This window comes from Equus quagga, chromosome 15 (genome assembly GCF_021613505.1).
Source record: "Equus quagga isolate Etosha38 chromosome 15, UCLA_HA_Equagga_1.0, whole genome shotgun sequence".
Lineage (NCBI taxonomy): Eukaryota > Metazoa > Chordata > Mammalia > Perissodactyla > Equidae > Equus > Equus quagga.
The window spans coordinates 42412894-42557072 of record NC_060281.1 but is presented as its reverse complement, the minus strand read 5'-3'; positions in this window follow the sequence as shown (position 1 = coordinate 42557072).

The window sequence follows — 144179 nt, the reverse complement described above, 5'->3', positions numbered from 1 at the left end:
AAAGCCATATATGATAACTCCACAGCTAACATCATACTCAACAGTGAAAAGCTGAAAACTTTTCCTATAAGTTCAGGAACAAGACAAGGATGCCCACTCTCACCACTATTATTCAGTGTAGTACCGGAAGTCCTGGTCAGAACAATTAGTCAAGAAAAAGAAATAAAAGGCATCTAAATTAGAAAGGAAGAAGTAAAACTGTCACTATTTGCAGATGACATGACCTAATATGTAAAATACCCTAAAGATTCCACCAAAAAACTGTTAGAACTAATCAATGAAGTCAGTAAAGTCGCAGGATGCAATGTCATAATACAAAAAACAGTTGTGTTTCTATAAACCAACAGAGAACTATCAGAAAGAGAAATTAAGAAAACCCTGCTTACAATTTCATCCAAAAAATAAAATATGACTAAATTTAACCAAGGAGGTTGAAAATCTGTACACTGAAAACTATAAGCCATTGATGATATAAATTTAGGATGACACAAATAAATGGAGAGATATCCCATGCTCATAGATTGGAAAAATTAATATTGTTAAAATGTCCATACTGCTCAAAGCAATCTACTGATTCAATGCAATCCCTATCAAAATTACAATAGTATTTTCACAGAAATACAAAAAACAATTCTTGTATTTGTATAGAATCACAAAAGATGCCAAATCGCCAAAGCAATCTTCAGAAAGAAGATTTCAAACTATATCACAAAGCTCTAGTAATCATCAATACAGGATAGTGTTGGCATAAAAAGAGACTCATAGATCAATGGAACAGAATAGAGATCCTAGAAATAAATCCACACATATATGGTCAATTAACTTATGACAAAGTAGCCAAGAATATACAATGGAGAAAAGATAATCTCCCCAATAAATGGTGCTGGAAAAACTAGATGACCACATTCAAAAGAATGAAAATAGAACTCTGTTTTACACCATATACAAAAATCAACTTAAAATGGATTAAAGACTTGAATGTATGACCTGAAACCATAAAACTCGTAGAAGAAAACAGCAGGTAATCTCCTTGACATTAGTCTTGGCAATAACTTTCTGGATTTGACACCAAAAGCAAAGGCACCAAAAGCAAAAATAAACAAGTGGAATCACATCAAGCTAAAAAGTTTCTGCACAGCAAAGGAAACCATCAACAAAATTAAAATGAAACCTATGGAATGGGAGAACATATTTGCAAACCACATATCTGGTTAGGAGTTAATATTCAAAATACAAGGAACTCATAAAAATCAATAGTCAATAAGCAAATAGTCAAATTGAAAAATGGGCAAAAGACCTGAAGAGACAGTCTTCAAAAAAGACATTCAGATGGCCAGCAAGTTCAAGAAAAGACACTCAACATCACTGATCATAAGGGAAATGCAAATCCAAACCACAATGAGATGCCGCCTCATACCTGTTAGGATGTCTGTTATCAAAAAGATAAGAGATAACAAATGGTGGTGAAATGCAGAAAAAAGAAAATCCTTGTACACTGGTAATGGGAATGCAAACTGGTACAGCCACTATGAAAAACAGTATGGAGTTTCCTCAAGAAATTAAAAACAGAACTGCCATATGATGCAGCAATATCACTTCTCAGTATATATTTAAAGGCAACAAAATCATTATCCTGTAGAGATGTCTGTACTCCCATGTTCGTTGCAGCATTATTCACAATAGCCAAGGTATGAAAACAACCTAAATGTCTGTCGAGAGATGAATGGATAAATAAATGTTTTTTGACATATATATATATATATGTATGTATATGGAAGGGAATATTATTCAGCCTTAAAAAAGAAAATCCTGTCATTTGCGACAGTGTGGATGAACCTGGGGGCATTATACTAAAAAAATAAAGCATACAGAGAGAGACAAATACTGCATGGTATTACTTATATGTGGAATCTAAAAGAAAATGTCAAACTCACAGTAACAGAGAGTAGAAAAGCGTTTGCCAGCTGCTAGGGGTGGAGGAAACAGAGAGAGGCTGGTAAAAGGGTACAAACTTTCCATTATAAGATGAATAAGGTACCTCAATAAAACTTAAAAAATTTTAGTTATCTATAACTAAAAAACAATGAAAGTGTCTAACCTTCTTTCACCTCTCCACCTCCTGATTTATTTTAGAATTGTTCATATTGCAATAATTTGATAATATAATATTACAATATCATTATAGTATTATGATATAAATAAATTGTGTTCATATTACAATAATATATTATTCATGTGGTAATAAAATTAAAAATCAACTAACGAAAGATAGCCAACAACAACACATAAATAACTTATGGGTTAAAGACAAAAATAATAAAAATTATAAAGTATTTATAAGTGCAAAACAATGAAAGTCCTTAGCTTCCTTTTATATTTCTCCCTCCTCATTTTATGAGATATTCACGTAGGTAATATTTATGTGTCAAAGTTTATAACATTTTATAACAGCATTCTTTGATGATCCACCGTATCCAGTTAATGACCCTTTGTTCTACAGTGAAATGAACTTGATGCTGGCCACTAATTAGCCTACCACAGCTCCTCTATTCATCTTTTGGTTGGTTAAATTGTAACACTAATGAGTCTCTTTCTACCTCCACTTCCAACAGGGAGTATGGCTACTATCATTTCTGAGTTTTTATACCTTTGAAAACATCTGTCTGTTGCCTTTATATAAAAACACTTTGGTTGACACATTCTTTCCCCAAAGACTTTGTATCTATCGATTATTTCACTGTCTACTATCATTTAATATTCCTATGGAGAAGGCTGAGGCCGAGCTTATTGATTCTCCTTGTTTTGTTGATACCTTTTTTATTCTGGATCACCAAGAAAATATTTCTTGGCTGTAAAGTCCAATTACTATAAGGACATGACTTAGTATTAATTGCCTCGTATCAATTTTTTTCAGTACATGGTGTAACATTCCGATTTGCTGATTCAGGTATTGCTTATTTTTGAAAAGTTTATTGCTTCTATTATGGTAGGAAATATAATTAAATGTCATTTTTTTCAGGTTTTTATTCTGAAAAAAGAATTATTTGTGTGGTGGGTAACTTTTATAGCTATCATTTTCCACGTAAAAATTAATTTTGCTCATGCTCTCTTCTATACTACTGTTATTGTTTTCTGTGATATCTTTTGCATTCCTCCTGTTTCCAAGTGGCTTTCATTTTTCTCTCTTTTTCTGTTCTTTTTGTTTCAGGGAAAATAGTGCATCAGAAACACCTTTTTATCCGAAATATTTAACTAGATATGCCAATTTATGATACTAAAATTCTTTGATCTGCTATGCAGAGAATCAAATTAATTAGGGCACATGGAAACAAAAAGTCCAGTGGGATTCTATTATATTATTTAGAGGGGAGGTTATTGGTACTTGGAATATAAATATCAGCTGTAATGAAGTACTGAGATATAATTTGGAATAGAATACACAGGATTTGGAGATTAGTTAGATGTAATAGGTGACATTAAGGAAAGTGAGTCTTAACTGCTATAGGTTCACCCATATTATCCCTGATTACACTGTTAGGATCACAATGAATTCCTCCATCCATTACACTTTTGCTCAAGATATAGATAACTAATCAACGAGGAAATTAATCAACAGCAAAACTCAGCAATAAATACTGCAATTCCAGTCTGCAGTACTAGCTCTATAGAAAATAGTGCTCTTTTTTTAAAAATGCACTCTTGATTTCTATTACCTACCTCTGGTACAGTCTTTTATATTTTAATAAAGTCTGAAGAATAAAATCCCATCGACATTTTTTTTTTTAAATGTGAAAAGAAAGGGACTTCAGCATCCAGTAATAGGTTAAGTTCTAACCGGGAACCTTCTACTGATAGTAGATAAAAATGCTGGAACAGCAATATAAAGCCTCACTGTAAAAGTGTTAATGATATGGCAAGTGATTATGAAATACTCAGTGAGGGAGCAAATGAATACAGGACTGCAGAGAGGTGAGCAGAGCCCTGAAACTGGTTTTATCCAAGGGAATTTGAGATGCCAAGAGAACTTGTCTATCTGTTTTCACGGCCTCACAAGGCTTGGAGTGCATGTGGCAAAGTCCAGTGCCTGCCAATAAGCTTTTCCTCTCATAAAACTGGGATGCCAAAAACTTATACCTTTAAAGAGAAGTAAACAGAGCAGTCCCCCAACCCACCCACCCCCAATGGCCTGCAAGGGAAAACTACCTATTTTAACCTTGATGCTGAGCTGGAAATTGGGATAATTCCTGAGAACATGTACCCATAAGCAAGCTCTCATTTAGACTTGCAGACCAAATTCATTTCTCTGTGGTCTAAAAACCATAACCAATAATTAAGTTTAAAGTAATCCTGGATTTGTATTCATCTAGAAGGCCAAGAAGAAACAAGGATGAAATCTTTCTGGAAGGTTTCACTGTCTTGCAGACTTCAAATAAGTCTGATTCTTAGTAAAATGAGCTCAATGAACAAAGTTAATAAATTCAGAAGGAAAGAAGGCACTGTGAGGAAAAACCAGCAGAACAACGGACTGCAGAAACACATCTGCATATATTGCAGTTACTAAAGTTATCAAACATAAAGCATTAAATTTAACTATTAAAACATTAACTATGTTTTATGTATTTAAAAAACATAAAATTTGAATATTTTGAAGAAAATAAAAATGTATAAAGAACGGGCAGGAAGATATGACATAGAATCAAATAGCATTGCCAGAGATGAAAAGTAAAATTTGAGAAATTTTGAAATAGGAAAATTTAGTGGCAAGTAGGATACAGCTGAAAGAAGAATTAGTAATCTGAAAGATTATGTAAGGAAATTTTCTCAGATATAATAGATAGAAAGACAAAGAGATGGATATTCCCAGAAGGAGAGGAGAGAGAAAATGGGGCAACATCATTGTTTAAAGAGATAATGACTAAGCACTTTTCTGAATAGACAAAAGGTTAAAATATACAGATGTAGGAATCCAAATATGTAGGATGCAGTATGTAATTAAGAAATCCAGTGGCTGGCCCCATGGCTGAGTGGTTAAGTTTGCACTCTCTGCTTCCGTGGCCCAGGGTTTTGCCCGTTCAGATTCTGGGTGAAGACATGGCACCAGTCATCAAGCTATGCTGAGGTGGCATCCCACATAGCACAGCCAGAAGGACCTACAGCTAGAATATACAACTATGTACTGAGGGGCTTTGGGGAGAAGAAGAAGAAGAGGGAAAAAAAAGAGAAGATTGGCAACAGATGTTAACTCAAGTGCCAGTCTTTAAATAAAAAAGAAATCCACACCTATTCACATCAGAGTGGCACTGCCATACACCAAAGAAAAGGTTAATAAAAGGGAGAAGTCACTTTGCCCATTGCTCCCGTAGTTGCAGTCATAGATGACAATAAGCAACATTAGACCCCAACAAATTCTTGGCACTTCTTTAGTACCAACAACAGTAGCAAGACAGCTTTTGCTCAGATGGTACGGTGGCAGCAGGTTACTGCAGGTAATTTAGGTAATGGAAGACTATTCAAGGCTCCGGCAGCTTTGGTAGTGCTGGCTCTGAAAATAGGGATGGCTTCTGGGCAGTGACAGGAATGCTGCCTTGAGAAGTTCATCAGCATCTAAACTCAGTGCCAGAAAGGGCAGCCAAGAGCAAAAGTAGTTTCTTTAGCTCTCGCAATATCTTCTTCTCCCTTTTGCTCCTTCCACTATTGCAGTACTGTTGTAACAAACTTCTGTATTAAATAAACTCTTCTTAATTTGAAACATTTGGAGGGATTTCTGTTTTCTTGGACTGGACAATGACTGATGAAATGATTAACAGTTTTAATCTAATGCACGCAGCAATTAAAGAATACACTTTTTCTCCCCAAGCATACAAGGAACATTTGTGAAAAATTGACCAGATTCTGTGGCAAAAAGTTTCTTCCAGCAAGGTTAAGAGAATTATTATTATTATCAGACCATATTCTCTGATCACACAGTAATTAAGGGAGAAATCAATAAAAAACATGTAAAAAATTCCATATATTTAGAAATTAAGAAATATACTTCTCAAAGAACTCATGAGTCAAAGAGAAATTTATATAAGGAATTAGAAAAATATTTTAACTATATGATAAAACAGTTACATATCAAAAATTTGAAAATATAGGTAAATCAATACTTAGGGGAAAATGTGTAACCTTAAATAATTTTAGAACAGGAAATGTATTAAAAATGAATGGGGTATACACTGCTCTTTAAAATTGAGAAAAATGACAGCAGAAGTTCTATAATTTTATTTGGATCTTCTTTATAACTTCTATTTCTCTGCAGGTTTTCTACTTTTTCCTTGTGTCAAGAGAATTTTTAATTAATTGTTGAAGCATTTTCATGATGGCTGCTTTAAAGTCCTTCTCAGAGAATTCTAGCATCACGTGCATTCACTGTTGGCGCCAGTGGATTGACGTTTCTTTCAAGTTGTATTTTCTTGTTCTCGGTATTATGGGTAATTTTCTATTATATCTTTACATTTTGTCTATTATGTCAGGACACTCAAAGTCTTATTTAAATTTTGTATTTTAATAAACATTCACTCTCTTTAGGTTTATGATGTGGTCTTGGCCAACTTTAGCCAGCTGTGGTTCCAATGGCAGTTTAATTTTCAGAGCCCTTATGGGGTTATTTTATTTTGTTTCATTTATCTGGTGTTGCTGGGTATCCCACTGGTCTCTGCTGAAGTTACCTGAGGGACACAAAGGGGTTTCCTGGGCCAGGCCACTGATATCTCTTGATGGGGGAGAAATGCGGTTGGACTCTCCTCTGACCCCAGCTGTCCAAGTGTCTTGTAAGGGGGAGCATCTCGGCCCATGAGGACGAAAAGATTTCCAGGACCAGGCTACTTGCTTTGGTCGCATCGCCCTTGTCAGTTCTGCCCACCTGTACTTCTCTCTCTGGGTGAGGACAGAGTCTTGGGCGCACAGGGACAAAGAGGCTCCCTGGACCAAGCTGCTTTCTGTAGCTGGATCTCTCTTGCCAGGTCTGCCACCCTCCTTGTATCTTTTGATGGGAAAAGTAAGCCAAGTGGGGAAGGAGAGTGCTTCCCCTGGTTGTTCAGTTTTGGTGGAGCTCTCAATTGATCCCTCTTACTGGTGTTGTCAGGCTCTCTTGATGTAACCAGAGGGATGCCCATTCAGTCTGGAAGGAGAGTGAGCCTATCTAAACTGCCTTCTTTTGCTGAGTCAGGGGTTGGGAAGTGTTGGGATGTGGGTGGCCTTCTCTTGGGTGGTGTTCCAAACCAGCCAGCCATCTTCTTACCACTTTTCAATGTTCTCCTTTGGTTGACTCTTGTGACATTTCTGAGTTTTACAGACATGCTTAGTAGAAAAGCGCAAGAAAAAATGAGTCTGTTATGTTGTCTAGATGGGAAGTATCCTTACTTTCTTTTAAGCTATGCACATGTGATTTATATGCCCTCTTGTTATTTAGAAACTTCTAAAATAAATTAGAATTTTATATGAGATTCTTACTAGGCTTAATATTTTTGGTCTGTCTGGTGCTCCGTTAAAAGTTGCTCTTGGAGGGCTGGGCCTGTGGCCTAGTGGTTAGTTTGGCATGCTCTCCTTTGGCAGCCTGAATTTGGTTCCTGGATGGGGACCTACACCACTCAGCAGCAGCTGTGCTGTGGTGGCCACCCACATACAAAATAAAGGAGGACCGGCACAGATGTTAGCTCAGGGCAAATCCTTAAGCAGAAAGAGGAAGATTGGCAACAGATGTTAGCTCAGGGTGAATCTTCCTCAGCAAAACAACAACAACAACAAAAAACTTGCTCTGAGGTCACTGCCTATAGGAAAGGCAAAAGAGAGTTTCCATGTGAACGAAAATACTTTTTTTCTAGCTATATCTTTCTAACTGTGAAAATGAGATCCAGCAAGTGTCATCAGCAAGCTGTGATCACTCACCATCTAAATCACTACTTCATCGCACTTTATATGTTGTATATTTATTTATTCTATTAAATTTATTGTATTCTGCATCTTATAGTTTGGTTGGAAATATAGATTGATGCTTGTCTCAAAACCATACAATAAATTGCAATATAATTAATTATTTTTGCTGAGAATGTAATATGTATTTGCTATTTTAAATATATTATTCAAGTTTCTCATGATAACAGACCTACAATCATAGTATTGTTATCTACATCAATAAGGAAACTGATGCTATTTTTTCCTCTCTAACTTTTCTATGATCACATAGCTATAAAAGTGGAAAGAGTGGGAAATGAGCTCATATCTCCATTGGAAGTTCACGCTCTGTACACTATATGGCTTCCTTTGTGAAAAAAAATGACAATATCAAATTAACACTGTACGGAAAGCAAAAAGTGTTAATGAGTTTATCTAATTTCTCTCCCTTCTAATTTTCAAAAATTCGAAACTAGAATTTCTATTTTTTAACAGAAAGTAAAAAATATTGAAAATGGGAAATCCTGCAGAAACTAGGATCCAAGACACCTTTCTCACTTTTTATTGGTTTATTTTATTATCAAAATTCTATTCGAATCAGAGATACATACTCAAAATTGAAAACAGATATTTGATTGAGGAACATAAACATCCCATGAAATCTAACGAATCTTTTCCCCCTAATCTCACTATACACAAGCAGACAGTAGGAATGACAATGGCAATAGATCAGGTACTATTACTTCAAGCTTGATATAAATATTTTGGGGAAAATAAGATTAATTTCATTCCTGGAAACATTTATGAGAGTAATTGTCAGTGTATTCATAGAATTTACTTGTAGTTTTAATCTGGAATATTTTTACCAAATGTAAACATTTTTAAGTGCTTTATGAAAAGCGATTTCATTCGTGAGATGGGACATTGAAGGCAATCTCTTTTTTTCTATTCTTTCAAAGTCCAAATGATGCTGTATCTGTGTAAAGAGAGTCCCCATTTGGTTAACTCACAAGGAGCCTTCCATCTAAAGTCTGAGCTTTGACTTGTTAAAGAGGTTTTACATACATTTTACTGGAACAGACAAATATCCAGATAAAACTAGATGCATTTTTCACTTGGAAAACAAAAGTTAAAACCCAACCACATTCTTCAGCTTTTATATCTATAAATGTCATCATTTCAGCCAAAGAAAGAACTCTTTGTGAAAACTTTTTAATAAAAACATCCCTGATGAATTTTTTCAAATTCTTCCTTTAAAAATTGGAAGTAACTGCTTCCAATTTTAATATACTCAAATAACTAAGCCTTGATCAGGCATTTTATATCTCCTTGCATTGACAATATCCAGCCAAATCTCACATATCACTCACCTTTCTTGTGAAAATTCTTGGATAACAATACTTCCCCACCAAATGTTTCTTTAAACTTTTTTAAGGTTTACGATTCTTTCTTTCTTTTTCTTTCTAAGTTAGCCTTAAACTGTAGTTCTGGAGTTAATGCCTTTGCATCCCTGGCCCTTCGGCTATTTCTCTTCCTTGAATTTACTACAGTAAGGAGTGGGCCGTTGGATAAATTTGCAAAAGTATTTACTGCTTGGATATAAAGTAAGATCATTCAAGGAGAGGGTACCATCATTTACTGAATTCCAAATTGTAATGTGAAGTCAATATTATCATTGATTTGAATGTGAAACCCAAAGCCAAGACACTGGCTTGTCTCTTGAGGATGGTGCCTACCAGCTCTCTCATGAAGGGGGAAAAATAAATCTATAGATATCAGGTTAAAACAATAAAAATAAAGAATAGCTAATTCCCAATTCTCGTTTATGCTCATTTAAAGATTCCTAAAATGATCTCTGAACTCAAAACTACTCTGGTGTCTGTTGAAGGGATATACATTTTGTGTAACGCTTTCTCACTTCCAAATTGTAAGTAAGGAGGTTTGGTGGTGATGAAAGGAGTAACTTTATGAAATCAAAGAAATACAGATATTTCAGTTTTCCCTGCTGCATACCCTTCATAGATACGGAAATCATGTTATGTTATGAATCTAGTTACATATTTTTTTCCTTCCATGTTGTAATGAAACATTTGATTCTTCATAGCCATAAATAGCATTCCTCCATGTGGCCTATCGCTCTGCATGAATACCAAATTTTCCTCTGGCTCTTCCTAAAAACTTGGTCCTGGTTGACATTTCTGGTTTATAGTAAATCTAACATTCTCTGCATACATATTTTGATTTCAACAGACATTTATTAGGCACCTACTGTATGCCAGGTCATTGTTCTCAGAGCTCTCCTTGATCCCATCCAGTCACAAGCAAACCCAATAAAAAAGCTAGAGTTTGAACTGACAAAAATAAACCTAACTCTATTCTTGACTGCAACCCTATTCTTCTCCTCCCAAAACACTATATTCATCTGGTCCCCCACATAAATACAACATTGACTGTGTTTTGTTTTAATCGCCAACAAATGATGTTTCCCCTACTTCTTGTTTTTAAATTTTTTGGTACACATTTGTTTCGGAAGCAAAAATCAATATAAATAACTTCCGGACATTTTCCTTATTGGTCATGATAGGTAAAAACTGGACATTTTCTGGTGATAATTATGTATTGATTACAACTAATATAGGACAATGTCTACAAACCTAGTATCTGTTTTCCACTGAACGATATGATATACATATCTACTCTCCCCATGAGCTTTATTTTTCAATTGCTTTATTTACTATAGTTAAAAAGATGCACAGTAAAGATACCCTCTTTAACACTGCAAATTTAATACATTAGGCACATTCAACAACAGTCTGCAAGGTTTACCTCGTTAAACAAATGCCACTGACATGTTTATGTGTGTACTAAATAAAATCTATTATTAATGGCTTATAACTTGTTTTAAAAATATCTCTGGCATAAATTTCATAAGTTTGTCTTTATTTTAACCCAATGACATGTTTTCCAAATTTTTTCCATTTAATTAAAGGGATGCTGCTCACATCCCCTCTCCAGATCAGTGATATTTTAGCTTTTGAAGACTGAAGTGAAATTGTTCATTTGTTGGATTGGAACTATTATGTTGATGAGGCCAGCAGGGCATTTTCATAGTTTAAGTATCTAGTGCTTAATCTTCAGGGAGGTCGCTCAACTTTTTATGGAGATATTAGAAAGCATGGACTGTTCTCATTATTTCCCTAGGGCTTAAGTCAGTGCCTTGCACATAGTTAACACCCCATAAATGAGTGTTGGATTAATGAGTGATAATTTTAGCCATTGAGAATACAAAATCTTTCCTACCCTTTGGTTCTCATCCTGCCTCCCATCACATTACCAAAAATGGTGTTTCTTCTTTGCTTGAAAATGCAAATGTACTCACCCAGATGGTTGCATTCATGCAGATAAATCCATAACTGACTCATTCCTTAAATCCACTTTTAGTTAATAATTGTTAATATTTAATTTTCAATGAACGCTCAGTGAAGCTCAAAACACTCATTATTGAGAAGTTTAAATGGTGGTAAGGCATTCATTCAGTTGGAAATTAGTTCATTCTTTTGGGGCATTAATAAATAAAGTCATCACATTATGATATTGAATAGTGTCAGCTGTAGAACTGACGGTAATTTATTTCCACTAGATTGTTCTTCTCATGAGATGCTATGGTTCACATGGGAAGTCATGGAAAGTTGTGCCCATTCAGTCAGGCTACATTTTCCTTGTGGCAGGGGTTCTCTTACTGAAATCACTTCATCTCTTACCAAAGTCACTTCGTCTGTTTTGAAGAGTGGAAAAACCAGGATGTGGTAGATGTTCAAAGAGCCCATCTATGTAATGTTTTGGCTCTCAGCTGCTTGGCTTTCCAAAGACAGTGATAACTAAATCTCCATGATGTGCTAGACAGCACTGGCCAGACTATTTGCCTTATGAGTAATCTTCTGGTGACTCCAAAGGCAGCCAGAGCATGGTGAGCAAGCAGTGGGTTGATTCTTAAAGGATTTTAGTCAATTGAATATTAATTATGACTTAAACATTAAAATAACTCAAGCAAACAGAGTTGTTAATGCTCTTGTTTTTTCTCACATTCCATTTCGTCTATTTCATATGCATGTCTATATTGTACTGTGAAGCAAACACGTGTGACTCTAGTAGAAACTACTAATTAAGATCACCAGATTCAATGGTAGTAAAATTTCTAAAATGGTATGATGGGAGGTAGGCGGAGCAAAATGGCAGGGTGAGCTGACCCGGGACTCTCTCCCCTCCAAAGTACAACAAAGGACTGAAAAAAAACCCTGAATTTCAGCTAATGAACCTAATGCCAGGACTCAGAGACCTACAGTATCAAAAGACAGAGGACAGAGCCCCTGCTGCCCGCCTCGGAGGAGCTGGAATGGGGTAGGAGAGAACTTCGCTTCCTCCCCTAGAAACCGGGATTACAGTGGGTCTGGGAAGGAGGCGGGAGTGGCCATGTGACTGGGGGATTGTCTAGGACTCCCGCTGCCGGTACAGTGGAAACCCGCTGCTGGGGGAAAGCTTCCGTGCGCAGTGACCCCATAAACCCAGGGCTCCGGGAGACCAGAGAACAGAACTGATCGAATCCAGATCCGTGTGGGAGAGAAACCGCCCCTCCCGGCCCCTGCAAACCGCCCTGGGCGCCGCCATCTTGCCGGAAGGTGGAGAGCTCAGAACGTGCGGCACTCGACCCCCATCTAGTGGCGACAGGCTGTAACTGCAACCGAATTCTACCACCATGTGAAAAAAATGCTCCTCTACCATCCAGCAATTTCTAAAAGCCCCAGACCAGAAGGAAAACAATAAAAACACAGAATGAAGTCCTGAGGACTTGGAAATAGGTAAACTAAGTCAAAATGAGTTCAGAGCAGCTATAATCAAAAAACTCAATGAGGTAGAGAGAAAGAGAGAGAAACAAGCCGAGTTCTGGAGTTACTTCACAAAAGAGATTGAAATTATAAAGAAGAACCAAACAGAATTACTAGGGATGAAAAACACAATGGACCAGATGAAACAGAATACGGATTCCCTGAATGCCTGGGTAGACTCCATAGAAGAGCAAATTAGCGTAATCGAAGATAGACAGGCTGAATGGCTCCAGACAGAGGAAGAAAGAGAACTAAGGATTAAAAGGAATGAGGAAAGTATTAGAGAGATAGCAGATTCAATGAGGAGAAAGAATTTAAGGATCATAGGAATTCCCAAGAATGTGGAAAAGGAAAATGGAGCAGAAAGTGTGCTTAATGAAATTATAGAAGAGAACTTCCCAAATCTAGGGATTGAGGGAGAAATGTGTGTAGAGGAAGCTTTCAGATCTCCTAGATTTGTCAATGTAAAAAGACCTACTGCAAGGCATATAGTAGTACAATTGGCAAAAATGAATGACAAAGAAAGAATACTCAGGGCAGCAAGACAGAAGAGAATAACCTTCAAAGCAGCTCCTATCAGACTTTCAGTGGATTTCTCTACAGAAACCTTACAAGCTAGGAGAGAAAGGAGTGACATATTCAAAACTTTAAAAGATAAAAATCTTCAGTCAAGAATACTCTATCCAGCAAGAATATCCTTCAGATATGGGGGAGAAATTAAATCTTTACCAAACAGAAGTTAAGGGAATTTGTAACCAAAAGTCCTCTACTACAAGAAATCCTCAAGAAGGCTCTCATACCTGAAAAAAGAAAAAAGGGAGAAATGGGTCACAAACCACAGAGTAGGGAGACAGATAAATAGAACCAGAATAGGATAGCAGATATTCAACTATAGCATTAGGATAAAGGTGAGGAAACTACCAAAGCAAAGACGATCTTATCACTCTAACTACAAACTCATAACACAAGTTGGAATAAGAAATGAAAATGATAATTTAGGAGGGGAAGAGCAAAGGGACTAAATTAGTCTAGGCCAAGTAAGTAAGAGACCACCAGAGAATACACTATATTATACATGAGATTCTAAATACAAACTTCAGGGTAGCCACTAAACTAAAGAACAGAACAGAGCCACAAAACATAAATAAGGAAAACTCTAAGAAACCCAGCATAAGAAATTGCAGTATCAAATGGATAGGATAAAGCACACAGGAAGAGAAACGCAGGAAAGCCAGATAATGAGCAACAGATTGACAGCTTTAAGTCCACATGCATCAGTAATCACTCTCAATGTAAACGGATTGAGCTCTCCAATAAAAAGACACAGAGTGGCAAAATGGATTAAAGAACAAGATCCAACAATTTGTTGCCTCCAGGAAACACACCTCAGCCCCAAGGATAAACACAGGCTCAGAGTAAAGGGGTGGAGGACAATACTTCAAGCTAATAGCAAGGAAAAAAAGCAGGTGTTGCAATTCTTATATCAGACAAAGTGGATTTCAAAATAAGACAGGTAAAGAGAGACACACAGGGACAATACATAATGATCAAAGGGACACTTCATCAAGAAGAAATAATGCTTATAAATATCTATGCACCCAACATAAGAGCACCAAGGTTCATAAAGCAACTATTAACAGACCTAAAGGAAGATGTTAAAAACAACACAATAATAGTAGGGGACCTCAACACCCCACTCACATCAATGGACAGATCATCCAGACAGAAAATCAACAAAGAAATAGTGGAGCTAAATGAAAAACTAAAACAATTGGACTTAATAGACATATATAGATCACTTCATCCTAAAAAAGCAGAATACACATTCTTCTCCAGTGCACATGGAACATTCTCAAGGATAGGCCATATATTGGGAAACAAGGCAAGCCTCTAAAAATTTAAAAAAATTCAAATAATAACAAGCATCTTCTCTGATCATAATGCTATAAGGCTAGAAATTAATTAAAATGGTATGATGATCACAACATTTATTCCCTTCACCCACTTCAGATCCTTAAAAACTATTAAGGGAAGATATTTTCAGCTAATTCATGGTCTATCACTATGAGGTCAGCACAAGGCTGATTTTGAAAGTTATGGGATTTCAGTTGGAAGAACGTTAATTGCAAAAATTACACTTCTGTCTTCCAAGAGTATAGAAGGAAGAAGAGTGTTTGCTATTCTGCTGCAAAGTCACAGGGAGTGTTCCATGAAAAGATCTGGCTCTTGCCATATTTGGCAAAACTTAACTTTCTTGAAGTTACTTTTATGAGGTGTAAGTTACATACAATAAAATTCACCCCTTTTTGGTGCAAATTTCTATGAATTTTGACAGACGCATACAGTCATGTCACCCCCATCATAATAAAAACAGAGATTATTTCCAAGATATCAAAAAGTTCTCTCATGCCTCTTTGTGATCAATTTCCTCTCCCCATCCCCAGACTCTGGCAACCAGTCGTTTATATTCTGTCCCTATTGCTTTGCTGCTACCAGAATATTATACATATGGACTTATACAGTATTTAGTTTTGGGGGTCTGGCTTCTTGCACAAATCCTAATGCATTTGAAATTCTTCCATCTTTTTGCATGCATGAAAAGTTTGCTTGACTGCTGAGTAGTATTCCATTGTTTGAATGTAACATTATTTTTTGATCCATTTTACAATTGCTGGACATTTATTTCCAGCTCTTGATGATTATGAATAAAGTTGCTATAAACATTTGAATACAAGTTTTTGTATGCATGTATATTTTCATCTCTTTTGGGTAAGTGGGATTGCTGCATTGCATGGTAAGTATATGTTTAACTTGATAAGAAACTGCCAAACTGATTTCCAAAGGAATTGTGCCATTTATTTTTTTGCCACTAGAAGTTTATGGAATTTCTGTTGCTTCATATTTTTTTAATTTTTGGTGAGGAAGATTGGCCCTGAGCTAACATCTGTTGTCAATCTTCCTCTTCTTGCTTGAGGAAGATTGTTTCTGAACTAACATCTGTGACAATCTTCCTTTATTTTGTACATGGGACGCCCCCACAGCATGGCTTGATGAGTGGTGTGTAGGTCCATGACAGAGATACAAACCAGCAAATCCTGGGCCACCAAAGTGGAGCATGCAAACTTAACCACTACACCACTGGGCGGCCCCTTGCCCCATATTTTTAACATTACCTGATACTGTTATTGTTTTTTACCAATCTTATAGGCAAAGTGACATCTCATTGAAGTTTTAGTTTGCATTTTTCTAATGAGTAACGTTGAGTATCTTTTGATATGTTTATTTGCCACCCATATAGCATCTTTGATGAAGCACCTATTCAAGTCTTTTGCCCTGGGGCTGGCCCCATGGCCAAGTGGTTAAGTTCGCGCCCTCCGCTGCAGGTGGCCCAGTGTCTCGTCAGTTCGAATCCTGGGCACGGACATGGCACTGCTCATCAAACCACACTGAGGCGGCGTCCCACATGCCACAACTAGAAGGACCCACAACTAAAGAATATACAAGTATGTACCGGGGGGCTTTGGGGAGAAAAAGGAAAAAATAAAATCTTAAAAAAAAGAAAAGTCTTTTGCCTGTTGTAAAATATTTGGTTGTTGACTTTCTTATCAAAATAGTACTTAATTATTGAGAGCTCTTTATTCTGGAAACGAGTCAGTCATCATATATTTATCTCATACACATTCTGTAAATATTTTCTACCAGTTTGTGGTTTTCTTTTCATCTTCTTTATAGTATCTTACAAAAAGCAGATAGAAGGTTTTAACTTTTACAAAGTCCAATTTAGCAAACTTTTCTTTTATATTCAAGTGTTTTGCCTCCTGTCTAAGAAACTTTTAAGCTTTGCCTAACCCAAGATCTCAAAGAGCTAGAAAAAGTTAATAATCAATGCTATGAGATGGGGTTGTAAGGTGTGGTGACCATGTATGCACAGCAAGCATGGAGGAGGTAGGCTGGCCCATGTCACCCATTAGACCAAGAGAGAACCTAGTGGATCGAACCAGTCCACAGAGTCTGACTGTGTAGGAGGAAACAGAGAGAAGACACAGCGTCCAAAAAATGCAGAGCAAGTTCATATGTGGTCCTCGTAATGGTCAACAACAAGGGGCGCAGCTCAGGTGGGTGGGAATGGGGTGAGGGCTTTGAGCATCAGGGCAGTGGACTGTCCTTACTCAGAAAATCTGCCCCCCGGTGTCAGGAATCCAGCTACCATGATGAGGCAGCACAGATAGTCATTTCGGAGAGAGAAGATGGAGAAACACAGGTTCCTGGCTTTCTCTTCTGGGGAAAGGTAATTCCAGGAGTGTGGAGCTGCAGCATGAAAGCTTGTGATTCATTCTTGATTAGGAGATCACAGTGCGATCCTGGGCATCGGAACCACCTGGGAGGTCATTTCCTATGCAGATTTCTGGGCCCCACCTCAGGCTTCTTGAATCTGAAGTGTGTGAAGGATGGGGAGTAAGCCTGGGGACTTTTTAACTAGTTTTCCAGGAGACTGATAAAAATTTCCACTGACTTAAGATATAATAGATATTATACATCAAAGGGTTGGAATAGAGGGGCAGTATGAGGAGAGGCAGCTGTGTGTTTTCATCCAGTCCCTGCCTGTGGATGGAGTGTTTCAGGAGCTGGAGCTGTGTCTGATTCTAGAAGTGAAAGAAAACTCAGCAGTATTGCTGCCAAGGCCAAAAATGGAAAGGGAGAACTAATATTTTAAACTAATACATCAATTGGAAATGTATTATAAAATATATATTATAGACAGAGAGAGACAGATAGTACAGGCAGAGTAATTTGCACCAATGGAAGATTTGGTAATTATGGAAACCATATAAATATAATAATCAGAGCCAAATTTTAACTGCAAAATCTGGGGTTTAGTTTTGAATAAAATGCCTTATTTCATCATTTGAAGCGACAGCATCATCTCTAATGATAATATCAAAAATTTATCAGGTATTTAGGTTACATATATTTAATTGCAATAACATGAAAATAATAAAGGTATCCCAGTTACTGAAACCTGGCAAGCATTTCGATATAGATGGCTGTGTACATTAATTCCTAATCAGAACTCCTAAAGGCTATTTCTTGATTTTCTCTCTTATTTTGGGTATTATACAGTGCCGGTATCATGTTTGTTTCTAATTTCCTGATTTTACACATTTAAAATGAATCTCTATAAGGCAAGTGAAAGTTTAGTCTGTAAATATGAACATAAATCTGAATAGAAACATGCTTTGTGAAATTAAACAGCAAGCTATTTTAAATCTGAGATATAAGGTCTTACCTAAAAATATCAGTTACAGGCCTTTACTGTTAAAATAGAAAACTCAAAAGAACCCAGACAATTCTCTTTATAGCGCAAAGCCATGAGCACAGGAAGACTGACTTCTGAGTTGGTTTTGTCTATTTCACAAACGCACAAGCGACCTTTGCCCTCGTGGGCTGTTTTGTTTCTATGGTCTACCCCTGTGACTCGCCAAAAATGAGAAACAGACGTTGGGTTTATTATAGCATTCTTTGAAAAGAGTAAGCCATGTTATTGCATACAAGCAAATTTGGTTTGGTTTGGTTTTCGTTGCAGCCTAAATTAACAAGGTGTCAAATGAACATCGTGACCCCATTTTTATCTCAAGCACACTCAATTCGTAACAGAGAACAGGGCTTCCTTCTGCAGCTCAGCGAAACTGTATGTGGAGAATTTCACAAGTCAGCTGGTTCTGGGGGACAGAAAATCTGTAGCCTGACTGTCATCTGGTCAGAACATTTCCACACTTTGAGACTCGCGCGAGCCTTCATCTCACGGTGCTTTCACTTCTCGCTCATCAGATTCACAGCCTCTGCTTCCTCCGCCCCAGTGTGGAGAATTTACCATAAAGAAAGTGCGCGTTCAGCTGTAGTTTTTCTCCGCACAGCACTACCCTGATTTTGGAAAGAGCTCAACTCTTTGCCTCCCCTGGGCACACAGAACAGTAGAATGGAAGAGTGAAAACTGCCAAAATGCTAATCATGGAAAAAAATATTTAACAAGATCCAGATGGGACGAAATGGACATATTTCATTTATCCTGGGAAACTCTACAGTATATCATTTGTGATGCATAATACCCCCAGCCTTGGCCCTTTATAAACAAACACTACAGAGGCATATGCCACAAGATTATAAAGAGAGTTGGCCATAAATTTGATGGGGCCATACACTCAGCGTTGCACACACGGCTGCGGCTTATTCAGCGGTATCCGGGGGCTACAGTCTGTTCCCTTGGCTGCTAATCAACTCTGTAATCTCGGTTCACCCAACGGGGCAGAGTCCCAGCGGACCAATTCACCCTAATGAAATGCAGAGGTATTTCACACCAAAGGAATGACAGCTCGCTTTAACTTGGACCACGCTTACGCTGGGGAACCACGTTTATGGCGGCAGGGTTTATGAAGAGCTGCAAAAGCTGTTCTCAACCTTTTGTGGGAAGAAACAGGTTCTTTGAAATTCAAAGATTCCCAGGGTTCTGGTGCCAGTTCTCAGCCTCAGTCTATCTCTACGGACTTAGGAGATTTTGGCCAGGGCTTCACATTCACCCATTAGCAGATTCGTCAGGTGAATTTGAAGGCTTGGCTCCAGGAAGCACACTTGGAGAAACACTGAAACAGATGCATTATTAGGTATCTGCATTTATAAGTGTTAAAGATATTTCTAAGAGTCACTCTTTCAGCCTTATCCAGGAAGGAAATTGTCCTCCATTCTAGAGGAGTATAATACAAGTGCAATAGACTATAACCAGCCACTTAGATTGGAACACCCCCAGGAATGTATTGCAAACCATTATACGCATGAAAAAAACACTATACACCAAAGGGATTTTCATTAACCAATTTCTTATACTGTATGTGCCCCGCTTCTCCTGGGCACCCCTGACCTGTGGCTTCCATGTAGATGCATTGCATGTATGTTTCATATCCAGGATCACTGCTTCTCTCTATTCTGGCTGAAGCAGCAGAGCAGTAGGACCTTGAGGGAGCCAGACAGGGTGAGTTAGCTAGATGTCTGACTTCACGCAAATTCCTTCAACACTCCCTTCCAGATCATTCATTCTAAAACTCGAAGTCTATGTAAAATGGTTTGCAAGTTGGTGCACAGGGTGGGGAAATAAGAGGAATTTGGAAATCCACCAGGGTAGATCAGTGAATTGTGGCCCTTGGTGGCAAAGAACACAGAAGGGCAGAAAATATCTGATGGCTGGTACATACTCTACCTGATCCTCCCCAAGAAAAGTCCAAACTGATGGGTGAGATGGAGTCAAAGAAATGCCCTGCATCTTGACACAGTTTAGGTTTTAATCATACCTTTGCCTCTTCAATAACTTATGATTTAATTTTTTAGTCAAAAATGGTTCCTTTCTATGCAGTGTCTCTCTGGCATGTATTATGTTTTGACTGATAGGAGGCAATGCCTCCTTAGTTGTCTTCTGTCCCCTCCACTCCTGGTCTTCAATCCTACATACTTCCCAAAATAGTGATCATGGGGAAGACAGGAGACCAGAGGTGCCTTGGTCTACCTCCGTATGGAACTGTCTGAAGCCTCAGCAAAGAAAGCACAACAGTCACATAGTCCCTTTAACGTTCTTCTCGTTTAACCTTTTTGTTTGTTTCTGAAATGTTCTATAACCTGTAATCATGGCATGCCAGAAAATCTAAATCTTCATAAATCTTCATATCCTTGTCCAAATCCGCAATGGACTAAATGTTTGTGTCCCTCCAAAATTCATATGCTGAAATCCTAATCCCAGTACGATGGTATTTGGAGGTGGGACATTTGGGAGGTGAGGAGGTCATGATAGTGGAGACTTCAAAAATGGGATTAGTACGCTTCTAAGAAGAGGCCAGAGAGCTTGCTAGCTCTTTTTCCATTATGCAAGGATACAAGGAGAAGTCGACAGTCTGTAACTTAAAAGAAGCCTCTCACCAAAACTCAACCAGGCTGGCACCCTGATCTTGGACTTCCAGTCTCCAGAACTGTGAGAAATAATTCTTTTTTTTTTAAAGATTGGCACCCGAGCTAACATCTGTTGCTAATCTTTTTCTTTTCTTCCTCTTCTCCCTAACCCCCCCCCCCCCCCAGTACATAGTTGTTATTCTAGTTCTAGGTCCTTCTGGTTGTGCTATGTGGGACGCCGCTTCAGCACTGCTTGATGAGCAGTGCTAGGTCCATGCCCAGGATCTGAATGGTGAAACCCTGGGCCACTGAAGCAGAGCAAGTGAACTTAACCACTCGGCCATGGGTCTGGCCCCAGAAATAAATTTTTGATGTTTATAAGCTTCCCAGTCTATGGTACTTTGTTATAGTAACCCTAATTGACTAAGACAAGACCAAAGTTTGTAAGTGAGGCAAGACTCATTTGATGTCATTCTCTAAGGCCTTTCAATCAAGCTCCCCAAATAATGTTTTTCCATACATCACTTGAATTCCCACTTTCTTCCTGCTTCCTCTTGGATGGAAAAAGCAAACTGCAGGCAAATTAGTTTTCCTGCCCTTATTTCCTCTCTGTGGCATCTGAATTCCAGCGGCATTGATTTTGCGTGCTTGGGGGCGTTGAGCATCTGATGCTTGGTTATTATCAGTGCCGGATGACATCTGTTGAACCATATTTCATCTCACCTGCTCTGTAGACTTCAATGCATGCAGGGCACTGTGAGGATGTTGTATGCTTCTGAATATAGGAGCTCTCCAGTTCCAGCTCTGCACTCATGGCTACCATCCACCTAGCAGGCACTGGAAATGTTTAGCTGCTTTTGTTGATTGGATGGGGTCATGGGAAACTATGAACTTCCTGGGGTCATGAAAAGACCTTTAAACACTTCTTTACTCTTCTAGGGTACACAGGAAATCTTTCCCATAACGTGCAGAAGTTGCCAGTTTCCCAGAATGTTCTCTGTGTCTGGAGGACACATCACTTGTGTACTGCTAGATTTCCAAACCAAACCAAGAATTCTAATATTCTCCCATTCCAAATGAACTTGGGGAGAAGGGGTATGGTGCAAAGACCTTCCTACAAATTTTTCTCTATTTTTCTTTTCCTCCTACTTAACCTCCTTTTGTCCCTATGTGGCAAATTTTATCTCGACTCTAGGGGTTAAAAAACACTCTTCTGGTTTTTATTATGTTCTTTCAAATCTATTTTCTTCCTGGGTCTTGGCATTTTATATGAAAATCAAAAGCCAAGATTTTTATTCTTCTGCTTGGTGTAGTTTTCAGCAGGATACCTCTCCTAAGGCAATGCTGGCAGAATGCCTTCTTCTAGTTTGGTTGGGGCTAAGGTAAGAGCAAGGGTGTGGGAAGAATAGACATACAGAAATAGTGGGAAAATTATATTGACTAATAAATTAAAATATTTTCTCACTACACTTATGTGGGACCTCATCTAAACATATTTTTAGGTTTAATCACAGAAAAGTACAAAGGATGGTAGAATTGGTGGGACAGGGTCAATGAGTGTGTGAACCAAATGAATGAATTTGATTTTAAAAATCTGCTTTGAATTTAGACTTTCATTCAGTTTCCATAAACCAATTGTATTTAATTTCACAGAGGCATAAACTACGTGGAACATTGAACAGACCAGATGATACACACAAGAAAAAGTACAGATCAGTTTTGTTTTGGAAATTTCAAGGTTTAAGAATATAAATGACACTTGAAAATCAACCATGACTCTTAATCGTGACATTCATCTTAGTTTGTGGTGTCCTAATTCATTTTCGTCCCAGGCATAACAATTTCTTGTTATTTTCTTTAGAAACATTTTCTTCTGTGTATAAGTTTTTTTCGGAGCTGATAATTAGGGTCATTAATTGCCTTTTACCCTGGCTGTTATTTAAATCTAAGTCCTTTAGGTGATGGAAGACTAGAGTTCCATTTTCTCCATGATAACACTGCTAGGGGTGAGGATACAGGTTGGCAATGCATCCAATGTAACAGAAGGCACAACGCCTGGTGTGAGAGGGAAAGCCAAAGTTGAGATCTGGGGCTGAGTTTACCCAAAGCTCAGAGGGTAGGAAGTAGAAGCAATTATATCAAGAAAATGTCTCCCATTCCATGATCTATTTTAGGCACATTAGAATTAGACAGGGAAATTCCAAGACTTATTATGTAATTTCAATTTTTTCTCCTTAAGCTTTCATGTAGCTCAATATCTGGAAGCTTACTGATTGTGTGTTGATTAAAATAAACAGATATACTGTGTCATACTTGGGGGTAAGAACGAGGGGAAAAAGGAAATGAAGACGTGTTGAGTACTAACTAAATGAAAGACATTTACATTCGTCCTTTCAGTAAATATTTATTGACTATAATATAGACCGCATTTTTCTTATTGGTATTTAGTATACTTTGGTGTGCAAAAGTAGATATGGTTTCTGCCTTCACTGATTTACAATCTAGTGGTAGAAAATTCAGTCAAATCATTTTACAAATGAAAATTATAATTGTACAAAGTGTAATAAAGGAGAAGACTTGGGGCTGTATGTTCCGTAACAAGGTCTTCCAGGAGTGGAGCTGATTGAGAGTGTTGCCAAAATCGATAGGTAAACTCCATCTCAGTCTAAATAATAGCATTCAACCAATGGTAAATAATACTACTATTATTAATAAAATAATTTGTGTTACTTTCAACAGCCATACTGGTTTTAAAATATTAAAATAGTTAAGATTTGGTAAATAGTTGATTCTCCAAGTCTCTTCATGCCTACCTTTCCTGACAACTCTACTCTATCCCAAGGAATGTCCTGGATCGTCTCAACCCAGACACAACACAATCCAACAATTAACGAATTGACACCTAACAGACTAGGGTCCCTAGGATGTTCTCCAGTGCCTGGCGTGTGTTTTGATTGATTCATTCTCATGTCTTACTTGTTAAATATTTTTATTTATGTCACCCCTGGCCACATAGAAAAGTTTAAAATAAAATTTTCTGAAAGGTCGTTATAGCTTCTAAGCAAAAAGCTATAGCTTCAAAGCACAGTAGCTATAACTAGGAGTTAACTTGGAAAGTTTGTGTGGTAGGAAGAATCCATAGAGAGAATAGATATGCCATGGCCTTGTGGTGTGAAGGATCATAGTTTGTAGAGTAAAAAGGTCAGTGTGGCTAAGCACACAGAGGAATATGCAAAATGGTGAAATATGACTTGAAAGCAAACGAGAATTAGATAACATAAGGCCTTAAAAGTCACACAAAACTTCTTTGCCTTAAGAGAAGAAAACAGCAATAAAGGCATTTATGTAATGAGCAGCATGATGGTTAATCTTACGTGTCAACTTGACTGGGTCGTGGGGTGCTCAGATATCTGGGGAAACATATATCTGGATGTGTCTGTGAAATTAACATTGGAATTTCTAGATTGAGTCAAGCAGATTGCCCTCCCCAATACATGTGGGCCTCATCCAATCAGTTGAAGACCTGAAGAGGATAAAAGCTGACCTTCCCCTGAGTAAAGGGAACTCCTGCCCAGCTGCTTTGAGCTGGCACATGGATCTCTTCCTGACCTCAGGCTTTAATAGAAGCTTTGGCTCTACTTGCGTCTTGAGCCCGCTGGCTTTCGGACTAGAACCTATATCTTCCAGGTTCTCAGGCCTTTGGACCTGGACTGAAACTTATGCCATCATCTCTCCTGGGTCTCTAGCTTGCTGACTGAAGATCTTGGGACTTCTCAGCCTCCATAATTGCATAAGCCAATTATTTAATAAATCTTTACATATGTCTATATATATATATATATCTCCATATGCTATTGGTTCTGTTCTGGAGAACTACAATTAATACAGGGGAAATAATCAAATTTGGGTTTGAGAAACAGCTCTGGCTAAGGTAGAGAATAAATTAGAGGGGAGAATTGTGAAGCTGAAAAGACTATTAGGAGGCTAACGAATTAAGAATAAAGGTGACTTGGTCTATAGCAATGGTTCTCAATGGGAGTGCCATACCCTTTCAGGGCCAATTTTGGAAATTAATGAGAATGTTTTTGTTCTGTTTTGTTGTATTTTTTGGGAGGTGGCTACTGATTACTGGCACTTATTGGTAAGTGAAGTCCAGATCTACTAGGCTTATCTGGCAAGGTACAGGATGTTTAAATTTAAAGGGGCAATTGTCTGTGTCTCGCAAAACCTTACAATAGCCCACTAAAAAGCATGGACTTCCATATAAATGAAAAACCTGTCTAGAATCTAATTGCATTTTGCATATAAACACAATATTATTGCATGATCTAGGTATCCACTGAATTTCCCAGGGATGCAACTACTAGGTAACGGGAGACGTAATTGTACTTCAGTTTGTTTGGGAAGTTGCTAAGACTTTTGGCCATTTTGGAAAATCATATCACTGAAAGTAATGCTGCTCCTGGTATTTGAGTCCAATACAATGGACCTGTGTCAGTCTGCCTTTGTAGCGTTCAAATCCAGAATGATTCTTGTTTTCTTTTTTTTTTTGAGGAAGATTAGCCGTGAGCTAACATCTGCTGCCAATCCTCCTCTTTTCACTGAGGAAGACTGGCCCTGAGCTAACATTCATGCCCATCTTCCTCTATTTTCTATGTGGGACGCCTGCCACAGCATGGCTTGACAAGCGGTGCATAAGTCTGCACCCGGGATCTGAACTGGCGACCCCTGGGCCACTGAAGCGGAATGTGTGAACTGAACCGCTGTGCCACCGGGCCGACCCCTCAGAATGATTCTTTATGTAGGTACAAACCTCTGACAACATTGTTAGGTATTCTGGTCTAGCCATGCCTGATATTTACATATTGAAATATGCATTACTTTAATAAAATTTTCTTCTATTTGTACTTCATATTACAGCTAAAATATTTTTATTTTGTGTTTAAATTTTGTGTGAGGTTGGTTATATTATATATGAATTTGTTTCAGTAGATTAAGGAGGTATTATAAAATATTTTCTATAAACAGGAGGCATTGGCCTGAGAGTTGGGAATCACTGGCCTTAGATTCATGTTTCTATCAGTAGAGATGGAAAAAGTAGATACAGTCCAAAGATATTTAAGAGGTAAAATTAACAAGAAGTGAAGAGTCATTGAATATGAGGGTGGAATGGGTTGAGAGAGAAGGAAAATCAAAGATGATTCACGGATTATGGCTTGCACAAATAAATGGATAGAGGTGGCATTTATTGTTAAGGGACCCTGGAAGAGGACCCAACTTGGGAAGATCAACAAGAATTCAGTTGTGGTGCACATGCCTATGAGGTCAGATGGGAAAGATAGGACTAAGTATCAGAGAAAAGGTCTGGGTTAGCAAAATACATTTGAGAGTTATCCCAAATGGCTGAAGTGAGACCATAAAGAATAAGGATGAGATTCGATTTCCCATCGACACCTGAGACTTGGAGAATTCCAGCACTTAATGACACTTCTCATTAAATTCTTATCACAACGTGTTAGAGAAGTGTTGCTTACTATTCCCACTTTATGGTTGAAAAAATTGATATATGAATAGAGATTATTTTGACTAAATTCACCAAAGGAGGAAGTAGCAGATTTGGGGATTGTGGGTTGAAAAAAACAAAGTCTAAATCTATTTTCCATGCGTTTTGAGTATATGAATGCACAAATAAAATCTCTCAGGGAATTTACATTGGGAGAAGCACAGTAATAAACTGTAAACTTTATATTGTAGTTGGGAGATAATTCTCCATGGGTCTCTTGTGTTTCTACACATCCTCCCAGTGAGGTTTTGCCTGCCCTTTCTCTGCCTGTTAGTAACAAGAATATTTGTACTGTGAGCAGCCTTGAAAGACAGAGATAGGATCTCCCTCTGAGATACTATCAGAGTAGGCATGCATATTGCACACTATAAAGGAATTCGGGTTCCTCGAGCTCACGTTCGTCTCTTGTAACACTATACAGTAGGTGTGCAGGCATCCAGCTGGGCCCATCCACGTCACCCGCAGACTTGAGGCAAGGGGGACTGATACAAATATGCTGATGTTCATGTGGTTTGCTGCGTTATAAGTAATAAAATCCTTTCTCTCTGACCCAGTCTGATGTCTTCTGCCAGCATCCGTGAAATGGCAGCAGGCTGACCTGTTAGCTTGCAAGTGCTGTAAAAGCTTGAAAATTCTTGAGAATTATATGGTATGCTAAATACTTACAGAGAATGCTCGAAGAGGATAAATGCTATTGGAAAAAAGAAGAAAGAGAACAGTGTAAGGGGGAACGGGTGCTCCAAGTTACCATTGAGGGTTCTAGTTTTAAATAGCGTGGTGTAGTATCTCACACTGAAAGATGAGCAAGAACTTGAAGGATTTGCCAAGTACGCAGGGGAGGAATATCCTGAACTGAGAAAAAAGTCAATGCAAGTGCTCTAAGGCCAGAGTACAGTCAGAGAGGAGAAGAATGGGGGCGAGGGCAGGGAAATCATGGCATTCACCTCAAAAAGGCTTTGTAGGGCATTTGAGGACTTTAGTTTTAATTCCGAGGGAGACTGGAGAGTCACTGTTGAGCAGCAGGATAAGATGATCTGACTCATCTGTTAAAAGAATCCCGTTTGGAGCTCTGCAGAGACTAAGTTATAGAGAAGAATAGTAGAAGCAGAGAGTCAATTTGGGAGACAGCTGCACTTTACTGGCCAAAGGCTTTATTATATTGCTTACCTATAGCTATTTAGATCAGGATAAGACAAAACTGCTTTTTTTCAAAAATAATATTACTGGAATATTTGTTCTCTACTGCTCAACTTAGAGTACATTTAAAATCCCGTCTTCATAAACTATGCAAAATTCAATATCCTGAGTACCCAAAAGCAAGGACCATTTTCGTGAATTCTTAGACTACGTCACGATTTTCTGAAGATCAACAAGACCATAGGCAACAGAGATCAACAGTTTTGATGGCAGCTGAAAAAACAAAAGCATTTACCAGCCAAGTTAGTGTTAACTATACCAGGTATCATGCTTTTATTAAAATACTAATTCTGATTACTTTGGGATGCTAATGGATAACATTAGCTTGGCAAGTGCAATAGCTGACTGTGAATGAGGGAATTATTTTAATACAATCTACTCTTTCATTTTTTGCCCATTTAGATACTACATGATTGGCATTCTGTTTGTGAACGTTGGCACCTGCAACGTTGTCTTTTCTAAATATCGCAAAATAGATTTTCTACCCTACTCCAACCAGGAAGCTTCATTAGGATGTCTCTGAGGAACTTGAGAAGAAATGACTTTTATCACAGCATCAGCATTTTAACAACCCCTAAGCAGGCGGTTCACTGACTAATTTGAACAAGAATTTCATCATAGTCTCACAGCAGATTTGGATAGAACGCTATTGTTATTAAATCAGTGCGTGTTCTAAATGCAAATCTGACTTTACCACAGAGAGAGAGCAGGTGGGCCACCCTCCCCCAGCCACCCAAAATGTTACTGTGAACAAAATGCAAAAACACGAGTGTGTGAGTCAACAAATGGGATTTGGAAGGTAGGCAATTTCCGGTTTGCCTAGGGTAAGCAAAACTTCCACAGTCAACTGCTGACTAAATGGATTAACAAATTCAAACATTTTCAGGTTAGGGAGAAAGATGAATTTGCAAATGAACTGACAATGAATTTAACAGGTTTTAGCCTGAGGTAGTTTAAATTTTTGAACAGCACTTACGTAGGAAATGGGGCAATTTTGAGGCGAACATTAGTATGGGATCAGCTTTGCCATTACTTACAGACCCCTGGGTTCACTGACTCTCCAAATTACTGTTGATTATTTCAGCATATTTCTAATTGGGTCACAAAAATAAGCGTTCTTCCTCTGAGAAAGCATTATATACACACAGCAGGCTCACACAAATCAAATATTCTGTTTTCTATCTTCCGCTATTGAAAATATTGAAATATGCCATACTCATGACACAATGAAAATATTCAAACTGCAAGGTGAAATATATTCAAATATGGCTTAAAATGTCTGTACACACTGAAGATACCTATTTCACACAGAAATATATGTGTTCAAATATTAATAAAACTAATTTGATTTGAGGGCCAGCCCGGTGGCATAGTGGTTAAGTTCACACGCTCTGCTTTACTGGGTTCGGATCCTGGGTGCTGACCTATACCTTGCTCATCAAGCCATGTTGTGATGGTGTCCCACATACAAAATAGAGGAAGATTGGCACAGATGTTAGCTCAGGGCCAATCTTCCTCACAAAATAAATAAATAAAACTAGATTTTCTACATTATATCTCAGAACCCTTTTCAAAGTATACTGCCAGCTATAAACTATCCATTGAACACTTCTGCTATAATAGGATATTGCTGACAAACATTCTACCCAAGTGATTTGATGAGGGGTGACTTGAGTACAATTTTGTTTTGATTAAGCTGTGTCACTCCCTGGAAGAACATGATTTGTGCATTCCACCTCTGAAGTCAGGGCATCATGTGTCAACACACATGTGGTCAGAGCTACAAGCCATCTAACTGGTAAAAATGGCCCCCAATACAAAATATTATCTAAACTCCCTCTTTGATATATATCTCTCTCTACAATTAAAATAATTATATCTTTTAACATCCAGCAGATGAAGTACTTTTTGGCTAGCTGAGAACATGATGCATTGGGTTGTGTGGGGCCTGGGAGGGATGGCATAGTTTGCAAAGGAGATGAGAGGCAGGAGAAGAGAAAAGGAGAGGTGAGAGCATCAGGGACTTTTCTCCAGTAGGAAAGCCATCATTATCTCTTTGTCCCTCACAAAGGTGGCAAGAGAAAGTGGAAGTGGTTTCAGATGAGAAGCCTACTTCCTCCAGTGTATCAAAGGTTAATAGGAAGTCAAAGGAGTTCATGTGTAAGGGTCTTATTTTCTCAGAGAATTTGGAGACAAAGCAGTTGGCTGAGACTGAAGTAGCCAATGGGAAAGTCATAGGTTTAAGAAAAGAATTGAGGGTTTAGTTCTGCCAAAGTAGGAAATGAGACAGAAACTTTAAGAGGGAATAAAGTAAGGCTGCAGGACAGGATTAATTCTCTGGGTGAGTTTCTTTTGTGTTTTTCAAATGAGTTGGAAGCACAGTTACAAGAGAAGAGAGCTTCAGAAATCTTTTGCACACAATATCCATATTTAAAAAAAGTGTATAGTCTTTCAAGGTAATTATCTTGAGGGACAGCCCCTATTTATATGTATGAGCACTGACACTTTAATTAAAAAAACTATGTTATTACATCTCATATAAATGCACACTGTGGGGGTTACGCAAATCTACATATGTAATAAAATGACATAGAACAATAGAACTATCACACAACATTTTACCATCATCAAATTCCTGGTTTTGCCATTGTATTATAATTCTTTAGGATGCAACCATTGGGTGAAACTGGGTAAAGGGTACATGAACTACTTTACAACTTCTTGTGACTTTATAATTATTACAAAATAAAAGTAAAAAACTAAACAAAACAAACAAAAACACACTCTTCTTTGAGCCGGATATATTTTTTGCTATATTCTGCAAGAGGACGTGAGCCATGGGGTAAAACTGTAAATTAGCATCTGTTTCCAAGCTTTCTGTCAGCCACGGTAAAAATAAATACTACAAGGAGATTGGAAATGAGAACTGTAAGTTACAGGTTAAAAATACGGCACCAGGCTTTTTGTAAATATCTGTATATAGCTGTTCCAGAGGGAAGTACATTACCCACTTTTATTAAAAGAGGTTTGTTTTATTCATCCCAAATCATAAAACAAGGGCCTGCAACCACCTTTAATTGATTAAAAAGGAATTGAGAATGTTATGTCAAATATACAGGGTAAAAAAAACATATAAATTGTTCCCCGAATACCAAGAACAATTGTCGATTACTAAATACAATTTGTGTTTTTGAACACGAGAAAAGCCCAGCGGGGTGTAACTGAGCAAGAAGAAATCTCAGGTCATCTTGTACCGTTAGTTCTCTCCAACTCTAAACAAATTAAGTTAAGAAAACTGAAAAGATGATGTCACCAAGACTTCATCTTTGTATCATCAAGTCTACACACACAAGACTAGAATAATACCACTCATGAGAAACTTCGATATGAATATTTTAAAATTCACATTTCCTGGAGTATGATAGGAGAGATTTCCCTTGTTTATATTGGATGGTTAGCCAAAGTTAACTTTCATTATAATTACTGCTCCAGACTTGAATCAGTAAAAATGCTGTTCTATGTATGTTCCTCATACACATGTTAGACTATGTGATGTTTCAAAGGGCTGAAGTGTTCTCCAGAGCACAAAACGATTTCTTAAGTTGCCACAAAGAGCCCCTGGTTAGAGGGAATGTTTTAATCATCTAAAAATATCATTCTTTTAAATTCATTTTGCTAATTATTTTAAAAACATTCAAATATTGGGAATTATGATGATATGATGTCTCAGGTTACTTTCTCACCCCATAAGTTGGATTCACATTCCCTGAGTCACATACTCAGTGCCTCCAGAAGTGCTGAGCTGGCAAGGTTGTCAGGCATCATTTTAGTCTTGGTTTTCTGATTTTGAGAGAGGAAGATACCAAATGAAACAGCTGGAATGTCGATAGATGTAATTACTGATAAATTACTAAAGAATGTGTAGATTTCTATGAAGTGTCATGAAAACTGGAAGGGTTCCAAAGTGTAATGTCAAACAAAAAACAACAAACTAAACTATCTTGAGCATAGAATAAGAACAGTAAAACAGGTTTACAGTTTTAAATACTGTCTGGTGGCGTACAGGGACTGGCCTGGTGGCATAATGGTTAAGTTCGCGCCCTCCGCTTCAGTGTCCTGGGGTTTGCTGGTTCAGATCCCGGATGTGGACCCACCACTGCTCATCAGGCCATGCTGTGGTGGCATCCCACAGAGAACTAGAATGACCTACAACTAGGATCTACAACTATGTACTGGGGCTTTGGGGAGAGAAAAAAAGAGGAACATTGGCAACAGATGTTAGCTCAGGGCCAATCTTCCTCACCAAAAAAAAGCATACTTTAAAAAAAAAAATGTCAACACGTTAATGATCCCATTGCCTGGAACTTGCCTGGAACTTCTCTTCTGAACTTCAGATTTATAAATGCAATGCCTACTCAACATATCCACTTGGATTACTTTCTAAAACACATCTCATGTCTAAAACAGATTTCCTGATATTCTCCCCAAATTTATTCTAACTGCATTCTTCCCCGTCTCAGTTTCTGGTAAATCAGTTGTTCAGGGAAAACCTTGGGCCAGTCTTGATTCCCTTCTTTCTCTGACAACATCCAGTTCTACTAGGGCATTACGCCAACTCTACCTTCAGATATATCCAAAATCCTCCCATCTCTCACCATCTCCACTCTTCCAGCTTAGTCCCAGCCACTATTTTTTCTTGTGTGGATAACTACAGTAGTGTCTTAATTCTGTCTCTGCTCTGCTCTGCACACTCCTAAGGTTTCTTCTCAACAGCTCAGCTAGATCAATCCTTTCACTCCTCAAACTTTGTTATAGTTACTGCTGTGACTCTGCAGCCAAAGCCCTCACTATGGCCACAGCATCCTACAAAGTATGACCCCCTCCATCTCTCATTTTCCTTCACTGTGCTCCCTTCACTCCAGTCACACCAGATTCCCTCATACGTTCCAGGTATTTTTTCTAAAGTCCTTGCAGTTGCTGTTCCTTCTTCCTGACAAGCTCTTCCCCTTGAGGTCCACAGGAAAACTTTCTCATATAGTTCAAGTTTTTCCTCAAATTTTGTTCTACTAAGTCTCTCCAGACCATTCTATTAAAACACTGGAAGTACCAAGTATTGTTGAGAAAGTAGAGCAGTTTTAGGGAGTATTAAAGATTCAAACACCTTAGAAGAGTTTGGCAGTTTCTTCTAAAGTCACATAGACATGAACCGTATTTCCAAGGAATTCCCCTCGTAGTTATTTACTCAAGATAAATGGCAAGTGCAAGGAGTGACATCAGCAAGATAGTGGCGTAGGACGCCTTGGGCCCCCCTCCTCTCCACAAAGACACCAATTCAACAGCAATTCCTGGGCAAATTCCTTTTGTGAGAAGGCAGAAACTAATTAAAAGTCTCCTGCACCCCGGAAGAATGCAAAACCAGACCCACAGAAGCCACTGGGAGATTGGAGACACCCACTCACCAGAGACCCCGCCCCCAGTGCAAAGCCATATAAACAGGAAGAGACGCTCTAGCTCCCAGCTTCACCCAGGGGAGAAAGGGGTTTAGCTCTTGAGTTCAATAAGGCAAGAAAAAGAAATAAAAGACATTCAAATGAGAAAGGAAGAAGTGAAATTGTCCCTGTTAGCAGATGACGTAATGTTATATATAGAAAAGCCTAAAGAACACATGAAAAAAACTGTTAGGAGTAATAAACAAATTTAGTAAAGGTACTGGACACAAAATGTACATACAAAAATCAGTTGCATTTCTATACCCTAAAAATGAATTATCTGAAAAGGAAATTAGGAAAAAAGTGCCATTTACAATAGCACCCAAAAGAATAAAACACCTAGAAATAAACTTAATTGAGGAGGTGAAAGACTTGTGGATATGTTTTTCCAAACTACTTGTTGAAGAGACTATTCTTTCCCTATTGTGGATTAATCAAGACACAAACAAATGGAAAGACGTCCATGTTCATGGATTGGAAGAGTTAGTGCTAAAATATCCATACTACCCAAAATCATCTACAGATTCAGTGCAATCCCTATCAGAATCCCAGTAGCATTTTTTACAGAAATTGAAAAAAGATTTCTAAAATTCATATGGAATCACAAGACTCCAAATAGCTAAATCAATCTTGAGAAAGACTAATACTTCTTGATTTTAACATTTCTTACGAAGTAGGAGCTGACCTGGTGGCATAGCAGTTAAGGTCACACATTCTGCTTCAGCAGCCCAGGGTTCACCAGTTCGGATCCTGGGTGCAGTGCCTAGGTCCACACCTGGGATCCGAACTGACAAACCCTGCAACACACCTGGGATCTGAACCAGCAAACCCCAGGCCACTGAAGCAGAGTGCACAAACTTAACCGCTCTGCCACTGGGCTGACCCCAGCAACTTTTAAATATGCAAGACAGTATTATTAAGTATAGCCACCACGCTGTGCATAACATACCCATGACTTATTTATTTTGTAACTGGAATCTGTACCTCTTGACCTCCTTCATCCACTTTGCCCACCCCATATGCCCTGCCTCTGCCAACCACCAATTTGTTCTCTGTACTTATGTCCTTGCTTTTTTTTTTGCTTTAGTTTTTGTTTTCTGAGATCCCACATATAAGTGAGATCATAGGGTATTTTTCTTTCTCTGTCTGGCTTGTTTCACTTAGCATAATGTTCTCAAAGTCTATCCATGTTGTCACAAATGGCAAGATTTCACTCTTATTTATGGCTCAATGATATTCCAGTGCATATATATACCAAATTTTCTTTATCGACTTATCCATTGATGGACATTTAGATCATTTTTCTGTCTTGACTATTATAAATAATGTTGCAATGAACATAAGGGTGCATGTATCTTTTTGAATTAGTGTTTTCATGTTCTTGGGATAAATACCCAGAAGTGGAATTGTTGGATCATATGGTAGTTCTATTTTTAATTTTTTGAGGAAATTCTATACTGTTTTCTATACTGACTACACTTCCATCAACAATGTACAAGGGTTCCCTTTTCTCTATGTCCTCACCAACACTTGTTATAGCTTGTCTTTTTTATAACAGCCATACTAATAGGTGTGAGGTGATGTCTCATTCCGGTTTTGATTTACGTTTCCCTGCTCATCAGTGATGTTCAAAAGTTTTATTGAAGAAAGATGAATAAGTTCTAGAGATCTGCTGTTCAATATTGTATCTGTAGTCAACAATAACGTATTGTAAACAAACATTTTTAAGAGGGTAAATCTCTTGTTAAATGTTTTTAGCACAATAAAATTTTTAAAAGGATAAATGCAAAGTACCTCCACAAAAGAAGATGTCAATGTTCACAGAAGATTTATTTATAATAGCCAAAAGCTGGGAAAAATGCGAATGCCATCATTAGAGGAACGGATAAATAAATTAAGATATTCATGTAACAGAATACTATGTAACATTATAAAAAGTGAACTAATAACAAGCACAAGAGCATAGATGAATCTCAAACGCATTATATTGAGCCAAAAAATCATACTAAAAAAGTACATACTGTATGAGTTTGTCTGCATGATGTTCTAGAAAGGACCAAGTTGTTTATTGTAATAAAAGCAGAGATGCAGTGCTTATATCTGGGATTAGTGCGTGTAGGCCATAAAGGCGATGAGAAAAATTTCAGGGGTGAAGGAAATGTTCTATCTTGATTGTGGTGGCACTTACGTGGGTGTATATATTTGTCATAACTAGTTGAAATATACTCTTATCATGGGTGCATTTCATTGTATGTAAATTAAGCCTCAATAAACTTGACTTAAAAATAGAAAAAAAAAACTCAATTTATGTACTATATTTTAGGAAACTAAGAACTCCAAGGAATCAATAACACATATACTACATTCTCTGAATTGATGCCATTAATATAGAAATTAATACTGAAAAGACAGTTTAGGTAAATCCAATAAAACTAGGAATCAAAATGTACACATTTTCTATTATTAAATATTCGTATTCTGCTATAGTAAATATTTATTTAATGTATATACTATGAAATAAACTGTGAGCTAAGGCAATTAATATTATGAACATTATAAAGTATTTAGTCCTGTACTACAGCGAAAGTATTACACGTTATAAAATTTGTTGATTGCCACTAAGAAGATACTTAGAGATAAACTTATATCTATAAATGTATTTATTACATTAAAAAAATGACTAAACATATTTACTAATTTCTCAACTCATAATACTATATACTGAAAGTTTAAAGGAAATACAAGGAAGAAAACAACAAACTTAAGAGTAAAATATAATAAGCAAAAATAGATAGAGAACTAACAAATTCAAAATAGGCTTTTTGAAACTCAAATATAAGAGACACATCTCCCAAAACATTGATTGGGAAAAGAAGAGAAGGTACAAATACTTTGTATTAGGATAGATATAGTAAAAACTAAAACAAAATGTAAACATATATTTAATAATATTTAAATCAATTTTTTAAACATCACAGAATGAAAAATCTAAAAAATAATCACCAAAACTTAATTAAGAATAAATAGAAAATACATATTAGTGAAGTATATTAAAAGGGAAAGGATCTCCTACAACTTCAAAACAAGCAATTTTACAAAACTTTCAAGCATCAAATAATTTCTATTTTAAACAAATTATCAAACTGGAAAAGGATAGTAAAATTTAAACACTTATGTATTCCCATTAAAAATAGAAGCAAAAATAATCAGTGAAATTCTAACAACCTGAGTCTCTAAGAGTATTAAGATTATGGAGTTTTCTAAGGATGCAAAAATAATTGAACAAGAAAATAATGATCTATATCATTACTCAAAGTTAATAGATTTATACAAGGTATGGATATTCATGAAGTTAAGATTCAGTATCATACTTACATTAATCCTCCACAAAATAACCTACAAATTATAATTTATAAATAATCTAAAAATAATGAAAAATGTATATATGTGTGTATATATATATATCACACATATACATATCTACAATCAAAATTGGAACAGGTTTTTCTCTTTTTCTGGAATCTAAAGTTTAGAGAACAAAATTAAAATACCTCAATACCACATTGTATCCAAAAATTGGCAAAGAATAAAGTGCTTTACTACAATAAATGTTACAGGAATTTAGCAAGGATATAACTGCTTAAAGAAAATAATAGGGCAAAACATTTTGAAGCCATTTGGCACTCTCTGCTAAAGGTAAAAATATATCTTGACAACAATCTAGCAATTTCTCTTTTACATGAATGTGGGCAAGAAATTCTTGTATGTATATATGAGAAGACAGCTTTGTATGGGAATATTTACCGCATCTTGTTAATCATGGTACATAAACAAAAGAAACAAACAACTAAAAACATAACGTAGCAGTAGCCTCAATGTCTATAAATCAGTTATGATAGAACTTTTGAAAAAAGGACTACTGGACTGCTGGGTTCACTAGAAAGCAGAAAGTAGCTTATATGAGTAAATCCACACTCAAGTAGAATAGATCTTGAAAACAATATGTGAAAAAAGCAGGTTGTAGAAAGATCAGAAATATAAATTAATGTATTAAAACATAAACTAATGCAATATTTTACATCTGTGTGTATCACACATTTAAAAAACATAGTCTGGAGGCAAGCCTGGTTGCATAGTGGTTAACTTCACGTGCTCTACTTTGGTGGCCCAGGATTAGCGGGTTTGGATCCCAAGCATGGACCTACACATGGCTCATCAAGCCATGCTGAGGCAGCATCTCGCATATGAAATAGAGGAAGATTGGCACAGCTGTTAGCTCAGGGACAATCTTCCTCAAGCAAAAAGAAGAGGATTGGCAACAGATGTTGGCTCAGGGCCAATCTCCCTCACCAAAAGAAACACACCAAAACCAAACATAGTCTGGAAAGAAACACATAGAATTGATGATAGCACTTGCTTTCATCTAGAGAGGAAGAGAGAGAGAAAGAAATGGGATCATGCAAGGGACTAAGTGATTATCAACTCCTTATTAAACATTCTGTATTACAAAATCAGTCTCACAATACAAGATGACAATATTAACACGTTGTTTTATATTAGTGGATAGACAAGTATCTCTTAGAGCATCCTTAGTGCTTTGCTGTATTTTATACAATTTTTTAAATAATCCATTATTAAATTAATGTTAATCAATTATTTAATTAATTAAGGGTCTAATGGCCTCCATTAACACTTAATGGTTTACTAAGGCATCTAAGTAAAGCAGTGGTAGTCTTCCTCAACCTAATGAAGGGAAGCTATGAAAATCCCACAGCTAACATCACACTTAAAAGTGAAAGACTGTATGATTCCCCTCTAAGATATGGAACAAGACAAGGAAGTCACTCTCACCACTTCTATTGAGCATTGTACTTGTTCCCAGCCAGGGCAATTAGTAAAGAAAAAGAAATAAAATGCATCAAAACTGGAAAAGAAGAAGCAAAACTATCTCTATTTACAGATGATGTGATCTTGTATATAGAAAATCCTCAAGAATCCACTAATAAAGTATTAAAACCAATTACCAGCTCAGCAAAATTGCAGGATTACAAGATCAATATACAAAAATAGATTTTATTTCTATACATTTTAAATAAATAATACAAAAATAAAATTAAGTAAACAATTCCATTTACAATCGCAATAAAAATGACAAAATAGTAATAAATTGAACAAAAGAAATACAAAACTTATACCCTGAAAATGACAGAATATAGTTGAAGGAAATTAAGGAAGATCCAAATAAATGGAAAAGCATTCTATGTTCATGAATTGGAAGACTTACTATTGCTAAGATGGCAATACTACCCAAAATGCTCTAGAGATTTAATGCAATCTTTATCATAATGCCAGCTGGCTTCTTTGTAGAAATTGACAAGCTGATCCTGGAATTCATGTAGAATTGCAAGAGATCCAGAATAGTCAAAGCAATCTTGAAAAAGAAGAACAAAGTTGGAGGACTCAAATTTCCTTATTCCAAAACTTATTACAAAGTCACAGTAATGGCATAAGGATAAACACATAAATCAATGGGATAGAATTGAGAGTACAGAAACAAGCCCATGTGTCTATGGTCAACTGATTTTCAACAAGGGTGTTAAGACAATTCAATGGAGGAAAGAATATTCTTTTCAGTGAAGATTCTAGGACAGCTGGATAGCCAAAATAGAATAAAATTGGACCCTTATCATCTATCATATACAAATAACACAAATGGATCAGACTTAAATGTAGGAGCTAAAACTATAAAACTCTTAGAGGAAAACATAAGGTTAAATCTTCATATCTCAGATTTAGCAATGAATTCTTAGCTCTGACACCAAAAGCATGAGCAACAGTAGGAAAAACAAATTGGACTTCATCAAATTAAAAACTTATATGCTTCAAAAGACACTATCAATAGAATAAAAAGACACCTACAGAATGGGAGAAAATACTTGCAAATCATATATATGATAAAGAATTTGTATGTAAAATATATAAAGAATTTTTAAAACTCAATAATAAACAGACGAACAACCCAATTTAAAAGTGGGCAAAGGATTTGACTGAATAGATATTTGTCCAATGAATATATACAAATGACCAAGAAGCACGCACACAAAAATACTTAGCATCTTTGTCATTAGGGAAAGTCAATTAAGATACCACTTCATTACCAGGATGGCTAGAATCAAAAAATCAAATAACAAGTGTTGACAAGGACGTGGAGAAATCTGTACCTTTCTACATTGCTACTAGGAAGGTAAAAATGGTGGAACCACTTTGCAAATCAGTCTGGCACTTCCTCAAATGGTGAAACATAGAGTTGCAATATGTCCTAAGAATTCCATCTTAGGCGTATACCCAAGAGAAATGAAATCGTGCATCCACAGGAAGGCTTGTACGTGAGTGTTTTATAGCAGCATTATTTACAATAGCCAAAAGTGCAGAAAACTCAAATGTCTGTCAACGGATGACTGGATAAACAAAATCTAACACATCTATAAAATAGAATGGTTTTTGGACATGAAAAGGAATGAAGTACTGATACATGCTCTATTATAGGTAAACCTTGAAAACATTACACTAAGTGAAAGAAGCCAGTCACAAAAGACCATATATGACACAATTTACATGAAATGTCCAGAATAGATAAACAGAGAGAAAGGAAGCAGGTAAATGGTTGTTCAGAGCTGGGGGCATTGAGGGAATATGGAGGTTGATAGCTAAAGGGTACAAGACTTTTTTTCTTGAGATGATGTAAAGGTTCTAAAATTGACTAGTGATGGCTGCACATATCTGCGAATATTCTAAAAACCATTAAATTATACATTTCAAATAACTGAATTATATAGTGTGTGAATTTTATCTCAATTAAGCTGTTGCCAAAAAATGCAATGATATTCTAATTATCAGTTCACTAAAAACAACTGATTCTTTTTTTAAACACTTAGAAAATCTATACCTGAATTGTGCCTGACCACAACTCTGAAGTACAAAGTGCCTCCTGTCATTGTGTCAAAGCTTATGTTTTATCCAGCACAACCATCAGCAAAAAATCATGAGTACTGCATCTCCTAAACATTGCCAGAGAATAACTCCACCTATCTGTGCTGCAAACGTAGCTTCTGCGTCTTTATTACACGTTACACTTCAGTTGCAGTGTTTTCTTTTTTGGCTTTTTCTTCAATTATCCCAAGATTGGTCCATAGAAGTTACGAGGTCTGTGCAATAAAAACAATCATTCAAAATTTCCATCCTCAACAAGACGTTAATGTATGGTTAGGGTTTTGGTTTTTTTTTTTTTTTTTTTTTGGTGAGGAAGATTGGCCCTGAGCTAACATCTGTTGCCAACCTCCCTATGTTTGCTTGAGAAAGATTTGCCCTGAGCTAACACCTGTGTCAATCTTCCTCTATTTCTTGTAAGTGGGATGCTGCCACAGCATGGCTTGATGAGCCATGTATAGGTCTACCCCCAGGATCTGGACCCGGGAACCCCTGGCCGTCAAAGTAAAACACGCAAACTTAACCACTATACCACTGGGCCAGCCCCCTGTGATTAGTTTTTTTTGTAGTTCTTGCACATAATTGACTTATAGTTCTTTAGACAAATCTACTTCTAGTCTTCCTTTGATTATATTATAGACAATCCATTGACCCTTATTAATAATTCTCATTTAAACAGAAAATCTTTTATTAAGATACTTAATTGGGCCATTCGTTACCGTCTAATATGTTCTGAATTTATGGGTCACCTTTTACCACCTTACTCCTTCTTTTATTATATGAAAATCAACGGTAAAAGAAGGTAGAATTAAAAAAAAGTCTATGAAGCAATATTTACATATGGTTATTTAATTTTCAACCAATCAATCTAATGATCTCCTTTGATGTACATGGACTAGTACGTATCACCAGCTTTTGGACTCTTACTTATTAAAGAAAGGAAGGAAGAGCTGGTTGAAGGGCTGGAGGGAAGGAAAGAGAATTCTGGTCAAAAAAGGAATAATAAAAAGGCAGGGCAGGCTGCCACATGTAAAGCGTTTGATGAAGCCTCTCAATTTGCCAAAACAGCACAGTCTAGTAAAAATGGAGCTGAACTTGGAGTCAACAGCCTTTTGACTTTGGACAAGCCATATGAACTCTCTAAGTCTCAGATCTCAGCTTCAACTTACGAGATGGCTGCCTCTCAACTTTTAAAACTCTGATTCTTTCCTACTAGCCTGTATAAAAAAGTTTGTAAATTACATTTCTTCTGATAGCTCATGTAAAATATCACCGTATGTTGGATTAGTGCAATTTTGGTCTAAAGATTCTCTATTATGAAATTAACTGGGCCAATAAAATTTGATCAATTCTAAGCAGCAAGCTTAACATATTCCTCTTTCCATTCTGTTCTGATAGTTTGCCAGACTTAACTCTTATTTCTTCTTATATCAAGATTTGCATGCTTCTCTACATGTGAAAATTTTAAATTTGTATCTGTTGTAACTGTGAATTTCTGTAGTTGTATTCGCTCGTCCATTCAACACAATGGAGGCTACCGCAATAATCCAGGTAATAGACAATGGTGGCTTGAACCAGGTGTGGAAATGGTGAAAAGTCAATTTGGGGATATATTGTAATGGTAGAATCAATAAAATTTTTTTGTTGAGTTTGATGTTGTTGAGTATTAAGCAAAGAGAAGAGTCAAAAATGATATCAAGGTTTTTATTCTGAGATAAAAATAATTTTTATTATCTGAGACAGAGAAAATCTTAACAGGAACAGGCTTGAGATTATAGATCAGAATCTCCGTTTGGGATATGTTAAGTATGAGAACATTGTTAGCCATCTAATGGGGTTTGGAATTGGCTTCGGCAATATGAGGTGAAGACAGGTGCAGGGTCCAGGCTAGAGACTAAATTTAGGAATCATGAGCTTATAAATAATATCCAAAATTTTGACACATGAAACTTTCTTAGGAATGATCCTTGGACCATACTGCATTTTGAGGTCATGGAGATGAGGAGAAATCAGAAAAAGAGACTGAAAAAAGACTGGTCAACGAAGTGGGAGGAAGATTAAGAGAGCAGCGCTTCAAGAGCCAAGTGAAGAAAGTCTTTTAAGGAGGAGGGAAGGACCCACCATATCTAAATGCTGTAGCAATTAGAACAAGGACTGGGATACAAATTTGGTTTCACCAGCATGACTTTGGCACAAGCTCAATTAGTGGAGTGGTAGGTGATGGGAGTTGGCTGAAGAACCCTGGATTCCTGTCATTCTGGAACACACTCATATACATCCAATATTAGTTCTATCTCTTTAGCAATCTTTCTGACACAAAAGGATAACATATTTCTGGAATACTGTATTTCTGTTCATAGAGGGAGGGATGGTAAGCACAAGCAAAAGGATATTATTATTAATAATTTTATCTCCTTCCTACAGTAGATCAGCTTTCCATTTTCTTATTTCTACTTCCTACTCTGACCAAGAATAAGAGATGTGATACAGGGCAGGTACCCTTGATAGGAATGAGGAGAAACTCAGGAACAAAGAAACAAATGTGGATCACTGATATCAGGCCGGCTGGATTGGAAATGCACAAAGAGGGCAGTCTGAGCGCCTGAACATTGCCAGAAGGACACCGGACACTCCATGGAGGAAACAGAGGGAGGCAAGCAGGGCATTGAGGATGATAAGGACCCATACACCAGCCTGATTATTTTGCTAAGGTTCAGCCTTGTTGAATGCTGTGACTGCTGGTGACATCAATATTGAAAGGACTGTTGGTCCTATCAATAGTACTTGATGGCTTTGCCTGTAGCTGATCTAGATTAGTATAAACACTTGGTTATGCCCTAACCCAACCAAAAGTTGCAATAACACTCACAGAGAGATTCAATTAGCTAAACAAATTATCAATTTGTAGAGTTCCTTGTACGGGCAGTAATATGCCTACAAAGCATCTCTTTGTGATCCAGCAGCTGTCTCATCCTCAATTCACAGCTTCATTAATCATGCACTCTGTTTGCTATTGTCTAAATTACAGAGCCATTTGAGATGGGAAAAACATTGCAAGGAAATTTTGCCTACACTTTAAGAATTGAAAGGGCCACAAATGAGAACGGAAAACATATTTTTGAATCAATGATGGGTTATTTTTATTACTATTTTTAATTACAATTTAATATAGTCACATTGTCATATACAGTCATGTGCCACATAATGACATTTTGGTCAATTACAAATCACATATATGATGGAGGTCCCATGAGATTAGTACCATATAGCCTGGGTGTGTAGTAGGCTACACCATCTAGGTTGGTGTAAGAACACTGTGATGTTTGTACAATGAAGAAATCATCTAATGGCACATTTCTCAGAACATATCCCCATCATTAAGAGACGCATGACTATATAAGGCACCAGACCACCAGCACTATTTTTCATTTTCTTATGTATTCTTCTTTTCTGCATTTCAAATATCACAAACTAAATCAAAAAGGAAATGAAACTTGGTGCCAACCCAGTGGCACAGAAGTTAAGTTTGTGCCTTCCACTTCAATAGCCCAGGGTTCGCCAGTTTGGATCCCTTGTGTGGACCTATGCACCACTTGTCAAGCCATGCTGTGGCCAGCGTCCCACATATAAAGTAGAGGAGGACTGGTGGCAGATGTTAGCTCAGGCCTAATCTTCCTCAAGGAAAAAAAATGGAAATGCAGCTCTTTTTTCTTTTCTAGTTAATTTTATGCTCATTCTTAAAGTGGAGCAATTTGATGTCTCTATATGGAACACTACCACAAACTGATAAACCAAATATTATAGGTTAAGTTCCAATGCTGTGGGTGTGGTTTATCAAGCAAATGAGTTATCCTGCTTCTCGACTTCATTATGTTTTACTCTTCTAGTAGGAAGTTATATAGAAATAAGAGCGAACAGTTCAAAATCGCTCTAGTGCCTACTTCTTATACACTCTGGTAGGGTGCAAAGGTTGGAAGGTTGAAGTAACAAATACTATAGATTGCCTAATATGTTTTGATATCAGGAGGCGTGGGCTTCCAGAGGACCTGACATTCCCTTACTCCAGGGCTGACTCTTGATTAGTCCAAGCAAATCCCAATAATTTGTTGCCCTCATTGTCACTGATTTATTTAAGGAGAGGGTGCAATTTTATTTAGGGACCAGATGCAATTCTGGTCAATGTTCTGAAGACCCTTGTCTGGGGCTTCTGGGAAAGTTATTCTTGCTCTTTTCAAAAAGAGACACAAGTCAGGGCCAACCCCGTGGCATAGTGGTTAAGTTTCAGTGCTCTCCATTTTGGTGACTGCAGACCTACACCACTCATCAAGCCATGCTGTGGTGGTGTCCCGCATGCAAAATAGAGGAAGATTGGCATGAATGTTAGCTCAGGGCCAATCTTCCTCACCAAAAAAAAAAAAAAAAAAAAAGACACAAGGCAAGGACAAATCCTCCTCCCTTTTTCTATTGAGTCTTGACTGAAGCTGCTGCAGCTGTGTTGTGGTCATAGGAGGAGAAGTCAGCAGTGAGGGACCATATAATTAGTAAGTCATGTTAATGATGCTAGAAATCAAGATTTTCAGGGTTAGAGAAAAGAAGTACAATTAGAAAATCAGAGAAATTAAGAGAAATACTAGAAGAATAAAATTGAATTGAAAATACCAGCATAAACTAATCAGTTTTGAAAACACATATCTTCTAGCTTTTTCCAGTAAAAGAGCCTAGAACCAACATTGCACCAATATAGTGGATTGTCCATAGAGACCAGCGTTTGTTTTCTAATATCATTTTCCACCTAAAAAATCAGGCTCCTTTGAGAAATGTGTGATTCCAGTTCTAGGACAAAGAAGGTAAACAAGATAAAATTATAAAGCAAGAAATATAAACATGTAAATGGGGCCCGTTTTTGAAAATGACGTGACTGTCTACACAAAATTCAGAAGACATCTACAAGCAATTAGTAGAAATAATAAATGAATTTAACAAGATCAAAGAATACAAGGTCAAACTACAAAAGCATTTGTATTTTGTATAATGTCAATGAACAATTGGGAATTGACATAAAAACAATATCTAGGAATATTAAAATGTTTAAGGTAGATATAACAATATACATACTGAATTGTATTTTTATACACAAGTTGTAAACAAGGGGAAAATGAAATTTTAAAATTCCTCTTTACAATAGCATAAAAAAATACTTAAGAATAAATAACAAAATACTCCACTACTTCTGTACTAAAAAATGCAAAACAGTTCTAAGTTAAAGGAGACCCAAATAAATATATATGCATATTAAGAAATAATCCACAAATTCATCTATAGATTCAATACAATCAAAATCATAATCTCAGAAAACATTTTTGCAGAAATTGACAGATTTATAAAATTTATATAGAAATCCAAAAGCTTGAGTAGCCAAAGCAATCTTGAAAATTGAAAGTAAAATGGAAGACTTCAACTACTTGACTTCCAGACCCGCTATAAAGCCACTGTAATCAAGACAGTGATATTGGCATCAAAACAGATATATAGAGGAATGGAACAGAATACTGAGTCTAGAAGCAGGCAAACATTTATAAAGCAAATTGATTTTGACAAAGCTGCCAAAGCAATGTAATGGGGAAAGGAAAATTTCTTCAACAAATGGTGCTATCAGAACTGGATAAATATACGAAAAAATTGGATATGTCAATATCAAAAAAAAAAAAATCCTCAATCCTTACCTCAAATTAAAAATTAATTTGAGATAGATCGTAGTCCTAAATGTGCAAGTTAAAACCATTAACTTTTAGAAGAAAGTAAAAGAGATTATTTTCACACTCTGGGTGCAGGAAAAGATATATTTAACATATATTGCCAATAAACATGAAAAGATGTTGATATCATTACTTATCACAGAAATACAAATTAAAGCCACAAGGAAATAGTGGTACACACACTACAAAGACTAAAGTTTAAAAGACCAGCCGTACCAAATGTTGGCATGGATGTAATACAACCAGAATTCTTATATATTCACGGTGGGAATATAAAAGAAAGCAATTTCTCAAAAAGTTAAACACACATCTACTCTATGATCCACTCCTAGATATTTACCCAAGAGAAATGAAACACATCCACAAAAAGACGTATTCATAGACGCTTCATTTATAAAAGACCTGCACAAAAGACAATCAAAATATCCATCAAGGGGTGAACAGGTAAATAAACTGTGCTATAGTTGTAGGATGCAATATTAGTTAGCAACAAATAGTAACAAGTAGTGAAACATACAGCAATATACTTGACATTATGCTGAGCAAAAGAAGTGGATGCGCAGAAGTTGTATGATTCTATTTACATGGCGTTCTAAAATAATCAAAGGTAATGTATGTGGGAAAAGCCCACAAAAGTGTTTGCCTTTGCATGCAGAATTGTCCGCAAAGGGGCATGAGAAAACTTTCTAGGAGTGCTGGAAATGTTCGTTATCTCGAGAGATGTGTGGATTAAACATCTGTATACATTTGTAAGAACTCATGGGATTATCCGCTTAAGGATTTACATTGGCCTGAATGTAAATTTTGCATTTGAAAAAGAACCATAAACACAGATTAATCTCTAGTTAGCAGGTTTGCTTTTTCACAGTGGTCTGTATGTTTGAACCTCTGTATCCACCGGTTTCACATCTGTGGATTCAACCAACCATGGATCGTGTGTGTACTATGTTTACAATCTATGGTTGGTTCAATCCATGGATGAGGACCCTGTGGATGTGGAGGGCTAAGGGACCTGAGCATCCATAGACTCTGGTATCCAGGGGCGTCCTGGAACCAATCTGCTGTGGATACTGAAGGATGACTGTGTTAGCAATTCTAAAAGTACTTTTTAAGGCTTGAACAAATGAGTAACATATTGAGGATAAGGTGAGATAAGTTTCTTACTGGTGGAGAAGGAAGCTGCAAATACAATCACGAGGAAACAACTTGACAAACTCGGGAGGTGGGATATACCTCAGGATATCACTGGCCTGGTCCCTTCAAAAAGTCAGTATCATGAACAAAAAAATCCCTCGAAAAACATAGTGATGGTGGGGTCACTCTTGCTTAAAAGATATCTAAGAGATAAAATATGCAGATATAATTCATGTTTCTAGATGTCATTCCGGTTTGGACAAACTACTTTTAAAGTGTATATTTGAGATTATAAGAGAAACTGAAATATAAACTTGCATTAGACAAGAAACGTAGCAGGTTAGAAATCAGGAACTTAAAGAAATGGGTTACTTAAAGAAATGTCTAATGTAAACCTATTTTGATAAATATACATATATATATATATATACTTTTTTTTAAAGGAACTGAAGCTTACAGAACTTTTTTTTTTTTTTTTTAAAGATTGGCACCTCAGCTAACAACTGTTGCCAATCTTCTTTTTTCTTTTCTTCTTTTTTTCCCCAATGGCCCCCAGTACATGGTTGTATATTCTAGTTGCGAGTGCCTCTGGTTGTGCTATGAGGGATGCCGTCTCAGCATGGCCTGATGAGTGGTTCCATGTCCAGGCCCAGTACGCCAACCAGTGAAATCCCAGGCCACCATCATGGAGCGTGTGAATTTAACCACTCGGCCATGGCACCGGCCCCATATACGTTGTTTTAATTGTTGATATTTTTCTTTTTGTTTTGAGGAAAATTAGCCCTGAGCTAACATCTGCCACCAATCCTCCTCTTTTTGCTGAGGAAGACTGGCCCTGAGCTAACATCTGTGCCCATCTTCCTCTACTTTATATGTGGGATGCCTGCCACAGCATGGCTCAACAAGCCGTGTGTAGGTTGGCACCTAGGTAAACTCTGGGCTGCTGAAGTGGAACATATTAACTTAACCACAGCACCACCAGGCTGGCCTCCTATACATTTTTATATAATGTTATTATTTTATAAGTTTTATCTGTATGTTCTTTCTACGATATACTTTACTGATTTTGTAGAAAAGTATGAAGATGGTGAACAATATAAAGTGGGATTGTAGAGAAGTGGACAAATTCCCAGAAGGAGAAGAGAGGGAGAAAGGGACAGAAAGATTATTTACAGAAATAAAGGCTGAGAGATTTGGATATTTAGGGTAATGAAGCTAATAGGTCTCCCCCTAATTTCAACCCAAAATGATCTTCTCCAAGATACATTATAATAAAACTATCTAAAATCAATCACAAAGAGAGAGTCTTTTTTTTCTTTTGAGGAAGATTAGCCCTGAGCTAACTACTGCCAATCCTCCTCTTTTTGCTGAGGAAGACTGGCCCTGAGCTCACATCCATGGCCATCTTCCTCTACTTTTTATGTGTGGGACGCCTACCACAGCATGGTGTGCCTAGTGGTGCCATGTCTGCATCCGGGATCTGAACCGGCGAACCCCAGGCCACTGAAGCGGAACGTGCGCCCTTAACTGCTGTGCCACTGGGCTGGCCCCAAAAGAGTCTTAAAAGCAGCAAGAGAAAAGAAGCTTGTCACTTACAGCAGAAACCCCATGAAGCTAACAGAAGATTTCTCAGCAGAAACCTTACAGGCCAGGAAAGAGTTGGATGCCATATTAGAAGTTCTGAAAGAAAAAAATTGCCAAACAAGAATACTTTGTCTGGTAAAGTTGTTCTTCTAAAATGAAGGAGACATAAAGACTTCGTAAGATAAACAACAACTGAGGGAGTTCCTCACCTCTGAACCTGAACTACAAGAAGTGCCGAAAGGAAGTCTCCAAGCTGAAATGAAAGGATGCTAATTATCAACATGAAAACATATGAAAATATAAAATACTCTGGTGCAGGCAAGTGTGTAGTCAAATTCAGAAAACTCCAATGCTGGAATATGGTGGTATGTTAATCTCTTAACTCTAGTATAAAGATAGAGGGACGGAAGTATTAAAAATAGCTATAGATACAATAATTTGTTAATGGATAAACTATAATAACATGTAAATTGACATCAAAAACATAAAATATGGGAATGTGGAATCAAATGGTAAAGACTTTTTATTAAGTTAACAGCTTAAAATAGATGGTTATATCTATAAGACATTTCATGTAAGCCTCAGGGAAACCACAAAGCAAAAGCCTAAAGTAAATAAAACAAGATAAAGGGAAGGGAATCAAAGTTTACCAATAAAGAAAATCATCAATACACAAGGGAAGACAGCAAGAATGGAATAAAGAAACAATAAAACAGCAAAGAAACAATTTAAAAAATAGCATTAGTAAGTTCTTACCTATCAGTAATTACTCTAAATGTAAATGAATTAAATTATCCAATCAAAAGGCATACAATAGCTAAATGAATAAAAAAATAAGACCTAACTATACGCTGCCTGCAAGAGAATCACTTCAGCTTTAAGAACACAGATAGGCTGAACTGAAAGGATGGGAAAAAATACTCCAAGCAAATGATAACCAAAGATAATAGGAGAAATTTAAGAGGACACAAATAAAGGGAAAGATATTCCATGCTCATGGATTGGAGGAATTAATATTGTTAAAATGATCATACTATCCAAAGCGATCTACAGATGCAATGCAACGTCTATCAAAATCCCAATGTCATTTTTCACAATCAATTTTAAATTTTGCATGGAACCACAAAAGATCCTAAATAGTCACAGCAGTCTTGAGAAAGAATACTATTGGAGGTATTACACTTTCTGATTTCAAACTTTACTGTAAACTATAGTAATTGAAACAGTATGGTTTTGGCATAAAATTAGACACATAGGTGAGTGAAACAGAATAGAGAACTCATAAATAAGCCCATCCATATATAGTTGGTTAATTTTTGACAAAAGAGCCACGAATATACAATGGGGAAAGGATAGTCTTTAATAATGGTGTTGGACAAATTGGATAGGCACATAGAAAAGACTAAAATTGGACCAATATCTTACACCACTCACAAAAATGAAGTTGAAATGGGGGAAGGACTTAAATGTAAGACCTGAACCCATAAAACTCCTAGAAGAAAACATAGGAAAAAACTTCTTTGATGTTGGTCTTGGCAAGGGTTTCTTTAGATATGACACCTAAAGAAAAGCAACAAAAGCAAACATAAACAATTGGACTACATCAAACTAAAAGGCTTCTGCTCAACAAAGGAAACTATCAACAAAATTAAAGGACAACATATGGAATGGGAGAAAAATATTTGGAAACCATATATCTGATTAGGGGTTAGTATCCAAAATATACAAAGAATTCATACAACTCAATAGCAAAAAACCAAACAATCTAATTTAAAAAATGATAATAAAAAAACCTCAATAGACATTTTTCAAAGAAGAGATCCAAGTGGCCAACAGATACATGAAAAGGTGCTCAACATCGCTCATCATCATCAGGGAAATGCAAATCAAAACCACAGTGAGATATCACCTCACAGCTGTTAGAACTGCTATTACAAAAAAAGACAAGAGAAAACAAGCGTTGTCAAGGATGTGGAGAAAAGGGAACACCTTGTGTGCTGTTGGTGAGAATGTGAATTGGTGCAGCCATTTTAGAAAACAGTATGGAGGTTCCTCAAAAACTTAAAAATAGAACTACCATATGATCCAACAATTCCACTTCTGAGTATGCATATCCAAAGGAAATAAAATCACTACGTCAAAGAGATCTGCACTTCCATGTTCATTGCAGCATTATTTGCAATAGCTGAGGTGTGGAAACAACCTAGGTGTCCATCGATGGATGAATGGATAAAGAAAGAAAATGTATTATAAATAAACATGCATGTGTACGTATACACACACAATGGAATATTATCCAACCGTAAAAAAGAAGGAAATCCTTCCATTTGGTACAACCTGGATGGATCTTGATGGAATTTTGCTGAGTAAAATGTCGGACAGAGAAAGACAAATAGTTACATGTGGAATCTAAAGAAGCTGAATCATAGAAGCATAGTAGAATGGTGGTTGCCAGGGACTTGGGGGTAGGGGAAAGGACCAGATATTGGTCCAAGTGTACAAACTTCTAGTTTAAGAGAAATAATATCTAGGGATCTAATGCACAGCATAGTGACCATAGTTAACAATACTGTGTTGTGTACTTGAAAGTTGCTTTGAGAGTAGATTTTAAATGTTCTCACCATAACAAAAGCAAAATGGTAATTACACGAGGTGAGGATGTGTTCACTAACCTTGCTGTGGTAAGTGTTCCCAGAGTAGACCTGTATCAAGTCATTGCATTCTACATCTTAAGCTTACACAATGTTATCTGGCATTTGTATCTTAATAAAGCTGGAAAGTATAAACAGAGAAATTCTCTTGACAATCCAATTCTGTAGCTTCTCTTTCTCTCAATAACACAATGCTGAATTCAGTGCTGATAGTCTCCACCACACACCCACCTTAAACCCCTCTTCTCTAGGCTTAGCTCCCCCCCAAATATGGCTCCCAGGGCCCCTAGGGGAATGGAAGGTGCTCCCTGTGACTCCTGACCGGTTTTTTCATCTTCCTAGATGAGAAAGCATCTCTCTTTCATATAGATTTTCTTATGAGCAAATTTATAGAGCGTTTTTGAGGAAAAAATTCTTTCTTACAAAAGTTGTTATTTATATTAAATTCTTCCTACAGGCCAAGCATTACTGTTTTTTTGCTATTTAGAACTATTTATGGTTAGTAATTTTATTCTTGAATGAGGAAACGAAGGCTTGGAAAAGTTATAATCTTCCATAATATAACAAAGCTCTAAAGCAGTAAAGTCAGGAATTGAGCTTGTCTTTTCTGCTTCAACTTAATATCTCAATCATTAGGCTCACTGCTTAGTCCAAACCACTAATACCTCTCAACCCCCAAAGGGCTACTAAAGATAATCAGCTAGGCAGTTGACTCTAGCAAGGTTCTCCTGAAGCTCTAAGAATACTCTGTGTCTAATGTGTAGGTATGGAGTCCAGGAGTAAGGTAACCTTCAAAGGAACAGATATGAGACAGATTGACATAGAGATAGTAATTGAAAGATTCAAGATTGGTGGAGATGTGGTAGGGAAAAAGAAGAAAGCCAACAGAGACAAAGCAATATGAACATCAAAGGATCTGGTAGAGGAGGGGACACCTGCAAAGTCATCTGAGAGAGCACATCAAGGAAGCCACAGGCTGAGAGTCTCATGGTAGAGGGAATGGTAGGTCGATGAGACGCTGAAAACCTGTATTTGAATGGTTTACATCAAGATCATTGGTGATGTCGTGGAAAGCTTTTCTGGTGAAGCAGTGGAGAAGAAAAGAGATTGGCATTACCACGTCTCCATGGCCCCCTAAAGGCTCCCAAAATAACACACTTCGGTTAAACTTATAGGGGGTCTTTCTGGATGAGTAGATAAAATCATTACAGAGAGCTCCCAATTAGATCATTTATGAATGAAAATTGCAAGGGAATTTCTATGAAATATATATTGTATTAGATAATATAATTAATTACATAATCATAAAAATTAATAAGATTAGAAAAATAAAAATATTCTATTCAAGGATGAGTCAAAACAATTGGATACAATTAATTCCTTATCGTGAAGACTTTGGAGGTATATTTGTACCTATAAAACTGAAAGATTGATGTTGTCAAAATGAAGATAATAGAAATCAGAACTAATAGAAATGTACACCCTAATTTATGTGTTCTAAGAAACCAGGGCACATTATGTATATTTTTGATTGAAATTTTATAGAGAAGAAAAATAAGGTAAAAATCATAAATTCTGCAAGGAAGAAAATATTCAACATTGCTTTGTAATTTGCAGGCGTTTCCTGAATATTTTTCCTCTCCCCATCATGGTCAAGTTAATAATTTCCGGTAGGCCAAATTGCAATGAAAAGTGAAATTAACTTCCAGAGACAATTGTTTTTTAAAAAATAACAGTAAACACTAAGAATAACATTAAGCGTAATGATAATAATAGCAACAATAGTTTTAAAGCATATTATTAAGAACTATTGAATATTGAGGTAGATTGAAAGGAGAATTAGGCTTTAATTTGCCATACATCTTGAAGGTTTACTGTCCTTGAAATGCTTTATATCATATTGGTAGTTGACAAATGGGGAAACACTCATGGGATAACAAAAGGACAGTAATAGCTAAGTAAAAAGTACGTATCTTTAGGTTAGAAAAACTTATTTTGTGTCTCTACCGTATACTTATATCCATCTATCTGACAGGTGTAAAAGTAAATCCAGAATTTTATCTGCTTGCTGAATCTCTCTACTAGACATCAGTGAATGTTCAAGGTGTCTTCATACTTTCTCCTATGATTATAGGGAAGATTTGGCAGTAATAAACAGACAGCATGTTAAGACGACACTCTGAGAAGGATGTGGCTTTGCTGGCCATTTCCCACCACGTGTTAGAAATCTCTCTGAATCACCGAAGGGTCTGAAACTAGGATCCATCACGTTGGATATTTAGATCTATCTTTATGGGGCAATTTACTTGTTGGAGAGTAAAGGCGTGACAATAGAGGGAAAATAAATGAACTATTACAATAGGAAAAGAATTCCCTATATCCCTTCATTTTTAATATGAAAGCTAAACTTGAGTTTGGGGCATATATGTCTGCAGTAAGGTTTCATTTTATCATTTAATGAACCCAAACGGAAACTGTTTAATGCGGGAACTCATAAGATAGTTTATGCAAATGGAGGACGCAATCATTTCAAAGGAGCTGTTAGACTAATGTCTTCCAGGGACTATAATGAACTGAAGTGCATAACGGACACCTACAGAAGCTCTTACTCTGCTTCAAATCACTGAACCAGAGACATATCATCTCAGTGAAAGGGAATCAGCATTATAGCAAATATTCGTTCAAGTTTAAGATATCATCTTAGTGTGGAACTCATTTGATATATTTCCATTCTGTTCAGAAAACAAACAAACAAAAAACATATAACTGGAAGGCCTTTCTTCAGAAAACCTGATTCTGCTAAGAGATAAATTTGAATGACTTGTTTCGAACGGATCCACATGATTTAGTCCTCATGTGTTCAGTGATTTTAGAATGCATTAGTATTTTTACCTTGCCTTTTGTGAAGATTAATAGTTTCTATTGGTAAAGCTCTTTGAAACCCTTGGCTAAAATGCTGACTAAAGTTCAATGTCTGATTATGTATCTTTTCATCTGGCGTTATGATTTCCAAAATGTAACTCTACAGATTGCGTACCATCTGTTTTTAAGTATAGGACTACTTTCCAAAACTATTTGCTTCTTGTCTTCAATAACAGAATTACTTGTCTGCTGGATACTGTGCAATTGCACTATGCAATTACAATAAATTTTAAGAGCTGATGTTTCTTTCTTTTAGAAAGAATAGTTTCACAAATGGAGAAAGAGTATTTGTAAGTTCTACTCCTTAGAACTTGGAACTGTGCCCGCTACTATAAAAACGAAATAAGATGAACTGCAGATTAATAGACTGGGTAACCATGATATTGAATCAAAAGGGAAGAGTTTGACTCCAAAAAGCCAAGAAGAAGGGATATTTTTGGGTTATGGAACTGTTCGCTATGATGATTGTGATGATGATTACATGAGTATACATAGGCCTTTAACCTCACAGAACTGTATATACGGAAGAAAACACTGTGATCTACATATTAGAGGTACAGAGGTGGATGCAAGGGTGTATACATCTTAAACTCATTGAACACTTAAAATAGGTGTATTTATTTATATATAAATTATACCTAAATAAAGCAGATTAAAAATGAGATCTTGTCATTCCCTACACATCCAAAACTACAAAGCTATAACTAAATATTTGGTCACGCTCCTGTCATAAAGAGAACAAATAATATTTTTTTATACAATGTACACAATAAAATAGCTTTGAACGACATCAAATATACAATCTCCTGCTTCAAAATATATTAGTAATTTTGAGTAAGACAGCCAACATAATTGCCTGGTGTTTAATTTTTTTTTTTAAAGATTTTATTTTTTCCTTTTTCTCCCCAAAGCCCCCCGGTACATAGTTGTATATTTTTCGTTGTGGGTCCTTCTAATTGTGGCATGTGGGACACCACTTCAACCTGGCTCGATGAGCAGTGCCATGTCCACGCCCAGGATTCGAACCAACGAAACACTGGGCCGCCTGCAGCGGAGCGCGCGAACTTAACCACTCAGCCACAGGGCCAGGCCCTGGTGTTTAATTTTTTAATCGAATTGAATATACTAATCACAGTTTTCCTTTTTTCCATATTAAACTCTTAAACTTAGTTTTTGATTTTTTTTCTTCCATATTTCAGATCCTGGAATTTTTGGAAAACAAAACCTTTGAGTTTTGAAACAAAAACTTTGAATCCCCATATTCAACTTTAGAACAAACTTCTATTTATATTAACAGGGTCTTTGCACATATACCAAGACAGAACTCAAGCAATGCATTCACTTGTATTATGAATATGTTACTACCCACTCGTAAATATTTTTTGTGTTCTTGCCTACGTTGTTTGCCTTTTCATGACTTAATTTTCTTCCACTACTTTCTCTTTCATAACTACTACAAATCATCATTTGTAAAGGACATTAGAAGATCATTTGGCATCATTAATGTTTTATATCACCTAAGTTCTTTTTTTCATTAGATGACACCTTCTAGTAACTTTCTTCATTGCATTAAAGCATTTTTATATTGAAACATGAAAATCTCAATTTTAAAAAAACTTAAAATAATTTAAGAAACTAAAGTTCTCATTAACATGCAAAAGAAAAATTTTAGGTTCATAAAATAATTCAAATGAGCACAATTACAGACAGAAAATGATTGATAGGCAAGATGAGATATCAACTGAAGGACAAATTAGTCAGGATTACCAAGCCAGTATGCCCAGAAGTATGTTTTGGGAAAAGTTTTATCTACATAAATTTCTAGTCAGAGCATTATTTATCATTTGGCATGCACATTTTTAGGGCTGTGTCTGTGTGTCTATGTGTGTGTTTCCAAAGTGTGTCAATTATAGTCATTACATTCTTGAAATTATTAAATAGCCATGATTTTACTTTGGTATATTTCTTGCTTTAATGATCTAAACTTGGTATTTCGTTTAATTTTCCTTTGTTTAATTATTAGTGAGGCAGAATATTTCTATTTTACGTGTTTGTTGACTATTTGCATTTCTTTATTGGTGAATTTAAGTAATATTTATTGAGTATCTATTGCAGTGAATGAAATGTAAACATTTCTGCCTTCATGAAGCTTACATGCCAATAATTGCTTAATCACATTCTTTGATGATATTTATTGAGTATCTATTGCAGTGAATGAAATGTAAACATTTCTGCCTTCATGAAGCTTACATGCCAATAATTGCTTAATCACATTCTTTGATGATTTTCTACTGATAAATTTTGTATTACTACATTAATATCTACCAAGTTAGTGTGTGTCATTAAATTTAGTATATTTTTACCTTTATTACATCTATGTAGTTTTTAACCCAATCATCTTTACCCAGGATCGTTTCCGAATTAGGTATAGATGCTTAGAAAGATGTTTCGTACATATCTTTTACTTATGATTTGTTTTCTTAGATAGACTTTAACCAATTTTGCCTCAGGAAATATATTGATATATGTTATGACATTATTTCTAACTTTTTAAATCTCCATTAATATTGAACTAATTGTTAACATCTTTTAATTGACTTAAAATGACTATTTTGTCATGATGTTGACATTGATATTGATATATAATGATATTTTATCATTATCAAATATATTGCACTATTTTAAATATTAGTGTCTCTATTGAGGACACCTCTTCACTTGTATTACTTTGTATATTTTTCCACTAATTCCCTACTTATTTGCCAAACGTTATTACATATTTCAATATCTGATCACACTTTAGTCTTCTTTCAAAAAAACGATCTTGGCTAACATTGTCCATTAATAATTTCCATTAAACTTTTAAAGTATTTTGCAATTTTCTAAAAGAAATTGTGTTAGGATTTTATTTAGAATTATTTTAAACCCATTTTTAAAATGAGAATAAATTACCATTATTAAAGCATTTAGTCTTCCCATTTCAGAATATCACATAGCTCTCATTTTAGCTGACTTCTAATATGCCAATAAATTCTATAGTTTCTTCATGTATGTCCTATGGACTTTTGGTTAAATTAATTCCCTGGTGTTTTGTATTTTTGGTTGATAATACACATCGAGTTATTTTCCCGTTATATTTTCTAATTGATTAGTAACACTGTTTTGCTTTCAATTCATATCAAAGTTCCCCCCACCAAAAGAATGGGCTAATTGGATTTTGTGATCCTGAAATGCTTTCTAATGCTGATGCATTTTGGTTTTCCTCTTCATTAGTTCATGATATATTCACCGACTTTACAAACTAGTCTTGTTTACTGTTTTCCAAAGATAGCCTTTTGCAGTTTAGCTTCTGAGAAGCGTTTTATTTTTTAATTTGAAAAACAATATTCCAATGCCTTCACACTGAGAAACTTGTGCTACATTTGAGCTTACAGATTTTCAGCACAGATAGTGCAAACTATTTATAAATGACAAAGCAGTGCAACCAATTAGCCCATGTGATATATGTTATTACAGAAATTGGAATAGAGCTTTTAGGCAAACAAACAAAAAGAAACTTTCCCGGGGAGTTGATATCTCAAGTGCCTGCATAAGCTTAAGTAAAGTTTTGCGGTTGGGGGATGGAGGCTAAAGACACTTATAAGGCTTCATTTGGGTTTCTGTCTATGACACACAAGGAAGGCATTGAAAGTAAAACTGAAGCTGTGCAAAGAATTTCAAAAATAATGGGAAATCAAGAAAAGCCTGTCCTCCCTTTTTTTCTTTTTTCCTGCTTCTGATTGAGTTCTCACTCTGCAAAATTTGTTCCTTCAGGGTTTAAAAATATTAAGATTACATCTGACTGTGAATCCCAGCTGAAACAGACCTGGACCTATTTCCATGTTGAGTCCCAGCCCAGTCAATTATTTTCTCAAGGATCTTTATAAATAGGTTACAAATTTCCATGTTGAGCACTAGCCCAGTCAGTTATCTTTTCAAGGATCTTTATAAATAGGGTATTGAATAAATTGGTCTTATTGGAATAATTATCTTTCATCACACTCAGGTTCCTGTTCGTGGAATCTATGGACAAAGTTAGAACAACAAGGGCAAATTGAAATGGGATCCAGAATGCAGCCTTTGTGTTACCTCAGAATAATAACCCTAACCCATGTCTGTTCACACGCCTAGGCTTTCCGCTAAAGCAAAATATAGACTAGGGGATGCCCTTGGCAATTACCTAACAAATTCACTCACTCAACAGTCAAACTCAATCATTCAAGGGGAATTTTACTGAATATGTAGGGTTTTTTTCTTTCATAAAATTATAGTTGGAGGGAACATTTCATTCACTCAAATTATGTAGTCCCCAAAAGGTAATCTCTCCAATTGACCCTACGTGTCTACTTCTGCATGTTACGGGTCCGTGCTACATGTCTCTTCTACTTAATGACACAGAATTGTTCAGTGAGAAAAAGATGTAAAGTAATACATTAAAATATATATATATATATATATATGTCTCATTTGAGCCCCAGCTATTCCTTTTAGTTCAATGCTTAGTGAGTAGCTCATGTTAGACCAGGTGCAGTGCTCTGCGTATGTGAGGCATATAGGTGAACAAGAAAATGTACCTGTGCTCAAGGAGTTAATAGTCCTATGGAAGTGTGAGACGCAGCATATGCCACTTCCTATTGACCACAGGCTCTTATGGGAACAGTGGAAGCACAGAGATGAAGGTAGCATAATTCCAAGGGTTCTAGAAGGCTTTCTGGATCTACAGCACAAGTCTTTTTTTTTTTTTTTTAAAGAACAAGTGTTTTTTTTTTTTTAAAGATTTTATTTCCTTTTTTCTCCCCAAAGCCCCCAGTACATAGTTGTATATTCTTCGTTGTGGGTCCTTCTAGTTGTGGTATGTGGGACGCTGCCTCAGCGTGGTTTTGGTGAGCAGTATCATGTCCGGGCCCAGGATTCGAAGCAACGAAACACCGGGCCGCCTACAGCGGAGCTCACGAACTTAACCACTCGGCCACGGGGCCAGCCCCTACAGCACAAGTCTTTAACAAATAAGCATGCACATCACCATCCTTAGTCCCACAATAAAGCCTTCACTCAGAAGAATTTAGCCTTCTCAAGTAAATTTTGTTTGCAAACTAAACTCCTATAGATAAACCTTTAGTGTTGTATGTATTCTTGGGTAAGGCATTTTCTCAAGGCTCTGGCAGATCCCTTGGGTGTATGATACAGTTCCTTGATCATGAATGTGTCTCTGCCTTTGTTTTCCTGCCCTAGCTCCTAAACTGTATCAAATCTCTCTCATGTTAAATTATAAGGTCTTCCCATCTGGTCCACTTAATCATAGATTACCATCTCTAAGTCTAAAGTCTGCTTCATGATTCTTAAAAGCTGAACTGATTCAGCATCCATTAAAATCTCCAGTTTTATATACTATCCACCACTTTACCAGATGACAACCATCTCCTGGCTCTGATTTGCAAACCTCAATAACTTCCAACTTGACTGCTCCAACCACCTCACTTTGAAAATCATAATAATACAGCATCTTCCAGCCCAGATTGGCCTACTTACTAAGAAAGGAAATTTCTGATCACTACCTAGAAAGAATGACCTAAGTCCAATCTATTTGTTTGTTGACTCTAGACAATTTCCTAAACATGCACATTGTGGCCACTTCAAACCAATCAGCTGAGAAAAGGATAAAATGAATTCAATAAGAACACATTGTATCTTTTTTTCAATTATTTTTAGAAATAAATTTTCAGAGTTGTGTACATTACTATAAAGAGCAATGAGAGTGGAAAATCTTTATTCCTATTTGATTTGATTTTTCCGTCATCAAGCTTCATAAGACTATGATGTTTTGGGTAGAGGGGAAGTCATTATAAAAGAACAGCAATGATTTTTGCGTTACTTGAAAATGTTTTAGTGTTATTTGCAAACTCATTCTAAATTAGAATTTTTGACTTGGTTTAAAAAAACGTGAGATTGTTAGAATAATTATAGAAAACCCAAAGTGAGCACTTTAGTGAAGAAAATGATGTATTGGGAAGTATGTCGTATTTTCAAAAGCAGCCATGTGTTAGATAACTACACCCCAGTAGCAGTGAGCATACCTAGCTCCCAGATCTTGGTTTCTAATATCATTCTCCCATTAAAGCTCCTTGGAGAAATGGCAGGTTCTAGGAATGAGGCATAAAAAATATGACATGAACTCGGAGACCTTTGTAGTGTAAGAAAGTAAAGATATGCTCAAAAACAAACAAAACAAAAAACAACTCACATTGGTGAGGGTACGTCAAAGAATACAGGAGCCAACTGAAAGAGCTCCCAGTGGTCAAGGCTGGAACAATTTTAGTAACAAAATAAACTTGCCTTGGTTTATAATAAAAATGTATATTCACGAGTCCATACTGATAGAAATAATGATTGAATAAATAAATAAATGGGAGGCAATAGGCAATTTTCCCTGCAGAAGAATTCCAAATAATGTATATAGGTAATCCATCTTTGAGGATTTGGAGCATGACTCACCACGCCTTACGTGTTGGTTACAGATAGTGACTTCCTTCTGAAGGGTACAGTATAGAAAGCAGAAGAAAAAGAGTGACTTTACAGTATAAAAACATGGCAAATTATTATTCAGATTTCCATTGTTTTTACCTAATGTTTTATTTCTGAATCAGGATCCCATCCAGGACACCATATTACATTTATTTGTCTCATCTCCTTAGGCTTCTCTTTCTTGGTATGGCAGTTTCTCAGATTTTCCTTGTCTTTCGGATGACCTTGACAGGTTTGAAGAGTGCCGGTCAGGTATTTTTAGAATGCCCCTGTATTGGAATTTGTCTGTTGTTTTTCTCATGATTAGACTGGAGGTGTGCATTTTTGAGAGGAAGACCACAAATGCAAAATGCCATTTGTATCACCTTGTATCAAGGGTACATAATATCCACATGACTTACCACTGTTGACGTTGACCTTGCTCTCCAGCTTGTAGCATTTGTCAGATTTTTCCCCTGAAAAGCTATCCTTTGCCCCCCTCTCTTTCCTTACTGTACTCTTTGGAAGGTAGCCACTATATGCAGCCCACAATGAAGGAAACTGGTTGTTGGGAAAATGGGAATGCTCTGCACTGTCTTCCTAAGTTTTCTGTAAATCTAAAACGGCTCTAAAATAAAAAGCTCACTTAAAACATCAGTCAGCTTTACCACTTCATATAATCATCCCTGTAATATGGAAACTGATGAGAACATTAGTTCAATAGAATAGCTTCTGCAGAAGAAATAGTATTTATTCTCTGTCCAAAAATTTAAAAACTTGCTACTGCTAAATGAATCAATGCAAATCTTTGATCATATTGGCTTTTGCTTCCATCTTACATTTAGCCCCAGGAATACAAATCCTAAGCATGAAAATGGCAGTGAAGATTTGCATTAGAATAAATGTTAATAGTGGCCTAAAGATTAGAGTAAAATTGGCATTTTTGATTTTATACAGGGCAGTGGTCCCTATGCAGAGCATGAATGTTGGTACCTACATTGTCTAAACTACTTAGCATAATTTTTATTTTAGATTCATTGCATGTGGTAGAGTTCAATAGATGGAGATATGCCAATGTTCAATATTTTTGCCCAATAGCTGTGCTAAGCCGCTTCTTTCTTTGAATGTATCACGTTAACTAGCTTTAACCTCAGCACATATGGAAAATTCAAACTTCTAAAAAGTGTTTAAAATGCAATGAATCTTTGCTCTTTCATCCAGAATTTATACATTTTAAAAAGCATATGTAAAATGTGCCCATCTCATAGCAATTTTGCCTGGGTAAAACCATTTCAAATGGAGTCTTTTATAGTCAAATTTTCAATTCACAAAGGTTAGCCTGTCTTTTCCTTTCTGGATGATCAGAAATTCTGAATCATCATCTTGCACATTAATAATTATGTTTCCAAGGATATGAAAGAGTAAATATTGTAAAAACACTATTGATGTAACCGAAATTATTTATTCAGAAAACATGGGAATGCAACAAACGAAATCTTCAGAATAAGAATCAGCTTGTACATCATGTTTCTTTTGGATGGGAGAATAATACCCCTTTCAATCCTGGGACTTATTCTTAGTTTATTTCTTAGGGGATACTTTATCTTAGACTTTGATCTAAAATAAAAGAACTTTGCTAAGTTTGTATTAACAAAATTTTAGAGTTTCTCATCTTTAATTCCAGTAATAATATATTCAGTAGTATTATCTTAGGGTTTAATAATTTGTCCCATTATATAGTTTGCTTTCTAAGAATCTTTTTTAACATGTTCAATACTGAAGCAGCTCATGCCAAAACAGAACATTAAAAAAAGTAAATTATTACGAGAGTTTGTGTAAGGCATACGAGAAGATGATGTGGCATTTCAAGGTTTGAGATGTCATACATGATATTCTATGTACGGAAATGTTTTAATGTGCCACTCAGAATGCATATTTATTAACTATAGAGTAATTTTCTAATCTGTTAGACTCTGGACTATGGGGACAGGAAAAGTAGACAGACAGCTAAGTCATATTTTCTTTCTTTTTGTGATATAATGAATGGGAAAAATAAATAATTCTTTTAATTTCCAAGTTTTTTTCTTAATTCTTAAATTCCATTTCTCATTGTCCATCCTGTATCTCCTTGATTTATACGAAAATCTATTCACTGTGTAATTTCCTATTTGATTTAATGTATTTTTCCACTTCAGGAGAAGAGTATTGAAAACTCTTCCAAAAAAAGGTATGCATTAAAAATTACCTCAATAGAGCTTCAATTTTTTAAAAAAATGGCCTATAACTGGATGTAAAGTGTGCAACTTTGTTTTTACTCTAATGCACTATTGATGACCAGATCAATACTTTTTCTTGGAATGTCACCAGGAAGTGTAAGGAATCTACAACCTCATTTAATATCCATGAATCCTAAGCTGATTTTTCTCTGTTTCGTAAATTGAATATAGCACATAATTATGACAAACTATAGACATATATTATCCATTTTTATGAGAAATACAATGCTTAAGGGAATAAGATGAGGAGACGAGGAGTCTCCTAGAGCAAGCCTCTCCAGTCAGACACAGGACAGTACTCATTCATCCAATAAAGTACCAGTGAAGAGCATTACCTCATGGAGAAAAATTCCAATTGGTCAGTCAAACAGAGAAGAGGAAAGAAAAATCCTGGCAAGCCTATGAGAAGTTGATCTCTTTGAATTAAAACCTCACATTTAAAAAAAACTAGGCAAACCTACAAACCACTTCAGAAAACAACAAAACCTACCAAAACGGTCTCATTTATTAAATTCTAAATTAAATAAAGAAACATTAAAATATTTGAGCTGACAGACCCAGTGCTCTAAGCTATAGCGCAAAAGACAAGGAGATATTGAAATGTCAGTAAAAATTCCATTTTGCAATCCTCCTGCTAAACAAGAAGAGGCATTTGTCTTTGGCATTGAATTATTTAAGAGTCAAGAGGCAAGGTAGGAAAAATAATTGACTCTATAAAAAAAAAGTAATTCAATTGACCGCACTGGCTACAGGAAGAAAGGTCTAGCAGATGAAGAGTCTCCTAGAGCAAGCCTCTCCAGTCAGACGCAGGACAGTACTCATTGATCCAATAAAGTACCAATGAAGAACATTACCTCATGGGGAAAAACTCCAATTGGTCAGTCAAACAGAGAAGAGGAAAGAAAAATCCTGGTAAATTTAATCTCATTGACGTTTACATATATTTCAGTAGTGATGGTTTCAGACTTATTGTTAAGAAAGTCTCGTTAACTCTCTGCTCTGGACAATGTCAATTATTTTTTTGGACTCTTTAGTTTGATTTAGTCCCCTGAGCAAGGCAGATCCTGCTATAAATTTTCTCCTAGTCAGTGTAAGGAAAGGAGGGTCATACATTTCACTGGGTTATTATAATGGTAGAAATGACTAAGCCTGTTTTAAATAATATTTAATGTAATGTATAGTTATCTATATAGGAATATACAGTTGGTCATTGCAATGTTCTACAGTATATCCACAGCGTGATCAATTGTATATATATACATATATATAAAACATATGATTGCTTCTTGAAATTACTTTTTTTAGTTTTTTGTTTATTGTTTTCGTTCAAGTGCTTATTTGCTTTCTATGAAAACATTCTGTTGTTACTTATTTGCTTTTCTCAGAATTTCCAATCTAAAGCCATAAGTCATTCATGCTAAAAAAAATTAAGCTGAAGTAATCTCTCAATCCAGAAAGCTCTGACATTTCTTGAATCTCCAGCTAACTGGTTCTTTGACAATCAGACTAGACCATCCTTCTTGAATCACTTACAAGTACAAACAATGACTTCTTTCTTTCCTGAACAACCAAATTTGAACCAGAGACCCCACTGGCTATTCTAGGGAGTTGTGTTTTCCAGGAACATGTGGAATTTTAGAGCTCAATTCCGTTTTCTCTAGAGATAGATCCTACTAGTTCGTCTGTCAATAGTCCCTCAGATCTTAGGCTCTGCAGTGACTGTGAGGCCCCAAGGCCAGAAGCTACAGAACCATTTAATGTTTTCTAAAAATACGTAAAATTGAGAAAGGAGACTAAGAGGATCAGCCTGCAGCGTACATCATCATTATAACACAAAGCCGCATGGCTGCTCCAAAGAGGAGATAGCATATTTTGTTCAGCCAGTGTTTTGTGACACTTAACCAAGCTTGTGACAAGAGACATTTCTGGTTGTCTTAATTCTAAAACCAACAGCCCAACCGCAAAGTCAAGCTGAGTTTGAATTAATATACTCATTCACACGCTCACATAGAGGCACGCAAATGCAAGATCTCACCTTAGAAATATGAAAATAATCAAAATATTATCATCTATGTTCAGGGTACTATTTGAAGTCATTTAAAACCTAATAATTGCCTCTCTCAATAGATTTAGCATTTCTGGTCCACATTACCCCCATTTATGAAGTAAGGAGGTGAAACTGGGAATGTGATGACTCTTTTTAAGATTTAAAATCCTAAATAATTCTCTGACATATTAGGACAATATATCTCTTGAAAAATACAAACCTATCCATCCTTCGATTCAGCAAAATTTGTTGAGTATGCGCTGGGTGCCAGTCATTCTTCTATGTGCTAGAATACAGCGGTAAATAGTGTGACAAAAGAGTCTCTGCTCTTAGGGAGACAACGAAGACAGATAACATTAAACAGATAAATAAATAATTGAAACAGATCATTTCAGATTGTGATAACTGCCGTAAAGAAAATGAAAAAGAAAATTGTGCAAGGGAGAGATCAGATGATTGTCACTTTAAATTGATTAGTCAAGTGAGGCCTCTCTGCACTTTGTGTGTTAATTACAAATACAAAATAAAGGAAGATTTTAAACAGGTGTATATAATATCACTTACATTTTTTTCTAAAGCGCACATTCATTGCCTTCAGAAAAATGAATTGTAGGGTCCAGGGCGGGGCAAATGTGACAATGCCAATGCTGAAGTTCAAGCAACAGATCAACGTTGGTAGCAGTAGAGATCACAAAAAGTGGCAGGGTTTGGGATGCATTTTAAACGTAGAGTCAAGAAGATTTATCGATGCATTAGATAGCATGGGTGTTGAGGAAAAGGGCAGGATTAAGAATTATTTCTAGATTTAGCCATTATTTGCAACTGGGTGGATGGTAGCAGAAACACTGGGTAATAATATTTGATTGATGGTAAATTTTAGACATTCAAATTATCCAAATGGCAGCTGACCATACAAACTGGAAGGGGTTATGGCAAGACATACCTTTTGGGAGCCATCTCATATAGTCATCTATATCATCTCTATGTAGATATTCAAAGCCATGAGCTGGCTAGGTAGAATACATAACTAGAAAAGAGCAGATAGCAAAGGACTCAGTGCTTGAGCACCCCCAACATTAAGAGCTCAGGCAAAAATGTAGGAGCCAGGAAAAGAGACTGATTACAAGTGGCTACTAAGGTCTGAGAAAAAGTGTTAGTGTCATGGAAGTTCTGTTTATCTATTGATGCCACGTAACAGATCATTTCAAAACATAATGGGTTAAAACAGCAATTATTTTATTGCTATGTCTCATGATTTGGGGGGTTGAGTGAGCTCAGCCAGGCAGTCTTTGCTCAGAGTTTCTCTTGTAATCAGAGGGTGGCTGGGACTGCAGTCAGCTTGAAGACTTCCTCAAGCACATCGCATAATTGATGGTTAATCCTGCCTAAAATGGGACTTCAGTTGGGCCTGGCCCTGTGGCCAAGTGGTTAGGTTCGTGCACTCTGCTTCTGCAGCCCAGGGTTTTGCCTATTTGGATTCTGGGTGGGGACATGGCACCGTTCATCAGGCCATGCTGAGGCGGCATCCCACATGCCACAACTAGAAGGACCGGCAACTAAAATATGCTACTATGTACTGGGTGGATATGGGGAGAAAAAGCTGGAAAAAAAAAAAAAAAGAAGATTGGCAACAGCTGTTAGCTCAGGTGCCAATCTTTAAAAACAAAGAACATCTCCACATGGGCTCCCCACGGGGCTTGGGCTTTCTCATAGCATAGAGATTTTCATATAAGAATGAAGGTCCTAATGAACGAAGGCAAAAGGGCATGCATTTTTATGACCCAATTGATGTTATTAATAAATAAGTCAGATTACGTCACCCATCTGCTCAAACTACTTGAATAACATCCCATTTTATTTAGGTAAAGCCGAAGTGTCTACATTAGTTACAAGGACTTTCATCACTTGGCATCCCATTATCTCTCTAACCTATTTCTTACTTCTTTTCCTTTCTCTTCTTCACCTCATTCAGATTGTTACTCAAGTATCACCTCGAAGAAACTTCTCTAGTTAGAAATACAAGTCTACACATTTCTTCTTCTTTTCAGCTATATTTCCTTCATAGCACTTATGCTTTACACTTTCTAAAACATTATTTATTTCTCCCACTTATTTTGTTAAGTGTGTCACCCTTCACCTCAATGTAAGCTCAAAGGAAAAGAGAGGGTTTAGTCTGCTTAATTTGCACCTGCATCCTCAATACTTAGAATGGTGCCTGAGATATAGAAGGTGTTCTGCATGTATTTGCTGAAAGAATATACAAATGATAACTGGAAAATTAAGACACATGAAATGCCAGAATCCAGGAAAAGAGACACTTATTAAAAGATTTTAAACTATATTAAATAAAACATTTCAATTTTCTCCTCCTGGCATATCCTGTCAATAGTTTCTAAAATTTATATCATCTGAAAAAAAATTGGGGACTTTTTTTTAACCTTAATAACATTTGTTAGTTCATTTAAAATCTTAGTGTTCTGTCCACCAGAAAATTGAGCAATTATTTTTCTCTTTCCTTCTGCCAGTGTTCCATGGGACAGTATTTCAATTTTATCTGGAAGCTTTCCATCATGGCACCAAGAAGATTCTGCAAAAATCTACAAATATCTAGAAGCAGGGGTGTATAATCGAAAGGGTAGTATTATTAGGAAAATGTAGAATATGAAAGTAAAGAGGAATTTAGGTAGATATGATTCTCCATACTCTCTTCCTACTACCAATTTCTATTATCAAGCAGAACCTGAAAATCTGCAAATCAAATTGGCAAAACAAAGACACCAATGTAACAGTCTCCCACAGCCCTCTAGGGCTTAGAGGATTCATGTCCCTCCCACCTGCAAAATACAATCACACCCCTCCCAAGACCCCCAAAGTCTCATCTCATTGTATCAGGTTAAGGTTTAAAGCCCAGGATTTTGTCATCTAAATTAGTTCCAGGTGCAGTTGATATTGCTCAGGTGTGCACCTAGAGTGTACTTCCTTGAATGAAGCGATTTGTGATGTGGTTGATATCTATTCCTCATGGAACAAACATACAACAGTGAGATAGGGATAAGAAAACCACAAAAGATATTCACATTCAAAAAGGGATAGAACTGAAGGTCCTGTTACTGTTTCATTGGGATTCTGAAATTCAGATGAGTATTTGCTCTTGGGACAAAGAATATTCTTTGATTATGACAAGGTGATTCACTCTGGAAATGGTTCTTTGCAGCCCTTAGCTCTACCCTCTGTGCTCTTGGCTATCCCCCTTGACCGATTCTTCCCTTTTTATAAGAAATGATCTGTGTGTGCAGCTAAGTAGCTTGCTTGACCTGTTTCCTGCCAGGAGTAGGTTAAAGGCTCAGAGGCTTCATTTCGTCAGATGCCTGCTCCTTTTAATCAAGTTTGCAGTGCTTTGTCAATACAATGCTCTTAAAAGACATGAATTTCCCATGTATCTTATAAGATTTTACTCCCTTGGTTAAAATACATACTCTCAAATCTTTTCAAGACAGGCCCCTCTCTACATTAAGCTGCAAGTCAGGATACTGTGGAAGAATATTATTATGACTCTTAGTAGTCCTTTTGTCTAGCTAGGAAATTCACTTCAAATTTTTCAGAAGTATTAACAGGGTACTTACTGCCACACCTTGATCTGATCTTTAACCTGAGGCTATGTTTTACTGAGAGTATCCAACCTTTAATATTTTCCCTAGGGCCATTTCTAACTTTGAGAACTTTTATCAGTAGATGAAGAATCAATGAATAAGAATCACTTCTTTTTGATTCTAGGAAGTCTTGGCTACATTATAATTCCTCTAAATTCTGCTTGAAAATGGAACAAACATCACATTAAAAAAACTGTTGCAACAGAGGGCTAAAGGTCCAGAGATGGCTTCAAGCTCAAATGTGACAGATATAGAGGGAAGGAAGGGTCCTGGAACGAATGTCAGGATGATTAAATCTCACACTCATACTCTTAGTTGAAAATAGAATTTCATCCAAATAAGTCAATAGATTCCAAAAGTCTTTTGGAACTAAAACACAGACAGATAGAAAAACATGGTACTGTAATGTTGGTTTGCAAACTCAGGAGTTCCCTGGGTGAAATGTGAAGCTGGCCTCTTTACCCTGAGGGCAAGGAGAGACTGAGCAAAGAGACAGAGCCCTCCAGATTGGTGGATGGCAGGTTTAATAAGCAAGGGAACTTACTTATGAGACTAGTCTTGGGCAGCCTCAAGATGAGTAGATCTCCACAACTGCCCACCAGAATTTTCAAAGTTTATATAGAGGTGTTAACAGGGTTGAGTCATGTATTCCATCCGGAGGGTCTCAAGAGCACGTTATTCTCTCAAGACTGTGTCCTTGAGAACAGCTCCAGCTGTGGGAATGATGAGCAGAACATACCCTCCAAGGACAGGGGAGGGGTGAGGAGCCTCTGATTGCCCAGTCCAACTTGAGGGTCAACTGGCAGCCATGTCCCCTCAATGATCTCTTCTAACATATAGGCCTTTGAATTTCAATGTTGGTCCTTCTTCAGTCCTGTGGTCAATTAAATTTAAAGTCAATTTTTTTTTTTTTTTTGAGGAAGATTAGCCCTGAGCTAACATCCACCGCCAATCCTCTTCTTTTTGCTGAGGGAGATGGGCCCTGAGCTAACATCCGTGTTCATCTTCCTCTACTTTATATGTGGGATGCCTGCCACAGCATGGCTTGATAAATGGTGCATGGGTCTGCACCTGGGATCAGAACCCACGAACCCTGGGCTGCTGAAGCAGAGGGCACAAACTTTGCTGCTACGCCACAGGGCCAGCCCCATTAAAATAAAATTTTAAACTAATCTATTAATTTATTTGCATGATTTTATTCTAAGTGAATTGTGAGATTTGGGATTCTGAAAACCTAAATCTTACTCAAAATTTTTCCTATAATTTAAGAACCATCCAGCTTAACCACTCTCACCTTGGTTCCTCATTTGTAAAGAGTTGTTTCTAGTTACTTTTCTCTCTAAAATTCTATCATTTTTCTAGTCAGTCTTCTCTTTCCCTTCAGCCAATTCCGCTAATATTATGGCAAAGTTTTCTGGTTCCCAAATTTGAGCTCAATTCAGGTATAACAATGTTAAAGTAGTTCTGGTATTCATAAATATTGACATAATTAAGACTTGGCCTGCAGACAAAAGTGTGATAGACCAAAATTTCTTTTTCCTGCTATACTTCCATATCAGTGCTTTTCTTTGCATAGAAATCCTCCTTTTTCATCCCCTTTAGACAAATGTGACTCGTCACCTCCATATTCTTCCCATAAATATTGAACTCTGACAAGATCAGCTATTATTAAAACTAATATCTATCTATCAATCATCTACATTTTCTGCCTTAAAATCTGGAAAGGATGAAACTGAACAAATAAAGCAAATGGATGTAAATGAGTGATTACATACACAAGGGCTATTTTTTATTTTAACTGTAATACCTAACTGAAATGATTGCCTATTTTTCATGGATATAAGGCATCAACTGATGAAGTAAGAATGTTTTGAGATGTTTAGGGAGGGGCAGAAATTTCTGGAATTATGCGGCTATCTCCTCTCGTTAAACAGAAAAACAGTCCTCTTATTTCCCTTGCACTCCCAATTTTGTCTCACATTAATTATGCCTATGTAAGACCCCCTTCATATAGATCTTCTGTGTGTGTGTGCATGTGGTTGGTTATGTAGATAGTTCTTTTCTCTCTGTATTAATCTGCGCAAGCTGCAGATTTAAATTCAATCCACGCTCCATAGGAGGTAAGAAGTGATAATGAATTAGTGTCTCCAACCAAAAAGATTATTCAGAGAATCTTTGGAACAGGCAGAGAAGTGGGGCACTAGGTTAGGCTTTCATTAAACACATCATTTCCAGGATCTTCCTGAAAAATCCTTTCCCTAGTCTCTGTAAGTAGAAGGAGAAAATATCTAAAATCTGAGAAATCTGCAAATTATATTGTTTTCAGAGTAAGAAACAGATCACAGGAAGCTATGAATAAAACCTCTCTTTCTGCCACAAAACAGTCACATGGCTTACTTGCTTCAAAACACATAGGGAGGGGCTGAATGAGGAATTAGGGTAAAATGCAAGGCAAGAGGAAAACCATGCCAGGCAGTTGTAATTGCCAATGACCTAAAGCAGATGCCAATGTAATTTGGGGGCCAATTTGTCAAACATTCCCTTTGAACTGCAAATTTCAAAATTACAAAAATTTCAGCTTGAAATATCACACTGTCTCTGGGAAATATCCCTCAGATAATCAAGGTTTTAATTACAGTGGAGGTAATGAAACATGCTCTATAATCTATACTTTGGCTGATGCTGTCTATTTAATTCATCTAACAGTCTCTTTTTTTTTTCCTCTCTTTGCCCCATTATCTCTCCAAATTTTCTATAAATTTCTTAGACAAGTCACTTATGCTGTGTTGCCCATGCTACTGTACAAAAGAACACCAGTGCGAAGTACAAAAGAAAATTTGTTATCGGGGGATTGGCAGCCTACAAATCAGTGTGACTAGTAGAAACAGTCTTGCTGTTGTTAACAAATTGTATCAAAAACACATACAATGAAATTCCAATATGCTAATGCTACAAATTCAGTTTTGACATCCCAGAGCAGATTCATGTCTGGACCTCAAAACCAGCACTGGGGTATACAGAACTATTAATCTGTGGTTTTAGTCATTCATTGGCCTAAGAGATTTTATTGGAAAGCTACTTATTAAAGCAGGAATGGGAAGAAGGGAGTCAGGGAGTAGGGGTGAGGTTCAAATTGAGATGAAACTATTCGTCATTCCTGAGACACTATCTTTAGCTGAAAATGTGCTCATGGTAGTTAAAAATTGCAGTGTTTCCATGGCAGAGTTTGATCAACAATTTTGAATTAATCCAAAGACTGACTCCCGGCACAGACACTCTGTTCTCTACAATAAATCCCACTTTAAAATAAGAAACAGAATGCTGATCTTTCAAATCTGGGATAATTCCTGCTAATTCTCCAATCCAGGATTGTACAGGGTCGGTTCTGTTTGTCCTAAAAGTCATCTATACTAGATCGGGACAAAATTGCAGATTTTGTAGCCAAACGATACTGTATGTGTAGGTAATTCATCAATATCACAGGCAACATAAAATGTTTGCCAGAAGTAAATAGGAAGATGAGGGAGAGAAGAAAATGAATATTTATTAAGAACTTGCAACATGCAAGACATTTTATATGCGAAATGCCTACCTCAGATTTTAATTTAAGCATTCATTCCTATCTCAGACTCTAGTCTGAGTCCTTGTAATACAATAGTGAGATAAACAGTTTAAAAAAATTCTGACCCTGATGGAGTTTATATTTCATGAAGAGAAGATAGACAATGCAGTAAATATAATAAATAACTAATCTAAATAGTACATTAGAAGCCAAAAACGGCTATAGAAAAAGAAACAAAAACTAGAAGAGCCTCCAGAGAGTCAAAATAGGGGAACTGCAGTTTGAAATAGGGTAGTTGGGGTAGGTGGCATGGAGAAGCCGTATTTGAGCAAAGGCAGGAAGGAGGTGATGGGCTAGCCTTATGGATGTTAAGGGGAAGAATATTCCAGAGGGAACAAAAAGTGAAAAGTTTCCTAGGAGGGCTTGTGGCTGGGGATACTGAGATGCTGCCCGGAGACTCGGGTGGACCAGGTGCAGTATGTGGGGAAGGGGCAGGGGATGAAATCGGAAGGAAATACGGGCCAACTCACATGAGGTTTTGTAGACCGCTGTAAGAATGGTGGAGGTTATTCTGAAGAAAATAAGGAACGATTATCAGGTTTTCAGTAGAGGAGTCTCATGATCTGGCATGTTTAAAAGGCTGCTCTGTGAGTAATGCTGTAAAGGTGTGAGGATGGAAAGAGCAATGTCATTCAGAAGCTTTTGAAAATATTTAGGTGAGAGTTTCTGGTGACTTCAACCAGGATGTTAGTGGTAGAGATGGTATGAAGTGGTAGAATTCTGGTCCTGCCTTGGAGATAGAGATAGTAGGATTTCCTGATCGAATGCATATGGGTGGGAGATAAAAGAAGTCAAGAATGAGTTTGTAGTTTTTGTCCTGAACAATTGGAGGGATGATTTTTTTCCCATTTACTGAGATATGGGAACAAGTTTGAAAAAATTTGAGGATCCAATTTTTGAGTGTGTCATATTTGAGATATTTACTAAACACTTTGTTGGCGATGTCAAGCAAGATGTTAAATACATAAGCCTGGAATACAGGAGCGAGGGCTGGGCTGAAGTTATAAATAAAAATGAAATAAAATGGAACCATGAACCTGGGCGAAATGGCCAAGGAGGGCATATAGCTAGAAAGGAGGGGAAAACTATGGATTAAGCCTTAAATCCCTCTGAAGATAAGAGGGAGAAGAGAAGAGGAGGATTCAGCAAGAGACTGAAGATAAACTACCGGTAAGATAAGAGGAAATGCAATAGAACACATTGCCCAGAACGCCAAGATAAATATTTCAAGCATAGTGTGATGAACTCTATGCAATGGTGCTGATAGTTTAATAAGTTTAGAATTAAGATTTGAACATTGGATTAAGTGGTGCAGAGATCACCAGTGACCTTCATAAAAGAGATTTTAGAGGTAAGGAGGGGAAAATCTTTGACTGCTGTAGGCTTTAGAAAGCATGGGAAGAGAGAATTGGTGATAGCAAATAATGACAATTTCGAAGAGAATTTTTACAACATGGTTCAAAATGGAAGCCACCTAGAGGAGTAAGTAGGATCAAAAGGTTTTCATTTTTTTTTAAATATAGGAGAAATAATATGTTATATGCCAATGAGAATAATCCAATACACAAGAAAAAATGATGGGGTAGGAAGGAGAGGAGAGAATGGCTAGAATGGTGTCCTGGAGGAGATGAGCAGGGTAGGATTCAGTGAATAAGAGGAGAGGTTGACTTTAGATTGAAGCACAAAGAGTTGTATGTGGCCTGAAGTGAAAACACCTTAGATGGGTGTAGATGCTGGTGTGGGGGACGGTGTCATGTTGAAAGTCTGTGGAAGTTCTCTGCTGACTGCTGTAGTGTCATAGTGAGGAAGGAAGCAAGATCATCGGCTGAGAATGAGGATGAGGGAGGAGCTTGCAGGAAAGAGGAGAAAGTGCAAAATCTTCATTTTGAAGAGTCCAAGAGTAAACAGACTTGTAAAATATAGAATAATGTCTAGGAACAATAAGTCCCACCTGATATTGTTGGTCATGAATTAGAAGTTCAACCAGCCAGCAAGGTATGTTTGTCTGTGGCTGTGTTCAGACACAAAACAAACAAAATACACAGAGAATATTGTGATTCTTATTTTTCTTATGTTTTCTTATTATTCTTATAGTTCATTTGATCTTTTGCCAGAGCCCATACTCACTCCCTAAAGCAAGGGAAAAAAATAGCTTTTATTTCTATCCAGCTTGTACTTATTTGGGAACAAATGGGCCACCCACAGGACCATGTGGCAGTGGAAGGGCATTTTGTAGCAGAAGCTGGGTGGGCACTGGCCAATGGGCTGCATGAAGAACTAAGCAAAGCATGTGGTGAAGCCAGCAGGGCCTACATGAGGCTGACTCAGCCTGGAGCACACTAGTGTCTGACCAAGCATAGTGAGAGAGCAGGCTTCTAGAACCTTCAGCTGCAAATGCCAACATTCGCCAGTATTTGCAAGGAAAATCTATAAATAATGAATACATTTCCAGGGGAGATGGGTGGAAGAGGAGAGGGATGAAATGTAGAAAATGTACAGAAGTGATAAATGATAGTAATAATTACAACCTAAATATGAATAGTACTTAACTATTTTGCAAGATCTTTTTCATCATACTTCTCTCACCCCTCACCCATTCCCTTCATCTTCACACTAATTGCACTGGAAAAGCATAGCAGTGGTTTCATGGAGCTTTTATTCTAAAGTAAATATAGGCAGAGCCCAATGGAGACTGATTAAGTAAATGAACAAATGAGTGAATGCTGCGGGACGCTTATAATGGGAAAGTCAGCAATTTGAGCTAGACTCTGAAGAATAATAAATGACAATGAATGCAACACAACCATAGCAGCTGCAAGATCACAGGAACTATAAAGTATGGGTCGCCTTTGAGTAATATCAAGTTGTCTGCTATTTGCATGAGGCAATGGAAAGGCTGTCTGATATTGATGCTCTGTGAAGTTGTGTACGTCCAACAGGAGAGCATCAGGTCTAGCTGTGAGTGCCAAATCAGCTCCCAGCAACTCGAGGCCTAAGGAAGGGCACCAGGCCAGCTCCCAGATGTCTGGGGCCGCTTTTTCCTTCTCGGTGATAAGGTCAAAGATGTGTGCTTTAGGAGGTATACATAAAATCGATGAAGAGGAGAGAAACCAGAGCTGTATCCTCTTATACCTCAACAATAAAATGAGAATTTGAACTAGAAAATGAATGGGAGGACAGCTATTCACCCAAAAAACTAGATGGCTTATCTCTCAGAAATAGTTTAAATGAGATTCTTGGGGTATGTGGTTTGCAGGGCAGGAGCTCTAAGTCCTCTCCAACGCTTAGGTTTCATAATTCTGTGCTCTTCTTTAACATATCTCATCAAAGAAGAGTTTTCTATTGTGATGGTGGTTTTACTACCTGCAGTCATACAACTTGTCAATTTAGAAGAATACTGATCAAGCCTGTTTCTCCAGAGCCCTAGCATCTTGCAAAACTTCCTGAGATGCCACCTCAGGCTGGCAAGGGGAGAACAAACTCGTGGGGTTCTGCCCACCCACCTGATACCAGCCATGAACGATCTCCTTTTGTTTCCATCGTATATCAGGCTCTTTGTAAGATTTTGTTTTTAAAAATGGGCACTGCTTCCTGACATTTCATTACACGTGTTATCTGAAAATCTCCTCCTGAGCAGAACTGACTGTAGGCAGGTCTGGCTGTTGCTTCCCAGCAGGCTGTTTCAAATGTAAATGTTTGTGCTGACTCAGTCTTTGCCTAGGGTTATAGAGAGACTTTGTTGAAAAGTGAATAATTATTCAATCTCAGCATTCATAACAACAATCACTTTAGTAGCTTTTTGCCTCATTATGCTCCCAGTAGCTTCATTACTAAGCAGAATGGTTTAAATGAAGAAATGATTACAGCAAGGGAAATGGCTTTTCGTAGTATTTGCTTTATAAGTTCATTGGTCTTCTAGCTTGATACTAATATGTTATCTATTAAAAGATATATCAAGGCAAACAGATTTCTTGCACTGGCTAAAAAATGGAGCTATTATGGGGGCCGGCCCACATTTCGCCTTGGCGGCCCAGGGTTCACGATTTGGATCCCGCGCATGGACATACACACTGCTTGTCAAGCCATACTGTTGCAGGCATCCCACAAATAAAGTAGAGGAAGATGGGCACAGATGTTAGCTCAGGGCCAGTCTTCCTCAGCAAAAAGAGGAGGACTGGTGGCAGACGTTAGCTCAAGGCTAATCTGTCTCAAAAAAAAATGGAGCTATTATGGTGTTTTTTATTTGTTCATGTTACTAACACTGAAAATATACTTGGACACATTTTGTGCAAAAGGGAGGCAGTCTCTCTATTGCTGATCTGAAATGTCACTTGTACATACCTTGATTGTACATTCTAGGTCATTCACCAACACAACTTTATGTGTACATTATAGATATTATGTTGCTTTGGTTATTTACTCCTGATATTCATCACCAAGTGTCTATATTATTATATAGTACCTACGGAACTTGACAACTGAACCATCTTTTCCTTTCATCTACAATCACTTTTACTTGTATGTATATGCTGGTCAGTTTCCATACAGTAACTTTGGTGCAGTTTCTGGCAACATATTGTATAAAAGGAGCACTTGTGTCCACATATTAGATTCTTTCAAGGATTTGGCATAGTCTGTAGAATGAAAATTGAACTCATTAATGATACATATGAGGTTTTCTGTGATCTGGGCCCTGGATGCATTTGATCAGCCCCACATCCCTGACATTTTCAATCACCATCTAAAAGGGAAGCTCAATACTGAGTCACCAACGTTCTCCTGTTTTCTTATTAACATAGTGAACTAACCCAGACCTCCCTTGACTTTATGTTTCATGGCATCCTTCTTTCCTAATGCTTTTCTCTAGAATTCCTATTTCCTCATAATTAAATACAGCTGCATTATTAATCTATTTGAAATGTGTATCTAACAGCTCCTAGCTTTAACTAACACGTGTCTGTGGAAAGCAATTTCTCTCTTGAGTAGAAGCAGTTGCTTCCTTTACATCCATAAACATATGCTTACAGACACTGGGTCAGTGTCCTACAACCTCATTCAGGTCTTCATTTCTTTTAATTAGAACACCAGTCAGTGTTGACCTGCCCCCAGATTCTGTTTCAGAAAATCATGATTCTCACGTTTTTGCAAGGAAGGTGCAACTTTATTTGGAATCCTTAGGCTTCCTTTTCACATCAGATTAAATTAGGGGAGGCCACCAGCTCCAAGAGCAGTCAATTTATGAGTTAACCAGAGACTGGAGATATAGACTACAACAAAAAAATGAGATAGGACAAACAAATTCCCTCTGTGAATAATTTGAATGACTCAGAGAAATTATTGGAAATCTAAAGACTAAGAAAGCAATTTGAAATGCCTATCCTTGGAAATCCCTTTTTCTAAGAATAAAGAAATCAGAGGGAAATTGGTGAAGTCTGAAAATTAGGCTTTTGTCTTACTATCAGCCCAGGAGCAGTAGGAGAATGAGAAAAACAAAGCTAGACAGAATGATTAAGGCGGAGATTTCTGTGGAAAAATGTTTGAGATTTTGGAAGATTTACAGGATAGATATGTAGAGAAAAAGGAGACCTTAAAGGCAAAACTGGGCAGAAATAAAGGCAGAACAGAGATACATGCAGTTCTAATTACTCTTGAAGAAAGTATTAGGAAGGAGTGAATTAATTTAGTTGATACTAAATCAGGAATTGAGACTAGGTCCCCGAAGAAATTTATCAAGAGAGAGACAAAAATCTCCATTAATAGCCTGGAATTACTCCTCACAAGTAACCTAAATGAAGGAATCAATTGAAAGCCATTTCCTTAAGGCAATTTAAAATGAGAGCTATCATGAAACCACGCCTTGAAGGTTGGGGACCTATTCCAAGTGGTTACATAACATTGGGGGCGATTTGAGAGGTAAAGATTTGAAATACCAGCATGGAATTATTAAAGCATTAATTTGCGAGCTTCCAATATTGTATATGGGGATGTAGCTCTTACCCTAGAAATGTGTAGAATCAGGGTCATAAAGGCATAGAGATCAGACTCCTTTTTTGAAGGTGATGAGTATGGTCAATGTTAGATTGGGTTTAGACCTGTTTGGATGTTAGTCGAATGGCTACTGTACTTATAGGATGTTGGTTCTACATGTTGGTCCTTGTGTGCTGGTAAATATAAATCTTAACCAAGATTAATGCTACATATGTAGGAATTGAGTCTACATTCCAGGAAGAAAAAAGGTAAAAGCATGGTGGGCAAAATATAGAGCATGCTTAAGTCTGTCTTCTTTTAAAACCTCTTTGAACCCCTACCCTGTAACATTCACATACATCTCTTCAACCAGAAATGGGTCTCATGGCCAGTCTTTCTGTGAGACAGTCTGAGAGGTAAGTAGTTTAGCAAAATTGGGGTTCCACTCATAAATAAGATGGGAATAATGGAGAGTGTGCTAGAGTAAAAATTATGTGAACCATTTATATTTTCAGCAGAATTAGCACTCGTTTATTCCAAATCTGTCACTATGAAGGATCACACAAGACAAAGTTTAGAAGAGTATGGTAGCAAAGGAAATGTCAGGGCCATAAGACAAAGAGAAAGAAAAAGTTAAGGAGACACACAGATTTAGAAAAAAATGCCAGCCTTGCATTAGGTGAAAAAGTAGGTTTAATTGCCTAAAATCCAGTATAGGTTTCCTCAAATGAGTAAGGAGTTCATGGGGGAAATAGCCATTGGGGACATATCTCACTATTGCATGAAAGTATGTACAAAAAAATTTCTTCTCAAAAACCAAAACGTTAAAGAAAATTATAGAAAGATAGTGTCTTAAAGAGCAGATAGCTAAGTTATTAGTTGTTATTATGGCTCTGGGGGCACAGCTTTCAAGTCCATTAACAGTAGCTTCCTTTAAGTAATTTGCTGAGGATGACTCTCCAGCTGCAAGACTAGGGGAACTCTGCCTTGTGTCCCAAGGCAATTATGTTACAAGAATCAGTAGCTGCAGGAAGCTGTGATGGAACTGGAGTAAAAATGCCTTCTAATCAAGAGAGAGTGTGTGGGGACGTAGTGGGGGGTTGTTACCACATGTATTCCACACCTACTGCAACACCAGGCCACTGGCTACTCAACGTTCAAAGAGAAATGAGAAATTAAGACATTTTGAATGTGCTAGATGAAAATAAACCCTGAAGAATGGGCCCTCCCCCACTGCAAATTTTGAGCTCCTCAATTAGCAGGATTATTCTAATGCTACACACTCTGAGAAGATTTTTCTCCAAAACAGAGAATTTAAATAGTGCCATAATTAATTCCATGGTGAGATATATCTCCTTATTGAATTTTAATTCACAAGTCTTGAAGGCTAGACACCTGGGATAGGATGATTGGCAACCTGGTGAGCCAGAAACAAAGATTTTTCCTGATTCTATCGATCCTCCATTGCTCAGATATCATTAGGTTTTAGGCAAGAGTAACGTGGGTCTAATTTAATTGTGTTTTTGCAAACTTCCTTTTGCTTAAGGTAACTGCCATCAGGCCTGGGGTTTGGCTTATTGTCTTCATTTTGTGAGTGCGTGGCTTAATGCTAAGATATTCCTTTGTCCTCAATGCACATTTTAGACTTTTACAAATGGAGACACATGGGAGATTTTGAAGGTGTAATCCAATCTCAGAGACACTGCAGAGCTATATTCTTTCCAGCGAGAGAAAGAGAGATTGAAGCTGTTGAAATTCTTCAACTCTACTCAGACATCTGATTTAGACTTCTGCTCTCTGGCAGAGAATTAGCAGGATTAAAAAAACAGCAACATTGGCAATGACGATTTCTAGATTTCAACTTGAAGATTTTGGACTTTCTTTGAACTTAATATTTAAAGGCAAGAAAATTTTGTTTGGGAATTTGATGTTAACCTGAGAATTTTGATCTTTGATTCGGGCGGATTTCGATTTGTAGAATCTTTTTTTTTTTTTTTTAAAGATTTTATTTTTTTTCCTTTTTCTCCCCAAAGCCCCCAGGTACATAGTTGCATATTCTTAGTTGTGGGTCCTTCTAGTTGTGGCATGTGGGACGCTGCCTCAGCGTGGTTTGATGAGCAGTGCCATGTTCGCGCCCAGGATTCGAACCGACAAAACACTGGGCCGCCTGCAGCGGAGTGCGCGAACTTAACCACTCGGCCACGGGGCCAGCCCCCAAGATTTGTATAATTTTTTTGTTAACATTGTAGTTTCTTCTCAGATATATGATAAGGAAGGGTGTTTATATTAAAATTTGGAATATCTCTATATTGCTGACATATTATTAGAATGTTTTTATGCTATCATTTGATTGAACAGCATAACTTCTGGCCAGTTATACAACATGGCTGAGCGTACTTTGGGAATAAGTAAAAAGAGAGTAAGAAGTACTCTTTTGGCGCTAAGGAACAGCAGGGTCTTCACTTAATGTATGGTGATGATCTATTGCAGATCCCTGTGGATCAAAAACTCAACTTTTCTGAGAGTAGAAGGAAACCTAAAATAGCAGTGGTGGTATTTTGGGGGTAGATACAGGAAGGATACATGGAACTATCCTCCTAGAATGCTGCTTGCCTCTTTGGGGAGGGAGAGCCACAAGCCAGTAGAATACAGACTCAAGAGGTAAATAAAATCAGTTAAGAAAACAGCAGGCTGAAATGTAATTGGGAGAATTTCTAGTTTTCTGACCTCATTTTTCTATTTGAGAGGACTTCCACTAGAGTGACATACGTGGTTTCTCTCCCCATCTCTTACTCATCCCTCCTTCATTAGAGGAATCTGTTACATATTAGGAGTTTTAAAAAAAAATATTTGGGCATGACTAGCCAAGCTTGTCATGGGTTGAATAGTACCTCTCCCTCCCAAATTCATGTCCACCTAGAATCTAAGAATGTGACCTTTTTTGGAAATAGGTTTGTTGCAAATGTAATTAGTTAAGATGAGGTAGATGAAGTCATACTGGATTAGGGTAGACCCCAAATCCAGTGACTGGTGTCCTTATAAGAAGAAGAGGGGAAGCACAGGGACACCAGGGAAGAAGGGCATATAAACATGGAGGCAGAGCTTGGAGTGATGTGATTACAAGACAAGGAACACCAAGGATTGCTGGGAGCCACCGGAATCCAGGAGGAGGCAAGAAAGGATTTTTCCCCAGAGCTCTCAGAGGGAGCACAGCCTTTCCAACCCATTGATTTCACACTCCAGAGCTGTGAAGGAATAAATTTCTCCTGTTTTAAGCCACCAAGTTTTGGCATTTGTTACAGCAGCCCATGGAAACAGCTCCATCCTCTTTCCTTTTGGAGGGAGGTCTCTCTGCAAGAGGCATACATTCTGGTCTGCTCTCTGCCAGGTGGTCATCTAGCTGTGTCTGTGATGGGTGCTGAATGTGCCTACTTCAAGAGTACAATGTTAATGAGCCCTTTGAATTGGAAATCAAAAGCATGGTCTACAATTATCTTAACAGTGGCAAAGTTAATATTTGGATCTTCATTTATTTGATCTGCATTTCTCTCTCAGTTGATTTTTAATTCAGGAAGGAATTAAGTATACAAAAAATAACATACATTTTATATATTGTATTATATACAGTATATATTTATTATGTTCATTATTGCCCCTTAAAATTCCAACACATCACTATATACAGCAAAACTCCCAACCTTGAGACATGCTATAATCTTCTTTTCTCCTAAATTAGTTAAAGCACATGGTCCCTGTCTTAGTCTGATCAGGCTGCCACAACAACAGACTACAGACTGGGTGACTTAAACACCAGACGTTTATTTTCTCAGCATTCTGAGTCTAAAAGTCCAAGATCAAGGTGCCCTCAACGTTGGTTTCCCTTGAGGAATCACTTCCTAGCTTGTAGATGCCACTTTCTCCCTTTATCCTCACATGGCCTCTTTGTGTGTACGAGGAGAGAGAGATCTCTGGTGTCTCTTCCTCTTCTTATAAGGACATCAGTCCTATTGGATCACGCCCCCATCCTTATGACCTCATTTAACCTTACTCCCTTAAATGCCCTATCTCCAAATGTAGTTACATGGGCTTTAAATGTTTAACGTGTAAATTTTGGGGGAACACAATTCAGTCCATAATAACCCCCTTGATTTTGATCTTCTAAATTCTGTGTCTCCAAACTTGTGGGATCTTCAGGGACATGAAAATCATCTTACTTAGCCTGGACACTCTTCCAAACCTCATAATGACTTTCTCCTCAAACCTCCCATGAGACCTCCCCACTTACTCTTAGTGGACAAACCTATTTTTTTCTTTTCTCTCTTTTTTTTTTCTTTCTTTTCTTCTTTTCTTTTCCTTATAAATTGAAGTCATTATTTGTATCTCACCAACCTGTCCCATATTTATAACTTGCCTCTGACTATCTCTGCAGCCTTAACTCTGGACTTTATCTGCCTTATAACATACATTAGAAGATATCAACTGTTTTCTAGTTTTTAAAATATATTTTATTGTTTTTTTTTCTTGCACCTAGGCATTTTTATTGTTGTCTTCTTTTCTAGACTATCATACCCTTCTTGACTTTTTCATGGAGTGCACAACTCTATCCATTACAATTGTCATTAAAGTTCTGTAATGTACTACGCTTGCAAGACTTCATCAACATTTACCTTAATTAGTTTATTTTAATTTAATAGAGGTTTAATAATTAATTTAAAAGTACTATTAATAATTAACATTTATGAAAACATTTCATAAGATTTACAAGGGCTCCCATATAAATAAACTATTTTCATTACAAAATGGATATATTTCCTAACAAAACTGAACAGAAATGTATTGCCTAAAAGAAAGCCTATACTTTGGCTACTTTCTCATCATAATTTGTGTTTTCATTCTCTCTTCACAACTCTTGGGGCTACAGAGTATGCCCTTCTGGTATTGGTGAATGAGAAAGGGAAAAGAGACATTAATTAAAAAAAGGTGAAGCAACAGTTCTCAGATTCTCAGTTCTACTAGCAGAAACAATTCTGTTTTGCCTCCCTCCTCAAGGACCCAATGGGAAAGACGAAAAGACAGTGCAGAAGAGCTGTCATTATATCGTAACTCGCACATCACTAGTTTTATAAACCTACATGTTAAGTTCCTTATTTTGCTGTTACTTTTTCCTCTCTCCTGTTCTCCGGTTTTGTTGAACGGGAAGGATGGCTGTCTTGACTTCAGACACAGGAGAAGTTGGAGAGACTTCCTTAAAAGCATGATTAAACTGTACATGGATCATATGACAATACTCAAAAATATAAAGATACATGTAAACAAGTATATTGTATTAACACATCCTTGTCAATATATTATAACTATATAATAATATTATATGTGTATTATATTTGTAAATGAATGCATTATATTATTTGAGTCAAATGGTAAATTTCATCTTGAATTTTGTTTTACTAGACCTGTTCAAACTAAAGCTCAAGCATGCCATTCTGGTCCATTCTGAATAAAAGTTTCCTCAGTGGTAAATAACTCACCAAGAATAGTTTTGCCTCTATTATAGCACCATCACACTGTGTTATAATAATTTATTCATCTGATTTCCCCTTCTTAAGAGAAAGAAGGAATAGTGTCTTGTCTCTATAATTAAGCTTCATGCCTTAAAGTCTACCAGAGAGTAGGTGTTGAATAAATACTTTGTAAATGTTAGGGGAAAAAAAAGAATGAATTAATTATTCCAGAAACTCTATTTCCAAATATGTTGATTGCTTCCAGATCTATTGATATTAAACAGCTTTACAATTTTGAAATGGAACTCGATATTCCCTCCACTCTCTGCTAACTGTCCAAAATTTAAATACTCATTACTGACACGGAGTAAGACAGTCACTGTTTCAATGATGCTTAGAGGCAATATCCATTTAAATAATTTACAAATTCTACCTTCTATTTACTAGATGAGTCAATTAATCCTGACTGAATATCACAGAGAAGGATTATAATAGTTATTGTCCCAATTATGCTATTGTTGTTTATTTGCTGTGACCTAAAATGTTTTCACTTATGAGGAACAAATGGGGAAGTTTAAAACTAAAATAATACCTAAATAGATGCTTCTATTTAAAGCAAAGAAGTCACTTCTTATAAACATCATAGGACACAATTGAGGAAAAATAATCTCTGTAAAGAAAGTGCATTTCCAAAACGGATGTACATTTAAATATGTGTATTAACTGCTAACAGGAGGCACTGTCACGAGCACGTGCCAGGTTTATTCTTACTAATGCTTAAAACAAACAAGGATAGATTGCCAGGTGACCCAACAGGGACTGACTGGTCAGTGTCTTCTAAGTGAAGGCCCAGAAATGTGCACCAAGAGAATGACAAGAATAATGAGATAAGTAAATTGTTTGGAGATCTGAAAGCAAGATAATTGTATCAGAGCTGGAATAGAATAGCAACATAGGACAGCAAAATGAAGAATATTAGCTGACCAGGGGCAAATCAGCTAGGAAAACCATAGGAAATGAGAACTCCAGAATTGTCGTTCAGAAACCATACACAAAAGATTTAAGGGGAGTCTGCGAGAGACAGCTGAAAATAGTACAAAATGGTGTCTAAGCTGGAAGAATTGGAAGTCAGCAGTCAAGGCTTAAATCTCTGCTATTTTAATTATAAGATTTGGGATTCTAAGAAGTTAAATATAACTTGGTTTCTTCATCTGTATAATTGAGAAAATTATGTGTATATAAAATTATAGTTGTTGATATTAAAATTAATGCGATAAGGTATTAAGACACTTAGCACAGTGCCTAGTATATATAATTCGTCAATAAATAGCATAGAAGAATATATCCATTACCATTATTAGTAGCATACAGTCTTTAAATTAGGGAGTTACTTGGACACCAGTTTGGCATATTTAAAAAAATAGAACAAAAGAATTTTGTTTTTTCTGTGACTAAGAGAGCTACACAGTAAAATTCTGAGTGGAATCAAGACAGAAGCCAACTGGAAGATGGAGAACTTAAAAACGGCCTAAAATCCTGGCCCAAATGTAAAAATCTATCAGGTTATAATGAAGAGTCTATGTTCTGTAGTTTACTGACTGGAAGATAATCTGTGCCCCTGTGACCTCAACATGAGTTACATTGTTTGTGCGCTATAAGTCACAGATGACATGTTGTGTAGAATGGCCCCCCAAAATTAAGTGGAATAGATGAAATCCTAATACCATGAGCTTTGTTATTAAAATCCTTAAACTCTTGTAGGTATATGAGTACAGGATAACATTATCTCTTAGTCACATAAAGTTACATTCCATTCTATCAGACCTATGGTTATTTCAAGGATAAATATTACCTAATTCTTTGCAACCTGGTGGTTTGTGTCGCTAGGAAAATTTTTATAATAAAATTACCCACAAAAATATGAATAGGGGCTATTATGATCAGGTTAAAATAATGTTGAGATGCTTATGAGTTATAGTCATTGCTTCCAGGTCCTGAGAAGTGTGACAATTACTTGATCTTGTCACATTTAGCAGACTAACCCTCATGCCAACAACATAGAAAGAGCGGCCATTGATTCTTTTCCTTGGTTCTCAGTTCTCTCTTGAGTCCTTACACTGACCCAACTCCCCTTTGCTGTTCCTAATATTTCTGTGTTCTGAATTTATGACTCCGTTTTCAATTACAGCTTCATTTGTTCCCAGATTTGACCTCAGCATCACTGCCAATGCTGTTTTTCTGCTTTGTCCTTTACCAGGAGATAGATTTCTTCTTTGTCTTGGCTGTTATGAGTTAGTTATTCTTTGTAAATAACCCAAATGATCCAGCCAGGATTGGAGTCCTTCTACCTCACCACCCACCCTCGAAGGCATGTGTGCATGACATTTTGAGGAACCAGATCATGAGGGAACCCTCAAATCAGAGACAATTTCTGGACAGAAATTCTAACTCCAAAACTGAGCCCCATATTTCTTATAGTGATAAGGATATTGTAAAGACCCCTTTTTAACACTATTTCTTTAGTTTGGTAAAAGCACCACATATCTGCTCTCACAAAAATGTGTGAGGCCTGCTTAACTCTTCAAATTAATGCATAAACCATAATCATTTTAATACTTTTATTCAAGCTGTAAACTAACTTTCCCTTCCTGGTTGTATCTGGATGGGAAAGATGTTTAGCAGATAAATAAGGATGTTTCTGGTTGCTTGTCTCTTTCTAGATCCTGGGAAAGGGTGCCATTTTACTACATCTCAATCTTTTCCTGGTATTGTCATCAATCATTTTTTGATCCCTCATCTTCATATCCTTAAATGTTCCTAGAATTCCTTCCTAAGAATTTGGAGTGAGAGGCGCAAGTCAACTGTGGGGAAATGAAATCATATCTCAGACCAAGCAGTAGTGTCAATACCATCATTATGACATTGCTGGATCATTGGACTTTATGCCTTCTAGCAAAGCCACTGTTTCCTTCCAGATTCCTGCCAGCAAGTTCTTCCAGCCTCTGTTTGTACATACAATGAGCATTTTCTTAGTTTATGATTAGTCCTCTGCATTCACTGTAGAAGAAATGATGGAGGAAATATCCATAATGCTTCAATTCTAAAACATGATCAATTGTAAAAAGGTGAGAAGCAACACTGATTTAATATTAGCTTTATAGAAGGGGAAACTTTACAAGACCCATCTTTATCACAGAAATTTTAAATGTGAAAACTATCTTAGAACATACGAAATGTGGTAATATCTATGGATTGTTTGTTTTACTGGGTCAGGCACTGTGCTAGGCACTTATAGGCATTAACTCATTTACTCCTCTCAATAGTTTTGTGTTGCTTTCAATTTTATCCATTTTGCAAATGAGGAAACTGAGTTTCTTATACATAATGAACCAGCTCAAGGTTACTGAGCTAGTAAGTGAAAGAAAAGCCCATGGTCTTTAAACTCAGCTGCCAAGTTCATCATTTCTCTCCTGAGACTATAGGAGATGAAACATCCTACCTACTAGCCTCAAGGAGCACTGGATAGGACAGGAGTTTAATGACTTTCGACAATCGAACCATCTTCTTCAATGGCCTCTAAATGGCTCACTCCCCAGATTACGCATTTTCGTTGCCTGAAGTCATTTAATCCTCAAAATTTGAATCTAAAGTCGCAATTAACCACAGTGCTTTGCTTACTTCTTATGTTTTTAAAATCTTACTACACACCTTCCTGATCTCCCACTCCTTTGAAACTCCTTGTTTTCTTTCCATCCATGAGTTCCATGTTTTTCTTCACTTTTTTCCTACTAAACTTGAATCCACATCTTCACATGTCTGCTTTCACCAGCAAACTTTGCTCCTTCAACCCTCTGTCCCTCTATTTTGCCACTCAATTACCCATTTGGAATCAATCCAATCATCTCTTCCTGTATCAAGCACTGTGTTCAGAAAACCAGGCAGCAATTGAGAGTGTATTCATTACAAATGTTTAGTGTCCACCAACCTAACTGAGCCCCCAGTACTTCCGAGAATTTGTTTCATGCTCTCCCTGGTTACTTTCTTCTTGCATGTCTTATAGTGGTTCTTCAACATCTAATTACTCTCATTAGTTCATTACTCCAAGTCTGCCTTGTTCGTAGTAGATGATCTTGCTTCCTACTTTCCAGAGAAGGTAGAAGACTGAAATCCCTGTTTCAAAACTTATCTTCCCTCATGTACTTAGGTCAGTTCTCCCCGATATCTACAGTACTACCTCAACACTTTCAATACTTGGCTTGCACGTTGCATACTTGACACCCAGCATGAGAAAGCTTTCCTTGTCACTCCTTCTTCTACCTAACTAGTTCAAGGGCACAGAATGCATGTGCTGACTCTCTCATCTCAGATTATCTCTCAATAAATTTAGACAGAACACATATCACTGCTCTACTCAATCTCTGTCATTAAATACAGCCCTCAAACAACTGGCCTCCAGGTTGACCCAAAGGGACTGACTTCTGTTGTATTTCATTTTCTCTGATAGCTTTGGCCAAGGTTTTTTGTCACTGTGACTGAATTTGTGCAGATTATACTCTAGCAGAGACTTCACTGACGTGAGCAAGTATATTTCTCTTTGGCACGCAAGTCAAACTTGAGTCACAATCCCCAGTGAACAAGAATAGTCAAGTGCAGAGCAGTAATATAATCGACTACCCACTTTGGCTAAAAACAGTTTGCCCAGAATCCACAGCCTACTGGAAGATGCAAGGCAAACACCTGCTATTTACCAAATTCCTAGGATAAAATATGACTGCAAGAAATACTTTATCAGATAGATAATATTTCCAAATGCTGAATTTCCAGGCTCTATCAAAGAAACCCTTTTAGGAAGATCCATTGCATTTACCCTGAGTGCCTAAGTCCCACAGAACAAATACATCTTTTCCTAATGTTTGAAAATGCTATTATTGTCTGCCTTCTCATTCTCCTTTTGATAGACAATAGCAATTCCTTACAAAAACATTCCACAAAGTTCTGTTCAACCTACTTTAGTGGTTGTCTTCAATTCTTGCTTTGATTCTTATCCTTACCTGATGTTGTCTTCATTTTGTCTACATCAAACCATATTTTTTATTTTTAAGTAAAATATTACATGAAATTGAAACTTGACTGTGTTTTTTATGATACTATTCTATTATTTAAAGATAGAGTGATAATTCACTCTGCATCTTTTATGTATTGTTTGAAAGAATTGACTGCTATCTGTTTGTCTGCTATGGGGATGGGAGACTAAAGCAATTTGTGGTTAAATACATTACGTATGAATTGCTCTCTCCATTGTTTCTGCTGAAGAAGCCTTTCTACCTCCCTATTTTCCTCTTTAAATGAACTATTGGATTAGCGATCCCACTTCACTTGGGCTGTGACAGGGCTGAACAAGCAGTCAGTCTCCAAACTACAAATGGATTGTGGCACTAAAATGTGTTTTTCTTATCTGCTCCTGGTTTTGTAAATCCCTAAAAGCTTCTTGTGTAGAAATGATATTCCTGCAGTAGTAATGTAAGCCTGCTATCATGATACTTGTTATGTGATAAAGGAATGGTGGGGGATAGTTCAGATTTTTTCCTTCCACATCTCTTATCCTTTCACTTTTTCTCTTCTGTTTTCATTCTACTTTCTCTCTGACCTTTCTGAGGCTTTCTGTCCTTTGATTCCTCCAATTTACTCTTAATCCCTTAGCCCTCCGGTGTGGCTTCACTTCCTTCACTACCAAATGTCAACCCACTTGTCCATCAACTACACACTCATCAGTAACTTCACCTTCTTTGCCTTATGCTGTCAATGCCAAGCAAGTCATCATTCCTATATCGTCTTTTCTGATACTTTTATGGTTTGATCTTCACCTGGGTATGCAACACCGTTTGGTAATCTTCTTCCAAGTTTTCATAATTTTCATTGGTTCTTATGCCTCATTTCCACTCCCATTTTTTTATTCTCACTAGGAAATATGTAAGTGTTCCTTATAAAGAAATTAGAAGCCACTAAGCATGCATTCCTGAAAATCGCCACTAATATAAACCTTTGTCTTTATCTTATTTCTGTCTCTTTCCAAGGAAAAGTTGCTCTTCCTCTAACCAAGTTTAATCCTCCCACCTATTCTTTTGTATTTTTCCCTCACCCTTCTTAAACATCTTTCTCCTTCTTAAACATCTTTCTCCATCACTAATGGATGAAACTTGTCATTTTCATCCCTTTTATTCTCCACTGAACTCTTTCTGAATATGTATTTGAAAGTGTTCTGTGTAAAAACAAAGAAAGAACACAATCTCTAAATTTTCCTCACATTTTCTCCTTTTTTGTCCATCTCAACCAAGCTTCTGAAGGATTAGCCAAGTAGTAGAATGGTTTCAGAGGAAGCCAACTTCTGGGATGTGACCACGGAGATAGGAATGTAAAGCACAGTGGAGGTAAATGGAACAGGACAAGAAAGATAAAGAAACCGAGAGGCTATTATGTTAGATTGGTTGCCAAACTGAAGTTTGAGGCCACCTAAAATAAAGGCCCAACTTAAGCAGGGGTAAAAGACTACAACCAGGCACTAAAAAATTCATAAATGAGCAAGAGTGATGACAAAGTCCTTGGATGATTTATGAGGTGGGTGAATAGCGGTTGGCATAAGCCTCCAAGGAACAGGATTTTTACTCTATGGAGAAAGAGAAATAGTGTAGATTCCAGAATGGAGGTCAGAAAGATGCCAACTATGATTCCCAAATGTGAGGTCCATGAGATGTCAGTGCAAGAGCAGAATCCAAAAGGAAGGGCTGCAGGGGGAAATGGCTTTTCATGGCAGAATCAACTTCCACTTAAGGTAGAGAAGAGTGGGGATGTTCAATGAAGAACTCACAAATGAGGGAGAAATTGGTAACTGTGGATCATGGTCTCCCAAAGGCGCATTAAGGGTGAATACTGAGTGGTGAGGCCAGACCAAGGAAAAAGGAACCTGGAGCAGATATGTGTAAAGAATCTAGATTATAGAAGAGTAGAAAGGCTCAGATCTTGGGTAATGAGCAAGGAAAACAGACTTGAGTAATGGCAGACTAAACTGCCCACAGATTTCCAAGATTTGCTATAACAGTTTCTTATTCATTTGAGAGAGGTCTGCCATGGCTTGGGTAACTATAATTCTTAAGAGAAGGTTACTAAGTGAGGAAATTCTGATTTGAGTTGATTGTGTTGGCTGTGATAACAGGCTCTGGGTGAGGTTCCTATACAGAGGCTCCTTCCACAGCAGTATCCATTGAAGAATGAGGGCGGACATCTAATGTTTAGAAGTCTGGCCATAGGAGCTGGGAAAAACTCATCATTACTCCAAGTTCTACAAATCTCCAGGAGCCCCTGACCATCAGCATCTCCAGTAATAGTCCCCAGTTTTGTATTAATTGACATGTTACACAATGAGCTGCATTACCCCGTATTTTATTCAGAAAACCCAGGAATTATGATTGCTGTGCATGCAATTATAGAAATGCTAATCATCTTTTCGCCCTCTTTTTTTTTTCCCAAGTAGATACAAATTTTTGTTTAAAATAAGTTCCATGAACTTACTTGAATCTGTTCCTCATGCATTTACTGATGGAAAATAGAATTAGGCCAACGTTATTTCTAGGTTTAATGTGCTTTCCAGATTTGTTAGGTTTAGCTGGAAGTAATCTTACTCCCTATAGTGTGAGATGCTTAAAAGTGCTTTGCTCTACCTATAGAGCAAAGCTTTTCACTGTTGCTAATCAGAAATAAGCAAAGAGACAGATGTAAAGTTGGGAAGATGGGGAATATATATGAAAGAGCTCTACTTGGTTAACCTGACTCTAGAAATAAAATAAAGTAAAACCAGGATGCACAGTAGGGGATGTCATGTTAAAACTTCCAGTTTTCATCCAGACACTGTACATCAGGTAGACCCAGTCACTAGTATCAAACTGTTATAAAGCATATTCCAATGTCTCTCATCTGCAAATTATGTTCACGCAGATGTGATGTGTCTTATGATGGAAAGACTTCCAAAGGGAGAAAGTGGTTTTCTTCGTGTCAAATATAATAAACCCAAACCAGGTAAGTCATCTTTGCAGACTGGAATCCTATTTGTTTGCATTAGGTTGACTCTTCTCATATATCTTTCACCAGGAATATCAGACTGTATATCCATTCTGACGATGCATAAATGTAAAATTTTCAGTGTAAAATCACATGGGAAGCTCCACGAGATCGTTCTGACATGCTTTTTCTCTTATTTTTTCCTGCTGTGATTTTGGAAGGCTGTGCTTCTCCTGTTAAAGTGATTAGTGCTTTAAGTGAATGAGATCACTTACTGAAATAAAAGTCCAGCCAAGCCATATTCTCATATTGTGATCTCATACAGGCTCGGCCTCAGGAGAGGTCCCCTGAGAGATTTTGCAAAATTGTTCTTCCAATTGTTGTATGCAGCCTCTGTTCAGAAAGGAAATGTGGTTGACAAAATCTAGTAAAAAGGGCCCCTGGATGCCAAAAACAATATAAACCCATGTGTGCCTTAATATAAGCTGCTATCTTGCAAAAATAATCTTCCTCTGTTGTACATGTAAAACTCATGGTGCATGAAACACCTGAATGCTTATGTAATCCTCCCTTTCTGCATAGAGCGACACCCAAGATGCTGAGCTGTGTGTGGAGCCCTGTGCCCACAGGTGGTCCATAGGGTATCTGGGGATGCTGGGCCAACCGCCAAGCTTCACTTGCCTTCAGAGTGTTTGAATTGTTGTACCTCTGACGCGTATCTTTTGATTATCTAGTTACTAAACACTCACAACCAAGGGCAGAGGTCACTGAACATGTCTGAGATTCTAAGTAGTTCCAAAATGATCGTGAAACTGTGAGATAGAGTAAAGTAATGATTGTTGGCTTTCCTGCAGGATTAATCTTGAAAACACTGCCAAATAGTGCCCACCACTTCACTGAGCTCCCTCTTTTGGTCCCCTCCCTTTCCTTCCTTTCCAGAGTCTTCTTCCCTCTTTAACTCTCCTCTCCACCACTTACCTATATCCTCATTTGCTCCCTGAAATCCTTCTCCTACAAAAAAAAAAAAATGACCTTCATTTTGCCTACGAATAAATTATTTTGTATTGAGGTAAAGTTTACATAAGGTGAAATGTACCAATTTTAAGGGCACAATTTGAAAATCTTAATAAATGAACACACCCTTCTAACCATCTTCATCAAGGCATAGAATATTTCCAACATCTGAGACAGTTGTCCAGTTTTCCCCTGTCATCCGTTCTACCCTCTATAGGAAACCTCACTTTGATTTCTATTGTCATAGCCTAGTTTCGCTTGTTTTTGAACTTCTAGAGGAATGGAATCAGATAGTACACAAACTCCTTTCTGTTTGGCTTCTTTCAATTCACATAATGATTTTGAAATTCAACCATGTTGTTACATGTGCACCAGTAGTTGATTCTTTATTACTGCTGTGCAGTTCTCTGGTGTGAATATCCCATGACTTGGTTATTATTCTCCTGTTGATGAATATTTGGGCTGTTTCTAGTTTTTGACATTATGAATAAAGCAGCTATGAAAAAAGTCCTGTACAAGTCTTTTAGGGGGCATGCTTTCATTTCTCTTAGGAGAATACTGGGGAATGAGATTGATAGATATGATTAACTTTATAAGAAACTGCCAAATAGTTTTCCAAACTGGTTGTACCATTTTACACATCCACTATAAATCAGGGAAATTTTCAATTGTTCCAGGCACTGACCAATATCTGATCTTTTTAATCTAGATGTTCTAGTGGATGTGAAGTGGTATCATATTCTGGTTTCAATTCCCCTGAAAATTAATGATATTGAGCACTTTTTCATGTGCTTATTGGCCGTTCGTATACCTTCTTTTGTGAAGTGACTGCCTTTTGTCCATATTTGTTGGAGAAGAGGGGTTGTTTGTCAGTTTTATTGATTTGTTGACATTTTTCTATATTCTGGGTACAAATTCTTTCTTAAATATATGTATTTCAAATATGTTGTCTTATTTTATGGCCAGGTTTTTTGATTTTTTAATGGTGTCTTTTGATGAACGGAAGTTTTTCTTTTTCATTAAGGACAACTTTTCAATGTTTTATTTTATGCTCAGTAATTTTTCCATCTTCTGTAAGAGTTCTTCACCTGCAAAGTCATCAAGATATCCTTCGTGGGCTGGCCTGGTGGAGTAGTGGTTAAGTTTGCATGCTCTGTTTTGGCTGCCTGCGGTTTTGAGGTTCAGATCCTGGGCGGGGACCTACACACCGCTCATCAAGTCACACTATGGTGGCATCCCACATACAAGATAGAGGCAGATTGGCACACATGTTAGCTCAGCCACAATCTTCCTCAAGCAAAAAGAGGAAGATTGACAACAGATATTAATTCAGGGCCAATATTCCTTACCTCCCCCACCAAAAGACATTGCTTGATGTTTTCTTCTAGATATTTTACAGTTTCAGCTTTTAAATTTCTATAATACATCCCAAATTAATTTTTGTGTGTTTTATGATAAAGATGGCAGATTCATTTTTTAGTGAATCATTTTAACCTAGTTATTATAGAGCAATTTTTTAAAAACCTACATTTTTCTCATTGAATTGACTTAGTGCTTTTGCAAAAAATCAATTGACATATATGCCAGGGTCTAATATTGAACTCTCTATTCTGTCTCGTTGCTCATTGTGTCTATCTCTACATCAACATCATATTCTCTTGAAAACCAGCTTTATAGCAAGTCTTGAAATCAGATAACATGTCCTTCAATAATGTTCTTCTTCCAGACTGCTTTTGCTATTCCAAATCTTTTGCTTTTTCCTATGAATGTTATAATTAACCTGTCCATTTTTATGAAAAAGGCTTTTGGGATTAGATTTGGATTGCATTAAATTTATAGATCAATTTGGAGAGAATTCATACATTAAAAAGTACATCAGCAAATGCTTTTTGTAAAGGACTAGATAGAAAATATTTTACATTTTGTGAGTGGGCCATACTGTTGCAACAAATTAACTCTATCCTTGGAGTATGAAGGCAGTCATAGAAAATACATAAATGAATGGCCACGGTTGTGTTCTTTATTAGAGTTTATAGTGTTAGTTCTATTTATAAAATTAGTTTTATTAATGTTACCAAAAGAAGCAATGAGCTGGGGCGCCTACAGGCTGTAGTTTGCCTTGATTAAAAGATTGAGTCTTCCAATCTATGGACACAGTATACTTCTCCATTTATTTAGCTTTTCTTTACTTATTCACTGCAGTGTCTTGTAGTTTTCATTTATTTATTCCTTGGCTCTTTGTTACTGATGTTATAGTAAATGGAATATTAAGTTTTTTTCTTTTCCAGTTACTGGTTTTTGGTCTATGGTAATATAATTGATCTTAGGATATAAATAAAATGACATGTTTAGCAATTATTTTGAAGATTCCTTATGATATTCTATGTAAACAACATGTTGTCATGTTTCCCTTTCCAATTATTACTCCATTTATTGTCCCTCTCCCTCCCCATTGCTCTGGCTGTGACTTCCAATACAATGCTGAATAAAACTGGTGAATGAGTACACCCTAATATGGTTCTTGATATTATGGGGGAAGCACCCAATATTTTACCATTAATTTTAATTTTAGCTGAAAGTTTATGCAGATGCTCTTTATCATATTGATGTTTCCGTCAATTGCTTGCTGAGAAATTTTATCATAAAGCGATGTTGAAAAATGTCATATGTTTGCCTCTACATCTATTGAGATGTTCATATGGAATTTATCTTTTATTCTATGAATATGGTGAATTGCAGTGACTGATATTTTATAGTTTTATTGAGGTACATTCGACATACAATAAACCACACAGAGTAATTGTGGCTTTACAGAATGGATTCGGGAGTATTCTCTTCTCTTCAATATTCTAGAAAAGTTGTGAAAAACTGGTATTATTCTTTTGCCAAAAATAATAAACATTATTTTTTTTTAAATTTCACCAATGAAACCATCTGTGCCGACAGATTTCTTTGTGGAAAGGTTTTTAACTGAAAATCTGATTTTATTTATAGATGTAAAGCTACACAGATTATCTATTTATTCTGAATTGAGCTTTGGTAGTCTACATCTTTCAAGGAATTTTTCCACTTCATCTCAGTTGTCTAATTTACTGGCATAAAATTGTTCATAATAATCCCTTATTATCCTTTTAAATCACGGTATCTTTAATGATGTCACTTCTCTTATGAATGATATGGTTAATTTTTGTTGAACTCTTTTTGTCTGATCAGACTGACTAGGGGTTAATCAATTTTATTGATCTCAAACAACCAGCTTTTGATTTTGTCAGTTTCCTCTATTTTATTTTTTTCTCTCTATTTCAACTATTTTTACTCTTATAATTATTTCTTCCTTTCATCTGCTTACTTGTGGCTTTATTTGTTCTTTCTTTTTTTCTAGGTTCTAAAGTTAGAAGCCGAGGTCATTGATATGAAACTTTTCTTTGTTTCTTACATAGGCATTGAGAAGTATAAATTTTCCTCTAAGTACTGCCTCCCTTATTCCATAAATTTTTATATGGTGTGCTTTCATTTTCATTTGGTTCAAAAACACCTATGTAATTTCCTCTTTGATTTTGATCAATGAGTTATCTAAAAGTGTGTGATTTAGTTTCCACATATTTGAGAATGATTTCTAACCTAATTCCATTGTGGGCAAAGAAAATATTTTTACCAACTCAGTTTTTTAAAAGAAAATTATTAAGACTAGTTTTATGGTACAGAATATGACCCCTCTTGGTAAATGTTTTGTTTAAACATAAAAAAGTGTGTACTCTGCCGTTGTTGTATACATCGTTCTATAACTGTCAATTAGGTCAAGTTTCTTTCCTTTCTGACTTTTTGTTCTTTTGTTCTAAAAATTATTGGGGTATGCGGGCTGATATCTCTGACTGTAATTGTGGATTTGTCTATTTCTTCTTACACTTTTCTCAGGTTTTGCTTCTTGTGTTTGAAGAACTGTTGTTAGGTACATACATGTTAGGACTATTATGTCTTCTTGATTTGACTTCTTTATAATTATGAAATTACTCCTATTATTACTCATAATATTTTTGGCTCTAAAATTGGCTTTAATATTTTTAATACAGCCTTTCTAGTTTTATTCGGATCAAAATTAGCATGGTGTATCTTATTTTGGTACCTTATCTTTAACCCATTGGTGTCTTAATATTTGAAGTAGTTTTCTTGTAGGCAGCTAATAGTCAGGTCTTTTTTTCTGTATCCAGTTTTACAATCTCTGCCTTTAATTACGGTGTTTAGACTAAATAATTTGACATGATAATTGACATGGTTAGGTTTAAATCTTGCATCATGCTATTTGTTTTTTATTTGCTTTACTGTCCTTTTTTTTAAAACTTTTTTCTATTTTTCTGCTTTTTTGGAATGAGTATTAATTGTGATTCCATTTTTTTCTCTTTTTGCTGGCATATTTGCTGTAACTAGTGTTTGTTTTATTTTAGTGTTTGCTTTAGGGTCTATAGCATATATCTTCATTTATCACAATCTACCTTAAAGTGATATTTTGCGACGTCATGCATAATATGAGAAACAACAGTATACTTTAATTTATTCCCTCTTAGACTTTGTGTTATTGTTGTCGTACCTTCTACTTCTCCACATAGCATCAATTCCATAATTTATTGTTACTATTTTTCAGACCTGCTCTATAAGTAATATCAAAGAAAACTTTCCAAGTAGAAGGAAAATTACATCAGGTGGAAATTTGAATCTACACAAAAAAGAAAGAGTCACAAAAATGGCAAATAGGGTGGTAAACAGAAAAGAAATTTTTCTCATTTTTAGGTATCTTTAAAAGACCAGGAAACTTTAAAACAAGGCAATAACTATATATAAAAACAATCACAATGAATAGTGGGTAAATATGGGATATACTTCAATCGAAGCAATCATACTATATGAAAAGTGGTATAATATTATTAGCAGATTGACCATGAAAATTTCAAGATTTATATTGAAAACTCTAAAACAACCAGAATAATAAAAACACAGAAGTCTAACTAAAAAGACAATGGTCAAGAAAAAATGTAACTGTACTCTATGTCAATACCAAAGTAGGTAAATAAGAAAAAGGAACAATATGTAGACAGGACAAATAGAAAACAAATAGCAAGAAAAGAAATATGTAAAGTGAGTATAGTGATATCTGCTTTAAGGGTAAATTATATAAACAGTGCAATTAGAAATCAGATTGTATATTAAATAAAGTGAGATCTTGATACGTCTTATGAGCAAAAAGCATATGAGAAATATTATGTGGGATAAAGCAAGATATTTATAATCATAAAGAAGTTAATTCCTCAAAAAGACATAACAATTCTGAGTATGCACCTAACAACAGAGCTTCAAAATACACACAGCCAAAACTGATAGAGCTGAAGAAGAAATCTATATTTACTTTTAAAGTTATTGACATTCAGCTTGCCATAATGGATAGAAAAAGTTGACAGAAAATCAGTAAAATTATAGAAGACTTGAACAACACATCAATGAAATTGATATAATTGATATTTTTAAAGTACTCTACTCATCAATAGCTGAAGATAAATTATTAAGTGGACACAGAGTATTGGCACTCATAGATCATATTTTAGGTGGTAAGTCTCAAAACTTTAAGATGCCTGAAAATATAAATCATGTATTTTTTGACCAAAATAAAATTAAAGTAGAAATCAATAGCAGAAAAATATTTGGAAAATCCCCAAATATTTAAAAATTGAATAATGCACTTCTAAAAACCCACAGTTCATATGAAAAATTACGTGACAAATTAGAAAATATTGTCAGCCAAATGAAAATTAAGATATAACATGTTACAATTTAGGTGTATATCTAAAGTAAACTTATGGGAATGGAAGTTCTGAAGTCAATATTCTAAGTTTCTACCTTAAGAACAAGGGCAAAGAAGATGAAATTAACACAAAGGAAGTGAAAAGAAAGAAATAACAAAGATAAAAGAACAAATCACTGACATAGAAAACACAGAAACAATTGAGAAAAATCAATGAAGCCAAAACCTGGTTCTGTGGTAAGATCAATAAAAATGATAAAATTTTCACAAGTCTGATCAGGAAAAGAGAGAGAATACAGTGTACAAATTACCAATATGAGCAATGACAAAATGGGAATTGCTAGAGATTCCATTGACATTAAAGGATAATAAGGGAACTTTATAATGGATTTCATGCCAAAAATTTTTACAACTTAAATGAAAGAAACAAATTCTTTGAAAGACACAAACTAACTACCAAAACTCATTCAGGGTGAAACAGATAACCTTGAATAGCACTATATCTATTAAAGAAATTACATGTATAGCTAAAGATATTTCCCCAAAGGAAATTCCAGGCTTAGATGACTTTAGTGGTAATTTCTGCCAAATTTAAAGAGGAAATAATACCAATTTACATGAAATTTTCCAGAAAAATAAATAAGGAGAAAGCCCTGTCCATTTCTGAAATTTAATAATGTTACCAAACCTCAATTGAGTTCGCTCACCCGTTGTACAGCAATCCAATCTCCAACACCAGGTGTGGTGGAAGAAAGTAGGAATTTTATTTTTGCACAGTGCTGAGCAAGGAGAGAGGGCAGCTAACGCTGAAATCCCAAACTCCCCGAAAAGCTAAAAGGACGAGTTTTTATTTGGGGTTTTATGTAGGGGAGGGGGAGCATATGGCCTTGCTTGTCGGAGCTTTCCCGCCAGCCTGTCTTTGGCCTTGAGACACTTGCAGAGAGGAGGGAGCTCATGACCTTGCTGGTCAGCAGCTTTCCCACCAGCCTGTATCTCTTTGCGGGAGGAGATAGTCCAGGTGCTTCTCCTTGATGGTGTCTGTCTCCATGGAGGATAGTGGATTCTGGAGCCAGGAAGCCAGAGAGTAAGCAGGGAATGAGTATTTTGGTTTTAACCCCATATATGCTGGGTTTAATGTGGGGAAGCTGATATCAGGGTGGATATCAATAAGACCTGTGTTTAGATGACTGACAGACAAAAAACACATAACAAGAAAAGAAAATCACAAGTCAATATCACTAATGAAAATAGATGCAATCACCCTCAGAAACTGAAGGATATATTGTGAGCAAGTGTAGTTTTCCCACATAGTTTAATTTTCAAAAATCAACCAATATGATTCACCATTTTAACAAACTCAAAGAGAAAAAGATGAAGTGAAAGCATGTGACAAAATTAACTCCCGATCATGATAAAAACTCTCACTAAACTAAGAATAAAACAGGACTTCAACCTTAACGCTAACATCATACTTAACAGTGAAAAAGCGAATGCTTTTCCTTTAACATCAGGAAGGAGGCATGGATCTCAACTCTCACCACCACCGCTACTTAACCTTATGCTTAAGGTCCTGGACAATACAATAAGGAAAGAAAAATGGTATGTAGAGTTAAAGAGGAGAAGAAAAAATTATTCACAAATGACTTGGGTGCCTAGGTAAAAAATCCTGAAGGATTTACAAATAAAAAAGCTCCAAGAGGGGCCGGCCCAGTGGTGCAGCGGTTATGTGTGCATGTTCTGCTTCAGCAGCCCCGGGTTCGCGGGTTTGGATCCCGGATGTGGACATGGCACCACTTGGCAAGCCATGCTGTGGTCGGTGTCCCACATATAAAGTAGAGGAAGATGGGCAAGGATGTCAGCTCAGGGCCAGTCTTCCTCAGCAAAAAGAGGAGGATTGGTAGCAGATGTTAGCTCAGGGCTAATCTTCCTCAAGAAAAAAAAAAGCTCCAGGAAATAATATTTGAGTTTAGTGAAGTCTCAGGATACAAGATGAATGTAGAAAATCAACTGTATTTGTATATATTACAGATGAAACATTGGAAATCAAAACAAAAAACCCAAATTATTTGTAATAAAATAAAAGATAAGAAATACTCAGGGTACATTTTTTATATACGTGCAAGATCTGTAACTAAAAACTACAAAACAAGGGGCCAGCCCCGTGGCCAAGCAGTTGAGTTCGCGGGATCCACTTCAGCAGCCCAGGGTTTTGCCAGTTCGAGTCCTGGGCGTGGACATGGTGCTGCTCATTGGGCTGTTCTGAGGCAGTGTCCCACATGCCACAGCTGGAAAGACACACAACTAAAAATACACAACTATGTACCTGGGGGGCTTTGGGGAGAAAAAGGAAAAATAAAATCTTTAAAGCAAAACAAAACAAAACTGAAAACCTACAAAACATTACTGAGAAAAATCAAGACCACCTAAATAAATGTAGAGATATATTATGTTTATAGATCGAAAGGCTAAATATTGATAAAATAGAAATTATTTAAATTGGTCTATAGATTCCTGATCAAAACTCTGGCTGCCTTTTTTTTTTTCAGAGAAAGTGACAAGCTGATTGTAAAATTTACAGGAAAAAAAGCAAAGGACTGTTTTTTTCTTTTTTTTTTTTTGAGGAAGATTAGCCCTGAGCTAACTGCTGCCAATCCTCCTCTTTTTGCTGAGGAAGACTGGCCCTGAGCTAACATCCATGCCCATCTTCCTCTACTTTAAATGTGGGATGCCTACCACAGCATGGGTTGCCAAGTGGTGCCATGTCCGCACCCGGGAACCAAACCAGTGAACCCCAGGCCACCGAAGCGGAATGTGCGCACTTAACTCCTGCACCACTGGGCCAGCGCCAGGACTTTTGAATAAGAACTTAGTTGAACGACTTACCTGACTTCGAGACCGATTACAAAGATACAGTTATCATGAGAGTATAGTATTGTTTTAAGTATAGATACACAGATAAATGAAGCAGACCAGAGAGATAAGAAGGAGACCTACATGCACGTAATAATTGATATTCAACAAAATGCCAAGGTAGTTTAACAGGGAGTGTACAGTCCTTCCAATACATGGTGCTAGAATAATTGTAATCCAACGCAAAAAAAATACTAATCAAAAAACAAAACCAACAAAAACTCAAACCTTACCTCATACATACACACATTACTTCTAATTGTATCAGAGACTCCAATAGTAAGAGCTGAAACTATAAAAGTTATAAAGATTAGCTTAGGAGAAAAATCTTCACAAACTTAGATATAGTAATTTAATTAGAGAGAACACTAACCATAAAAAAAGAAATTGATAAAATGGACTTTATTGAACTCAAAACTATTAAGAACATAAAAAGGCAAGCCACTGGGGCTGACCCTGTGGTGTAGTTGTTGGGTTCAGTGTGATCTGCTTTAGCGGCCTGGATTCTCAGGTTCGGATGCCGGGTGCAGACCTACACCACTTTTCAGACATGCTGTGGCAGCAACCCATATACAAAAAGTAGAGGAAGATTGGCACAGATGTTAGCTCAGGGCTAATCTTCCTCAAGCAAAAAAAAAAAAAAAAAGAAAAAGACAAGCTATAGACTAGGAGAATAGACTTGGAGAAAATATTGGTAAAACATATATCTGATAAAGGACTCATATTCAGAATATATAAAGAATATCTATAAATTAATAAGAAAACTAAATTTATAAAATAAGCCAAAGATCTGAACAGACATTTCTCAAAAAAAGATGCAACCTAAATGCCCATCAACTGATGACTGGATAAAGAAGATATGGTATATATATATACAATGGAATACCACTAAGCCATGAAAAAGGATAAAACCGTCCCATTCACAACAACATGGATGGATCTGGAGGGCATTATGTTAAGTGAAATAAGCCAGAGAGAGAAAGATGAACTCTGTATGACTCCACTTATAGGTGGAAGTTAAACATGTAGGCAAAGAGAACTGATTGGTGGTTACCAGGGGAAAGAGGGGTTGGGGGTGGGCACAAAGGGTTAAGTGGTGCACCTACAACATGACTGACAATAACGCACAACTGAAATTTCACAAGATTGTAAACTATCATAATCGTAATAAAAAGTAAAAACAAAACAAAACAACGCAAAAGATGCACAATGGCCAATGTGCATATAGAAGGATACACAGCATCACTAGTTATTACAAAAATGCAAATTAAAACCACAATGAGATATCACTACATACCTATTAGAATAGCTAAAATTAAAAAGTCTGACTACATCAAGAAGTGTAGAACAATTAGAATCATTGTATATTGTTGGCAGGAATGCAAAATGTGTAAATCACTTTGGAAAACACTTTAGCAGTTTCATATAAAGTTATACATACACCTACCACAGGACTCAACAGTCCCAGTCTTGAGTATTTACCCAAGAGAAATGAAATATGTTTACATAAAGACTTGTAGTCTAATGTTCATAGTAGCTTTATTCATAATAACCAAAAAGCAGAAACAACCCAAATGGCCATCAACTGTTGAATGGACAAACTATGGTATACTGGAATAGTATTCAGCAATAAAAAGCAATAGTAACTGATGCTATGCAACCAAGTGGATGCATCTTGAAAACATAATGTTAAGACAAAGAAGCCAGACACAGAGATTACATAGCCAATGCTTCTATTGAATGAAATTCTAGAAAAAGCAAACTATAGTGACAGAAAGTGCATAAGTTTGCAAGTGGCTGAGAGTGGGTGTAGCAGATTGACTCCAAACAGGCATAGAGTACCTTTTGGGGTGATGAAAATATTCCACATCATTATTCTAGTGTTCGTTACCTGATTATATGCATTTCTCCAAACTCATTTAATTGTACCCTTAGGATTGGTGAATTTTATTATATATAAATCATACTTCAATAATGCTGATTAAAAATAATACAGTTCCCAAATTGTAGAAGAAATATCCTAAGGTATTAATTGGCAAAACAGCAATTCAAAGAATAAAGAGAAGAGACTTATGAAGAGCAGATCCAAAACTTGAATAGTCTCTTCAGAGATCAATGACTTAGAATGGCCTCAAGAACTACCTATTTTAAAGGTGCAAATTTTAATGGGAGATCTCTATTAGAAAGTCACATAAGGGGCGTGTTGGTGTCTATATGTGTGTGTGTGTGTGTGTGTGTGTGTACATGTCACAGCTGGAGGACAGTGATAGTGATAGAAAGACTGAGATATCAAGGGAGCCAATGGAGAGAGGAGGAACTGGAGCCCTGCCGTAAAAGGGGCAGTGGCAAGGGGCTGACCAGGTGGGCTCCTGGGAAGGCTGGCCAGTTTTGCAGCATTGCTTTGAAAGCTGTTTGCTTATAAGTGCTCTTTGTTGACGTGCAGTAATCCATCTCCCCAGGTAACATACCCAGGGTGTAAGCACCTTTCCTCAGGAATAGAGCTGAGCAGATTTGCTACTAATATGCAAAGTATTTCATTTAGTAATGGCTTCCAGTAGGCTCTTTTAAAGCGCTCCTACTGCTATAGTAATAGATTGCATCCATAATTGTTTGCTAACAGTCGATGTTTGCACTAAATACAATCAAATGGCAACTTACCTCTAAAGTAAACAAGTGAGTTTCTAGTCTGTTCAACTTCCCCCAAATGAAATAAACCTTACCACTGTTTCTTGTTGCAAGTTATCTGGAAATGACATTTTCTCCCAATCTGCTTGGAGGCTTTCTGAGAACTCCAGAGTCGTCTTCTTGTATTCCTTGTCTGTTCTTTGCCTCCTTAGCAGGCAGGAAATTATCATAGTCGGGACAACTGCGTAAAAAAAGACTTGGCCTCCACACTTCACCTTACGGCAGTGCTTGATTGCTCCATGATGCAGTCCATCCTTTCTTTGCTCCTAAAAACAATGGCTAGTCATTATTTTATTTCAAAACTCTGGACCCAGAGGATAAACAGAAGTGGGGACGGTGTGATAATGAAATAATAGAGCCGGCTTGGGGAATGTTTGTTGATTTTCCCAGTGAATTGTGACCTACTCAGTCGCATTCATTTGCTGGATCAACCACAGAGGCAAGTGGGTTAAGAATCGTTGAAAGCAGGTGAGATACACAATGACTGATGTTAGTCTTATTTTTTTCCTTTCCACAGCAAAAAGCAAGATACAGTTCTGGCTTTGTGTGGCAACCTAGAATTCCTACATACTTGCATTTCATTTCATTACTATTTCCCACAAACACTTCTCAATTTCTCCAGACTAGATTACATCTTCCATCAACACCTATCTTCTCTCCCCAAAAAATTGAACAGATGCACAACAGAAATAGAAACATCCCTTCCTAGTGAACCAAACAAAGTATATTTTTCAATGTATGAATCAATATATTTCACATGTAGTTGAATCTAGTTAGTTGCATCGGAGAGGATTATACTGGGGCATGTTGGGATTTATATTCTTGTGACAGAGTATTTATCTGAACACCCCTAATTACCTGGAGGTAACTATTATCTTCTGCCACTTGGGTGTCGCCAATGATGTATGCAAAAGAAAAGAAAAGCAAAACCAGAAAACAAAAACAAACAAAAAAGATTTATGGTGATCTAAATCTGATTAATAACGAATATTTATTTCTCCTCAAAACCCCAGAAGGATTTACATGGCAAGTGGGGAGTTCTTGCTCTGTTTTAATTCAGAATGACATTTGAAATCTTCCATAAACTTCCAGGCTAAGCAATCAATATTTGGGGGAAAAGAAATTCTGCTGATGAAATCACAGAGTTGTTGAATTTTCCAGTACTTAGAGGCCATCGAGAACAAGTTCAATCCCAGAAAATTGAGATTCAGAGAGTTTTAATGGATTTGCCCTTGAGCATGGAGCTTGTGTCAAAGTTGGGATAAAATTCTACAAATTTTATTCTTAATACAGTGCTTGTCCCGCTGCACTAACAGTAGAAAGTGTGAAAATAAAATCACTGGCTACACTTATTGATTAAAAATACATAGTCAATGTAGAAGTATTCTCTACTGTAGCTAGTCAGAGAGTTTTGGGGAAAGCAAACTGTTTCCAACATGGGCATTGACAATAAACCCAAACAGAGATGCCTCATTTATTCCCAATCCCCGTCAGTAAGAATGTAGTGTGACTCAAATTAACAGTCATAAAATGATTTGTCTGATAATTCACTGGATTTTCATCTTACTCCAAATTCCCTTTTGTGGTTCAATTGGTTCCCTAGAATCTTTTGCCTTTAGTCTCCTTTATCCTTCCTGTCACAACCTAAAGAGTTTAAATGGGCTGCTTGTTCCAGATTCTATAAATACTTATGAGGCATGTAGCATATAACTTGCATCTCGCTAAGTGCTGACTGCACAGCATTGAACAAACCGGAATTTATCCCTGCCCTCATGTTGCTTACAATCAAGCTTTCCAGGAACACCAGTGGACGATACAGTAACTTCTGGGGCCCCATCTCCGGGGATTCTGATTGAACAAGTCTAGTTAGGCCTAGGAATATGCATTTTAACACATATCCTGGGTGGTTTCTAAGTAAGTTCAAAGGCAAGGCTTGAAAATGCACACATTTTGCCACGTGGTCAGACAGAGTGGGCATATGAGTCTTGAGAACCATGACACGTGTATTAGTCTGCTAGGGGTGCATAACAAAATACCGCAGACTGGCTGGCTTAAACAACAGAAAATTATTTCCCACAGTTCTGGAGGCTGGATGTCTGACAGCAAGGTGCCAGGATGGTCAGTTTCTGTTGAAGCCTCCCTTCCTGTCTTGCAGATGGCCACCCACTTACTGTGTGCTCATATGGCCTTTCCCGGGTGCATACACACAGAAAGAGGGACAAAGCTCTCTGGTGTCTCTTCTATTAAAAGCACTAATCCCATTGGACCAGGGCTCCACCCTCATGACCTCTTCTAACCCTAGTTACTGCCCAAGTCCCTGTCTCCAAATAACACCACGTTTGGGGTTAGGGATTCAAAATATGAATTTGGAGGGTGGACATAATTCAGTCCATCTCAGCATCTTTAGCACATCCCCTCGTTGTCCCGCTGACCCTCATTACCATAGAACTTGGGGAACTGCCTCCTAGCTTCCCAACAGTCAGGACAGAATTAGAATCCATAGGCAGCTTAAACCTGCTCCCTGAGACTAGCGATGTATTTTTTAAATGAAATAAAGACTAATTTTTTAAAAATAAAATTATACCCTCAAATTATTTAGCTTGGAGTAAAGGTAACTATTAGATGATGTTAATGTGTGAGTATATATACTCCCTGCCACCATCAATTCATTGTCTTCATTTGAGAACTCTAAACAGTGAACTTCCTAAGGGGATTGGTGGGGAGGACTGTGAATTCAAATGGTTTTTTACATTCCATGGAAACATCTAAAATCTCTGTAAGTGTATTTTCCAAATTCAGTTGCTCTGAATCAGTCAGGAGGTAAACACAAGCAAAATAAAAGGGAGTGGTAACTTGCTATTTTGCATTCCGCACCAGGTAAGAATAGCAAGTTAAATCCTCTGCCCAGCATCGAATCTTTACAGATTCTGTGCAACATCACACGCACAAAAAGAGTATAAAGATATTACGATTGTTTAGGAGCAAGAGTTGGCAGAGTGCTGTAAGTATTTCTGGACAACACACGTTTCAGATTCTCTTTTCCAATTGCCTAGGATTTTTCTAACAGCGCTATTTGGGTATAATTTATTTACCAAAAAACTGGACATATTTAATATACACAATTTGATGAGTTTAGAGATAGGCATTTACCCATGAAGCCATCACAACAATTAAGGTAATAAATATACCCAACACCCCCAAAAGTTTCCCACTACACCTTTGTTTTGTGTGTCTGTGTATATGTGTGTGTTAAGAATATTTAACATGAGATCTACCCTCTTGAATTTTTAAACTTACAATAGTCAAATAACCATAGTAACTATGTTATATAGGAGAACTTGTTCCAGAAGTCCAGATCTCTAGAACTCGTTCACCCTGCGTAATTGAATCTTGCCTAGGGTATTGTAAAAAAAAATTCTTGCTTATGGTTGAAAACAAACAAAACTTTGGGTTTCTTTATCTTGAGACATTATACGTTGTGACACAAAAAGTGATTATTTTACCTGTCTCCAAGATCTTTCTGACCCAAGACCTCTATTCCTGCTAACGTCTGACTCCTCACTCTGACTTTTCTCTTTCGTATCCTGATCATATAGTTTAAGTCAGTGCCACCCCTTTACTCTCTATCTCACTCAGATAGCAGTTTTCACAATTTGGTGTTTACTTTTTGGTTGATTACTAATATAAGATCTGTATTCCTTTTTGCACTGTAAGCTTGTACTTCTGGCGCACAGCAGGTGCTCAAAATATATTTGTTGAATGCATCAATTCACTGTGTTGATAGGCAATCATGACAGATGCATAGGGCATGGGTTAAGAGATTCGTATGCATTTTTGCTTAGTTGTGTGTGTTTTTTTCCCTCAGAAATGGAATACATGAAAGTATATTAATCCTTCCCATTAACGACACCTGACAGCATGTCACACTTCAGTATCGTTGATATGTTGTGTTTGGTAAAATTAATTTGTTTTTGAATCAGATTTTGATTTTTGCACACTTTCCAGTGTTTATGAGAGAAAGAGAAGCCAATGGACTTGATCTTCCTGGCAATGCTTTTTATTTCCTATGTATCTCTCTATGCTAAATGAAAGGAAGAGGTGCAGGTAATTATTGGCTATTGCAATACGATTTTTCAGGTAGCCACCATATAAGAGAGCCATGGGCATTTTTTATTGCTTTCAATCCCAACTTATGGCAGCTAAATTCATCATAAGCCAAACCCTTTGGTACAAATAGAAAATATTTTAAAACATACTGGTTCAAATTTCAGCTCAATTTGCTTTTCATTCCCTCACAAATTGTCCCACCCAATTGTATTCAGGCATGTAAAGAAATTATACAATTTTATCTCAAAGAAAAAAATGAAAGGGAGAAAGGGTAACAGAACTGATCCCAAATAATCTCATAGGTCTTTACAGATAAGCACATAATGACCTGACAGCAGACAATTATTTCTAAGAAACAAACAAAATGTTGTCAACACCCCTTACAATTAGGGTGAACATATCCCGGTTTTTCTGTTCTGGCAAAATTATTAATCATGCCTCTTTTCACCTTCAAAAATGTTCTGGTTTTGACAATAAATTATATGATCACCTTATTTATAATTTAAGAACACATGAAGCTTGGAAAATCTAGGAATTTAAAAATATATCTAAATAAATAGCAAAATATATTCCCTAATCATGAATTTTGTTTGTCATTTTTAAATATATTTTGGAAAAGCAATTGTCCTGAAATTCAGAAGAAGAACCTCAATTTTTTTTCCTGTATCTGACTCGAGGTAGCAATAATTCATCCTTTGGTAATCATGCTTTGAAAACGTGTGCCAAGTCAACTCGCGGACATCGAAACAGTGATGAGTCAGAGGATAATTATGGAAAGCATACTGGACACTCTGAATTTCTGCTCAGGGAACCTGGAATCTGGTCTGGACTCTACTATGAACTAACTTTGTGGCCTTAGGCCACTCATTTAAACTTTCTAAACACAAGTTTCCTGATGTATAAAGAAACTAAAAGTATTTTGCCTGGGGGCTGGCCTGGTGGCGTAGTGGTTAAGTTCACACACTCCACTTTGGCAGCCCGGGGTTTACAGATTTCGATCCCCACAGGTTGACCTAGAACTGCTTGTCAAGCCACACTGTGGCAGCATCCCACATAAAATAGAGGAAGACTGGCACAGATGTTAGCTCAGCAACAATCTTCCTCAAGCAAAAAAAGGAAGATTGGCAACAGATGTTAGCTTAGGGCCAGTCTTCCTCACAAAAAGTAAGTAAGTAAATAAAAAATTTCCCTGTCCATTTCACAGAGTTTACAGGATCAAATAAGAAAATACATGCATGCTATTATTATCATTCTATTCCATTTAAGGCAGGCCTGAATGGCTCTTATCTAAGAAAACAGACAACTGTGAAGTGCGTGAGATTCAGAATCTGATTGGGCTGCCAGAGGTCCTGGCTTACCTGGTGTCTTACCTTGGACACGTCATTTAACCTTCTTAGTTCTTAGTTTGTTCTTGTGCACGGTGAGGATAACAACTCTATTAAACTTACTTTCTCATGCTTGTGAGAGAATGCAAAACATCGCACAAAGAAATGCTAGCTTTGGGACTTCAGAGAAGGGCTGCTGTGATGATGGTTTCCTGCAATAGAAAATAGATGGTAGAACCCCCAGCCCTTCTACAGGTCTGAAATGTGTCTACACACATATGGGAAACTCAACAAAATGGCAGGGGAGAGGGTGAATCCAAATTATTTTGGAAACAAAAGAGTGACAAACTCTATAGATTTTGTATTAGTCGGTTGGGTTACTAATTAGTTCCTTCAACTCTTCTATATCTTATTACAGCCTATATGCTATTATAATGAAAATTAGTTTGTAATATATTTAAACAGAGTTGTTAACTGTGAAGAAAACTTGATACAAAAATAGTCACCAAAAGGGAAAAAGGAGAGTGTTACAGAACTTTACCGGCTAGACTGCAGTAGATGGAAGGAGCCCTAGGATGTGATCTTCAGAGATTGAGTGTGATCAGAGAAAAATAAAGTAGCAGGTGGGTGAGCAGCAGCATGACATTCAAAACTGTCACTGAGGTAAAGACTGATAACTCCAGTTGAAAGCCTAAAAAACTCAACCACGGTGATCTCATTTAGCCTGGTTCATGTCTTAGGAGACAGAAGGTTTCCAACATTTTTCATAGACAGGAAGTGATCACAGATTTTGACACATTTCAGACCAAGGTTAATCGTGAGAGAATTGAAGGAAAGAGGGACAAATACAAAGACTTGCTGCCCCATCAAATTTTTCCAAAAATGTCACTTTTATTTTGTAGCTTCTTCCATTCTTAACTTTGTTCTAGCTCTTTGTTAAAGAATATTGGGAAAGTTTTGCGTATTATATGTTAAACATTGGATCTTTGATAGTTCACTTTTTATGATCTGGAAATAGGAGAAAGATATTATAGTTAGAAGGGTATATAATTCAGTTTTTACCTGTCTGGACTGAAAATTGTTCTGAGTGCATTTCTAAATTGACAGCTTGTTAATCAACATTGGCAATTTTTAATTGAGTTTCTCTCAGTATTTTGCTTCTTGAATGTGAGCTGTATCGATATATCATCTAGGATGGGCATAAAAATGAGAGGAAATTCAACCTAACAAGAAAAAAAATAATTAAGGGGAAAAAAATCAGCCGGAAGTGTAAAACCTTATAAATTGTGAAAAGATTACTAGTAATCAAAATGTGTGACTTTCTCTTTATGCAAATATTACTGAAAACCATGCATATGCAAATAAAGATGCTTCTTTATGACAGAGATTAAAGACACACAGTACAGTGATTACTATTCTTTGTATACATTCAAATACAGCAAGACTGATATGCAAGCAAAATGAATTACAATCGAGAATAACACTCTATTATTATCATATCACTCAAAACCAGTAGCAAGTAGGCAATACAGCATGCAGAGAAACATGGGAATGTGGAAAGGCATTAGAAAGACATTGGAAGATTTATTTTCTAGGAATATGATTTTCTATCATTCATGATTTAAAAATCTATAGGCAACAACAAAATGAAACACAATGGAAAATATATACCAACTTAATTATTTATGAAACAACAGCAGTCCTGCGTACATCTCAGAGCCTTGGGCAAGAGTGATCTTTTTAGGTCTTAGATCTTGAATATCAATGCTAAACTATTCATAAAAATTTTCAATGCAGAAGAACACTGTAACTGATTCTGTCCGTTATTTTAGGGAAAAAAAGCCATCAAATCCAAATTAGATATTCAATTTGGAAGCTGTTTGGGGGAATTTACTCTTTCTTTAGGGCAATCATGTTTAAGAAACTGTCATGCATATGTGTTAAGAAGGAGTATTTAGCCAAAAGCTTTCAGAGTTACAACTTATATCACATGCCAGGGTTAACAGAAAATATAATCATGTAGTATTTCCTTTTGAAGATTGAACCACGACAGCAACTAAGGTAATAATAATAATCTATGACTATGGCTTAATAAAGTATCTTATTATTATATGGTTAATTTAGAATTTTGCTTACAAAGAAAAAATACGGTATTCCTGAAATCCGCTTCCTTTGAAAAGGCATACTGTGGAAAGTAGATTGGTTTAGTTCAAATCCACTGCAAAATAATTTAAAATCTCCAAGCCTCCCCATAACTTATTCTAAGTGGTGTGTGAGTTAAGTAGTTGACAGATCTATGCTACCTGAACTAATTGCTAGTTTATCTCTGACTTGGGATTTGAAAATGTTGGAAGTGCCACATGAAAAGATAGGAGGGCAATAAGAATTGTGTTCATCATCCTCAATCCTCTTCTAGAATTGTCAAAAAAAAAAAAAAAAAAGAAACAGTAGCATTCCAAATAACTAATACATGATCTTAGAAGCCAGGTAATAAAGACAGAAAGAAGGACAGCTATAGATTTTTAATAGAGTAAAATAGGTGAGTATCTTAAATCAAAAACATATTGCTGAGGGGCCTACCTGGTGGCATAGTGGTTGTTTGCATGCTCTGCTTCGGCAGCCCAGGGTTCACCAGTTTGGATCCCGGGTGCAGACCTGGCACCACTTATCAAGCCATGCTGTGGCAGGCGTCCCACATATAAAGTAGAGGAAGATGGGCATGGTTGTTAGCTCAGTCAGCAAAAAGAATAAGACTGGCTCAGGGGCTAATCTTCCTCAAAAAAAAAAAAAATGTATTGCTGAGCTTTTTAAATTCTGCATTGTCTCTGGAGTCATTACATATTAGGCCCAGTCTGGTCCACAGGATTGAATATTGCCATTTTTATCTCGATATCTATTCAGAAAGTCAATATGTTTTCCTTCCAAATATTTGAAATAATCAGTACTTAACTTTCTACTTGTACAATGGCGATGATGATGATGATAGTAACACCACCAATAACATAGTTGTACACAGCTACATAATTTTTGTGAATTACCTTATGTGATCTTCACAACAACACTGAAAAGGACAAGGGCAGATTTTATCATTAACCTTAGGTACCTAAGGAGGAAGCTGAGATAAACGACTCGTCAAGGTTACCTGCCAAGGCCACATGGCTGAGGTAAGTGATTGGAACCTGAGTATTAAAACTCTGTATCCAGTATTCTTCGGTAAAGGCCATGCAGCCTCACTCTTCCTGCCGCATGCTAAAGCAGACATTTCCTCAGTCTTAAACTTTGTGTAAAAATAGAGAAATTGATATTTGGAATGCAGGATATCTGCTAATATTTCCTATATTATGTTTCAGATTGTAAACTATATTACAAAATTTGTTTGCACTTATAAGCAAAGATTCTATTTTTTGAGCACCATTAGCAAATGATTATTTTTTACCACATTAGTGTTGTTTGGATTTCACACCAAAAGCAAAAAATACCAGTCACCTTCTTTGTGTGAGATCCAAAATCAAGTTATCCATCTTTACTAAAATATGAACTTTATTATTTTTCTCTTGTTGGCAATGACATTGTCCAGTGTATTTAATTTACTTTCATTATTTTTTCCCAGCTTTATTGAAGTATAGTTAACAAGGAAAACTGTATAGATTTAAAGCATACAGTGTGATGATTTGTTATACATATACATTGTGAAATGATTACCACAATCAAGTTAATTAAAAAAAATTAGAAAATTAAAAATTGTTACCATTTTTTTGATGATAAGAACACAGTATTTACTCTTTTAGCAAATTTCAGGTGTACAATGCAGTATTACTAACTATAGTTACAATTCTTTACTTTAGATTACCAGAACTTATTCCTGTAGTGGACAGCAGGATCATTCTCAGCCCCAGGGCTCCAGCCTGTCCTTCCTGATAAACAACCCCAAGGATTTTGGACTTGCCTAGACAGCCCCACTATTGTATGGGTACCCGCTTCTCCAGCTACTTTGAGTGTTGGCTAATAATCCTCATGGCTGCACCCTCTGAGATTCATGGTCCACAGACAGGAGTGCACTAGCCTGCTTCAGCAACCTAGGACTTTTCACGGGTGAGCTTCTTGCCTACCACCCCACTCATACAGATCCTTATGCTTACACTGGGCCCATCCAGATAATCCAGAATAATCTCCCTATTTTAAGTTGAATCATCTAAATTTGTTATTTCTTTAATACATTTTCCTCTTCTTTTTTTTTTTGCATCATAATATATTTTGAATTCTGTGTAGATTACATCATGTTCACCACCCAAAAACTAATTATAGTCCATCCCCTCACATGTGAGCCTAATCACCCCTTTTGCCCTCCCCCCCATTCCCCTATGGTAACCACCAATCCAATCTGCATTGCTATGTGGTTGTTTGTCGTTGTTTTTATCTTCTACTTGTAAGTGAGATCATACGGTATTTGACTTTCCCCCTCTGACTTATTTCACTCAGCATAATACCCTCAATGATCATCCATGTTGTCACAAATGGCTGGATTTCATCATTTCTTATAGCTGACTAGTATTCCATTGTGTATATATACCACATCTTCTTTATTCATTTGTCCCTTGATGGGCACCTAGGTTGCTTAGATGCTTCCTGCATCTTTTAAAGTATGCAATTAGAGGTCTTTCAGGGAAATACTGTGAGAATGGCATTTCTGTCTGTTCCCTCTGCACTGAGCCCTGTTTTGACGTGGATATTTTCTCATTTATCCAATCTCTAGGAGTCACTCAGCTGGTTTCTGGATTTCTTGCAGAGGTAATTGCTCCATATATAGCTATAAGTTCAGTTTGTCCATGGGAGGATGTGAGTTCAGAAGTCTCTTATGTCACCATCTTGTACCCAAACTTGTAATAACAAATTTACGTTTGTTATTATTGCAGAGCAATTCCCTATGCAAGAAATCCAGAAACCAGCTGAGTGACTCCTAGAGATTGGACAAATGAGAAAATATCCACATTAAAACAGGGCTCAGTGCAGAGGGAACAGACAGAAATGCTATTCTCACAGTATTTCCCTGAAAGACCTCTAATTGCGTAATTTAAAAGACGCTGCCTGAGTATCCAGCTTCCAATCAGACTGCATCTGGGTGCTAAGTGAGATCCTCCCCTTTGGGACATTTAAAGATCATGGCACACCCTCATATACTGGGAGCCACTAAGAACAAAGTAGGTGACTTGGACAATCACAAAGGTTTGAGAGGCACCCTAGAGGTTGGGAAGGGCTTAATAATAAGGTTCATCTTCTATATGAGACTGCCCTGTCAAGACTGGAAGAGGTGAGAGTTTTATCTAATGTGCAGAAATCAACACACAGAGTAAAGGAAAATGAAGAAATAAAAGAATATGTTCCAAACAAAAGAACAAGATAAAACTCCAGAAATAGATATTAGTGAAAAGGAAATAAGTGATCCATCTGATAAAGAGTTCAAAATAATGCTCTTAAAGATGCTTACCAATGACAGGAGAACAATGTATGAACAAAGTGAGAATTTCCACAAAAAGGTAGACAGTATAAAAAAGTACCAAACAGAAATCACAGAGCTGAAGACTGTATTAACTTCACTGAAAAATTCAATAGAGGTGTTTAACAACAGACTAGATAAAACAGAAGAAGTGATCAGTGAACTCAAAGACAGGACTATGGAACTCATTCAATCAGAGCAGCAAAAAGAAAAAAGAATGAAAAAGAGTAAAAATAGCTTAAGGGACTTGTGGAACACCATCAAGTGGACCAATATTCACATTATAGGGTTTCCAGAAAGTTAAGAGAGAAAGAAGCAGAAAACTTATTCAAAGAAATAATCACTAAAAACTTCCCTAAACCGGGGAAAGAAACAGACATTCAAATCCAGGAAGCCTAGAAAGTTCCAAATCGATGAATCTAAAGAGACACACACCAAGCCACAGTATAACTAAATTGTCCAAAGTTAAAGATGACAAGAGAATCCTAAAAGTAGCAAGAGAAAAACAACATGTTACATTCAAAGGAACCCCCATAAGACTATCAGCAGATATTTCAGCAGAAACTTTCTGGATCAGAAGGGAGTAGCATGATATATTCAAAGGAATGAAAGGAAAAAACTGCCAACCACAAATTCTCTGCCTTGGCAAAATTGTCTTTCAGAATTGAAGGAAAGCTGACAGTGTTCATGACCACTAGACTAGCCTTACGAAAAATGCCAAAGGGACTTCTTCAGGCTGAAACAAAAGTATGGATCTCACTTGTAGAAGTAAATATATAGTTAAACTCAGAATACCCTAACGTAATGATGACAGGTAAATCACTTATAAATATACTATGAAGGTTAAAAGAAAAAGTGTTAAAAAGAACTACAATTACAATAATTTCTTAATGGATACAAGAGATAAAAAGATGTAAATTATGACATTCAAAACATAAAATACAGAGGGGAAAGTAAAAATGTAAAGCTTTCATATGCATTTGAAATTAAGTTGTTATCAGCTTAAAATAGACTTTTATAAATATAACATGATTTATCTAAGCCTCATTGGTACCACAAACCAGAAACTTATAGTAGATACACAAACTATAAGCAGAAAGGATTTAAATCATACCGCTACAGAAAAACCATCAAATCACAAAAGAAGAGAGCAAGAGAAGAAAGGAACAAAGGAAATACAGAACAGCCAGAAAACAATGAAAAAAATGATAATAGTAAGTCCATACCTATCAATAATTACTTTAAATGTAAATGGACTAAATTATCTGATCAAAAGACATAGAGAGCTGAATGGATTTAAAAAAAAAAAGACACAAGTATATGTTGCTTACAAGAGATTCATTCAGCTTTAAGGACACACACAGACTAAAAGTGAAGGGATGGAAAAGGTATTCCATATAAATGGAAGCCAAAAATAAAAAGGAAGGGTAACTACAGTTATATCAGACAAAACAGACTTCAAGACAAAGATGGTAGTAAGAGACAAAGAAGGTCATTATATAATGATAAAGGGGTCAATTCAATAAGAGGATATAACGTTTGTAAATATTTATGCATCTAACATAGGAACACCTAAATATATAAAGCAAATATAAACTGACCTCAAGGCAGAAATAGCAATACAATGATAGCAGGGGACTTCAACATCCCACTTTCAACAATAGATAGACCATGAAGACAGAAAATCAATAAGCAAACATTGGATTTAAAATACACTTAGACCAGAAAGACTTAACAGACATTTTTAGAACTGTCCACCCCATAGTATCAAAATACACATTCTTATCAAGTGCACACGAAATATGCTCCAGGTTAGGTCATATTTTAGGCCACAAAACATCTTAATAAATTTAAGAAGACAGAAATCACATAAAGCATCTTTTCCAACCACCATGATATAAAACTAGAAATCAATTATAAGAACAAAACTGGAATACCGCAAATATGTGAAGATCAAACAACATGTTCCTGAAAAACCATGGATTAAAGAAGAAATCAAAAGAGAAATCGAAAAGTATCTTGAGGCAAATAAAAGTGCAAATACACCATATAACACTGTATGGGATGCAGCAAAATTAGTTGTAAGAGGGAAGATTATAGCGATAAATACATGAATAACAACAAAAAAAGATCTTGAAGAATTAACGCCAATCCTTCTCCAAAACAGAAGAGGGGGAACACGTCCACATTTGTTTCAGAGGTCAGCCTTACTCTGACACCAAAGCCAGACAAGGACACCATAAGAAAAAAAAAATTACAGGCTAATATTTCTGATGAACATAGACACAAAAATCTCCAACAAAATATTAGCAAATATAATTCAACAGCAAATTAAAAGGATCATGCATCATGATCTAGTGGCATTTATTCCAGGGCCGCAAGGATGGTTTAACATCCACAAATCAATCAATGTGAAACACCACATTAAAAAAATGAAGGATAAAAATCCTGTGATCATTTCAATAAATACAGAAAAAGCATTTGACAAAATTCAACACCCACTCATGATAAAAAAAAAGTGGGATCGTTGGACCATATGATAGTTCTATTTTTAATTTTTTAAGGAGCATCCATACTGTTTTCCATAATTTCTGCACCGATTTACTTTTCTACCGGCAGTGTGTAAGGGTTTGCTTTTCTTCACATCCTCCACAAACCTTGTTATCTCTTGTCTTTTGATCATAGAGTAAAGCAGGAGACAGTAAATGTGCACTCAGAGCTTGTTTGTTTTACTTGGCTCATTTTCTTATCTTTTCCACCATGCACATGCAGGGGAGGCAAAACTACCCTCTTAGCATCTTCAGTTGGACCTGAGAATTAAATTGACATAAGCCAGATTAACAAGAGACAAGCACACTGATTTACTGCATACAGGTTTTATGTGACACAGAAGCCTTCATAAGGAAATGCAGATCCAAGGAAATGCCAAACCTAAATGGTTTTATACTAGGTTGAACAAAGAGAGGATATTGTAGGAAAATAACTGCGATACATGGGGAAACTAATAGAAGATGAAAGCTATTTTAACGAGATCTAACAAATCTTTGTACAGATTTCTCTTGGCTTCAACTCCCCATCTTTGGTGATAGGAATGTTTCTTTCCTCCTGGTAGATGGCAGATACCTTCCACATGGGAATTTTATTTCCTGCTTTCAGGAAGAAAAGGGAAGATCAGAGCTTTCTTTTTGCACTTGCTATTTTTCAAAATAACCCTTATGCGAAAGTGGCGTATTTTGGGATGGCATTTTGCCACCCTTCACACATCACACAGGGAAAACTTTTCAGTTTATCAACTTGTAGGTAAACATGAATACCATCAGAGGATGTAAAAGATGTATTTATAGTTAACCCATAAAAGATCTATTAAATTATTTAACTGTGTATAACCTATATTTTAAAAGTGTGATTTTTGTGTCACAGTGAATCGTTCACTCAGAAGAAAAGGGAAGAAAGCAACTGAAGAAGCCTGATGTAGAGATTGTAACCACAGGCAGGAGGCTGCTACAAAACCAGGACAGTGCAATTGTTCTGAGCGAAAAGAAGCTGAAACTAGCGATTATGCATAGGGAAATTGAGTCTCTGGGGCTCCCCAGAAACTGTTTTGTGGTTATCTGAACACTTGAACTGGTTTCAGAATCGGTTACATGAATGGGCAGTGGATAAGATAGAAATTGAGAACATACAGTTTGATTGAATCTTTAGCTTTGTCTTAAAATGACCAATGGGTTCCTTGATAATGAAATGTTTCTATGTGTTTTTTGATTATTGTCTTTATTTGTTTGTTTCATTTCTTGCTTCTTTATTGGTAACTAAAACATCCCAAGGGAGAAAGATCATAAAGCAAATGAAGGGCAATGTCAAATATTACATGTTTGATGTTAGACCTTAAATATGTGTGCCTTATAGCGCATGATAAAATTTGATCTCAAAAAAAAAAGGTAATCCATTAAGAAAGTTTTTAACTATTCTATCGCTATTCAAAGGATTGGTGTGTTGAAAGATCCATAAAAACTTGAGAGTTTTATAAATCCTAAAGTAATATATATAACTGAATTAGACCCTGGGAATGATATTTCAGCAACAGGGGAATTACTCTTGTGATTACCAGGTATATCATTTTTACAATTGTATTTTTATTTACTTGTATTTCTTGGCCTTATCTTTAAAACTTGTTGAAGTAGATTATTATTTTTAACAGCTCTGCAGCGAGAGAAATCAAGTAGAGTTTTATGATTTGAAAATTATCTAGCTCAAGCAGCTTTATATCTGTAAGAAAGTGAAATTTCTGAAATCCAATGAGGAAAATGGGCTTGCTGACACCTTTGAATTAATGTAAGGAAAATCTCTATACACTCAAAATAATTGAAATACCATTATCCACAGTTTTTCTCAGACATTAAAATGGGAATGATCACACACTTTCTATCCCCACTACTTAGGACATACTAAGATTAATTCAATTTTTCAAATAAGAATATATAAAATATTTAAGGACTCAGGGTATCAGAGAAATACAATGTTATTAGGTAAAAATGTATTATGCTCTGGGATGTGGTAAGATTTTGACTTGGTACTATATTTTCTAAAAATTACTTCAATGCTGTATGTAGCAATAACCTGTTTAGAAACTTTAGCTTATAGTCTCCTTGAAAGAGATTCTGTGTATCAAATTCTCTCTTCTTTAACCAATTCTCTTTAACATTAAAAACATTCTGGGACATTCGCCTTCAGTTTAATTGGTTGATTAACAGAACCTTAAAAGATCCTCATTTCTGTCTATAAATTTTTTGAATGCAGTGTTGGCCTTCCATCTATATTTATGGAATATTAATTTCTGAGATGGGCTGATTAGAAGTAACTTTGTGTACTCAGCAAAGGGAATGAATAAAACGCCTTAGCTACATTATTTTCCATTATGTAACCTTGTCAAGCAGCAAGCAAATATCCCTGAGCCATTCAAAATCACACTTGGTTTCTATGAAATTCTAGTAATTCACATCTTATTTATTGGGATTAATATCGATTGTGTCTCCTCAAAGCAGCTTTTATATAAACTCGTGCCTTGTTGTTGAAGGAGTGAAGGCAATGAACACATGGCTAATTCTTAGAGGTTTTTGATTTGAAGGTGTGTTAATGGAGCTACTTGTAGGATTCAGACTCTACTTTTTCTCAATACTCATATTTAGAGTCAAGATCATGAAAAAATTTATTTAAGTCATTGTGTTGCTAAGTTACAGAGAAAACGAGGGACTAAAGAATGGTAGGCAATATATGTAAAAATATTTTAAAACCCTCTAATGAAAATAAGGGCCAGTCTTAATGTTGACATGATAGAAAGCAGCAAAAGGTGAATGACTTTTTAAAAAATGTGCTACAAAGAATTATTCAGGCATAGACTAAAAAAATAAAATGTTAAAAGTTCTTAGAACACCAAACATCAAAGAGAACAGAGGATAAAGGGGACAGAAAGAACTACCCAGAAGTAAAAGAAAGAGAGAAAAAAGTACACGAGGTAACTTGAAAAATAAATTAAAATAAATAGGATAAGGTTTAGAATGGTGGAGGCTGCAAGTGAGAAGTTGATAAAGAGAAAGGAATTCAATAAAGAACAATAGAAGTAATTGAGGCAGAAAAAAAATCCTACTTTAAAAAAAGACATACTATTATCAATAAAGATGTTTAGCTTGACTTACAATAACGAAAAGACTAGTGAATATTTTGACTGTTCATGGCTTTATGCACTGAGTTGGACGCAAAACTTGATTCCTTTGAATGGTCTATGTGAAGTGAACTCTCTGATGCTTAATTAATTAATCTTTTTAATGAAGACTAGGTCACAGATTCATAACAAGTCAATAATCCAATTCTAAGTCTTATTTTAGATTACCTATTGTCAATGAAACTCAATTGATTTGCTCATTAGCCACAGCGCCTAGGTAGCTAGCAGAAAGAAAACATGTAAATAATTTTCTCTCATAATTTTTTGAGACCAGAGGAAAAAGCAAAGATGCCACAGAAGCTTCTTAGCAGTGAACCATGCATTGATTTTTCACTAGTTTAGTATTCATTATTCCTGAAAATTTGAAGGTACAGCTTACAATGAAAGCTACAAATATAGAACAAATAAATAGGAATTTTAAAAATAATAACACAACACTCAACGGAGAAAAATTTCTTTCATAAGACCTAAAGCTGTTTATAGCCTTAAGCACAAAGCTTATCTTTAACTATGCTGGAAATCAGGAACAAAAAAGTAATTTGAGTTGTTTCACAGATTTCTTCTAGAGCCAGATATCAAGTCACAAGGAGAGAAAATAGTCTCCCTAGCATTCAACTATGGGAGGAATTAACTCTTTTTTTAACTACAATGAATATAACAATGGACAATGTTTCTAATAACATTTTAGAAATAATAAAAAAAGCCTTTGCTTCCATCACTTTCATTGAAGACAGTTATCATTCTAAAACCGACATCAGCTTACGTTATTTCACTAATTGAATCTTTTGATGACTTAATGCCTATAATTGTCCTCAGTGTGATCCTTCGAAGGCCATGAGCCACTAGAGCTAATTATTAAATAGTATGCAGATTCCAACGCCCCAATTTAGACCTTCTGAATGCAAATATTTGACGACAAGACCCAAGAAGCTGCATTTCAACAGTTCTGTGGGTGAATTTACGACAGTAGAGTTTGAAAACCAGTGGCCTCCATGTTTAAGCTGAAACTGGTGGAGAGTTAGCTATTAAGGATTAGGTAGCCAGCAACTAAAGTTTTTTTAGGCAGTGATTCATTGTAGCTTTTAGTGTTCACCCACCATTGTTAGCTTTGCTACTTATTTGTAAAAGTCATGCAGATACATAATATTTTTTCCGACTCCAACTAGATTCCTCATAGATAACATCCCTGACACCTGGGTCACCGTGGTAATGGATGCTCGAGTTGTTTTTTAGAAACTAAGAGTCAACCTCTGTCCAGTCCAGGCCAGTCAAGACCACTGACCCACCAATTGGGCCCATACGGGTATCCGATAGCTGACCTCTGGGACGTCAGGGAGCTAAAAACTCCACCCTCAGATCATGCTAATGCCACCATTTTGCGAACATGTGCCCTATGAAGAGTCCATGAAGCTTGACTACACTTGGGCAGATCATCAGTTACCTGACTTCTCCTTACCGCCGAGCATCTATCCCCACACTTCAGACCACCCTGCCCCTCTACCCCAAAAATATCCCTAATCCTCATTTTTGGGTAGGCGGATTTGAGATGCTTTCCTGTGTCTTACTTGGCTGCCTTGTGAATAAACTCTTCCTCAGCTGCAAACTTGTTGTCTCGGTGATTGGTCTATTATGTGGCAGGCAAAAGGAACCTGGTTCGGTAACAAATCCTTTCCTATTAGGCAAGGCTTTCCCACTGTCATCTTCACTGATCGCTCTGTATCTTTTGGGATATCTTCCTCTGTACCTGCATCTGTATCTAGACCCCATGTGTCAGTCCCTCTGACGGCTTACTCTGCACTTCTCTGTCCATCCTGCCTTTGATCAGGCTGATTCCTCCGCATGAAGGGAAGACCCTTTTTCCTTTTGATTGGTTGAAGAATTTCTGTTTTACAGAATTCTGAGCTAAAGGTTTTCCCTCTCTGGTGCTTTTAATTATTCTAGACAGAACTATTGGTTTTCCTATCTGTACCTCCATGGCCCATTACATACTTAGACATCCCTTAGAGCCGATATTATATTACTATGCTTTTGGCTGCTAATCTTCCCCACTAAATTTTTAGTATCTCAATATAGAGATTTGAATTGTCAACAAATATTTGAAATGAATTGGCAAGGATGTGTAAAAAGTATCAGAGTTGATAACTAAAACCCAAGTTTCCTGATAGCTATTTATTTCAATTTTCCATATGCTTCCTTAAAGTTATTTGCTAAATATATACTCCACACAATTTACCTTTTGACAAGTGATTTTCATTAATATTTAATAAATGACTAAATAGACATCTAAATGACTTTCAGTGTTATTATCACAGTTTACTTGCTAAATAGAAGATCAAACATGGAAATCTATTTTCTAAATCAGAAATATCTAAGAGAAGAAGATGTAAATAAGTAGATAAAACAAGTAGAAGTAAATACAATGCAATGCAATGCAATAAAAGTATGGCAGATATTGTAAAAAAAGTTAAAAGACATAAACATATTCCACATGACTTTTTATATCCTGTAGAAGCCCCAATGGGTTAATTTAATAAAACAAGCAAGTAAAGTAGGAAAAAACATGCTCTGAAGAACAAGAAGACCTCCCCGGGATGAAATCTAGTGATTTTTGCTTAAAAAAATTGTAAATATCTCCCTCCTAATATGCAGCAGGGTGTTTCTGTCACAGTCCACAAGGCTTTCGTTCTGATAATGAGAGCTATATTTAATTAACCTGTGGTCCAGGAGGCTCTTTACCAAGGGAGACATTCTAACGTCTCAAGTATTTGGTGGAACATTTGACCAAATTTTTATTTCAGATCAACAAATAGACAGTGAAGTCCAAAGATCAATGTTAAGATTCCTATGACCCAGGAATTTTTGTATAAAACCTGAACATCTCACTAGTTGTATACAATCTGAACAAATAACTAGTTGTATAAAATTTGAACATCGAACTTTCCAGTCTACAGTAAGATTATATGATTTACACCCCTTGATTTCCTTTTTCTCTCTATTCTGCGCTCCAGATTTCTGACTGGGGCCCTGTATTTGAATCTTATTAACTCCCTTCTTCTTTGTTATCCCTAATTATAGAGCTGTCAATCTCAAAACCCACAAAAGAGGGAAATTTGAAAACATTCTGGATTTGTATTATACTATTGAATGCATTGTGGGTTTTTTCATATAGCTGGAGGGGGACAGCTTGAAATGAACTTTTCACAGGGAAAAAAATAGGTGAGTGTTTAACAGGAAAAAAAAGGAATTGACAGATATATAATTATTTTACTGTCTCCTCTTTGTTTCTTTCTTCCCCTTTGTCAACTGCCTTCTCTCTTGACTCACCAACAGTCTCCCCAAAAGTTATTTTGTTCAGTACTCTTTCATCACGTGTACAAAGCAAATTGAACAGGGATCTGCTTGGGTATTTTTTCCTTCAGGTGAAGCATGCAGAGTTGAGCTCCAGGAGAGTGAGGATTGCAATCTTCAGAATCCTGGGGAGTTTGGCCGACAGCAAGAGCGATCGACTCTAAATCTGTGTGTGGAAAAAGTGCCCTGTAATTACCAGTCATATCACAAAAACTATTCATGTGGGTACAATCCAGGAGGATCCATCAAAAAATCAACTGAATACTTTTAATTAGAAAGGAGCCAAAAAATGTATATAAGTTGAATGCCAGAAACAAGTTTCACTATGCATGCATGTCAATATCCTTGTAATCCAACTGGCATCAATAATAATTATGATTCAGGTGAAGGAAACAAAGAGGTCAGAGGTGCTATGCAAAAAATGTTTTACAAAATGAAAGGGAAAAGACAGGAGAAAAATTCAGTTAGAGAATTACTCTAATTTTATGAATTGTAACCTCTCGTTTCTGTGTATGATAACTGTTTCCATAACCTGAAACTACAGAGCTGTCATTAAAATTCAATAGGTCTTATAAAAAATACGTATGTTTCTAACATTTAGAAGGCTGCCATTTGTTCTGGATTCTATTTGCATCATGCCCCAATATGTTTTGATATCTCATCATTGAAAATGTATTCACTTTTCACCCAAAATTTCTAAAACAGAAAGACCAAAAAAACACACAAACTTGTTATACAGTGAAATACTTATTTTTAAAATTAAATTATTTTTAAATTTTATATAAACAAAAATATATAAAATCAATACCACATAATGCTAAATTATGACTTCTTTGTAATTGAATTATACTATCACAACTATTAGAAACTATATTATGGATCCATTGTATAAAAAAGGAGGGAGAGATGGACTGGAGAATTGCTTCAGGAATATTTCCATCTTTCTTTAAAGAATTCTTACCTGGCATTATCCTTTGACATTTCACCTGCATCCTATGACTGTGTATTGACATAAATTCAGATGAGATGAATTCCATAAAATCCTGTCTGGTGGATAGCTGAATGAGTTTTAGTTACATATTTGATGAAATTGGCCAAATGTTTCCTGATTAGCAGAATGTCTAAATAGTACATCATGACACATTATTTAATTCATTATAATGACTGTAACTGTGAAATTTTTGTCTAAAATCAGAAGGAGATGAACTGTTTCTTTTAGCCTAAAAATTATAGTAGTTATTTTAAGGCAGACTTAATCCTCTGGAAGCCAGGATTTGGGTTAATTAAGGAAAATCCTCCCCTTTGCTTCATAGGACTTGTGGTCATTTATTTTATCCCATCCCAATTTTAAAGGTTACTGGGTTCCCTTTCCGATTATACTCCAGTTACTTTTAAAGTATGCAAAGTGGAGTTCAGAATTAAGGACTGCTTGATCTTTGCAACTGTAGTACCATCAGTCATTTCTTTTGTGACATGGAGAGTAACACATCACAAAATATAAAAGGTGGGCTTTTTATTCCAAAAGAAACTGGGATAAATGTCACATTTATCTAAGGGAAAAAATGTTACTGGTACTTCATATAAATCTCTTCTTCTCTCCCCAAAATGCAAATTAGTAATATTTGGTAGCAACTAACAATGATAATAAATGACTCATGACTGCTGGTCTAGTGATAATGTTGAAACACGTTCTCTGACGAATAGCTCAATCAGTCAATCAACAAATATACGTGATGAATAAAATTGCATCTATCTCCTCTAGCTTTAAAATTCCAATACTTCTTATACTATGGGCAAGATTCAATGCTACGTGCTCAGATGGTTTCAAAGTTCTTTTTTTAAGGCAAGATGAGAAAAGAAAACACAGGAACTCACTTTAAAAGAGGCATGTGGTAATTATAGCTGGGGTAGTTTAAATTATTGTTCAAAATAATCCAGTCCCTTCCTCTCCTTCACTTTCGTGGAGGAATGCATTTCCTTGCTCATTGCCTTTCAGCTCAGCCATTTAAATTGCTCTGGCTAATGGAATATTGGTAGTCATGATGCAAGCAGAGATTTGAAATGCTCAGTGTTTGGATGCAGATGGCCTTTTTTGCCTCTTCCAATCACCATCTGAAGAACACACCCTGTTAGCCTATCTGCCCCAGGAAGATGGGTAACAAAGGAGCAGAGTGACCCCACCAATTTATAGACCTGCAGCTTGAAGCAGAACTACCCAGAGCCACCAATCTAGACCAGCCAGCTATTGGCCACTGCATAAAGAAGTTAGTGATCCCCGCTGAGATGAGCAGAGCTCCTTCAGATAATCCACAGATGCATGAGAAATAAAAACTTCTAATTGTGTGCCATATTTACACAGAAATACCAGTGATTTAGTATTTAATAGATACTGAGATAACATTTATTGATGTCTTACTATGTGCCAGATGCTATTCAAGAACTTTACATTGATCAAGTTAGTTAATCTCCACTGTAATTCTATATGGTTGTGGCAACCAGAATGCCCATTTTATTGCAAAGGAGGTTGAGGCACAGAGAGATTAAAAATTTTTCCAATATAGCACAGCTAGTGAGTGGTGGAGGTGGGATTCACATTCTTGCTGTCTTGTTCCAGATGCCCTCAGGTTCCACACTCTCAAAAAGTATGTTATACGTTCCACTTAAGCCAGTATGCAACATGGGTTGGCATGAACAGTACGGACATTAAAAAAAAAAAAATAAAGAAATCATTGTTACTTGGAATGGACAAGGGACTTAAGAAGGTGAGAATTAACTAAAAATACTTCTATGGCTAATAGTTTCAAGGGAGGCAGCCGCACACCTGAGCAACCACAGTCATGACTGATAAGCTTATTGTTTAAAAATATTCAAAAAAGAGGGAACCAAAAGCAAAGGAGAGAGCCAAATCTAGCCTTTCTACTCAACCACTTACTAGATCCAAGAAAGAAGACGCCGAACTGATTTGTCAAATACAGAGTAATTGACCGGGCCACTGTTATTGATAAGTTGATTTACCCTTTTTAAAAAGAATTACCTCGGACCCACCACCTTCCATTTTTCTCTGTCGTCTACGCCATACGGGTCAGAGAAAGAGGACTCAAGAATATTTTAGGCATTTTCTCTCTGTGTGATGAATCTTTGTTTCATTTATGATCTCTTTTTCTTAAATTCTTATTAGAGTTTTCTAGTGTTTCCAGCTATGATTTCCTGTCAGTTCCAGATCCTTATATTCAACTTTCTTGTGTATATCTACTGGACATACCACTAACTTTTCAAATCAAACATCCCAGAATGGGTCTCACTATATTTTTTCAAAATCCACTCCTCCCTCATCATGACTTTCACCATGAAATAGTCAATCAGACAGGAATTTGAGAGTCTTTTCAGAACTCTCCATTTCTGTTATCATCTACCTCCAAATGATCATCCAAAGTTATACATGTCTCCTATGAAATATGCCTCAAATTCATGCTTTCCTCTCGAGCACTTTCATCGACTTTATTTTGTTCCATTATCTCTCACCCAAATGAGTACAATGGTTTCTTAAATCATCTTCCCACTACTAGTATCTTTTATTTTAAGTGAATAGATTTTTAAAAAGTTATTATTTATTTTTTTCAATGATTGACACCTGAGCTAACATCTGTTGCCAATCTTCTTTTTTCCTCCTTCTTCTCCCCAAAGCCCTCAAGTACATAATCGTACATTCTAGTTGTAGGTCCCTCTCGTTCTGCTATGTAGGACACCACCTCAGTGTGGCCTGATGAGCAGTGCCATGTCTGTGCCCAAGATCCGAACCAGTGAAACACTGGGCTGCCGAAGTGGAGCGTGCAAACTTAACCACTTGGCCACTGGCCAGCCCCTAAAAAATTATTTTTGAATCATGCACTCCTCAAGTGAATCTGATCCTTTAGAAAAAAAATTCTTTAAATGCATGTGTGCACAAAATCAGGCATGTCATTCAGGGAATCTATGAACCTGAAGCCAGCACAGTGGCTCCTAAGGGCTGTGGATCCAGTTAAAAATCTTTGCTCTAACCCCTCCTACCCAACGAGGCAAACATTTTTCAAAAATGAAGGTCTAATCACATCTTTCCTCTAATTAAAGTTCTTCAATGACTGCCAATCTTCTTCAAGATAAAAACCCAAACACTTCAGTTTGTAATTGAAAGGCCCATTATCGTTAATCCCACTCTACTTCTTCATTTTAGCTTTTTTTTAAAGTTCCCAGCATGCACCACGGGCTTTGGTCATATTTAAAACTCTCCCAAAGTCCTAAACTGCTTCTTCTATCCTATTCATCAGTTCTTCCTTGCTTCCAGCACATTCTTCCCCATCTGTCTTCCCCGTGAACTCCTGACCCAGTTCTCTTGCCACTTTCTCAATCAGAGCCCCGTCCCTCCTTGTTATAATTGCTTTACCATTCTGTCATAGTCAAAGAGTCCATGAATTCTTTGAAAACCAGAATTGTGTCACTCATATCAGCGATATCTGTTATCTAGTACAGCGTCCAGCTCTTAATAGGTTTTCATGCAAGTTCCTATAAAGGAGAGACAGACAGAGGAGGAGGAGGGGGAAGAGGAGGAGGAGAGGGAGGGAAGGAAGGAGGGAGGGAGGGAGGAAGGAGTAGCTCCAATACAATTCTGCTGGACTAAAGACCTTACATAAGACTGGTATAAAGGAAATTCTATTTATGAAAGGGAAGATAAATATATATATATAGAGAGAGCATGTTTTAAGTAGATATCACATGGCAAATATTCCCTCTCCACTGCCACTTAGTTCTTAGAGCAGCTGCATTTACTAAAGTTTATAGCTGAATTCACTGACGCACAGAGAGGTGAAGTAACTCACATAGCATCACAGTGCTGGGAAGCGGTGGTGCTGAGACCCTGGCTGAATCAAAAGCCCACTCTTTCCATTACACCCATTAGTCTTCTTAGCAAAAGTAAACTAAGGATTTTGCCTTTCACTCATTTACACAGGATTCTCGTGTGCATCTAAGGAGCTGTGGTTATGAAAATCTAGAGATGCGTACGGAAAATGTATGCCTACTTTCCTAAGATGCTGATTTTTATTTTCTAAGCAAAGCAGCTCACTTAAAATGAAGTGGTTTTTGCGCAGATACCTATGCAAGTGTGTCAAACTTTCCTTACTGATATACAAGTTTAGATCCAGATCTGGTAAACTATTCTTTTTTTTTTTTTTCTTAAGGATTGGCACCTGGGCTAACAACTGTTGCCAATCTTTATTTTTTCTTTTCTACTTTATCTCCCCAAACCCCCCGTACACAGTTGTATATCTTAGTTCCAGGTCCTTCTAGTTGTGGGATGTGGGACGCTGCCTCAACGTGGCCTGACGAGCGATGCCATGTCTGCGCCCAGGATCCGAACCCTGGACCACTGCAGTGGAGTGCATGAACTTAACCACTCGGCCACGGAGCCAGCCCCTGGTAAACTATTCTTAACTTACACTCCAGTTAATATTTGCTTTTGGTTGACACACAAAATTAAGTTCAAATCACTGCTCATATAACATGTAAGGAAAGATAAGCTTGTTACTTTCCATTTCTTTTTCAATGAACATCAATATAAATAAATTGAGTTTACTTCCTTCTACTTTTTAATAGTTCATGGAAAACAGAGACTCAAGTAAAACTTCCTTGCTGGAAAACACAGGATCAGAGGACCCAGAATAAGTTTCTACAAACGTAACTAGTTTAAAAGACAGAGTGAACGGGAATCTTTTTCAGTGGAAACCAGATTATACTTCTAAATGAGGTTGCCTCATGCACTGTGTCTTCTTCTATCTATTCTTCAACTCCTGAGCCTCTTCTCTCATCCAGCAGCCACTAGCCCCACCCTGTTTGATGGGTTGGGCTGGGCTGGGCTGGGCTGAGTGGATTGTGGCTGTGCTCTTCCTCTGACAAAGATAACAGAAACTGACGTCTTTGTTGAATTCTGGCTTATCAAGAGGGTGATAATTTTTGCAGCTGTTTTTGCTTTTTACTGAAAAAGTGTTATTTCTCCAATGCCCACTTTTGAATCATGTGGTGGTTTTTATCTAGGGCAATAGATGTGCTTCTCTTTGGTCATTTGTCTGTTCATATTTTTCATGATCCTCTGAGGATTATAGTTGAAATTGTTTAATTCTACTTTTTGCTAACATCTTAAATGTTTTTTAAATACTTAATGATTCTTATTCAGGTGCTGCCAAATACAGTCCTGAACTCTGAGCTTCTCCAGATCATTGAAAACTAACAGTCCAATTGTCCTATTTTTTTCCTGATAAAATGACAAAAAAGAATTATTATAAAACAGCATACATAATCCTGACTGTTGTTGAGGGGGTAATTGTTTTTGTAGTGATGGGTCTATGTATTATAATGTGAATAAAGAAATTATGAGTACCTCACACACTGTTGGTGGGAAGGTAAATTGGTGTAGCTACTATGGAAAACAGTATGGAGGTTCTTCAAAAAATTACAAACAGGACTATTACACAATCCAGCAATTCTACTTCTGAGTATTTATCCAAAGATAATGAAAATATTAATTTGAAAAGATATATGCTCCCTATGTTCATTGTAGCCTTATTTACAATAGCCATGATATGGAAGCAACCTAAGAGTCCATAGACAGATGAATGAATAAAGAAGATGTGGTATGTATATACAATGGAGTATTACTCAGCTATAAAAGAATGAAATCTTCCCATTTGTGAGAACATGGATGGACCTAGAGGGTATTATGCTAACTGAGATAAGTCAGGCAGAAAAACTCAAATACTGTATGATTTCACATATACACTGAATCGAAAAACCAAACGAAGAAAACGAAACAGAAACTGAATCATAGACACAGGAAACAAGCTGATGGTTACCAGAAGGGGGAGAGGTTGGGAGGAGGGTGAAATAGGTGTCGGGATTAAGAGGTACAAACGTCCAGTTATAAAATTAGTACGTCAGGCAGATGTAATGTACAGCATAGGGAATATCGTCAAAAATACTGTAGCAACTTATCATGACAGATGGTTACTAGGCTTATCATGGCGACCACTTCATAATGCATATAAATACTTAATTACCGTGATGTATGCCTGAAACTAGTCAGGCATTGTATGTTGATTACACGTCAATTAAAAAAATAGAAATTGCGAGCAGCATTTGAGAAGTCCATGTTTCACATGAGATCTACCGGGTGCTATCTGTCAACTCAGTAGTCAGAGTTCACTTAACTCTTTTCAAGATGCCTGCTTCCCCAAGAAGCAGCTACTGCAGCCAAATTTCTTTTGTTTGGTAGTAGACAGAGCCTTAGAAAAGTTGAAATAGCAACTGGATGTTCAGTGAGGAACACGATGTAGTCTATACAGAAGGCAAAATAGAATGATGTACACCTGAAATTTATACAATGTTATAAATCAAGGTTACTTCAATAAAAACATGGTAAAAAGAAGTTTAGAATCTTGGGTTGATAAGAGTCAGATGAACCCGGATAGTGATCAAGTTCAATCCTCATTATTTTACTTCAAAGGAAACAGAGACTGCAGAAAAATTATCAAACGTCAGTGTGCTTCAGAATCGCCTGGAAGCTCTGCTAATTACACAGGTTACCGAACAATCCCCATCCTAGAGTGTTAAATTAGGTAGGTCTGGATGGGGTCAGAGCATATGTAGTTCTAACAAGCTCTCAGGTGATGCTGATGCTGCTGGTCACGGGACCACTCTCTGAGAACCACTGGCTTAAAGGATTGGCTCAAGGGACAAACAGGATGCAAACACGTACCTCCTTACTTCTAAAGCAGGGTTTGGCCCCTCTATCAGATATCCTTTGTTGAGGAGATTTTAATTCCAAGAATGATAAATACGAGCCTAAAATGCCTTCTTAAGCTGCATCCACTCCATCTTAAATGACCATAGTAAAAAGGTCTTAGGGCATTGGGTTAAAATGGTATTGGTTTTAGGTTGAGCAAAACCTAAAGGACCTCCAAAATGGAAAAAAAGAAGGAAAAGAAGGAAGGAGATTTTCACCCAAATTGAATACCGTTCATTTTATTTCTTTGTGAAGAAGGGGTATTTGAAATTCATGTTAAAGCTTCTTTTTGTTATACTAGGAAACCATAAGTTGAATAATCACATATTAATATTACTAATAGAAACAGTATATTGCAGATTTTTTTTCTGAGAATTTTTTTCCCTAAACAGACGATTTAAATGCTAGGTAAGCAGCCATGTCCAGTCTTTTCCAATTAGGTTGCTGTCTGAAACCCGTCCTAGGACTCTTTATCTCCAAGTTGCAGGTGTAACTACAGCACAGGCCTCCAACCTTCTATCTGCTGAGCTGAGCAGGGCATCAGCACCACTCAGTAGGCCATCTCCCTTCCCACTGCTGCCAGTCTTTGAGAAGCTGGACTAGCTAATGAAGGTAGGCATTCTTTCATTTGAGGAGGATGCACAAGCAGTGGTCTATTCGTCTTTTTTAAGGTTAGGCTCCTTTTATCACATCTCTACCCCTCAACACCCTACTCCAACTCCACCAAAAATAAAAGTTTCCATTGAAGAAAATCTGTCATGCAGGTGTCAACCATAAAGGAAAGAAAAAGCCTAAAGGAAAAAAAAAAAGCCTATTTATTCCACAGTCTGCAAGTTGTATAATTTAGGGCTTTATAGTACCTTCTGTATAAATGAATTATAAATAGATTTATTAAGTGTAAAATAGGCAATATGAAAAAGGGGCCACAAAATTGAAAAATCACCTTAGAAACGGATATATACAGACTCTTGACCACATCTAGGGTTTCTAGAGGTGCCACTTGACTCATCAAGGACTACGAGGTACAGAAATTCTGTTCAAGCTCCAAACACGTTATAATTACCTACGTATACAAAAGAACACTTCACACTTTTACAATAAGCAGTTGCCAGTTTGATGCTTCGTTCGTCTTGCACCTGTCTGGTTGTATTATACATATTCGTTTTTACTTCCTCTCCTGCTCTGCACAGAGTTGTAGGAATCCTTGCAACCCAGGGGCCTTAGCATCACCACAACATTGTTCATCAGTGATCATCTTTTTAGAAGGCTCTTTCCCTTTCTAGTGGCCTATCTGAATCCTTTCAATATTTCAAAGCCTGGCCAAACAGCTGCCTCATGTTCAGCTGCCCTTCTTGGTGTTTGTTCATATGGCATTCTGGCATTCCCTGACTCTGGCTGGTCACAACAATGATTTATTTTATATTTATTTATTTATTTAAGTTTTTATTAAGGTAACATTGGCTTATAACAATTTCTTTTTATTTTTCATGATTTTTGTGTGTGTGTGTGAGGAAAATTAGCCCTCAGCTAACATCTACCGCCAATCCTCCTCTTTTTGCTGAGGAAGACTGGCCCTGAGCTAACATCCGTGCTCATCTTCTTCTACTTTATATGTGGGATGCCTGCCACAGCATGGCTTGAAAAGCGGTGTGGAGGTCCGCACCCGGGATCCGAATTGGCAAACCCCAGGCCGCTGAAGTGGAACGTGCAAACTTAACTGCTGCATCACCAGGCTGGCCCCCATAGTTTATTCTTTTACACCAAATTTAGCACTGGAGGCTTGGCCTCCTTGCCTTGTTCTCAAATTTCCAGGAGCATCCCTTCTATTGGTATAGTAGGGATACATGATAGCAGCTCAGTATAAACTTACTCGTGGATAGCATTTACTTCAGGATAAATCTGATTTTTAAAAAATTTAATATGGCCTCTGGCAGTAGTCTCCAATCCTACACATTGATCGTGGCCTCATTGTTAACAGCACAGGCTTAAGAGTCAGACTGCCTGGGTTTGAGTCCCAATTCTACCACTTAAAAGCCAGCAAGTTAGTGTTTCTGTATCTCAGATTCTTCATGTGCAAAATGGTTATGATGATAATAGTACCCACCTCACAGGGTTGTCAAAAATGTTAAATGAATTGACAAGGCAATTAGAACACAGCCCGAACTATGCAGGCACTCAACAAACATTAATTATCATCATGATTACTTTCATGAGAACATTTATTGTCACCCCTAAATAGCTCTTTAACGTGCAGATAACTAAATCACAGCGGTGATACCGTGATACACCACAGTGCTGGATTCAGACTTAGATGCTGAACCAAGACATCATAATAAACATCAACTCCCCCCTTTCCTTGAGCTGGCCATTTGAAAGTGGGATAAGTATGATCTCCATTTGCTTGGCTAAATCAAACATCCTATGAAACAATACGGGCCTTTTAATAGACATTTTTGCACAGCCAAGATCAGTGGTCAGAAAATCCATTGAAATCACCCAATTCCTTTAGGAAGAGAGAGGGAAAGCATTTCTGGCTAATTTAAGTGCTTTGCAAAGCCTGGAGTACATGATGGTCTACTGCTTCTGGCATTCACTGAGACTAGTAAATATTGTGGAAAAGTGTCTGTCAGACGAGAAAAAATGGAGCCCTGAGTAAAAATGTAAGTACCGTAGATATAACTGAAACAAGGAGGAAAGGCTAAACGTTATGTCCTTAGAAAAATTAAGGCTTATTATACATTTCTAAGAAATAACTTTGGAATATTTCATAACCATGACTCTTGCCAAATACACACACACACATCACATTGAGATGTTTGCTATAACCTTAGTTCATCATTTACACTTTTCTGTATGAAGCCGTCACATAATTGAATATATGTTATTAATTTTAAAGCACCTTCCTAGGCCTGTAATTTATTAAACTTTTAAAAAATTAGTTCAAATAACTGCAGCCCCTGCCCTATAGGAATTTACAAACCAAGACGGAAATGCTGATATTATTTGTAGATAGAAAGCAAACAGAGGAAGGAGAGGAAAAGCTCATTAGGTCAATTCCTTTGCAAGATAGACATCTCCAGAGAGGAAGAGAGAGTGGGTGGAGCAGAGAGCTAGCTATGAATAAGTCCCTCAGCCTTCCAGGTGTAGGGAGAGATCCAGAGTAGGCACAGAAATGGGATGCAACCAACGGATGATACAGGTTTTTGACCCTAACACCTCTGTTCACATTGGGTCCTTTGCTTGGAATTTCCCACTCTTTTCTCTCTATCTTGTACCTGCCTGGACTTACCTCAAAAGATAAATCTATTTAAGTAAGTCCATTTATATAAATGAAGTTTCAAAACAGTAAAAACTAACCTATGATATTAGAAATCAGGAAAATGGTAAATTTGGGGAGGGTAGTAATTGCAAAGGGCAGTTTTCTGCGTCATAGTCTTATCTTGATTTTTGCTCTGTGTGCCGGTCACACTGGTTTTCACTTTGCTATACACATTCATTGAGTTGTGCGAGTATCATTTGCGCACTTTTCTGTAGGTATGTTTTATTTCAATAACATTTGCATTTTTCAAAACGTCAACTCATCGCTGCTTCTATGAAGCTTTTCCTGCAATACCTTTTCCATTTTAGCTGATTCTTCTTTTTCTAGCCTCCCTGTACCTACAGTGTTATCGTTAATTAAAAGCAAGAGATCATATGCTTTTCTTATTTTATCACCAGCAACTAGAAGAGAACTATTATTAACTTGTGCTTAATAAATTACTGATGACAGAATTAATAACTGAATGACAAATAATAAGATATGCATGATCAAAATACGAGCACCAAGAAGAAAAAACAAATATTGCTGATAATCAATATCTTGACGAAGATATTAAGGAGAGTCCTTTACTTATACAGAAAAGCCTAGTTAGCCTGTAGGTACTGACTACCATTATTTCTTACACCACAAATTTTAAATTAATATTGACGTTGACAATTATGGAGGCTTCTTACCTATAATTTATCTTGTTATTTTTGTCTTATATTTATTTATCTTATCTTATTCCTGTATTTTCAGTAAAAAGGGTTCCCAGTCAAGGAGATTTGGTCAAACCATATTTAGTAATTTACAGATAGAAACTTCCTGATACTAATAACCGTGAATTTACTTATTTATTAAATATTTATTGAGATGCTTCTATTTGATAGAATTTTCCACATTCTGGAGATACGAGTATAAATAAAATGAGTTTTTACTGGTTAGTGGGAAGATAAAAACGTATACATAATAAGTGCTATAGCAAGGATTAACACAGAGTGTTGGGAAAAGTTTTAGAAGAAGCTACACTTCAGATAAAGAAGCCCAGATCTGAAGCTTTTCTAGAGTTTCAAACTAAGCAGATCTCTTGACCTCAAAGATTTGTTGTGATGTTATACACTCCAAAGTCATGAGACCAGAGAGCTGGCAGGAAAAGCCCAATTTGGACCTGAGGATATAGGATAATCTCAGCTCTTGGAGGGTTACGAGTGTCTCATATTTCCTGTGAAGTTGAAGCCTGAAACAGATCCTTAGTTCATTATTCTGTCACTTACGGTAATTTTTCATGTTGTAGCTACTAAATGCATATTTGTTGATTTTTGAAACCAGAGATGTGGCTATGACTTCCGGTTTCATCTCCAGTATGCAAAGATGCTGGAAATCATCATTCCATCCTTACAACAAGAAAGAACTGGACAAAGAGAAAATCAATGACTTTTCTTAGACCCACCAGAGAACCCCTATCTTGATATCTAGAAGGAGAGAGGTGTCTATCCAGAAGTATGGCTGAGATTTGCTTACCAGCAGCAGGAGCTGCTGGACCCATAAATTGGTAAGACCACTGAACATGATAATTTTGATGAATTGTTGAAGGCAATTAGTGTTATAACTTCCTAGGGACTGCAGTCTTCCGGGCTGGTCAACAATTGCCTGGAATTTACCTGCAGGAAGATACGTGAAAGATCCCCTTGTGGCTCTGGCAAGGAAAGGGGAAGAGTAAACACTGTGAAATGCACCCACAGCCTTCCACATAACAAAAGCCTATTCTCCAGGGGAAAGCCTTTTGCCAGAGCTTTATTCCAGCTGGGGGAAAGGAAACTTCTTCCATTCCAGCCCCTCTAATCTTCCTACATCAGCTAAAGGGGAAACAAAATGAAACAAAACAAAACAAAAAAACATGGAGCCAACAGGTCAAGACTTTAAGGAAATAATTGAAAATGCTGCAGCCAAGCAAGGGAGTAGGAGGCAGAGGGATATAAACATCTGTGCAGATCAGGGTCCTGTGGCACAGGTCCACAGAAAGACAAAGATGCAATCATAAGACTATAGAATACACCCCCATTCCATACCTTCCCTCACACCAACAGGTGTCCAGTATAATAAAATATATTCCAGCAGAAAGAACTGTAAGACATAGACTCTCTCTGAGAAGGAGAACTTATGGAAGCCCAAATTAAGGAGGGGAGACAGAATACAAGGACATTATAGGAATTGGAAGCCTCTGGCTTCTACAGAAGACATTAAACACAGCACAACTCTTACCCAGATTAATAAATCCCCAAACTGAGGTCTGGTTACCTGTTTCCTATTGTGTGATACAACACGTCAGGCTGTTGACATGACATTGCAAGACAGGCCAAAAGGCAAGAAAAAACACAATCTGAAGAGATAAAGCAATCATCATACTCAGATGTGACACAGACTTTGGAATTATCAGACTGGAAATTTAAAATAAGTATGATAAATATGTTAAAGGTTTTAATGAAAAAAGTAGTCAATGTGCAAGAGCAGATGGGCAATGTAAGCAGAGAGATGGAAGCTTTAAGAAAAAGGAAACACTAGAAATCAAAAATGCTGTGATTGAGGGGCTGGCCTGGTGGCACATTGATTAAGTTCACACGTTCTGCTTTGTCAGCCTGGGGTTCCCGGGTTCGGATCCCGGGTGTGCACCTATGCACTGCTTGTCAAGCCATGCTGTGGAAGGTGTCTCACATATAAAATAGAGAAAGATGAGTACAGATGTTAGCTCAGGACCAGTCTTCCTCAGCAAAAAGAGGAGGATTGGCAGCAAATGTTAGCTCTGGGCTAATCTTCCTCAAAACATAAAAAGGAATTAAAAAGAAAATGATGTGATTGAAATGAAGTGTTTCTCTGATGGGCTCATCAGTAGATCAACATAGTTGAAGAAAGAGTCACTGAGCTTGATGTCTGGTCAAGAGAAACTTCCTAATCAGAAACGCAGAAAAAAGAATAATAAAAACAAGCCAAAAAACCAGAATGTCCAAGAACTGTGAGATAATTTCAAAAGGTATAACATATGCAAAATTACAATATCAGAAGGACGGTAAGAAAAGATTGGAGCAGAAAAAATGTTTGGAGTAACAATGGCCAAAGATTTTCCAGAAAGTATTGACCATCATCAAACCACAGATTCAGGAAGTTTAGGAAAAAACAAGCAGAATAAATACTAAACAACAACAACCAATTCCCACAACCCTAAGCATATCATATTCAAACTATAGAAAACCAAAGACAAGGAAGGTAGAGGAGAGAAAAAAACACCCTACTTAATGAGGGTCAGGGATAAGAATTGCATGGACTTCTTGTCGGAAACCCTACAAGCAAGAAAAAAGGAAAGTGAAATCACAAAGTATTGACAGATATGTTGGTATAGCAGTGGAGCTGAAAGTTTAATATTAACAATGACAACCTGGGGAACTACTTAAAAATACAGACAATTCTTCCAATCTCAGAAAATCCCACTGATGGGCTTTCCTGGGGGATCTGAAGAGCAGAATTTCACCCAGCAACTCAAGGTGGTTCTGGCCCAGCTGGTTTCTGGATCACATTTTCAGAAGTACAAACTATGTTACAACAAAAATGCCAAGATGAGATTAGACAAGCAAGGACTTCATTAGAGGAAAAGTCCGTGAGAGCAAATGGAGAGGGAGGCAGGAAGTTTAGGAGAAACATCAGGCTGCTATAAAAGTTTAATCTTAAGTGAAGAAGAGAGAAAAGGAAGGCTGGGTGGAAGTGTGGTAGACTGCCATCGAGTCTAAGGAAAACTCAATCAAGATGTTGGAGAGTCCTTGAGACTAACCAAGTAGGCTGTCACAGGAACACCATGTTTGCCAGGAACAGGCTAACCTTAGTGTTGTGGTCACGTACAGTCTTTAGTTTGGAGCAACCCATGGGAAATGTGGTTTCAGTACAAATTCTGTGATGGATTTCAGAGTATAGCCTCTGTAGTTGTGTCTGCACAACTGTACTTGAGGTCTACAAGACGTATTCTCATGGCTGTCATAGTACCAAAGAGAAATAATTATGTCATATTTTATTTTTACAATCTAACAACATCCCCATGAGGTAATTCAATCTCAGATACCTTATATAATTTTCCAGTGATCGCATAAATAGTAAGTGGAGGACTAAGACCCAGGTTTTCTAATTCTTAGGCTAGGATTTCTTATTTCTAATGCTAGTACTATTTCTACTGCACAAAGAAAATTGAATTAAAATATAGAATTTAGAAAAATTTTAATTCAGCTAGTCTATGGGTGAGGAAGGAAAAGTAATTGTCAGAATCACTTAATTTGTTAAAATTACTTAGACAATTATTTCTAAAGTAAATCAGGAAATAAATTCTACAGAAAAATATCTGCCAACATTTAGTTTTGGTTTCTCAGCACCAAATCTACCCTTCTATTCTCTGATTTTTTATAATAGGAACGGGATTCTAAAACCCTATTTCTCCTTGGCTATCTGGCTCCCTGTTAAGTTTCGTCAGTAGGAGGCACGAGGCGGTGTCGACATAGCGGGAGGAGGGAGAAGGACCTCACTCTATCATGTTTCTTTCCTGCTGGCTCTCTGCTTCCTTCCCACCTGTTTCTTGTTCCTCTGTCAGCCAAGCAATGCTTCTTGACTCCAACAGCAGCAGTTCCTGACTGTAATAGCAACTCAATCAAGACTGCACTGTTGACAACTCTTGAAGAACCAGCCTCATAGTACAGACCCTGGCCCCTTAGCAGCACCAGCCGGTCAGTGCCTCCTCCTCAGAGGGGAGAAAGTCTGGGTCCCAGCCCTACGGCCTTTCCTCTGAGTTCAGAGGCACCAGCAGAAGACAGGCAATGCCACCACCTCAGAACTCTGAGTTTCCTCTCCATGGGCTTCTCTAAGCTTCCATCTCGTAGTAATGCCAACCTCTTCCTTCTGTTCCTTAGCCCTAGAGATGGAGACTAATTCCTGAAATACTACTTCTATTAGATCTACTATTCTTTTCTTATATTTTGACTCATATATTAAGCCACTTTATACCCAGTTAACAATTCTTGCATTAAGTTATTTATGTCTTAATAACAAGAATGGTTTCTATCTCCTGATTGGACCCTGGCTGATAGGATGGGAAAAAATTAGAGAACAGATAATCCTATGCATTTGACATCTAACATTAGATTATATCTGGGTTAGAATTATGTTCCACATATGTTCCAGATAGAGATACGTTCCAAGCCAAGCACAAATAGGCATTGGTTGGAGTCTAAGAAATAGTTAAATTGACAAAAATTCAGAATAATTCCTTTGACTACGTGGGCACTATAAGGCTGATTTAGAAAGCTCATTTAGTAGTGAATAATCTTTGTTGACTGCCAATTTCCTACTTCTCTGGGTTATCTCTTTATTCTCAGTTTAAAGTAACATTCTTCCAGATAACCTATACTAGAGATTCTCAGTGAAGCCGAGAGGTGTGTGATAGAAAGTTGGTTTAAATTGCATAGTTGGCAAAACATGCATAGAGTTGAGATTTACTGCCCAACTTTTCTCCATGCATTAAGTTAGATCTGCTAGAGACCTGGGTATCCCAAGATTTACTGTTTAGCTGCAATGATGTCAGTAGACGTAGAGGAATGATCTCAGAAACAGGCTTATGACCTTGTGCTGCTTACTATGAAATGTTGTTGAGGATGGTTTATTATTATTATGGTTATTAAATTAATCAGGATAGGCTAGCTTTGAAGCAGTAACAAGCATAAAAGTTTATTTTTCACTCACACACTGTTTATTGTGGGGTTTTGGCTCCACAAAGAAGCTATTTCCAGGGACTCAGGGACCCAGAGGGTTTCGATGTAGCTCTTAAGTGGGCCAGCCCATAAGAGAAACACATCACTTCCATTCATGGCCCATTAGCCAGATAATGTATTCACATCATTCTAACTTTAAGGTGACTGAAAAATGTGGAGGGGCTACAATGATAGTCGATAACCAGTAAATGTCTCTGCCATATTAGTCATCATCGATTCATGATAAGACCTGAAGAATTCTGTCATAAAAATATTTATGACTTTGAGGATTTGCAGAAATCTTGGGGCATATCCCTCTTAAATGCCAAAGGTCTACTGCGAAGAGAGGAAGGGAGGCAGCTCAAATAGTTGTCAGAAATAGGTGTGTTGTTGAGAAAGAAGGACTTTTCTCACAAACCTGTTTCGCTATCTTCTATTTCGACAACCTTCACGTGACAGATTTTTTTTTCACATCTGGATTATGAGAACTCTGGCAGATCTTGCCATTATAACAAAAGGTTTAATTTAAATCTGTAAAATACAGCTATGGCAGGGCATTAGATGTGGCAATTAAAGCACATCTGGGTGATGGAATGAAATATTCACAACGATCTTGATAGCTGAGGTCATGAGGAAGCTTGAATTCTCATGTGTGGTTTAATTGTATAAAAATACTACACACACAAAAAAAATCCTAAATGTGTCAGGAACATGAGGCAACTGTGAGACTTCAGATATTTTACCAAAACAACAGCCATAAATAAAACACCCCACTTCTTAGCAAGGAGTGTTCGTTGAGTCACATTTGGTAATGTTTGCTTGTTCTCCCTGGAAGGTGATTCTTTTAGTGTATTGATAATTACGTTCATTCTAGAACATGTATGACAAATTTAGGTCAGATTAATTTCAGGAGAAGCATGCTCACAGACAAAGAGCTAATGGACAGGGACTATAGTTGACTACCAAATACAGCCAAGTGCCTGGCGTGTATCAAATTAAGCAGGGTTATTTTTTGTGAAGTGCTCCCACTTTGAGTTGATTTCTGTGGTTGGCTGGGCTTTACCGGAGCCCTGTGTTCCAACATTGCCTTTACTCCTCATAAAGCAGGAGAACTCTGTGTGCCTATAACAAACAGGCTTTGGCTTTACTTGTAGCAAATTACCATTAATGGTAAATTGCAGTTAAATTCCTCTCTGGCTCTCTCAGTATGCTATAAGTTAACCTAAGTGACAGAGTTGCAAACGTTAGAGCTGAAAAGAACTTTAGAATTCCCTTCATCCGTCCAACTTCTTCATTTACCAGAGGAGAAAATGGAGTCCTAGAGAAGGGACAAGGTTTGAAACATGTCATGTCACTTAACCTGCCCTCGCTAGCTCTAATTGTAAAGTGAAGATAAGAATTCCTTTCCCACCTACTTCTCAGAATGACTGCACGAATCAAATTAGATAATGCAGCAAATTTTTGGAAAACAGTGAAACTCAATAAGAATAGGCACAGTAATGGTCATAAAGATAACTTTTAAGGAACACCTGGTGTGAAGCAGGCACTGTGATTTCTGTATGTGGTCTCACAAGCCATCACAACCCTATCAGAGACGTACATTTACATGCCCTGTTCAAAAATGAAGAAACTGAGGCTGGGGATTCGCCCTAGGTCCTAAGTTAGCCAGTAGTGGAGCTAGGAGTTAACTTGGGGAGCCTAACAGGAAGCATGAGCTCTTTCCCTTTACTTATGACCTAAGGATTCACACCCTTTCCAGAAGTCTATAATGGACCATAATTTTCTGACTCACAGTGCAAGGTTTTCCCACTGTTATAAATCACTTCCATAAAGTTCTTTTGGAAGCAAAGAAAATTGAAACTGCCTATCCCTTTCTAGGCTTAATTTTTACGTCTCCTTTACCTTTAACACTGGAGTTTTAACTAAGAATGGAAAATAGGAAAATTTGTGACACTACTATAAATGTTTTCAGCCCAAGCCTTGATTTCCCATGTGCTGTATATTTTCCCCATAGAGCCTTCAAATGTCCAGTGCTATCTTATCCGAATACACCTCTCATCACTCTGTGTTCTGCTTCCTTGCTGCAATAAGCATGAAGCTGTAAACTGCCCATCAGGAATTTAGAAAAGGACCCACTGATCATGGCAATGGCACCTGTGAGTGTTCTATATGTACGGGAGCCTGATGATGTTAAAATGCTGCCACCTTCTGTTTAGCCCAAGTGCTGCTGATGCAACCCGTCCCCGCAGCTTCCCAGGGTCCTCTAAGCTGATTTATACTGATCCCGAATTGCACTTCTGCAATATATAATATGACAAGTTAAAAGCGAAGCCTGCCAACAAATCTTGATAGGCTGGCTCAGCTTTTGTGCTGCCGCATTTGCAAAGACCATGCCTACTGCCATCCCACGAAAGCGTGCTCAATATTTTTGACAGTGAATTATCTCAGCAGCAGTTGATCTCAGCGTTCCTGGGGGTGTTTCACCATATAAAGATTCAGAAGAAGGAAGATAAAGGGGGTGGGGGTAGGGATAATTTTCCATTGGTCCGGAAGTAGGGGGTTACTGGAAGGTTTTCCGGATGTTGCAAGGGGTCTAGGTTTATTCTCAGATGCATCCTCTGCTGAGAGAGTCAAAAGAAATGAAACACAGCGTGGGTGGGATTGTAGATTTGTAAATGAGGGACAGCATTAGCACCTGCATTTTTCTCCAACTGAGAAGTTTGAACTAAAGAGAGAGCGTGGGAGTGACGCCAGCAAGCTGTGGCTCCACTAGCTGGCTTACCAAGGACAATCCCCTCCTGTTTATCAACATTAAGTTATTATTTCTTCCAGGACAGGAATCCTATAGCAATCACTGACACCATATAGTGATTCCTTAGATCTGGAGCTCTGCTAGCCTGAAATTCCATCCCCGACTTATCCCCAGAAAGTGAGGGCAGGCTTCATTTGATCTTAGTCCCACAGCCCTGCAAAATTAGCTTTGCCCAGGATCATGTCAATGACTAGCACATGTCCACCTCCATCCATGTTTATACGCTCAGGTCTAGGCGAGTTGAGTCTCCTTCTATTATTAAAATACTAGGATTGTTTAGTAAAGCTGGAAAGTGAGGAGTGGGAAATAGTTGTAAAGGCCAAAACTGTCTAGTTAAGTATTTACTGGCCAAATTTTTACTGTCTTAGAACCTTGTGCCTCTAGGATTACCCTCAGATCTTCCC